This window comes from Cryptomeria japonica, chromosome 10 (assembly GCF_030272615.1).
Source record: "Cryptomeria japonica chromosome 10, Sugi_1.0, whole genome shotgun sequence".
Taxonomy (NCBI): domain Eukaryota; kingdom Viridiplantae; phylum Streptophyta; class Pinopsida; order Cupressales; family Cupressaceae; genus Cryptomeria; species Cryptomeria japonica.
Genome location: NC_081414.1, coordinates 230,448,398 through 230,578,232, shown reverse-complemented (window position 1 = coordinate 230,578,232; position 129,835 = coordinate 230,448,398). Strand labels below are relative to the sequence as shown.

Below are 129,835 nucleotides of genomic sequence, written 5' to 3'. Positions count from 1 at the left end.
ATCAAGTGGAGCATCAAGGGCGCATCCTCATCATCCACTTCATCAATCTCAATCCGAAGGAGAAGGTAAAATAGCAAGGTAAAAATGGTCTCTTGATGTTTTAGTGTTTTTATGCTTATTTCATTGTGTTTTTTTTTATCATTTGACCTTCTAATCCATTTTCCCCTCTTCATTCTGGCACGCCTCGTGGGACACACGTCCCCATTTTAAACATTTTTGTGAGTTTGAAGTGTTTTTAGATAACAGATTGTCGATTCAATGCATCCGTCTCCACCAAAGCGCGTCCACCTCAATGGTTTAGTGCATCAGTAGGTCAAACAACGCGAGCGATTAAAAATTTGAATTTTTTGGTGTCTTTTCTGCAGTTTTTGGTCAATCAGCGTGTCCGCTCGCGAATCTGCGCATCCGACTGTGAATCAACACGCACGTTTGGTAAAAAAAAACAATTTTTTCATTAAAATTGTTAAATAGCATGTGCACAGGCAAAACGACGCCTATGCTCGCGCCAAAATGCGTGCGCATAGTTAAAAATCATAAAAAACTGCAAAACAACGCTTGCGCACATGCTTCAATGCGAGCGCCTCTGAATTGGTGCGAGCGACTACAAAATAGCGCGAGCGCCATAGGTTCAGCGCGTGCGTTTTGGTAAAAAAAAATGGTTTTCGTAAAACGGGTATAAATTTTCGCTCGAGTGTCAGATTTCAAAAATTCAAAATGCGTTGGAAAGGGGATTTAGAGATCTAAAATGGGTTGTCTTTATTATTTTTATATACATATCTAAAAAAAATATTTTAACATGTGCAAAATCAACCCTTTCTTTTTTAACTTTAGATTTCCATATTTTTAGCATATAAAATCAGTTTTTATCAAACCTTTTTTGAAATCACTTAGTAAATCATAAGAAAACTGATTTTTCAATCTTTTTTTTGGCTAATCATCTTGTGTTTGCAGTTTGTTTTCTTTCGAGTGCCCAAGATCAAATATCAAAAACTACTAATCAAGTGGTTTTGCAGGTTGCCTAGGAGGTTTAAGCAAACATTGTGTCTTTTTTTTTAACTAGGCACCTAGATCTAATTAGGGGGTAAAATAATCTTGTGTTTTCGTCTTGAAGAGTCAAAGGGTAGGAGAGTATGCTCTTGCCTATCTAGGCAATCAGAAATCTAGACCTCTTTGGTCTTTTCTAGAAATATTGCTTGTGTTACCCTTAGCGAGCCTGCCCTCCCAACTTGCTCTTTGAGCCAGTGAGAGGGGAACGACCCAAGTGAGTACACCCAGACCTAGGGTTCCCAACTTACTATAATAAATAGGCCATTGATGACGAAAAGGTCAATGGTTGGGGCTATTTGAGAGTTCACTCTCACATTGGGTGCTTAGTAGGACCCTAGAGATCTCAATCATGCTTGCGTGACTACTAAGTTCTTGGTGCTTCGTTCGACTATAGGCCTCAATTGCACTTACGCAACTGCGCAGGGTAGCTCCTAACGGGAAGCCATACTAAACACCTTGTGCATAGTGGCCAAAAACCTTCTAGTCATTGGTGCAGGAGGTCGGACCTCTGAAGTCGCCCATATTTTTACGACCCTTATTAGAGACACAAAGTTCGCCATGAGGAGTTTTCACGAGAATTGATGCTTGGCTACCCTAGAGAAGTGAGTGTCGTGGAGGGGAGCCAGTGGGGTCAAGCATCTAAGTGTCCGCTCTGGGTAAGCGTAGCTGGGAAACCAATTGGGATCCATTGACTATTGTCTTTTCTCGCCATAGGATATGTTGTGAAGGTGCATGAGTGTCTTTTGAGTCTAAATTCTTTTGACCATTGTGTTTTCTTTACTTGACATCTCTTGCCAAGTCCATCCCCCACAACCAATCAATCATCCCTCTTTCCAAATTCCATCTTGCCAACATCAAATTTTTAATCCATTTCTATCTATCCAAGAAATTCTCCAATCCCCAATACACTTTCATCCATTCAAACAATCATCCTTCCTCAACTAATATTCATTCTTCCTCTAATCCAATCAAATCTCCAATCAATCAAATCCATCCATCTTCCTAATCCGGTTATCTAATCCAACCAATCAACCAATCTAATCTAATCCAAATCCAATCAAGTCCTAATCCAAGGACCAATCCAAATCAAATCCAATCCAATCAAATCAAGTCCTAATCCAAGGACCAATCCAAATAAAATCAAGCCCTAATCCAAGGACCCAAATTTAAATCCAATCAAGTCCTAATCCAAGGACCAATCCAATAAAATCAAGTCCTAATCCAAGGACTCATCCAATTCCAATCTAATCCAAACCTAATCAAATATAATTCATCATCATTCCAAGACAAGTCCTAATCCTCATCTTCATTTAACATCATTTTCATAATCTTTCCCCTCCAAAATATATTCATCTAATTCCAATCTAATCCTTCACTCTCAACATGACTACCCAGAATTTTAAAGCTTGGTATGAGAAGATGCTCATGGAAATTCATGAACCCTCCTACCAAGTTAATCCCATAATCTCCCACTCACCTATCATACCTTCATCCATCCCATCTCAACACATTACACCCAATCCCAATCTATACCATATCTCTCATCCTTCCTCTACCTTCGACAAGGGAAATCCATCTTATTCCCCATCCATATCTCCATCTTATCCCTCATCCACATACTCCTCTAATCCAATATGTATACCTCCACCCCCCACCCCCCCCTCATCTATATCCCCATCCCCACCCTTCTACAATACATTCATTACCTCTACTCCCCATCCAAATCCTTTACTCCATAGTCCTCCAATCATTAATCCTAATTCCCCAATCCATTATCCTAATCCTCCATCCAATTCCAATCCCAATCCTAATTCTCCATCCAATCCTAATCCTCCATCTAATCTGAATCCTCCAAAATCCATATTGTCCACATCCTCCAAATCCATCATCCATAATCTTATCCAAGACATGCTAGCAAAGGAGACAAAATTGTCACCTCAAAGAAAAGTGGCCAAGTCTCCTCAAGTCCTCCATCCACCCCAATCACCTCCACCTCAAAACAAGTCCTAATTCCCCATACTTCATGATACCCCCATTTCCCCATCTACTCACATCAAAGCTTCCATACCTTCCTCCATCACACAAGCTTGTTCCAAAGCTTGTTCCAAAGCATGCTAGCATAGAAACCTCTCCATCTCATGATGCATCTCCCTCCACCCCATCTAATGATCCCATTCCCTCTACTTCCTCTCATGATCATAAGATTCCTCTATCATCACATGATCCTCTTCCATCTCATCATCCAATCACCCCTCCCACTCCATCTCATGATACCCTCCCTACTCAAGATCAAAGTATCCCTTCATCTCCATGTCATGATCCCAATCCATCTAAAGATCCTAATCTTCCTTCCACATCTCATCCCCCTCGAAATGGACTCGCATCTTGTTTCCAAAATAATAAGGGTCCTCAAGATAATGCTCAAGATGTTGGCACATCCTCTATTCCTCCTAAATCCAAATTTCCGTCAATCAAATCAAAATCTTGTTATCCCTCATCTTCCGCATCCATTTTGGGACCCTATGTTCCAAAGTTAAACCCTTCATTCCTTCCATCCATTTTGGGCCCCTATGTTCCAATGCTCAATCCTCCATCCCTTCCACCCATATTGGGTCCTTACATCCCTCCATCCACCACTCCATCACCTCAAATAATCCCTAACCAAGATCAACAAAGGCACACATCCTTGAATTCCTCCCAACACTCTCTTTCCACCATCCCATCCATAAAATCCATCAATCCTTCATCCTCATGCACCCATCCCATTGCTATTGGAAGCAATTTGGATGCCCAATCTAAAAAGCATAAAGCTCAAAATCCAGAAAAAACAAAGGGTCAACATGTCCCCTCAAAACAACATGCTCAAAACAAAAATATGATCCGAAAGAAAGAAAAATTAAAAAGGCCAGAAAGGCCCCAAAAGAAAAAATTAAAAACTATGTGGATTCCCAAAGAAGCAATGCATCCCAAAGTAAAATCAAAATTAACATCCAAACTTGCTAACCCAAAATCTCCATCCATTCATAAGTCCTCCAATCCTCCATCTAACACTCCATCTTCAAAATCCATTTTGGGTCCTTATGTCCAAAAATCCACCATCCCAACTCCATCATCCCCTTCTTCTATTTTGGGTCCTCATTTCCCAAAATCGACACTTTATCCCCTATCCAATTCCAAACACTCTCCCCCACTACTCCATCACCCTTCAAGGTGTGTGCCAATGTTGATCTTCCACAAATTCTTCAAAACCCCATCCATTATCCACCATCCACTTTTCACAATCCCATTCCATTAGTCGAATCCTTATCTTCCATCCCTTATCCATTTCATCTCCCCAATTATTGTTACCAACATCTATGAGCATACCTCCAGTTCAAAGCAATACTAAGGGATACCATCCATGAAGCTATATGCTCGAGTCCTCCCTTCCTCCTTCACGCATCCACTATCTTCCATATCTAATCATCTTCATCCTTATCCATCCAAACTATTCCAAAAAAATTCAAAAAATCAAGAAAAATACAAAAAAATAATTTAGAATTTTTATAAAAAAAATCATTTCATCCAATGGTGAAAACCACTTCTTGTGGCGCCTTGGGTAAGTACCATGATGAAAACTTGGCAAACAATCATCATGTGTAATCCCCTCATCCTCTTGCACTCTACACTTGGGGGCAAGCTTCATCCACGTAATCCTCTCATCCATCTGCATCATATCCAAGTCCATTCTCCTTTCCTATCTTTGATCTTGACTATCCTATCCTGATCCTCCATCTCATATCCCTCATCCTATCAAAATAAATCCTCCATTCCTATCTTTCATCTTGATCATATAAGAGGCAAAACAATGTATATGCATGCATGCTTTGGAGCACACAAGCCTTAAATCCTCTACCATCCATATACATTACACATTATCCTCCCACCTCATACATCTTTATCCACCATTCATTGCATCCTCAATTCCACTACCTCTAGTGTGGGGCATTGTACTCCTTTGCAGCATTGTCCTTGGATCTCCATCACCCTACCCTCCATTCCTCCATTTCTTATCCATCCACTTGATCCATCTATCCAAATAATAACTCCCTCCTTCCATTCATCCATCCTCTTAGCAACCCATTAGTTCTCCCTTGTCATTGGTTCCATTCAATCAAATCCTATCCACCAATCCACCCCATCCAATCCAAATTCTAATCCAATCCTATCTTATCCAATCATATTCTCCATCTCTTCCAATTTAATCGATAATCCCATCCTCAATCCGATCCTATTCAATAATCCATCCCCCTTTTTCATCCTATCTAAATCATTTATCCTTCTTCCAATCCTATCCAATCCATCAAACTGAGCTTTCCCCGCCTACCTAATCTCGCACTGACTTGTGCCTAATCCAAGCACCCATCCATACTTTGCTAATAAAATCCAAGTGGCAATCCTCTCATCTGCAGATCTTGCGCATCCAACTTGTCTTTTGTCATCCATCAATCAATCCATCACCTGCCCATCAGGATGTATCCTTCTCTAGTTCGATAGTTTATCCAAATCCGTATCCTACTCTTGGCAAGAGATGTCAGTTGGTCATGTGCATGTTGTTTGCATGCTTGAGCTTTTCGCTTTGTTTTCATCTTGTGTCCCGAGACTATACTTGTTCAGGATTGCCTTGATCATCCTATATCTTGGTATGTCTTGGCTGGTGTATAATGGGGCAAAGTTTTCATGGCATGGTGTGTTTGAAGGTCTTCCTTGTACGACCTGACAACCTTGCATTAGTGTTTATCAACACTTGCATGATTGTGTGAAAGGCATTCATGTTTGACCGAGCGTTAGTCCACGCCTCAGATCTTCATATCATCCTGGTTCTTATAATCAGTGGTGTGGACTATCCATGGCAATATCAAATCTAGGTTTGCTCTCTATACTTGCTCAACAAGAAATCCAATCCATTTATCATTTCTTTGTCTCATTTCATTCACAACACTCCAACCCATCCTACTTCCCTCTTTCATTATCTTCATCCTTTCATCACTTCTAATTCCTTTCGAGAGCACACTTGTGTTCTTCAAACTCACATGTCCTCTCGAGGGGGCATACCACTGCTTCCTCATCATCCTTCCTCCTTATCATTCTTCCTCATCCCATGACTGGGGCATCATGCTACTAGTCCTTATCCTTTTTCTTCATCTCATGACTGGGGCATCATTCTACTAGTCCTTATCCTTTTCCTCCACTATGTTTTATTCTTCTTTGATAGAACATCATTTCATGATGCTATATCAAAGAGGGGCAAAATGTAGACAACTAAAATTAATATTTAATTAATTTAAGCCTATCAACATAATTAATTAACTTAGTTGTCTTATCCTCGTTCCTCTCAGAATTAAATCTAATTTAATTAATCCTGTCACTATTGTCCAATAATTAATTTATCAAATAAATTAATTATTCCCTATTCTTCTAAAGTCCCCTCCAATAATTATTTCCTCTAAACCCACTCAATTAATTAATTCTAATTAATTAACCTAGTCATGTGATTCCTACAAATCACTTTTTCTAATCCCACTCAACCTAACTAATCCTTCTAGAATCTCTCGTAATCATGCTTATCATTATCCCTCAATTTTTAATTCCCACTCATGTCACATTAACATTGAGTCTCTCAAAGAAATTCAAATTTGTTTGAATCCCTCAATTCATCCTTATTTTGGAATTTTTAATTCCTCATATTTTAAATTCAAATTTCTCCCCCCTTTTCCCAAGGAATTTTATATTCTTGTTTATTTTCCCAAGGCACCCTTGATCCATGTCTTCTATCTAAAATCAATCTCAACCCTTCATGATCAAATCAATATTGGCCCTCCATTGACCTTCTCCAATCTATAAATTGAAGCTTATTCTCCTCACAAATCATCCACTTCTCATGCATTGTCGTACTACTCTTTTCTCCTCTCTTCTTTCTTCAATCTTTCAATTCAAATCCATCCAGAATCCATCCAATAATCCTATCAAAACCATCAATATATCTTGTTGAGCACAAAGGAGATCAATCCACATCCAAATCAAGCAAACAACACATCAAGTGGAGCATCAAGGGCGCATCCTCATCATCCACTTCATCAAGCTCAATCTGAAGGAGAAGGTAAAATAGCAAGGTAAAAATGGTCTCTTGACGTTTTAGTGTTTTTATGCTTATTTCATTGTGTTTTTTTATCATTTGACCTTCTAATCCATTTTCCCCTCTTCACCTCTATTTGTTTATCTCTCACCCTCCTCCTCTCTATCTCTCCATCCATATCTCTCTCTCCCTCTTATTATATACATATTGCTATGTCACACTCTATCTTTATCTCTCCCTCTACCTATCTAAGTTACCTCTCTATATATTTGTCTCCTTGTTCCTCTCTCTATCTTCATCTCTGACTCTATATTCCTTTCTCACCCTCTACCTCTAGACATATCTCCCTTCTCTATCCATCCATCTCTCCCCCTCTATCTTCCTCTCCCTCTTCTTTTCTTTATCTCTTCATATTTTTTCTTCTATCTCTCCCTCTATATCCATCTCACATATCTCTTCCTTTCTTTACTACTTTATATATATATCACTTCCCACCTTTATCTTTATTTTTTGATCTCTCTCTCTCTCTCTCTCTCTCCCTCTCTCTATATATGTATATCTTCAATCTCTATCTCTCTCTACTATCTCTATTTATCTATCTCCTCTCTATATTCCTCTCCTCCACATCTATGTATATACTCTTCTATATCTCTATCTCCTTACTCCTCTCCTTGTTCCCCCCCCGCTCCCTCTCTCTCTCTCTCTATTGCAAACATAACACAAGTCTATTGGTAATGGAACTTGATTATCTTTCTTTATTTCTCCCTCTCCTTTTGTCCATATCCCTCTCCTCCATTTTCATCTCCATCTCTATCTCCTTATTCCTCTCACTCTCCTCCCTCTTTCTATCCCTATCTCTCCCTCTCCCCCAAATGCAAATATAGCATGATCATATTGGTTACATAACCGTATTATCTTCCTATTTCAACAATTTTTGCATACCTGTAAGTGGATGCAGAGTTGACTTGAAGCTATCACTTCTCCATTGAGAACTTTGTTGTACAAAAAATTCATTTGTTGATGACCTACCAATTGACTTCATGTACTACACAAATGTATGCAAAAGATATACCAAATTTTTACTTAATTAACCATCCTCACTAAAGTTGTACCAATTGCTAGTTTATTAACCATCCTCACTAAAGTTGTAAGATCCCATGTGTACTCTTGTAAGAGGAATTTGTAGCACCAACTTATCATTCAAACCTATGTTATTGATTTGTTTGTTGACCAATTGGATATAGGTGGTCCAAACTAGATTTGTTATCTAGTTTGGACCCCTTGTGGATTCCGATAGGCCACATCTATGGAGGGTTGGGTTGATTTGGGGTGGATCCAAGCAATTCTCAACAAACTTGCGAAGGACTTGTCACATCTTTCACAAAAAAAAAATCACCTTTGATGTCAAGTTTCTAAAAAATAATGAAAATGGCATGCACCATGAAGGTGTGTGGATTTGAAGGTTTCCATTTGGGCTTGGTGGTAGGGGCACTACTTCTTGATCCCATCATGCATTATGAAAATGAATGTGTAAGTGGCCCTCAAACCCTGTGAGGTGCATTGCCTCTAAACACCTACGAGGTGTGCTTTCCCTCGAATCGGCTAGGGACATTGCCTCTGAACCCTGTTGGGGGCACTACCCCTAGATCTCTGTAAAGTTGTGGGATATAGAACTAGAGCATACTAATTTGGATGCTTCCACTTTCCAACATGTTGCACTTGAGTATGAAAGTGAACACACTTTTAGTGTGTGGCAAAGGTTTTCTTTTAATTCTTCAAATGTTCCTACATCATCTAATGTCAACGATGATGATTGTTGAATTAGATATTATTTTAACATTGAACTTGAAGTTTGAATAGTGAATATTTCATAGAACTTATAATTTGTTTTAAATGACATTTGAGTTTATGATGGGTTTGTTGATTATATGATGTTATATGATATTCTAAACTTAATTCCTGTTTTTAAACTACATATATAATCTTTACATGTTTCCTATATGGGCAAACTCAAATTGAATTCAATCAAAACTTGCTTTTACTGGATCCACATACCAGATTTGCCAACCCGAACTAGAATACAAACCAAAATTGACAACTTAGATTCGAACAAGTTTGGATTCTATTAGTGTTGATACTTGTTTTTAACTCAACATATTGTTTGATCTGAGCTATTTATATCATTCAAGCAACATATGCAACTATTTTTTCCATTTGCTTACTGACATATTGTATCTACACTTAATATTTTGTCAATTTGAAGGCATATGCTACTCAAATCCTTATTATTTTTCACTCTCACTCATACTTTTAACCTATCTCATGAGGACAAAGTGCATTGGTCTATTTGTTTTGTTAAGAACTAATTGTAGGTTTTCAAATCATCCTTTATTTACTTTAAACAAAACAAATCTTCTAATATGATTTTGTTTATATGGACTTAAATCTCTATTTATAAAGATGATTGACACACCCTTTTGTACTTCACATTTAACAACATTTCATCTAATTTTGATAACAACAAATTTCACTATTTTCTCCTCCATTGAAATATCAAAGTATTGAACTATTGCCTACAAGATCAACCCAATTTCTAAATTCAAAATGATTGGTGCTTCTTTTTCAATAGGTTCTCATGTTTATCTTTATGATGCTTTATTTGTTTTAAAAGGATATCTTTAATAATGCCAACACATAATTTGTTATTCCTCAATGTCTTAGGAAGTTCCTTGTGTCAATTTTTTTATAATTTTGCATTGTCACTAAAGAACTAATGGCAAGGATATTTGATGTATAAAATCTACTTTGTAGAAATGCACGAAGAGATTGTATATTTTTAAACAATGAATATCACCTTAGGCTTCCATCTTTTCAACAAGTTTAAAATTTTAAATCCCTAATTTAAACTATTAGCCAACTGACAAATATTAGCCACTAAAAAAATCATTGGATGGGCACCAATAATAGAGAGATTTCATTCTCTACTTTGATATGAGACCTTTTTTCCCACTTTTGATTCACACTCATTAATTGATCTTAGCTTCCAATTTGTTTCATTCAGTATAGTATGATAGCAAGTGCATTCTCTTCAAATATTAGACCAAGCAAACATTCATGTATGAGTACAGACAAAACCACATAGGGGTCATCTCATATAAACATCATATATTCATACAATGCTCAACTCAAGCATACATCTTTTATATGCAATATGGCTAGCTCCTACTTGTGTCACACATACAAAATGTGACGAAGTCTCACACCTTGCATATTATCTTAGGCATACATCACCTATACGTAGTGTGACTAGTTCATACACACACCGTAGGTAAACTTTATGTTTACCTCAAGCATATAACTCATATAGATAATGTGAATAATTCATACATCACATATAGACAATATGATAACTCACGAATGCATCACATATGCATAGTGTGACTAGCTCATGCAACCAACACATACACAAGATAAATATCCTCAACATCATACATTCACACAAAGATCGATTGGAAAAAAAGGGAGTGGTTGTGATGTTTCTACAAACATATTCCCTTTTAATACCTAGTTCATTAACACATAAGCCCTCAAGTACATCCTATCTAGAAAGAAGAATGTTGGTGCATCTCATACTACACCATAGTCCTATCCTTTTTTCTCAGTTTGCTACGATCTGCAATGACAAGTAAGAATCTCACACTGGTTTTCGTCATCACTAAAAATGGCATAAGTATAACAACTACACAACACATGACGCCAATTTTATATAAGTGGACAATGATTGACTCACACATACATAATGACCAACTAGTGATAAGTGGATGCAACCTAATGCATGCATCCTCCCATTATTTGGTTCACTAACACTTACTTTAAGTCCATTCCAACTAGAAAAGGAATGTCAATACATATCATAATACATCGTGGGTTTCGCCAATTTTTTGTAGTTCTTCACTGACTATGATGATGAGCAAGCATCACATACTGCTTATGTTCATCATCTACTAAGGTGTAAGTGTAACAATAGACATCACATAAGTTCATTAATAATATTTCTATAACCCACTAAATCTTTCGAGTCAATGCAATTATTACCACCATTAGATTATTAACACGGCTCACTCCCTTGCTTGTTGAATGTCTCTCTTGCATGCATGCCCCCTGCAATCACCATTGGGTTTTTTGTTGTTTATAGAATCGTGGTCAATAGGTCTTTTGTGGTGCCCCCTTTCCATGGTGCCCTACTAGGCGATGATATGGTATGTGCTCCTATCAACTTTAGACAACTTGTGTTTGTGCTTAGGGTTGACTTGAACCTCACTTTTGGTGATGTTGACATCGACTTTACCCCCCTCTAATACTTGCCACTATTGTAGGTGTTTGTAGCTTTCTGCAAGTGGCCAAGTCTGGTTCTATGCACCCTTTGCGGGTGAATCACCCTCTTTTGTGTGCCAAACCATCCTCGACGGTAGTTTGTGGAGTGGATGTGGTTGAAAATGAAGATTTTCTACTAGTGTAATGGATTAGTGTGTAGATTATGTAACCTCTTTCCTTCTCTCCCTAACTTGCATAACTGGGTGTTAGACTTTTGGAAGCCCCTCCTGGATGGTAAGATTTAGCTTTTCCCTTGTGCAAAAGGTTTTTTCATTGCATCTTTTTCTAAGGATAGAAACTTAGTGTTGGATAACTTGTGAGCTTGGGGAGATCATTCTCTCAATCAAACCTTACAACCTCCTTTAACCCCTTATCAAACCACTCAGTATACATCCAATGTGGATTAGACTTCTAAAATCTTCCCCTCCATTTTTGGGAGGATTCTTGTTATGAGGCCTTTAGCAACTTTATTGATTGATTCTTGAAGGTCGATGATTTCATTTCCTACTTGAGGTACTGTACTTTTGTTCACATTCTAGTGGATAGTGACATCTACAAGCCTCTTCATAAGGATGTGGCTCTAATGGTTGGGAATAGGCCTTGGACTTAACCGCTTGATTATGAGGGTCTTCCTTTTAGATGCTTCTCAACTTATCACTTGGTTATGGGTTATTCTCTTGAATTGAAAAGGTTGTACTACTTGTTGGAAGAATTTTATTGGTGATCACTTGACTTTGCAGGCTCCTAATTCTTCATCAAATGGCTCCTCCCAAGATAATGGCGATTCCCTCCCAAGATAATGGCGATTCCTTACCTTTGATATGGCCTTATCATGATTTGCATGCCCTATTGGGGAACCTCATACTCCAAGCTCTTCACAACCTGGTATTCTCATACTTTCTATTCAGCTCCATATTTCTCATGAAGGGGATGGCTACCTCTTACCTCGCTCTATATGTGATAGCAAGCTCTATGGAGCTTCTCCTCCTGCTCCCCCTTAAAATGTAATTTTGGATGATGGTATCACTTGGACTATTGTTAGTCAATGGAGGAAAGGTCTTTCGTTTTCCTCTTCCCAAAATAATCAATTTATGGATAAAAGGTCAACTCGCTCTTGACATGAGTTTGTCTAAGTAGAACCCTAATAGTCCATGTGTTCATCAATAGTCTTGTTGGAAGCTTCACTACAGATATTCTTGTTTGTGCTACTTAGCTATTTGTGGCCTATCAAGCCTTGTTTCATTTAGTATTTAGGATTCCTTTTTGGGGGATGAAACCTTGTTTCCCCTTTCTTTTGTTCAATGGTTTTGGTCCTTTCAAAATCCATCATTAGCTTAATCAAAAAATCTATCACCACTATGCCATCGACAAAAATGATTCACCTTGGTGTGGACTAGCTCCTAGCATTTATCACATCCACCGGAATGGTAAAAATTAGTAAAGATGCTATCACACCATGAGTGGGTCCTTGAATCCATCACTCATATGTTCCTAGTGATAACTAGATAAACCATAATACATAACAATTATCTCGTAGCATTTGTCATCTATATGATATTGATGATAACCGATCAAACCACTAAAGAAAGTTGGTGGCCTTTTCACCTATGTGCTACTAATTAACAACTAATCCTTGAGATGTGGTGGTTAGCTCCTAACATCTATCACATGCATAATACTAGTAATCATTGACTAAATTGCTCATGTATCAAGCTTTGTTCTAACATGTGGGGTTATCTTATAACAAAGTAAACATAACCCAAATATCACAAGCATTCACAACTACTAGTCAAGTTGGCCTGAATGTATGCCACACAGTTATCCATGAATATAACACGTGGTCTCATATGCCTTGGTTTCAATGTATTGGTTAAACTCTCATGTGTTGGCTTCCATGTACTTACAAATACATAAACAAATACACAATCTTAAAGTAACCTTGAAATCCATTCACTGCATTTAAGTGTTACTTAGAAACACGTTGTATATTAGACAAAAATCAAACCCACAATATTAAACGATATTCTACTCTTGAGTACATAACATTTTAACATTTTTGGGTATTACCAATCATAAACCTTTTCATCTATCCACTAGACAAATATAAAGGAAAAACTCCCTACCATATTTTGTAATACCTACCATTAATTTATCACCATTGGGGAAGACACCCATAAGTAACTTTGTCTTACACATAACATAAATCCAACTACATATTTAGAGTAGCAAGACATCCATACTTGATAAGAATTGTTTGCGCCATTATATCTTAGTCACTTAATTCAAAATATTATTAAATGCAAGTTATGTTTCGATAACTCATTCATAGCCAAGTCATGATGAAGTATCATGCACTTATTTCTTGAGAGAATAGACCTCACGAAGTCTTTAGGCTAACCTATACCCTCATATACTTGTCACTTATCCAAGACACGAGGCCATAGTGGTCAACACACAAACTTAGATTCTTTTAGTTTAGATAAATTAAAAGTCATTTTCACAAATTCACATCAAGATTGACTATGATGATTGTCACTCTAAAAGTACATCCAAGGTTGGAGTATATTTTGAAAAGCCAAACATCACAAAACATTAAAATAGATAATCGTAAGGATGATGAAGTGTTTTTTATTAGCTTAGAACATATTAATTGTAAGACAAGTTCATAACAAGCTAAAGCAACTAAAGAGGGGGATATAATCAAGTTTAGGAACAAACCCAAATACTAGAGTTATTCCCTACACCATCCCCAATGGAGTTGGGTCATAGGTGCATCCTTCATCCAAGGTTTGCTTATATACCCGCTTCCAAATGAGATCGAAGTAGTTTTAAAATTTCATCTATCAAAATGAGAACTTGCATTTTCCCGTGATGAGATAACATATATAGATTCTAAATAATGACAACATTTCTCCTACATTCACAAAGTAGCCTTCTAGGATTGTCAACCTTGATAGTTTCCCTAAAGAAATTAGGGACTAGCTAAACCAAGGAGGAACATAAGATGATGCAATACACAACTATATATGATTTTACTCAAATGAATCAACTCAATGTGCTAAGGTTACTAAAAACAAGGTTCTTGAACTCCCTTTCAATACAATGGCCCCAATTATCAACCATCTTATACTTGGCTAAGTATTGAAATATCACCCATTTACACCTTAGAAAATAGAGAGAGATGGATAAAATTTCTAAATCAAATTTATGCAAAACAATTATGCATAACAATATAGTCAAAAGATAAAAATGGCTATTGAAACGACAACGGCGGCTAGTGTTACCGCCCCTCCTGCAATAGCTTTGTCAGCGAATGCTCTATGTACAATGACTCCATCTACAATTGCTCCTTCTGCTATGGCTCCATTTGCACCTGGTGCCCTTGCTTCCTCTGTGAGGCTTTTTGCTTAGGTTCATGTCTTGGCTGGTGGTGTGTGTGGCCCTACACCTATGGGTTCTCATGCCTCTCATGTTGGTGAGCATCCTCTTGTCCCCATGGCTGTGGGTGGGTTTGGTGATTCTATTTGTGATCCTGCTAAGGCTTGTGTTGGAGCCCCTCCTCCCATGCCTTTTTCTTCCACTGTTGGGCGGAGCTTTGCTCATGTTGCCAAATTTGCTGCTACTCTTCCTCCCAAAGGAAAATCTCATCCTCTCCCTTGTGCCAAGACCTCCTCCATTGTGATTTGTGGCCAATATGTAGTAGAAAATGTTGGCTTCTATGATCGTTGTAGGTTGGTGTGCAAATTTAATTGGTTTTGGCCTTCCCTTCCACATTATATTGTTGGTTGAGTGATTCTTGAAAGCCTTTGGTTGCTAGCACCATTGAGTTGTACCCTTGTGCTAAAGGTTTTTTTATTGCTTCCTTTGTTTCCTCTGTGAATCGTGACTTGGTACTAAGCAAGCTATGGGCTTGGGGAGTTTACTCTCTCGGTCAAACCTTGGACAACTTCTTTCAACTCTCTTACTGAACCACTCAATGTGCAGTCAATGTGGGTTCATCTTCCCAATCTTCCCCTCCAATTTTGGGAGCATTCTTGTTATGAGGTCGTTAGCAACTCTACTAGACACTTTTTGAAAGTCGATGATACCACATCCTTCATGGGTCATTCTACTTTTGCTTGCATTTTAATCGACATTGACATCCCTATGCCCCTCCCTAGGGATGTGGTTCTTATGGTTGGGGATAGGCCATGGACTCAATTGTTGGATCATGAGGACCTCTCCTTTCATAGTTGTAGATGCTTCTCAACATGTCACTTAGCTTCTAATTGCTTTTTCTTGCGCTGTAAAGGTTTTGCGACTTGGTGGAAGGATGTGGTTGTTGATCACTTGACTATCGATGCTTCTGATTCTGATGATTCTTCTCATGTTGATGATGAGGTTGTGCCTCTTACTATTGTTGAGGCCTCTGTTGGCCCCCTAGATTCTACTAGTGTGGCCTCCTCTAGCCCACTGTTACTCCTATTGCACCTAATCTGTAGCAACATTCTACTCCTACTGAGTCTGCTACGGGGACTATTCTACAACAACTGTCTGCTCCAGGCGCAAACAAAAACTCTGAGGGGATTTCCCTACATGATCTTACTTGCCATGATGTTCCTAATAATAGTATTGCATGGATTGTTGTTTGTCACAAAACAAAAGTTAAATTTACCATACAGTGAAAGCTCCACCACAATTGATTTTCCCATATGTATATAACGTAGACCTGCACAATTCTCATGCATCTAAGTTTGAATAGATCTACATGTTTCATCAATGTATTGACCACTGAAGCATGATATGAGATTGGATATTATTGGCACAATTTAAAGAGAAAATTTATCTTTATGTTTCTTTTTCAAATATTTGCAATTTTATTGATAATCCCCTTGGAATTTGGCATGAACGATTATGTTAGTTTGTGTCTTCATTGCTATGTCGAGGTGTTGGACCCCTTCTTACATTTTAAAATTTAAAATCAAATTACAATTTATATTTTTTTAGTTGTTCCGTTCAAAAAACTCTTAGTGTGTTCATTTTGTTGTCAATGGTCAATGCACTCTCCATCCAAATTTCTATGGCCTAGTGACACCTTGGTCTTAAGAACATTGGAATTCACCACAGGATGATATGGTGGCTTGAAAATACAAATATGTGTCATCTTTCTAAATAGATGAGCTAAAAGACCAACTTAGGTGAATTTTATGCTATAACATGATCTATTAATAAAAAGATAAAATTTAAGCTATATATGATGGGCAAATATCAAAATGACAAAGTTCTTTTAGATGCAAAATGAATAGCAAAGACTGCATAAGGTACTCATATTTTGTAATTTCTAGCACATTATAATTGCCCCTACTTACTCTCTGCTAAAGCTAAGAAAATTTTATCATATTGGTACTTATAATCAGTTTACTGATATAAAACATGAACAATTACTTAAGCATTTGATCAAAATGAGGATAATTCTTCACAAGAAGAATTTGTCATCTTTTGAAATACATACATTTCTAAAAATGTTTAATGTTGAGATTCATACTACCTCATGCTAGCGAAGTGAATTTCCGTAAACATTTGGTCTTGTTTGATTTAACATCATGAAAATCCTGCTTATGATACCATGTGCAGGCATTTCACATGACAATGGTCCATCATCAAAGTTTCACATTTCTCTTTCATAACAATATTTGGCATATACTTCTATGCATCTATGCGGTGTCTGAAACCACACTCAACATAACGTTTTCCTAAAATTTATCTTTACAAATACCAATACCAAATATTATTTTGCACAGATGCCATTGAAATAATGAACCAACAAAAAATTACTTGAGAATATGCTCAAATGCAGAATGCTAGTAAAACATGGTTGGAATGTTAAATGGTAGAGCTGGACCCCGAGTACTTCTCATATGTTTCAATCTCTTGTAGGATTGTGTGTGTTTTTTTATTCTGCTCTATACTTCCTCTAAGGAAAACGCAAACTACTAATCTACCACCATCGAGAGTTCTACATAAGGTCGTGACTCTATACTATCACACCCGATGGCTCTTCATCATCGGTTACAAACCAATTCACACATGATTGATTTTATTAAAAAACCAATTTACAAAAAAAAACAATCAATTATGTAGAACCGATAATAATCATTAGCTAATTGCATATTTATTAAACGTCACATATGAACATTTAATAGCGTTTTGATTAATAGTTGGCATACATAATTGTCTAAGGCCGATAGGCCAATTAGACAATTATGATGTCTCTGTCAGCCCTAATGGAGTCCAACCGTAGCTATTTTATCATCAACACTCCCTCTTAGCTAGAGAGGAATCCTTCTTAATTTCTCTGAGTCACCTAGTGACATCCACCATGGCTACTTCTAGAGGGTGGATTCATCATGGCAACACCCATGCGTGGAAATGCAAATGAACACAACTACCATGGCTACTCTCATGGATGGTGAACGAATAGGTATCACCTCATGGTGATAACAAACATCATGGCTTATCCATAGACATCACCTCATGTGATATCCACCATTATGGCTTATCCACGAATATCACCTCACGTGATATCCACCATAGACATATCCTCATGTAATGTCCACCATTATGGTTTATTCATAGATATCACCTTACATGATATCCACCATTATGGCATATCCATAGATATCACCTCACGAGATATCAACCATTACTATGAGATTGTCACCTCACAATGATATTCACCATGGCTCATCCAGAGGGTAAACACACAAGTACAAGAAAATCACCACAGACTGTCTCATGTGGTGTTGTCATGGTGTCACACACATGACATCCACCATGAACCATATCAGAGGGTGGAGATAAGGGCTTACACCTCAAACTTCTCTCGCATAGAAGAATGCACTAACAAGGGCTTGCATCTCAAGCTTCTCACGCAAAGAAGAATGTGTTAACCCAAATTTCAAGATGATGAGGCTCCCTCTGAAGTTGATATCAATCTTTTGAACTCCTTGTCCAAGGTTGTCTTCTGATGAAATATAAGACTCCCTCTAATGTTAATTTCTCCTCTTCAAAGAAACTGATTGCAAAGATAACCTGAATAGATTCTTCCTCTTCGAGGGATGCCTCCAGTTATGTATCACCAAATCAACAATAGCCATGGAGGCTCATTCTTCTTAGCAGAAATCATCCCCACAGTATCCTCGGACAACCCTTTGGGTATGGACTCGGATTCTATATCGGACACAAACCCCCACTTGTAATCCTATTAAGATACTGATAAATTGGGTCGTTAACTTTCGATTCTGAGGGGGTGGTGACGATGAATCCTCTTCTATCCGCCACGGTCGCATCAAGGGCTTCTACATAGATAGCAATTCCAATGGAATGTCTTCGCCCTCTGCTTCTAAAATGCCATTGCATATGGAACGTAGACAAACGAAGTATGAGTCTGTGCTTTCCTTACTGTCAGCACAGAGTGCAGCCCTGTTGCCGCCTTTGCCATACAATTTCAAAACAGTTAGATTGTGTGTGGGAATTTGGGAATATGGAATTTTAGAACACTAGCAGGCTTCGAGATGATAATCGTTGTCAACAACAAACTGCGATCACCCCTTCAATAGGGTAACCAAACACTAATCAGATCATGGCCACAAAATGGAAACCTCCTGAACAAACACGACCAGGAACTAAGAAGCCCGATCCAGGAACACGTGATCTTCAAGCGTCTTTATCATATTCTCCTCTTCATTTGCATTGCCTCAGCAATAGTGATTTATAATCCCTGTAATCATGCCTGCTCTGACACAGGTATCGGATTTCCAAGAACAACATATATCTCTTAATCGTATCGCACTTGCCACCAAAGGCATTATTCCCGGGTCATCTTGCAGATGATTCACTTAGATCACAACAAAATATTCTTTCTTAGTTTTCTTCATAATCGAATTTCTGTCATTAATTGTTACGTTGCGGCATATATATTCTTTATCATTGTCTTCTTAATGTATATATGAATCATTGTTCATATAATAATGAGTCGACCATATTATATGCTGACGTGAATATACCCAGCATGTTAAGATCACTACATTACTTGTTCCTTCGTATATTGCTGCACTTTTATTGTGACCATCACAAGATCACTGATATTATTAATCCATTCATGAAGTCGCTGCTGTCAATAAGGAAGTCGTCCAGGCATGAAATCGACAACTCATTGTTAAGATGAAATCACCATCTATTATAAACGTATCTCGCTTATGTTATAAAGTCGCTGCCTTTACTTGTCAGTTCACTGCTGAGACTATGCTATTTACTGTTTTATATCTTCAATCTTCAACTAATTTGCTGGAAGCAATCTCAATGCCCATTATAACGAGTCTACAATAATAGTTTGATGAACAAACACCTCACATTACTGTGCATTATTCGAAACCTTTCGTACAGGGCAATGTTGCTGAGACCAAACGTGCTGCATCCTTTTTATCATCGTATTCATAAATATGATTTGAATGTTTGACGTCTTCATAAAAATATGAATCGGAAATAATACAAGTTTCAATGTTTTGAAATGCTCAAACTTCTCCAACAGAGACGAGACGTTAGTCATTGATGAAACCCGGGGGACACACATACTGGGCCTGTGGTGAATATATACACACAGCATAAGGCCCACACAGGCCTTGTACTCTGCACTGCTCCACCATGCTAGTCCATGTTACAAACCTGCTCTGATACCATGTTGAATGGTAGAGCTGGACCCCAAGTACTTCTCATATGTTTCAATCTCCTGTAGGATTGTGTGTGTATTTTTTTTCCGCTCTATACTTCCTCCAAGGAAAACGCAGACTACTAATATACCACCATTGAGAGTTCTACATAAAGTCGTGACTCTATACTATCACACCCGATGGCTCTTCATCATTCGGTTACAAACCGATTCACACATATGATTGATTTTATAAACAAACCGATTTACAAAAAAACAATCAATTATGTAGAACCGATAATAATCATTACTAATTGCATATTTATTAAACGTCACATATGAACATTTAATAGCGTTTTGATTGATAGCTGGCATATGTAATTGTCTAAGGCCAATAGGCCAATTAGACAATTATGTTGTCTCTGTCGGCCCTAATGGAGTCCGACTGTAGCTATTCTATCATCAACATGGAATGATTAGAAAACGTGGAAACAGGCATGCCTGCACTTGTAATATTGTTTTGCATGCATATACAACTGATCTAAAAAGGAGTTTTACAAAAAGATTGATTCATAAAGAAAATTAGCACATTTCTGGAAACTCAGGTTCAAGGTACGCAAAATCAATCTCTATACATGTACCAAAATCTCCCAGCATTTATATGTTAGCATAATACACTACCCCCATAGATTACCTATTACAAAATAACATCACCTTTATGCATATCCCAGGTCTCTACAGGGGACAGAGAAAAAGCAATAATGACTAAGTTAGCAGCACTCCGATGCAAGTAAAATTAGGCAAGAACACTAGCATCCATATCTTCCACGACTGCTGAAAGTAAAGAAACCCAAGGCATTACCGGCCCAGAGCATCAGTACAAACCAACCCAAATTAATCACAGTTAGACCTTAGCAGGGATTGATTAGCTAATCTAATTACCAGCCATACACTACCCTCGTAGATTACCTATTACAAAATAACATCACCTTTATGCATATCCCAGGTCTCTACTGGGGACAGAGAAAAAGCAATAATGACTAAGTTAGCAGCACTCCGATGCAAGTAAAATTAGGCAAGAACACTAGCATCCATATCTTCCACGACTGCTGAAAGTAAAGAAACCCAAGGCATTTACCGGCCCAGAGCATCAGTACAAACCAACCCAAATTAATCACAGTTAGACCTTAGCAGGGATTGATTAGCTAATCTAATTACCAGCCATTTTTTTCATTCCAACCCAGAAAGTAAGAAAGATGGTGGATACTAGATAGGGCTGAAACAAGATTACAAAGTCCAAAGTTTTTAACCAATCTTTGGGCTGATGGACTGATACCCTTGGAATTGAAAATAAAAAATGAATTTTAATGCAGTAATTTTTTACGACTAAAGATCACCATACCAGCTAGCATCCCTTTAGTATGGTCCAATGTAAGATTGGAAGCTACAATTTTCTAAAACCTAAATTTGCACTAATAACAAGAATATTCTAGTTAAATTAAAATAGAAATAACATAAGGGACTCTCTTAATGATATACACGCCCTTCGTTTGACACAGGCATCTTGTGAAAATGTTAAGATCAATTACATTTGCAAGTGTGTTCCTATATGATATACTACACACCTTTGGTGAAAGAGTAAAACTGCAACTGACCAGAAAAGCAGGACTTGTTTTCTGATCAGTCTCTCAAAAATATGAAAGTAAATCCTGATTAAATCGCAACCCATGGGAAGGCTGCAACATGGTGACTGGCCCTAAATTCAAAATCTCTCTGAAGAGGAATTCTCAAAGAGATTTGCAATAAATACTAAATATACATTTGAAAAATGCAAGATTGTACATCGGTACACTTGATCTTAAGAATTATTATTCAATGTACACCAAAAGCTCTCGTCAAATAGAAAGATAATCAATTTTCATACGATATTTCATTTCTCCTCTATGTCAACATCAATGATTTCAGGGTCTGAACTGCCTTTTGAGAAATCATCACGAGGTTGCCAAACTATAGCCCTGCAATTCATGCATTGAATTACCTGACTGCGATTGCCTATAAAACGCCTTTTACAAGCAGGACATGCCCCCTGCAATTCAAAAGTGAAAAATATTTAAATAACCAAAAGGAATTAGGGGAAGGTATGCCTAATTACATTATGATGTCAAAATTAGAGTGTTCATTATGGTACCTTGGTATTTCTATTTGCATTCTTGCTCTGATAGAAAAATGACTTTCAAAGTTAAGCGTTTAACCAAACATAACACTATGATTTTAACCAGTTTATATTAGTCATAAAAGAGGAGTTTGGTCAGGGTCTCTTCAAAACATCACAAAATTGTACACCAATATATTATCATGAGATGATGTATTGCCACATCTTCCCTCATTCTTTAGTAACGAATTACCTATGTGTTGAATTCAGCATGATTCAGAAGAAAGGAATTGAATTTATTAAATATGTTATCCTACTCCCAAATTTTAACAAGGATTGTGTGCTGTTCAACAATGTTACAATGTCTAAACATTGTGATTATTATTATCTCCTACTCTCCTACCCAAAAGAAAATGCCAGTAAACTTGCACACAGATAAAAGAAACAGATAAAAAAATTGAGTTTGATCTTAGAAGAACTGGCATAGGACTTATGAGGCACTAAATGTTGCACCATAGCTTTAAAAAGATAACTGTGGCATCATATAGAAAAATTTGATAAAATGAAGTTTTCCATGTAAAAATATTCAGAACATGTGCAAACACCAGATAGGAATAAGGAAAACATACCTTTATATATGTAAGTTAATCCATGGAGTGTTATAGATGTTTGAGATTTTTCATGAAGCTAGTTCATAAAAGACTAAGCCCTTGAGAAAGTGCAGTGATCAGATTCTGAGTAAATCTTACACATTTATACAAGCTGAAAATCGAAAAATTAGGCTTCCAAAAATTCAGATTCACATTTACAATTTTAGTTCTAGGTTTCTTTAAGTTCTAATAACTTCAGCTTGAAAGAATGACTGACATAACAGCAGCCAACTGTAGATTTCAAATTTTAGCTCTTATGCTTTTTGAAGTTGTAATAGCATATTTTAGGTTATTGACCTCATGAGAGAACTCCACTAATAACTCCATTTCCAAAGAATTTATTCAGATCAAAACCCGAAATTGTCATTGCTGAATTACAAAAAACCCTGATTCAGGCAGATCTGAAAACACTTTCAAAGTAGATATACAAGAAGAACATCACAGCTTGAAGGAGAACTATAGCAGAAAATCAAAATATGATTTATTTTCAGAATTATATCATAAATTATTGATCGAATATTATAATAAATTCAAAATTTAGACAAGGCCATTACATTTTGAGATAGGATTATTGTTTTAGGGCAACAATTAGAAATGTTTTAGAAAGCGTCATTACACAAATATTATGAACTCCTTTCAAAAAAAGTAGTTCTAATAACTGAAATCTTAGAGCTAAGGTGTATGTATAAATTTCTAAGGTATAATAGCAGACTTCAGTTGAGGAATAATACAAATCATAGCAGCAAAAAACTCCAAAAAAAATCTCGATTATACGGATACCCAATTTTTGGCAAATTGGTCCCACGACCAATTTTTTCCCCAAATAATCTTGCCATTTTAAAAAAACAGTTGACTCCAATTTTCAACTATTTTAACTCACGTTTAAATCACATCTAAAACCTTAATCATGTTGGAGTTTGCAACCTCCCAAGATAGGATCGCAACTGCAACCAACTTCCATACAAAGAGAGATATATTTCACTAGGAAATGATAATTGATATATTGCTGAGATGATTTACAAATATACAATAGCCTTGCTTGTATAGGCAAGAGATGCTGGAGTCGTTACAACTACCCTTGAGACAAAATTAAATGCATGATACATTAAGAAACTAATATTAAATAATGAGCTATGACTCGTCTCTATCTAAAATGGCACCTAAGATAACTAACATGGATAACATTAAATGAGAGTTCCATGTGACAACTAAGCTATTCTAAGTAAACTTAGCATGTGTGAATAGGTACTAACTAAGAACTAGTTAGGAAATGACCTTATTCACACCAACAACCCCCCCCCTAAGCGCAACTTAGGGAGATACTATGCAAAATGCAATATGATATGATAATGGGTCCCGACAACTAGGCCATGTTAGGTACCCATGTACAACGAATCATGCAACTAATCTCTTACAAAAGAGAAAAAAGGAGAAAAACCCTATGGGACAATTCTCCTCTCCAAAAAAGCAATAATGCAAAGTATATACAAGTAAAAGATGAAGTGATGAATGGAGGTCTCAACATCAATATCCCCCAAGAACTACATCCATCATGAGAATCCAATCATTAGCCCCCCCCCGTAGGAGGGAAAATGAGAGACAATGTAGCCCCCTGATAATGAATAATCACCTACAAGAATGGTAAGTGTTTGAAGGAAAAACATGATCCAACACTTGCAAACAACTTGTCTCCCGAAAGAAACAAAACAACATATAAATGCAAGGACATGAACAAAAAAAATAGGATGCGATTGCTTGATAAGTAGCGGTGAGGTGGTGACAGTTGCACGTGCCACACGATATAAAATCTCCAGTTAATACAAGGACCAAAGAAAACAATGAAACTCAGCCCAATGAATGATCGTTGTCACCAAAAATTGTGATTCGCTTCATGCTACCGCCAATAATAAAATCACCACCAATATGAAATATAGACCACTCGTACTAAAGGGATAGTTGATGTGCCTCCCAAGATATATGTTGCCAGCGATGTCACCAATCAAAGTAATGATATCGGCGTGAGAAATAGATGACTTTGAGCCCGTCAAACAAGAGTTGATTTACAACAAGGTGACCATGTAAACTATGCAAAATGTCTCTCGACCAATGAAAGGATAAATCAAACGATATAAACAGCCAACCAACCAAAAAAAGGGGTCCCTGTTGATGTGTTTTTAGGCACATACGAATACATAATAAAATACCCAAAAGTATTTTATCCTCTCTTGAACAAAGTTACTCAAATGCTGAAGATTAGCTTAAGGATCACTTGAGGCAACTCCAAGGTCTGTAATGTCCCCATCATTTTGACAGGCTAATGACAGTCAAACTCTAGCCTCTTTAATTCCCTGGGTTAGAGTTAATAAAAATTAAGAAGGGAATAATTTATTATTGGCCAAAAAGCTATGGTAATGAATAATTATTATAATTGTTCATTAGTCATAAATAGGGGGGCATTAAGACTTAACATTTAATGACTAGGCAATGTCATCAAGGGGACTATATAATAATTAATGCTATCAATGCTATCAATGAAAATCACGCCTAAGTCAAAGCTAAAAGAATTGTCTAGAAGAGTCCAATGGTTTTTTGTGATGATGAAGCATTGATGCAATAGGGAGATTATTCATGACATAAAAATTTATAATTTTCTCTCTGCAAATCGTGTTCATTAGCTCAGGACGAAAACCTTGTGCTTACTAGCCTTGGACGCAAACCTGAGGCAAACTTATCAGTTGATTAAACTGGCGCTGCATGCATAATCTTTAGTTTTGAGGGCAATCAGGGTGAGCTTGGCCTTCCTCAGCCATTTCGGCTCCAAACACCATTCCAGGTCTCATCTACAGCCGATTTTCCATAGTCTAGAGGTGATGATGCTGGGCATTGAAGGTGCAGAAGTTAAGGAAAATCGTAGTTAATCAGACAATTAAAATCATTCCATGACGTGAGGTATCTGCTTGGTCAATCTTCCCAGCATACGTGGCGTGATCAGATTGAGGTAGACTGAGTGTGGAATGGCACTGCTAGAAAACTAGAAGATTTTGGGACTTGGTCGCAGCCTGATTGGGGATGCTTTTTATCAGGTATGTGAAGAACGTAGAATTTTACTCGATATTGAAATAAACAAAGACCAGAATTCCATATTTATTCAAGAGTATTTGAATTGCTTGCAAAGTGTTCAAAGAAAATAAATTAAGACTGTTAATTCTATTTTTTTTGTGGCTATCGGTTATTGCATGCTAGAATATTTAATATTTGAAAGGTAAAAATAAAGAACCCCCATACTTTAAACCAAAGAAGCAAACATCTGCAAAAAATCGCGATTAATTGGCAGTCGGGGAGCTTGCTGATTTTTTCCACAAAAAAATCGGATTTAATTGGTCAGAGATGGTCAATGATATTTTCCAAAAAAAGGGCCAAAAAACGCCGGATTAATCGGGATTACCCGGGAAAAAAACACAAACCCTAATTCCAAATTCGGCGAATGTATAAAAATCTTATGAAATTCATAAAATTAAATTCGTTGGATACCTTGCAGAGGTGTCTTCTGTCAGCAGACAACTAGTTCACCCTTGCTGCTGTTGGGAAAACGAATGACTGCACCCTGATGCAGTGCTTCCGCTGGTAGGGTTTGTAGATGCGTCCGAAAAAATTGCCAGCCTTTTGTTAATGCTGGAGAATATAAATGTCCTTTGTTAATGTTAAAAAAGACTTTAAAAAATTGCGGGATTTGAATATAACCATAGCTGCCCGATATAAATGTTAATTAATATTAAAAATTAAGTAGAACTTAATGAATATAAATATAAAGTTTATTTTGATAAACATTTAATATATTAACATTTACTATAAAATTTGTGGGATTTGATATTTAATATATTAAAAATTAAATATTTTAGAATATTTCATTTAAATTTTTAATAATTAATATCTAAAATTTGACAAATTTAATATTGTTTATTATATTTTTAAGATATATTATTTATATTTTCTAAAAAATCAAATTTATACAAAGCAAATTTAATGACGAAATTTTTTCGAATTTTTTTTCCCTTGTCGAATTTTATCATCTTATTTATATAAAATTTATATCAAAAATTAATATTTAATATATTTAAATTTACAATAATTTTAATATACTTATTAATCATATGTTTTTCAAATACAATAAAATTTGGTATTTTTATTTTGTTTTCAACGTTAAAAATATAAATGTTTTTTAAAATAGAATTTCGTATTTTTATTTTGTTTTTAGATGTAAAAATAAAATAATTATATAAATGTATGGAAATGCCCTTATATATATCTATATTTGCCTACAATATCTCTATGGTATTGAAATACACCTATATATATATATATATATATATATATATATATGAAAGGTGGTTTTTATTGTTTTTCTGAAATTTTTTACGATTTTTTATAAATCCGATTTTTTCAAAAAATCTTATACTTTTGATTTGCCGATTAATTCCCCAAATGATTAATGCTTCTTTGCTTTAAACAATCAAACTTTAGATTTTCAGATCTCCAAGGGGAATAGATCATTTTAGTGGCATCAGTGCCACCTCTCCTGCCAGCCTGTGTGGGGGGGAAGTCATTTGCATGTCAGAATAAAGAAATTCTATACACATATATAACACTAGAAGTAGGTCCGGGCATCAGGAGGAATCTGAAATCAGACCAGCTGAAGGTGAAATGGGTGAGAGAAGAGATGGATCCCCACCTCGAGATTTAAACAATCAAATGGATAACTTTCTGACAGCATTTGCTCAGCAGCAGCAGCAAATGTTTCAACAATTCCAGGATCGAATGATCACTGCTATGGGTCAGTTAAGGATGGATCGTTCTAAGTCCAGAAGATCGAGTAGTGTACCCAGCCAGGCCAATGGTAGACATGAAAACCATGACAGAGTAGGGTCAAATGCTGTTAGGACAGCGACTACACAATCAGATAGACCCCTTCGTCCTACCTTCTTGCCTAGACAAAATAAGGAAGAGACAATCCCGAAGCAACCAGAGGAAGAAACTTATATAACAGTTGATGTGATGGCTGCATATGCTGATTACATGACACTTCCGGAACAGGTTAGAGTGTTAATGAACTTGAATCAGTTCATGGATCAGCGCAAGGAAAAGGCTAGATACCATATGAACAGGCAAGACAGAAGACCTAGAGGACAGGGTAAACATGGTGTTCAACCAGCAGAATATAAGGATGCACTAAATAAAATCCCTTTACCCACTTTTGATGGCAGTGGACAGATGAGTGCCAAATCTTGGGTACACAAACTTGACACCTTCCTGTCACTCAAACCAATGGAAGAAGATAAGGCCATTCAATTTGCCACAATGCATTTAGAAGGAGTAGCGTATGACTGGTGGCATCATGGGCTAGTCTCTCAGGGTCATGCACTAATTCATTCTTATGAAGAATTTGTTAATAAATTGATTGCTCGGTTTGACATAAAAGATGTGGAGGTCTATTATAGGGAGTTGGCACAGCTTAAGCAGATTGGTCATGTTGAGACATACATCAATGAATTTCAGAAAATTGCAGTTATGGTTCCTAATATGTCAGAGAGGCGTGTTACAATGTTATTTGTTGAAGGCCTGAGTGACAGATTACGAGGATTGGTGAAGGCGCATAAACCCAACACTTTACACGATGCCATTGGTCTAGCATTGGATTTAGAGACCACACCTCCTTTCCAACTGCAAAAGTAGTTCTTTAGTGGTTCTCAGCCAAAGCAAAAAGGTTTCAAACAACAAAAGAACTTCTCGCCAAAATCAGATCAAGACACTAGGAATGAACTTCGTAGGAAGAAGTTATGCTTTAACTGCAAGGAACCATGGGAGCCTGGCTATCGTTGCCTTGGTAAAGGCAAGGTGCATCTGATTGAGGTGATTTCAGAGGATGAAGAATGGGAAGAACAGGATCATAGCACTGATGAGGGTTCTAATCGAGGAGACCCGCCACAAATAGAGTTGGAGGATTCCGCAACTAAGAAAATTTCGCGTATTGTTACTTTATCAGGAGTTCCTCATAGCCAGCCATTCAGGATGAAGGGTGTTCTTAAGGGATAGAGGATGGTATGCTTGGTTGACAGCGGAGCCACGCATAACTTCATTGACAAAGGGTTAGTAATGAGGCGTGGGCTTCAAGCTGAGGAGTTTACGGGATTCAATGTCATAGTGGCTGATGGTTTTCTGTTGACTTGCACTATGGTAATTCCCCAGCTCAGTATACAATTTGGTGACTACACTTTGACAGGGAATTTCTACATGATTAATCTCAGTAACATAGATGTTGTGTTGGCATTGGAGTGGTTGGAGTCACTTGAACGCTATGTTCAAGACTTCAAACAGATGCAGCTGGAATTTATAATGATTGGGAAAAAGACAATACTTAAGGCCATGATAGATGGTGGTCCTCGAGTGGTGTCAGCTAGAAGGATGGAGGCCCTTTTCAGACATGGAGATGTGGATTGGGCAGCACAATGTTTTGTTTCCTCTAAACCAGCCTCCAGCGAGAAACCAGAGTACCATGTGGACATACAGACAATGTTAGATAAGCATAGTGCAGTTTTTGAAGACATACCTCCTGGTCGGCCACCTGACAGAGGATTTGAACATGTGATTGAGTTGGAAGAGGGCTCAAATCCCGTGATCACCACACCTTATCGGCACCCACATCACTTTAAGGAGGAGATTGAGAAGACAATCAAAGAGCTTCTCAGTATGGGACATATAAGGCCCAGTTCGAGCCCATTTGCCTCATCAGTAATTCTGGTTAAGAAGAAAGATGGGACGATGCGAATGTGTATAGATTACGAGGCATTGAATAAGAAAACTATAAAAAATAGATATCCCATACCCAGGATCGATGAGTTGATCGATGAACTACACGGGTCGTGTACTTCCACAAAAAAGATCCGCGCTCCAATTATCATCAGAAACGAGTCAGGGAAGAGGATATTCCCAAAACTGCCTTTTGTTGCCATTGTGGGCATTTTGAGGTCCTGGTCATGCCCTATGGACTCACAAATGCGTTGGCCACATTTCAATCTTGTATGAATCATGTGTTTCGGGAGCAGTTGAGGAAATTTGTTTTGGTCTTCTTCGATGACATCCTGATTCATAGCAGAACTTGGAGTGATCACTTGCATCATTCGGATGTGGTGCTGGGCATAATGGAGGTTCAGTCACTTTATGCAAAAGCCTCTAAGTGTGAATTTGGGTTGACGGAGATCTAATATCTTGGGCATATCATTGGCACTGATAGTGTGAAGATGCATCAAGAAAAGATTCAAGCAATCTTAGACTGGCCACCACCTAAAAATATATCAGAGCTGAGGGGCTTCTTGGGGCTGTGTTCATATTATAGAAGGTTTGTGCGTGGGTTCTCACAATTAGCCTCTCCACTGACAGATTTAACTAAGAAGGGTGCATTCTTATGGTCAGAGGGTGCACAATTAGCCTTTGAGAAGCTTAAGGATGCTATGAGCTCGTGTCTAGTGTTGGCATTACCAGACTTCATGCAGCCATTTGTATTGAAGTGTGATGCATCGGGACAAGAATTGGTGCAATGTTAATGCAGAAACCGACATCCGATCGCATATGAAAGCAGAAAGTTGAGGGATACTGAGAGAATCTATTCCACATATGATAAGGAGATGCTAGCGATCATGCATGCGCTAGCTAAGTTTGGGCAGTACTTGGTAGGGACTCGTTTAGTAGTGCGGACAGATCATAACAGTCTCAAGTATTTCCTGGAACAGAAGGATCTGAATGAGCGGCAACAAAAATGGGTAAGCAAAATTCAAGCCTACAATTTTGATGTGGAATATGTAAAGGGAAAGAAAAATGTTGTGGCAGATGCTCTCTCTAGGAGACCCACTCTTTGTTCCCTCACAGATATCACAGCTGATTGGAAAACACAGTTAATGGCTGAGTATTCAAAGAATTCTTTCGCTTGTGATCTCATTGATGGTAAGGTGCGGGATGACAGATATGCGATGACATTATTTATTATAAAAACAGAATCTATCTTGTACCTGGTTCAAAATTGAAAATTAAAATATTGAAGGCATTACATGATACACCTGTGGCAGGACATTCAGGTTTCTTCAAAACTTATCGTCAGATTTGTGAGAGGTTTACCTGGAAAGGATTGAAGGATGATGTGCTCCAACATGTTAGAGAGTGTCTGACTTGCCAGCAAAACAAATCAAAACACACATTTCCTGTAGGCCTTCTACAACCTTTGCCAATACCTGAGCAAAAATGGAAAGGGATCTCAATGGATTTTATCACAGGGCTACCTCGTGTGCAGGGGAAAGATTGTATCTTTGTGGTAGTTGATCGGCTTACTAAATATGCACATTTCCTTGCTGTTCCTACCAACTCCTTAGCATTGCAGATTGCGGAATTTTTTTTCAAGGAGATCTTCAGATTGCACGGATTGCCCAAAACAATTGAGTGATAAAGACATCGCGTTTATGAATATGTTTTGGCAAGAATTATTCAGATTGGTAGGAACTGAATTAACACCCAGCACCAGCTACCATCCTCAAATGGATGGGCAGACAGAAATAGTAAATAAATGGATTGAAGGCTATTTGCAAAACTATGTATCAGGGCAGCAGCGTGCTTGGGTAAGGTGGCTCTATCTTGGCGAGTATTGCTAAAATACCACCTATCACATGTCCATTGACATGTCACCTTTCAGAGCTTTGTATGGAGATGAAGCTTTATCATTTATGGATTGAGCATTTGATGACAGTAAGGTCCCACGGGCTAAGGAGACTGTGCAAAGCTATCAGGACATTCTCCGAGCACTAAAAGATAATATACATCATGCACAGAACCAACAAAAGATGTATGCTGATAGGCACCGAGTTGAGCGTACCTTCGAAGTGGGGGACTTAGTTTTCTTACGTTTGCAACCATACAAGTAGACTACGATGAACATGAGTGCGGTAGAAAAATTGAAGCCGCGCTTTTATGGGCCCTACAGGATTTTGAAGAGGGTAGGAGAGGTTGCACACGAATTAGAGTTACTAGAGGGCAACAAAATACACAATGTGTTTCATGTCTCCTATCTTAAGAAGGCTCTGGGTCAGCATACAGTTGCATCTCCTGAATTACCACCTCTAGATGAAGAGGGGAAGTTGGTTTTGATTCCTGAAGGCATTGTAGATTGGAGAGAGGAAACTGAGAAACAAAGTGGTACGGGAGTATTTAGTAAAATGGAAGAATTTGCAACTTGAGGACGCAACTTGGGAAGGAGAAGAGATATTGCAACATCCTAGCTTGACATTGTTGGAGGACCAGCAATTCCGGGAAGGGAGGACTGTAATGTCCCCATCATTTTGACGAGCTAATGACAGTCAAACTCTAGCCTCTTTAATTCCCTGGGTTAGAGTTAATAAAAATTAAGAAGGGAATAATTTATTATTGGCCAAAAAGCTTTGGTAATATATAATTATTATAATTGTTCATTTAGTCATAAATATTGTTTGTAACTAGGAAAGGGGATTCAGATTGCCTAAGGCAACATCCGAACCCCTAAAGGGCTGGGCTCTCCCTTTCCCAAGTTTAACGTGTAGGGCTGGACCCTTCACGCCAAAGAGGGTAGCGTGCCCCTAAACAGGGCCAGCCCTATAATGACACGCCACAATAAAAACTATATTGGCGCCAAACATAATTATCTAATTAAGGCCGACTTGAAGGTTATATGCTCATATAAATAAAGACCATTTGCCAAGATCAATTCAACAAATCATTCATGAAATCAGCGAAATTCATCTACTCCTTGGTGTGCGAAATCAAGAGGTGAACTGGGCGAACTTATTCAAGGAAGACAAAGCTATTTTGCTGTTCCTGATTTCTGTAAGAGAGTGCATTAAAGAGCAGACTTGATGAATTTAGAAGTGCAGATCTGATATGATAAAAGGGGCAGATCTGATAAGAAGTTGAAGATCCCAGATCTGAGTCACATGACTGGAGCTAAGTATTGTATTGTTACAATTCAAGATTGAATACATAATCTGACCTGTGGGTCTTTAGTGCTGGGTTTTTCCTCCTTGGAGGTTTTCCCAGGGTAATTGTGTGGGTCTCTTGTGCACTTGCTTTCTCTCTTTCATTTACTTGCTTATAATCAACTTAATGTTAATCTGAAATTAAATACTGAAAGTCTGATTGCTGGTCTGAGTCACAAAACTAACAATAAAAAGGGGGCCATTTAAGACTTAACATTTAATGACTAGGCAATGTCATCAAGGGGACCATATGTTAATTAATGCTATCAATGTTATCAATGAAAATCAGGCCTAAGTCGAAGCTGAAAGAATTGTCTAGAAGAGTCCGATGGATTTTTGTGATGATGAAGCCTATATTAAGGTTGATCGATGCAACAGGGAGATTATTCATGACATAAAAATTTATAATTTTCTCTCTGCAAATCGTGTTCATTAGCTCAGGACGAAAACCCTGTGCTTACTAGCCTTGGACGCAAACCTAAGGTAAACTTATCAGTTGATTAAACTAGTGTTGCATTCATAATCTTTAGTTTTGAGGGCGATCAGGGTGAGCTTGGCCTTCCTCAACCATTTCAGCTCCAAACACCACTCCAGGTTTCATCTACAGCCGATTTTCCATAGTCTTGAGGCGATGATGTTGGACATTGAAGGCATAGAAGTTAAGGAAAATCGTAGTTGATCAGACAATTAAAATCATTCCATGTCGTGACGTATCTGCTCAGTCAATCTTCCCAGCATACATGGCATGATCAGATTGAGGTAGACTGAGTGTGGAATGGCGTTGCTAGAAAACTAGAAGATTTTGGGACTTGGTCGCAACTTGATTGGGGATGCTTTTTATTGGGTATGTGAAGAGCATAAATTTTACTCAATACTGAAATAAAAAGAGACCAGAATTCTATATTTATTCAAGAGTATTTGAATTGCTTGCAAAGTGTTTAAAGAAAATAAATTAAGACTGTTGATTCTATATTTTTTGTGGCTATCTGTTATTGCATGCTAGAATATTTAATATTTGAAAGGTAAAAATAAAGAACCCCCATACTTTAAACAATCGAACTTTAGATTTTCAGATCTCCAACGGGAATAGATAATTTCAAGGTTCTTGTGTGTCGATCACGATGTGTGGATAAGCTCGTTGGTTTGATGTGATTATGCTGGAATCACGAGAGGACTTGCGTTGAATTGTTGAATGTTTGAATTGCTAGAACTTAGATTCTATCTACTCGCTCGTAAAATAAAGAAAAAAGCAAAAGGCATGGGGTTTAGGGAGTCTACGCTACTCCTAAGAATGGAAGAGAATAGTGAATGATTTGATGGAATCCTATTGGGCGAGGTCTCACCATCAAACTGAACAATTTGACACAAGCTTAGTGCAATCTTCTAAGGGATAATTCAAAGATGTTCAAATCATTATCATCAAACATTGATTACCATCCATGTTAATGCATAAGCAATGGATATATAACAATTTGAAGTTAAGCTCATATCATTCCAGTTGACCACACAAGGCACACTTACAATCAGCAAGAGGCCAGTGGTATAGACTTAATGGATTCCATATAAATGCAATCAACAAATTCTTCCATTCAATCTAATCAACATGAAAACAAAATGAGAAGTAGAACCATGAGGCTTGTTGAAATAACATATTTCACCATAACTTCAATGAAAAGAGTATCTTATTTACAAGTCATAACAACAATATCTCCTCCTCTTAATCTACTCTAGCTGCTATCTATTATTTGCTATTGACTTCCTATTCACTATTTTTAAACTATCTATTAACCTTTACAAATGAAGAGCTTGAGCTTTATATAGAGAGCTCATTACAATGAGTGGCCAAGATTGATTTGAGATCAATGGCCGAGATTTTACAATGAAACCCTAATTAGGGTTTGTTACAACAAACTCTATTCTAGCCAATGAAATAATTACAATGCTTTCACACGACCAATAGATAATGGAGGTAGTTACATCGGAGTTTGTGCCATCATGGACGAGTCACATACATTGCATCTAGACATGCTGATGTGGAACTTCTTTAATTGGAGTAGTGACTGGGATGGTGATTAGGACGCCACTTCAACTTGCACTTGTAGACTTGGTAGATCATCATGAAGGAATATTTCTTGATACTCAACATTATCCAGCTTCAGCAGTGATGATGATGATCTTCTAACTTTGATTAACTCTTTTGAAACTATCCTCTTGAATTTCTCGATCATGGAGGTGCAAGATGTAGATGTTGACTTCCTCTTAGTTTTGGATCTTGATACCGTCTTGGGATGAACCCTTGATGCCACAACTGCTTTTCTCCTTTGGAATTCCTTCTCTATGACTCCCTTCATGTTGTTGATTCTTTCAATGCATCAAACCTTGAATAGCGGGATCATGCCCTTGTATTTAGTGAATGTTTCTTGTTCCTTCTCTATGACTCCCTTCATGTTGTTGATTCTTTCAATGCATCAAACCTTGAATAGCTGGATCATGCCCTTGTATTTAGTGAATGTTTCTTGTGTAACCACCTTCTTGTGCTTGTCTATGAAGTTCCCTTGAGGATATCTTCCTTGTATCTTGATCTTGATGCTGAAATTTTCTTCTTGAGAGACTTGTTTCAACTTCATCCAACCTAGTCTTTTTTATTTCTTTCTTCACCTCCTGCAAAACAAACAAATGAGCATCAAACACACATGATATATAACCTCTATAATCTCTTAGTTTGATATAATTTATGATTTTATGTGATTTGCAAGTTTGATAAGAGGAGGTCGCTCCTAAGGGTGGGCAATGGAAGTTCTCTAAAACCTAGTCCAATTCTGCCCTTCACCACTTCAGGTAAGAATACTTTGTCATTCATGCAAGTGGAGGCATCAAATTTACTTGGAAGAGGGCTCTACAAGCAATTTCGATTCTAACCTTGGGCACATGAAGTAAATTTCGCTCCAACTAGGGAGCACTTGAAGTTGTTTTCCAAAACGAAATCTCGCTCATTAATGACAATTAAGATGCACTGAATCACAGTCATTCAAGGCTTTAGGGGTAAATTCGCTCCAAAGAAGGAGCACTTGAAGTTCGCTCCAAAAGGAATGCACTCGAAGTTCACTCCAAAAGTGATGCACTTGAAGTTCGCTCCAAAAGGGATGCACTTGAAGTGAATTTCAAACCTGACACTGAACTTGCTCTTATTCACTTTTCTTTGCTTCATCAACTCAAACCTTAGGTCTTTCAACCATTCATTCATGAAAACATGTCAAATTCAATTAGGCGAAGTAGCCTTCAATTTAAGTCTTGCTCATCTTTTATCCATTTTGACAATTCAAATACATTGAATCATAATCATTCAAAGGTCTTGAGGTAAATTCGCTCCAAGGGAAGAGCACAGGAAGACGTATTTCGCTCTTGGGAGGGAGCAAAGGAAGACATATTTGCTCCGAGACTGAGGCAATGGAAGTGACCTCAAATTCGCCCTCTAGCTTGGTTTCATCAATTCTCCTATTTTCATTAACTTAAATCTTGTAGTTTTGCTTTTCTAGCGTGTAGATGTGTCAATTATCATTTAGGAAGGCTTTGGAAGCAAATTCGCCCTTATGAGAGAGCAAAGGAAGACGTATGAATGAGCAAAGGAGAACTTATGAATGAGCAAAGGAAGACGTATTCTCTCTTGAGAAGGAGCAAAGGAAATCTTCATGTACTTAGTCAAATTTTGCCCTTTGAACCTGCAACTGACCTTCCTTACCTACTATGCTCAAATTGACATCACTTGACCTCTTTCCAACCTAAGGAGGGAGAAATGACTCTACCATTGCCTAGCCACCTGAGAAGGTGCACTTCTTCAAACAAAAGGCTAATAGCAAAAGACCTTATTACTACCAACAGCTAAACTAAGACAACTAACCTAAAAAGCGAAAAAAAGTGGGGGTTCCCCATTTGCAATGGGGCAATATGTGAATATGTCACAACAGTCCCTACTGCAAAATGGAGAAGGCGTCAACCCAAAGGATGAGTCGTAGCAATCAAAGGACTTGACAAAGCAATTAAGATGCATCTTGTGAACCGTGACAAAAAACAAGTCAACGCGGCCAATAACAAATAATGCCTCAAGTATATATTGCTGCCCACCAATGAAAACCATTGTGAAAACCTTGCTACACAAAAAAACAGAACGACAATGTGACAGGATCAAGTGACAAGTAAATGTGAACCTCCCGTGATATGACGCAAAGGGATAAAGACAAGCTACACAATTAATATAATACCTTCAAATGCAAGCAAATTCCATGCAAGTTGCATCGAAACAAATGATAGACGCCACCTCATATAGCTGGAAATAATAAATTGCTACAGTTAATGAATATGGGCACACCTTTACTTAAAAACAGCCACCACCAATAATTTTGCAAATAATATGTATCAGTTGCCAAGAGGAAATATCGGCTCCAATGTAGTCGGCTACAGTTTTTTTTAAATATCGATGCAACCTTGAAACAACACAAAAGCGGCATGAGCCAACAAACCATGTCCACGATGCAATGGACGACTGGTGTATGGATTAGGACTAGGCGATAGAATGCCAAAAAACACCTCACACAATAATCGATGAAGCAAAAGAAAAACATTGATATGGCTGCCAAAGGAAATGTATCACCACTAAGTGTAGATAAATGTTGCCTCAAGCAAGTACGAAAAACACTCATAAATGATAACAACGGCACCAATAGTATCGCTCTCCAATGAAATCAAGCAAGAATTTTTTGTTGCTACTACACAATGGAAAAAAGGATGCCTTATAGAACAATCGCTACCATGAATAGACTAATAGGAAAATTTAATCATGTCACCACAGATAGATATAACAGCAGCCCGAATTGAAGCAATTTCTGAAAATTCAAGGAATTTTCAACGCCAAAATAATGTTGGGTTTGTGAATTGGCCTGTGGGAAGGGGGGTTAGTAATAACACAACCTGAATAAGGCAAAATATGCAGCCAGATGATAATATACGCAATCTGGAATATCGTAGGGAAATGATGATGCACGCCCACAAATAGACTGGAGAAATACTAATGCAATTAACCAGGAGTGAAATATGAAGCAGATTGGGTGGCACCAAATGAAATGGCAAAAAGATAGATCGCCAATCTGAAGACTCTCAAGACAAGCTGGTGAAGGGTCTCAACTGGAAAGAGCTCTGATACCATGTTGGAGTTTGCAACCTCCCAAGCCATACTTATATAGGCAAGAGATGATGGAGTATTTACAACTACCCTTGAGACAAATTAAATGCATGATGCATTATGAAACTAATATTAAATAATGAGCTATGACTTATCTCTATTTAGAATGACACCTAAGATAACTAACAAGAACACTATTAAATGAGAGTTCCATGTGACAACTAAGCTATCCTATGTAAACTTAACACGTGTGAATAGGTACTAACTAAGAAGTAGTTAGGAAATGACCTTATTCACACCAATAAATCAATCTCCTACCAACCGGTGAAACCCTCAAAACCTGTAAAATGACAATATTTTATGAATAATCCAATTGTGTGGCGTGTTTAGGGTTCAACTACAAATGTGAGATCATCGATACGTACATAGAAGCGCAACTAATTGCAAACTTGCACGGAGTTGAGAGGTAACACATTTGAGCTGGAGGTAGGCAATTTTTTGTTGTAACACTGCTGCAAATACATACTATAACTTCACGCCATATAAATAGTATTTACACAAAATTCAACTAACACATAAACATAGATAAATAATATTTTAAATAAAATTTTCAATATGCACATCAGAAGGATCTTTCAATTGAATTAACAAAACAAAAAACACTAACTCTATTTCATTTTGGTGGGGCTTCTGTCCAATGAGATAGTATTTTACTATCATATTTCAGCCTGCTACTCATACTTCATATTTTGTGTCTACTTTATCATGGTTTAATTTTGTCTATATTCAGATGCAAGGATTTCTGTCAATACCATCAATACCCTGTCACACATGGTTTAATTTTGTGTCCCTTATCTACATCGAATGTCCTCATCATTTATATTTTCTGCACAACTAAGTTGTTATTGTGAATATTTGTTGGTTATTTGATCCAAAACAACATTTGATGATCTATTTTTTTCTAAGAAGGCAACCTTGTAAATCAGTTCTCTAGAAAGAGATATATTCCTGGCTAAATGGCAAGAATTTAATGCTAATCTAGACTCTTTGTCATATCATTGCTTTGCTTGATGAATATGACAATGCTATAATTTCATTCTTTTACCTAGTAACATTACTAGAAGTGAAGACAAAATGTTATGTGTAGGTCAACCTTGTCTTCATAATGTTTTATCCTTCTCTCAAGTTGTAGTACAAATTCCCTTGGCTGCATAAAAAACATCAGTCTGATGTTTATAGGCAACCCAATATTGCACAAGATGTCCAATCTCTATGACATCAAAATCTTGGTTATTGTGATTTTGTATTCTTATCTTGATATTATGCATATCTATCCTAAAATGTGTCTTCTACTACTTTATATGAGCCAATACTTTGACAAAATTTGAAGGTTTGGTTTAATAGCAAAGCTATATGCAACTTGGTCTTGTATCTTGAATTTTTGAATATGCTTAATTCATGCCCATTTCACTCTACTTGTTATGAGAAATGGTTTCTCTTTTATCATTGATTGGATTCTTCTATGGATGATATATTCTTTGAAGTTTCCTACTTGAAAAATTTTCAGTGATAAAATGTGTTTTTCTTTTATCCTTTTGGGATGCAAACATGTTTATTGTAGATGTTTTGAGGTCTTACTAAGTTTTCAAAGGTTTCAAAGCTTGTTATGATAGTGCAATTTTTATTATTAAACATTCTTTAAATATTAATAATAAAATTTGGAATGCAATGTTGTCAGTAGCATTTTACCATCCACTCATATCATACAACAAGACTAAAGGTTTACTCACATATCATTCAGTGAAATCTTTTATTGTTAACTTAGCAAAAACATTATCAACATCATACAGAACTTACCAAAGAATCATTCACTGGCAAAGCTTCATGCTACACTGCATTCTGATATCTTCGACAAACTTTTCATTTGAGCAATTCAAGGACTAAACTCCTTATTTTAGACAATTCCTGGGCTAAACTCTCTATTTTATTAGCTCTCTATATCTCTATGCTATGGAAATGCCTTTAAATTTCAAAAGCAAGTAGTTTTTGTTTCTTTTCTAGAATTTTTATGGTTTTTTTTAAATCTAATTTTTTCAAAAAATCTTTATACTTTTAGTTTTCCAATTTTTTACCCAAAAGATTTTTGCTGCTTTGATAAAAATAATAGAGCACAAGCAACTCCAAACTAAATATTTACCAACATAATGTAATGTCCCCAACTCAAATCAAAATGATTAGCAGCACATTGTTTGTCCATTCCTTGGATTACCCAAAAGGAAAAAGGACAAAGAGCATCATTGGGTAAGCTATGGAATCTTTGGCTTGCTCTAAATTCTATTCTTCAGTTGTGTGCACGTCTTTTAATGCAACTTAAAAAACTTAAATTATTTAAGTTATGGGCATGTCTTTTAGGCAACTAAAGTAACTTTAAGCCAAAGGACTTAAGTTGTCCCTTTTTCATGTACTTAAAACAACTTTTTAAAACATGCAACAAATTGCCAAAAAGGGGCATACGTCTTCTACGAGCTGATAAGAGCATATTTTAGGGTTTTATTTTGTGCCATTGGATGAAGAGGTGGAATTTCAAAGGTGGAGCTTTATTCATCTCTTTAGGAGTTGTTATATAACTTCCTAGGGCTCATTTTGAGCTCATTATGTGACGAATTTTTTTGCTTATTGCTGCTGCATCTTGGCTTGAGGATTGAAACCCTTAAGTATCCCTGATTTCGGTAATAAGACATAAGGGCTCTCCCTAGTCGGAAGAGTGTGTTTCAGTGGAAGGACTCCGGTTTGTGAAACCCTAGCACATTATTATTTTTGGGTTGTAAGTATTCATCAGGTTTGGAGAGAAAATCGGAGATGAATCTCAGCGCTGAAGACTCAGATCTGGAATCATCCACAGCTGCAAACCATCAATTTCTGAACACTTTGTAGATGGCTGCAGAGGAGCACATAAAAACAGACCTAGCGTTGACCATTTTGGGAGCCTAGAGCCACTTTGAGAGTAGGCTAGGGGAAATTTTAAACTATAATGTTGAGCTTCAGACTGAATACAACAAATAATAAATTGCAACTGATACATATATAAATAATTTAACCAAAAAAACATGAATATGCATCATAAATGAGATGATTACATTAAAAGGATTAAACAATAGATCAGCATACCTCTATTACAGCATTCTTTGCAACTGCTCCAATGAGAAGAGGTGCTGCAAAGGGTAGAACCCATGTTCCAAGGATTATAATCCTAAATAGCCATCCAGAGAGTGCAAACCAGAGAAATACCAATGTCTGTAGCACAGCAAAAGTTATCCAAGTCAAAAAGGCACTAGCAATATTCTTTTGTTCAACCGAGTAAAAAAAAATATTCTTTTGTTCAAAGCAAACGTATATACTATGATTGTCAGTGTTTAAGGAACAATAGCTCATAATACATGCATATAGTAATGCAACTTCCAGGAGTAGTCTTAGACAGTTTGTTTCGCAATTTAACTCATAAAATTGTGACTGAACTGATTGCAAAGAGATTGAGCATAGTGGTCAGAGAAATCATTTCAAAGGAACATTCTTTACAAATGATAAATATCTTAGGCATGGCATGAAAGTCTATAAAAAGGTTGTGCATTCAAACAAAACTAAGATGGACCAATCATTGTATTTAGAATGGATATCTAAAAATCAAATCACTAGGTTGATTTTGTAGAGGTTTTTAAAAAGTCTATTTTTCTTTGGGCCAGACTAGGAGGACAATGGATTGCATTAGCTCTACAAGGTTCAATTGTAATGCTTTGGCACACTGCATATATCAAAACCCAAAAGGGTATGAAGCTAAATCAATTTTCTTATAGTCTTTACTATAAAAGAGTAACTATTGTGGAGGAGCATTAAGAATAGACATGGAAAAATGCAAAGTGGAAGGCAATTAGTTATTGTATGGATGCAAGTATTTTACTTGCTTGTTGAGGTCATTAAATGCATGGGAAAACTTCCCTTATACAGTCTATTATTCTTTTGAATTGGTACCCATTTACTGTTTCTTCTCACCTTTCACTTTGATGCAGAAATACTTCTTACATGCCTCGTCTATACTATTCCCATTGAAGAGTGCCAACTGTGTTTGTTTGTGACCCTGTAGCCCTCAAATATACTTCACAGCTTTCCCTTCATATTTCCAAATGTATTACCACATTAAAATATGGCCCACCTTGTACCCAGTAAAATAAACTTGTCTTTAGATTTGCTCCTTGACAGACTGTCATTTTGTCACTAATACTTCCTTGCTTAATTTCAAGGAATCTACATAATGTTCCAACCATATCAAAGACTACGCAAAAATGTACAAATTAGATCTATCATATGTCACTGAAGCTATATATCCCATAATACACTTTGAGATGGCTAAGCCATTTGTTGAGCTTTTGGGTATAAACTTGTCCCTCATAAGGTGGAGTCTCAACCTTTACTTCAACTCTGGAGTGTGTTTACGCTGAAGGTCCACTCAATCGCTCTCGTTCAGCTAATTGAATCACAGAACCATCTCATTGTTTTGTTCTTCACTTTTTCTTGATGATCATGCAGTTGGAGAAGCATGAAAAAAATTTCTAGGGAAGCGACCAAATTAGCAACACTAGTCTCCAACTTTGCAAAAGAAGCTTCATAGTCATCTTCTATCTAGTTTCATGTCTAAAATGCAAACCTTCAGGTCCTTAACTCTATTTCGACTTCCCATGGTTGAAACTTCTTCTTAATCATGGTCTTTACCTTCTAGGGTCAAAGGCATGTGGTTTCCCCTCTACATGAAGCCTATAAACCTCCTCTTTGATATTAATTTGCTCTGTAATGGAATGATCCAGTCAATATTGTCTAGCCTTATTAACAGTCTGTGTTCCTTGAAACAGCAAACATATACTGGAAATCTGTGGATTATGAAGCTCAATTGTTATAAAACTTCAAATTACAGCATAATAATGGAAATCAGAAACAAATAAATGAAGAACAGAAACCATATTATATCAACATTATATTGGTGGAAAAAACCCTCTTGGTGGTTTACAAACTCAATATGTAAGGCACACAATCTTGTTTTCTTTGAAATATGATGTCTTAAAGGTGCATATTGAGATATATATTGCCCTCTCGGAATAGCAGGTACCTGCAATCAACTCACACAACGTGGTGTAGCTGCATCTTCCTGCTCAACTTGACCCATGCTCCACCGTCACAGCACTGCTGAAAGTCTCAAAACACATACATACACCTCCGTTCTGGCATATAATGGAAGTATTTAATGTCTACGATGATAATTCGGTTGCTTCTCATTCAGGTTGCCAGAACCCATTATGTCAAGAGACTCCTCACATTCCATGCAACACTTCATCTTCCCAATTGGCATATAAAACCTTGTGCTATGTAGTTTCTTATCAGTACTGCCAATTTTAAGACATCACCATCCAGCCAGGTTGTAAAATCTGTAGTATTGTTGGTTTTGCTTCTGGAGCTGAAAAACTATAAATTAAGTAGCTTCTTCAGGTTTTGACAGCTTCAGTTAACTATCCTGTGTATGACATGTTAATTTTAACACTTTCAGATTGACATAACTTAGAAATTTAGATTTAGTTTTAATTAGTTTGTTTAACTGAAAGAAAATGACAACATAGAAATAAACAAATTAACAGCAAGACACAATTACCCTGGGAAAACCTCCTAGGAGGAAAAACCCAGCCAGAAAAGATCCTTAGATCTGATTATGGATTATAGTTATGTAATCATTACAACACTTATCTCATGTATTTGCAGGTTCAGATGTTGCTGTCACAAGAGGTATGAGGTGACTGTCTTCAACAATCACTTGCTGTCATATGAAGGATAGATGCTGCTGCTCCATTACCCTAGATTGTAGGCCTCCAAAGATTTCGCTGTGTATAACCTAGATGGCAGTCCTTCAAGCAGTTCGCTTGGTATACATAAATGGTAGTCCTTCCAGTAATTCGCTGCGTGTGTACGAATGGCAGACCTCCAATCAGTTCGCTGTGCATTCACTGAATTTTGCCAACACCTCAAGATGAATTTCGCACCTCCTAATGATAGATGAAGGTTGCTGTAGTTGCAGATGACTGAAGTTCGCACTTAGGCAAGTATGAAGATTTTCGCATAAGATGAAGGAGCTTAATTGACTTGAGTATGTAACAAATGAATCTTGATCTTTTATTTATATGGAGCGAACTCCTTAACTAGGTCGGCTTTTCAATAATTAAACTTTTAATTATTTCCTTTTATCTGCCTTGTTAATAGGGTCGGCCCTATTGGATAGTGCGCTAAGTGTTCATTTGATATAGCGTGGGGGATAGGGCCACGTTGGAGGGAAGAGGGGCCAGACCTTATTTGGGCAGATTCCAATGTTGCCCAAGGCAATACGAATCCACCCTTCCCTAATTAATATCAACATGACATGTTTCAATTCTGATGTCAGCACCTGGTAATTATGATCTACAGATCATAGGGTGACAAAACAACTGTTTTGTTCCATGGAATTTGATGCACAAGAAACTGCAATATGAAACGAATAGTTAAAGACTTTTCTGAGTTTCCCCTCTTCTTTATATTTCCAAGGCTTGGCTGAAAAATCTTTCTCTAGCAATAACTTGGGTGTCAGGATAACAGTCCAAATAAAGGGACTGCAACATTAAACTGGCAGGTACAGTTATCAGCAAAACCAAGTTGGCAATAAGCACAGTTCCTAGACAACAGTAACTTGTCATTTAGAAATTATAAACAATTTTATTTGAGAGATTGGGCTATTTTGCAGAAACCTGACCAACGGCTTCATATCTACTACAGGTACTTGTAGTCAATACTCATAAAATATGCAAACATCATGTGTAAACAACAAAATGACACATCATAACTGATGTGTTATTCATAGCAATCTAGGACATAAGGGTTAAGAAGGTGCAGTCCTGATCCCACAGCATAATTACCACAACAATCATGCTAATTATTACTCAGTTAACCAACAAAGTAACATTTATATTTCAAAAATACAATCCAACCCCAGGTGTGGCATTAGACAACTAATTGTATAGCATTGCTTTTCTACTCCAGACTAGACTGAGAGCAATGAAGAAAATACAAACAATTATTAAGCAAACCTATATATTGAAGCCAAAAAAATGCACTGTGTAATGAAGTGCTAAATCAATAAACACAAGCTAAAAATATTCACTCTGAGAGATTAAATCACACCAAAGTGTTAAAGGCATTTCTGCTATTTAATCCCAGTGCAAAGATTAAACAAAAAAATGCATGTGATAATAGAAAGATCTTACTTACAGCTGCACTTCTGCCCAGAGGTGTATTAAAAAAATTGTTCAGTTCCCTCTTGTACTGCAACAAATTGAACAAATGTCAGCAGCCAATATTATGATTCTAATATTATTTAATCAATGTCGGCAATATACTAAAAGCCAACAAGAGCATGTAACAGAAAACTGGTATAAAGGAATACTCAAGTGCTGAATTTTGTCTCAGAAGGAAAGTATCTCAAATATAATTTGAAATTGAATTTGAGAATTCTTTTCCTCAAAAAAAAAGAAATTTTATACCTATGCATACAACTTCAAATAACAGCGTTTCAGGACAGTGTATATGCTTCCAAGGCTATAAGGTTATTAGTATTTAGCACACCTTTAAAAAAATGATAGTTCGAAGTTTTGATCACAAACAGGCAGAAACCTGATTATGAGGCATTTCTTTATGATCCATAAACTCTGAGAATATTCCTCACACAAGTTCATCAACAACAGATCCAATTGATGAAACAGCTCAAACACTATAACATGCATGCAATCTGATTAACCACAGATGGTCTACCGCTTAAACATATGCAAATCACTTGAACAGTTGAACAGAGATATAGAGTATCAACAATGCAGAAAATAAGTAAACACACAAAAAATTGGAAAATCCCATGTTCATCTGGAGAAAAACCCACTTCCATTCAAAAAACTCTGGTCTATGAAGAAAACAATTCCATTCCCTTAAGCAAATGAGAAGTATAGAAGTTACAATGACCATTCAGGTTAGCTATGTCTCATGAAGATTGGCTTTAATAATGTCAATTCAAGAGTCTAACCCTAAGCAAGATGTCAAGGAGGGTCTAATCACTCCTTTTTGCATCCCAAAGGTCAAGAAATGAAGTTCAACCACCCAAAATCAAGAAATGCTGCTCAGAATTCCAAAATACCAACTCTTAGACTGTGTTCACCCTTTTGTCAGCTCTAAGTTATTCAAGATGGTTGCCAATTCCCCAGGGCAAATCTCTGATTCAGTCACTTTTGTCTACATCTTCAAATGGCCATAACTTTTTGCATGTGGACTTGAAATTAGGTACCAATTTTTCTAATTGCGTTATTTTTTAGGCTATCCAATGTTTGATTCCATCTACCCATTCATTTTGCCCTTGCAACATGACAATATCTACAAGACCCTGAATGAGCAGGACTGTGCATGAGTTACAATGACATGACTCAAAGGCTCCAAATGCCAACTTCATCCAAATTTTTAGCTCATACTTCCCATTTAGGAGCCTTTTGGTTCCCCAAAAGTCATGGAAATTTTAAGGAAAAGTGCCGATGGATCATCCAAAACAAATGCCATATACATATGCTTTGTAACTCATTTCAACTCCTCCTTGCAGCTATACTAATGCATATGGATGTAGATAGTCTACCATCTCTAAACCAAAACCACTAACCAATTTTTGAGATACAGTGTTTGATTGTGAACATGTATCAAACATGGCATTAACCTTCCCACATGTGAGAATTCGACAACCTTGGAAACACCTCTACAAATAGTAGCACAAGACAACCTATCATCTGCTATGGAGCTGCACTCAATCTCTTTCATTTTGCCTCCATATGTAGCGTTATTGTCTTCTTCTCTCTGAGCCCAAGGAGGAGCTAATTTTGGATGTAATTTACAACATATCCTTTGAATGCCCATCTTTATCACAATGGGTAGAATAAATATTCCCCTTACCTTTGCCCTTATAAAAATTGCATTCACTTTGCTCTTGGTCTTGTCACAAGCTACATCCTTCTTTGCACCTAACTGCTGCTCCTCATTATGCTTCTTACAATTGTCAAAAGAACTATTCTTCTTAACCAGCTCAAGACACTAAGTGTGAGCATGTGCTTCATCAACATCCTTAGGTTTGGCCATAAGAACAAGCCTCTTGAGGTAATCAGATAAACCAAAATGTACTTCATCAAGACCTTACACTCCACATATTTCCCAAGCTACACACAAAAAGCAAGATAAAAGAAAATAAGCCTTTGGGAATACCACAGCAGGCAGACCTTCCAAACATGATTTCACCCAAAATGTTGTCATTGCAATGATAATGGCGGGGAATCAATGTCAATTAAAGGACATCGTTGTGGGTACCAAAACAAAAGCCCTTCAAATTAAGTCAACCTCGTTGAATATTAGGGGTTTTAATGCCCTTCCAAAGAGAAGACTTCTCAAAACTTAAATGCATTTTTTGTTTATGACATGCCCCCAAAAATACATTAAATATAATATTTAAGTAGTATAAGTCATAATTCCCTTTGTCTTTTTCCTTTCTTACACTTAAAGTTACATTTCATGTAAGGATGTTTCAGAGTGGTTTCAGATCTCTAGGAGTTATATACAAATTCTAGACTTTAGAAGATCTTATAAATTTTCAGAATTAGTCAAATTTCAGTAATCAACAGGCTCCTAAAGCATTCTCTCGCTCTCTCCATCTCACTCACTTTATATGCCCTAAACTCTAAACCTATCTCTGTCCCTGTCACTCTTCCTCTATCCCCTCTCTTTATCTCACTCTCTCCTCTCTTCCCCAAGATCTAGGCCTTTCTCTCTACCTCTCTCACTCTCTCTCACCCTCAACCTCGTTTTGGTGCTGCCCCCAAACCCTCATCAAACTATGAGTCTAAGCAAGTAATAGGCCAATAATGAATCATGATCATAAAAATCTACATAATACATATCCCTTGTTGCAAATCACTGCATATTCATAGTCTAAGTCACCGCGTTCGAATTCGAGTTCGAGTTCGGCAACTATAAAATTCGGATGAAATTTGGCAAGGACAAAAAAATTCGACACTAATTCGCCTTATATAAACTATTATTTTATTATTTTTTTTATCAGTAATAGGCCGAAGCCGATAAGATGTACATACCCTACCCACTATGGGATTTGAACTTGTGACCTCTCTTTCAAGAGCACAAGTTCTCCACCACTAGACCAACTCAGGTTGTACATATAAACTATTATTTTTAAATATATGTAATATTTTTTATTTAATATGAATAAAATAAATAAATTATTATTGTTTTAAAATATATATAATATTTTTATTTATATTAAATAAAAATAATAAAATAATAAATAAATCTATATCTATTCAATATAAATAAGTATTTAAATTTAATATGAAACCTTTAATCTGTTTAATATCAATAAGTAATTTAATATGGAATCATAAGTTAAGGAAAAAAAATCTAAGAAACAAAACTAAAATTAATACGAAATTTTATGTTGAACGCATAGTCGCGACGAATTGCGGGGAAAGAGCAACGGCTCACACCCACAAAGCATGAAAGTGCGTCAATGACAGTCTGCGGGGTACAAACAATGCCCATATTCAGTCAATGGCAATCTGCAGGGCACGAACAGGCTACTTAAGTCGACGGACAAAGAACAGAAAACCTCAACTTCAATGGCGGTCTGTTGTGCAGGGAGTAGTCGGCAATGAGCGCAGGTGGTGACCTTCAAACCTTTGCGAAATGCATCAAAACCTCGGCGAAAATACCAAAAAAAAAAGCTAACCTTTATGTCATGCGAATTTTAGACGAATTTTGACGAATTTTATTAATTTTTCATAGGTTCGCCGAATTTCGAACTTGAAGCCGAAAATTTGGCAAACACGGTGACTTAGTTCAGAGTTAAAAAAAAAATGGCTACTACATCATCTAGTACCTACCTTAGATGCCTTCGTAGGAGGGATGCAGGGTCTTTTGAGCCATAGACTTCTAGTTATTGTTTTGATATTTATTTGGAACATTTCATGTCATAGATTTCATATTCCATGAGCTTTGTATACATTTGACAATATTTATATATCTAAGTGTGCTATTTCCTTCACCTACAATTTGTGTTTATACTTATGTGATCGATGTATGCTTGTGTATGTGATCAAATTAGCTTCTATTTGATAATGTTATTGCATCTTTAAGGTTTATTTAATAAAGGGTGCATGAGACAAAAATTTAATCCTTAAAATCTCTAAATTTCTTGGGTTTTTCACTTGCCAAGTCTGCGCAGAGTTTTTTTGCCGAGTCCCTAGTCCCAAGCTGAGTCATCCCCCTGGAGTCCGTATCGAGTCCAAATCTTGGATCTATGGTTACATGTGTCTCACCTCAAGTAGACCCTTGGACAAAATATCACACCCTCAATGGATCTGCCACTTTTGGACGATAAGGGAAAACTCATATTGGAACTTGATTCTATTACTGATACCAAAGTAAAGAAGTTGGGGTAAACAAGCATTGCAAAGTATCTAGTTTGTTGGAAGAATCTACCTCTTGATGATGCTACTTGGGAAAGACCAAAGATCTCAGAATATCCAAATTTCAATGCTTGAGGGCAAACAATCTTGGGAAGAGTAGCTTTATAATGTCCCTTATTACAAGTATGAGGATGTCTAAATCACTTTCCAACCTTGGGTAGAATTTAAAAGTTTCTCATATTGTCATACCTTTCTTCCATTCTCTACTCCCTACTAGCATCAAATATCCCAAACCACAATCCCCAATCCCCCACTCCCTTGGTGTTTCTAGAACCACAAAATTTCACTTCCCCATGCACTCAATATTGGCAACCCCCGATCCCACTCCCTCAAACCATTGCATCCCTCTTATATATGTTTCCTCAAACCCTCACCTTCTAGCATGCTCTTTCATGGAACCTCGTCATACAAAGGAATTCATTGATCATCCATGCTGACTGAGGATGCCAATGGGCCCAAAATTAAATGTAAAATGGTAGGAAACTTTCAAACAACTCTTAGCATGAGTGACTCACAATAGGGCTCCAACCTTTATAAAGCAGGCAATTTCAATAGTTCAGAACATAAACCACCACAAAATCGCCAAAGAAATCATGCATACGCACATCACAATAATCAAAAATATATTAGAAAAATGCTACAAAGAGAGATTGTATTGAATACCATCAAACTACCACCTGTTAGAGATCATGTGTATAATGTGTATATCTGTTGTGCGTTGCACACACTCCCTGTCGCCGACAAGGTCCACCTCTTTGGTTTTCAGCTTTCATTCTGCGTGGAGAGTCTCACATTTTGAATGCCCGAAATCAATCCAAGGGAGACCTAGTTATAGCATAAGCCAGAGAATCTGTTGGGTGGGCAAGAGCGCTTAAGTTTCTGAACCTTGCGAAATCACCTTGTGGGCCGATTTTCGCTATGGAGGTAATACGTCCAAGTTAAAATCTTTTCAAAAGTTGTGCCTAGGCCGAAAATCGCCTAAACACTGGAAAACGCAAACTTTATAAAGTTTTAAAAGGGGCCTTTTAGGCCGATTTTCACCACCTAGTTAGAAGCGTCTAAGATGAAAACCTTTCAAAAGTGCCTTTTGGGCCGATTTTCGAGGGCTAAAGGTAAAACGCGAAAATTATAAACCTTTTCAAAATGGCCTTTTGGGCCGATTTTCACAAAAAACAAGTCAAGTGTCAAATATAAAAAGTTTGCAAAATCGCCTTCCAGGCCGAATTTTGGCGAAAAGGTTAAAAGCGTTAAAGTTGTAAACTTTTCAAAATCGATATTTACCCCAAAATTCACCAAGTGCCGCTGAAACATCTGTTAAAAACTTTTGCAAAATGGCCTTCCAGGCCGAATTTCGGCAAGTTAAAACGTCAAAATGTTCAAAGTTTACAAATGTGTGCCTTTTAGGCCGATTTTCGCCAGAAGGGAGCTAAATGTCAATTTCATGAAACCTTTCCAAAGCACCCAGGTTGGCTGATTTTCGAGCGTCAAAGGGCAAACGTAAAATTGTAAACCTTTTCAAAAAGCACGCAGTTGGCCGATTTTCGCCAAATTAAAGTAAAGCGCTTAAGTCCAAAGCTTGCACAATGCGTGTTTAGGCCGACTTTCGCTAAATAGGGGAAAGAGAAAATTGTAAAACCTTGCAAAAGTCACATAAAGGCCGAATTTTGAGGCCCAAGCTAAAACATCGAAATTAAAGAAACTTCTCAAAATATCCATAAAGGCCGAAATTCGGCGAATAAGAGGTAAAGCGTTAAAACAACAAAAGGTTTGCAAAACCCTTCTTTTGGCCGAAATCACACAGTCTTACCAATCAGGCTGGATGCGAAAATGAGAGTAGAATATCTCACCGTTTCACCCATTTGCCCAAACTGTAGGTTCTCCAAAATCGTGCATAAAGCCCCGAAAATTAGGTAAAATCGCTCCAAAGGAAAGTTTTGCTAAGCGTCTCTCCCAGCCGGAAGTCGCGTGAGAGAAAGCGTCTCTTTTTTCTGCAAAAGTGGCCTTTTGCCGGAAATCGAAAGGAGGAGAATCGTCAACTTTGAAATTTGCAAAAACCTTCCTTTCCCCGAAAATCGCCAAAAATCATGAAATCGCAAGAGGAGAGGTTCGGAGTTTTTCTAATTTGAAGTTCGCAAAACCCTCTGAATTCTGAAAGAACAGAAAGGAAAGGCGTTTTCAAAGTTTGCAAAAGGGCCCTGCAGGCCGAATTTGCACGAAGCCCTTCTAACCCGAAGTTTGGGGAGATCGCAAGATTGACACCTTATTTGCCAGGTAAGCTCGCTTTATCTCCTTTAAAATCATTTAAAATAACTGCAAGACTGGTCACTGTGTTTAAGCAGATAATGAAGAATTAATCAAATGGTGAAATTCTGTAGACCACAATTTTCTTTTTGAAAGGCATCAAGCAAAGCGCAACAGCAAAGTTTGTCAGGAAAATTAACCCAGGAATGCAAACTTCAGACTTAGGAAATTTTGAACATTTTTGAAAACTGAACTTAAGACTTCAAGTGCAAAATTGGCAATCATTGAACACCCAAGCCCTGAACCGCAGCCAAGTAGCAAATTTTAAACGAAGAGCTTAATAACATTTCATTTCAAAATTAATCAGGCTCTTTTGCTGAAGCATCGTACTTTCTTCAAATTCCAGTCTTCCTGTTGATCCTAATGTGCTAACATCATCCTCTATTTTGACTAACCTATTTGTTTCCTTCATCTCGTCTCGTAATCCGCATCCGGTTGTGTAGGATAAATGCCTAAATCTGCGGTAGAATCCTCAAAGATGCTTGGTGCAACCGGAACATCTCGGGTTTCTAAATCAGACATTCTCCACAAAGGCGAGAAGATGAAGTACTAGTACCAAAGAGGAGGACTGAGGGAGTCAAAGGTCCAGAGCATATGGGAAAACATAGGCGATACTGACTTGGGCCACATAGACATTCAGGACTTCAGAGACCGGGTATATTCTCCTAACGCCTATGGCAAGCCTAGGCGGATGATGGAAAGTGGTATCGCCCAGGCAGCAGGATTTCCCCCATCAGTGCAGAATTATGAGCTAGTAGTTGAGGCTGCCCGACATTATCAGCCAGAGACCAGATTAGTAGTTCTAGAAAATATGGTGCTAGCTAACTTCACACCTGAGGCCATTGGCGATGCATTTGACATCCCATTCCCAGATAACCCCATTGCAACAACCATAGATGAAGCACAAGTTTCATATGACATGAACCCTGCTAAATGCAGGGCATTGATAAACGAAGAATGGTATAAGGAGAGAAGGCCTCTGAGTATTAGAATCGAGAAAAAGACCCCCAGAAGTGACTTTCATAATGAGCATGGTGACATGGTCACCTTACTTAGCCGAGTTATGGGACTCCCTCAATCTAACTTTTTTGAAGAGTGAATGTTCTACTTTACGGAGTAGGTCTTTGCCGGGAAATCCAAGTTCGACTGGGCTCAAATCATTAGTGATAATATTCATACACAGCTGGTCGAACTTGAAGAAAAGAAGTACTTCACCATGACCTCTTACCTAGTTTATATGTTCGCCCGACACTAGCCACTGACAGGATTAATCAAGAAGGGTGAAATCGGGAACGAGCTCAATCAGGTAAAGGTGTACGACTGCTATCCTCAACTACATTACTATGACATAGCTCAAAGGGAAAAGAACAACCCAGCTTATGCAATTGGTCAATATGAGCATGTCAATGACGCCTTCACAATGCGCCTAGTCAGGTTGATGCAGGGGGGATTGCACATAAGGCTCTCAAAGCAGGCTACCATTTTGGTACAAAAGAACGACGCCTGGTTTGTTCAATTCCCTAGGTTCTCCTATATCCGGATAGCCAGCTTTGAGGGAGTTCCGTTCCGACTTCCACGCTATCCAAGAGACAAAGTAGTTCTTATGGAAGTTGCAAGGCAAGCACATCCAGCGGGCAGCTTGTTCAGAGATAAGAAGCAGTCTGGATTCACCTTCCCTATGATTTTGGGTAACCTCGATGTGCATTTCAAGAATTAAGTGCAAGCCGATGAGTCACTTGCCGAGTTAGCATCTTATGGCCTACAGGAACATTTCCCAAGGAAATGTTTTGATCATGACAATTTCGCAAAAAGAGCCTATGGCAGGCGCTACAGAGCAAAGGAATCAATTGAGGACTATTGGAAGAATTGTTCTGATGACTATGAGGTCCGACGGCGTGAATATTCAAGGTTAAGTGTGTAGCAGATGCGACTTTATGAATACCGTTGGGTCCCGGATCAAGTGACAGATTCTGGCAATTGCTTGCAGGTTCAGGAGTTTGAGGCAGTAAAGTACCTCTTGTCGGGCATTGATTGGTCTCAGGATCCGATTACTGATTTTGAGGCAGTTATGGCAGCTCCACGGAGGTACACCAATCATTGGTTACACCAGCAAATTGAGGACTGACCCATGAAGGAATTCAATTCACATACCATATGATGGACAGTCTCGATTCCTAGTCTTCGGAAGATGAGGGGACCTCAAGTGCACCAAAGGAAGAGGTTGAGAAACCCGAAAAGAGGAAGAAAGCCAGGGCTAGTAGAGGGACTCGGACGTCAAAAAGGACTAGAAGGGAAAAGATCCCTATTAGAAGGCCTAAAGTCACTTCATCATCCAAGGACCCCAATTCCGAGGATGATGTAGTTGAACTTGACTATATACCTGCTCCGCCCTCCTAGAGCAATGTTGATGCATTCGAGGCTAATAATCCTCTGGCACAAAATGAGCTAACTATAGAGGTAAGGATCATTGGTTCTAGTGAACCTGGAAATCAAGTTGAGGAAGGAGAAATTCCGTCTAATCGAGAGGCTGATATGCATGAACTCACCCAGGGGAGTCCGCATGAATTACAACTGAATAGTGCCGACAAAGATGACACCACCGTCGAAGGAGAATGAAAGGCGGATGAGACCCACAAGCCCGATAGAACTGAAGAGCAACCATCACATGGGGATACCCGACAATTGTTCAGTGAGGTAGGGGAGAACTCAGCTATAAGTAAAGTGCTGGATACTGCATCTGTTCCTTCTATGACTGATCAATTGCAGATAGGCAATGAACCAGCTGAAACCTCTAAGGAGCAAAGTGGAAATTTAGCCATAACATCCGGGCAGACCATACCTCAAGACTGGTTAGTTGCTCGTGCACAGCGGAAGGCAGCCACCAAGCCACCTATTGACTTGGAGGATATTTTCTCTCGCATAGGGGAAACAAAGTCCAAAGGGAAGAAAAAGCCTAAGACCTACTCCCGGATCACCAAGGATGAGTAGAGGAACCGCACCATCCATATCGCTACCCCGCCTGTCAATAAGCCAACAGATCAAATTGCGTTGGCTGATTATAGCATTACAACTGTCCCGATAGGGCAAGCCACCAAAGAACAAGAAAGGGAGGAGTTCAAGGACTCCATGCAAAATGTGCTCAGGCAACTCGACGAAATAACTGTTGAGAGAAACATGTATAGAGTTTGTGTTGAGCAAGCTGAGGGGTATATTGATCACCTGCTAAAACCATTGAAACACACCCCTAAATCCCACGTCCCCCCATTGGCATTGGTGCAAAGGACGACAACAGAGTTTGAAGGAGTGTGTGATACCACCAAAGTTGTCAAGGAATGGATACGAGACATTAAGGAAAAGGGAGAACGGATCATTGAAGATGTAAAGGAAATGGCCCACCACCGAGAGACCATTCTGGTCAAATTGTTCAAGGTAAAGAGGGAATGTCTCAAGGTTCATGAGGTGGTTGGTACAACTCTTCCCCTCATGAGGGCTCTTTTCTGGACCCACGCGCAGATTCCCACATTGTCCGCTATCTTGGATCCCTATGACATAGGCATCTTTGAAGAATGGTACTGGACCGCCACCATGAAGAGTGAAACAAAAGATACCATTAATAAAGAGCAAGCAGAATGCGAGGAAATCTTGAAAGACACGAGGGACCTTGGTGGAAGGATCCTCCGATCAATGATTCTGGGCTGGAGAAATAGTTTGTCCGATGACTTGGTGCAACTGGACTGGGAGGATAGATTGAGAATGGATAAGGTCGCATACTCCACGGAGGACCTGGAGTTTGCCAGTGGATTGCATTCGGACATTTTATGTTTTGAGGCTCATCGGTTCGATGGGAAGGATGGGTTAAAGCATGTAGATCACCATTTGGAGGGCATGCAATATAAAATACGCCATCCTCCTATGCCTCAATTCATGGTGCTATTCCAGCTTTGCATTAGATTTCAAGACTATGTTTGGGCAAAACATGCGGCAGGTCAGGACCTCTGGAAGGAATATTTGCACGTCGAGGATGAATTTCTAGAGAAAGGGTCTACAGCAGAAAAGGAAAAAGTGCTTTCATAAAGTGCAAAATTCTTTCAAAATCTTAAAAAAGCACTTTTTGGCCATAAAGTTCATTTCTAACTGCTAAATCAATTGTAAAACTTGAGCTTCGTGCATGTGCACTTTTTGAGCTGCTTTTTGGTAGTTATTAATTACCTTTTTGGGTAGTTATTATTTCTTCTTTGGTGGTTGTTGATATTTTGCCTCCCATTTATGGGCATGGGTACTATGTTGTATTGATGAATCTGGGCCACTTGTTTTGTTTTAATCTTGGCCATTCATCTAAATTTTGAAGCTCTATTTAAAGGGGTTGGTTTTCCCTTATTTTTTGTAAAGAAGTTTAAGATTGTTGCTGAAACTCTGGCAAAATTCATGCAGAATTAATGGAAATTAAAGTTGTCTCATTTCTTTATGAGTGCATGGTCTCCTTCTTCACCATTTAATATTCTTGTTATGCATTTTGCTTTCAGATAGTATTTTTGGGATAAAATTTGATAGAAACCTTTGTGTTCATACCATTAAGCATTGGCCGATTGTCATTTCCCCCTGCATGGTTAGTCTGAACCCATTTATGTGTTTAGTTTGGTTGTTAAACATCAAATGAATGGATGTCAAGTTCTGCATTTAGGTTTAGTAGCATGAAAAATCAGCTCCCTTTAAAGATTGCACTAGATTTTACAACATTGTGCTATATTAGCTGATAATGTTAAATCTGGTTTTTTGAGGTTTCTGTCTATCTTCTTGAATATGTTATCTTAGATAAATTAATTAGGTATTCTCTTTCTCTTTTCCCTTCCTTTTTCCCCCTTTTTTTTATCAAAAGAAACCATACAGTCAAGCTGAGATAGTATCAATCCAAGCAAAAATCATATGATATAGCACTGTTGAACTTTAGGGAACTCGTTCGAAACCTATTCCGTCTAACCTTAAGTCCCCTTTGTGTTTCCAGCAAAACACATCAAACCGCTAAGCTATCCTGCTGTCAAATGCTGACAACCAAAACATTGAGGTAATCCCATTGATCAAATTAACACAGCATTAGGGATTTCCTTATCTCAAGAGAGGATAGGATTCTTAGCATTTTTATTCTGTGTTGACCGGATGAAGTCGCAAGTTCAGTGATTTTAGACACGTCAACAATATCATAGAATGAAAATAAACAAGTATTATCATCTGGGAGTTCTGCAATTATCAAGTCTATAATCCAACCAAATGCAGCAAATAAAGACCACATATCAAAGAAAATAAAGTGTATCAAGTCTGAAATGAAAAGATCAAACATCCTCTCTGCCATAGTTAGACCAACTAAAGCTACCCCCAAGTGGTCTGGTACTCGGCAAAATCATATGAAACCGCTGCAACTCAGTCCAAGTGGTCTTTCCAATTTCTTCCGCTTCCACTTTTACCTTCTTGCACACCTCATGATCATTGGTGGGGCAGAAGAGAGCTAACAAATTTAGGAGAAGATGATTCTTCATTTGCATGCAGTGCTAATCTGGCAGGACTCAAGTTGAAATAGGAGCAAGCAGGGTAGAGGTACTAGGACACTGCCAAACAGCAATCTTAAGCCCTTTATCCAAAATGTGGGGCAAGACAAATTAGCCTAGAGCATCTTGTGCTAAGATAAGATCACGCAACGTTGTTGCCTACTAAGAGAATTAGGCAAAGAGCTATATGCAACATTCAAGGCACTATGCACTACAACAGAAGTGGGTTATCAGTCGATTTAGCAAGTGGCTGATCAAAATGGTCAGCAGAGGCAATCCAAAAGATGTTCCAAATATGTGGCTCTTATGTATCAAGATGTGGAGAATTGTGAGTACTTCCTAGGCCTCTTATAACATTTGGATCTAATTGCAAGTTTTGAAATGCAGGATTTCCATGTCCAAACATACAATGATCTCTTCAACCCCTAAAGAACCTTGGCTGGTAATGCGACAGGAATGGAAACCTGTCCTTTGCTGCCCCCACACATTTCTGGAACCCGAGCTTTGAGGAGCCTCAGTAATGATTATGCCAACCCAAATTATGCAAAATATCATCCAAATAAAAACTCATGTTAAACTTCAAAACTTCCAGCACACTTATTTCAAACAAAAAAAATCAACCAAGACCGCCAAGAGGATATTCACATGCAAAAAAGAACAATGCACATGAGGATGATGATATTTAATCAAATTGAACAAATAACTTCAAAGTTCAAACAGCTTTCAATAGCAGTGAACAAATTGTGTATCATTTGGGCAAAATTTAAAACACCCAAAAGATAGATATCACCACAGATGTTATCAAAACAGGTCTTTCTTTTCATACAAACTGAATAACAAGGCTACAAGAAGAAATATTCAACACGATTGTCATGAAGCCACCAAAATAAGAAGTCGTAGCCTTATTGTTAAATCAAATCACAGCCTTTAGACTATATTCCAGACGGCTGGTTTAAACATAACAGCAGTTTAAATGAGTCAATAAATATTAATTTAAGAGAAAAGATCGGCAGTGATACCAAGAAGAAGTACAATTAAAATAAATACAAAAAACTTCAAGGCAGCAATTTCCTAGAATAACTAATAAGAGATAATTAAAATATAATTGAGTTTTAAGCCAGAAATTAAGAGGAAGAGTTGTAACTATTTCACAGGGTAGAAATATTGAAGAGGTGTGACTTCTCCCTCATATTGGAGGATATAAAAGGAAGAAGAATTCATTTGAAGTGGCATCAAGGAATCAAATGATCAAGTGGTAATAGAGAATGAGAAATCTGAACATAAGGAAAAAAATGGATCTGACTTGAATTATATAAGGCAGTAAGAATTTGAATTATAAGGCAGTAAGACTTAGAATTATAAGGCAGTAAGATACAGCAGACTATTATATTTCTGAAGTGATTGGAATGCCACATGTTCAAATCTAATATTTAATAATTTGTGAATCTGGTAAAGAACAAAATTTATTTATTTAATTTACTTGCCAGTCCATCAAGAATATTAGTCATTTGATCTTCCTACAAGCAATCATATCTGGGATTAGTGAGGAAACATGGTAGGGAGATGCAGCAGTACCAGTTCCCTCAATTAAGTAGACCACCCCAAGTTGGTTTGCTTGTGGGCCAAGGGGTTGAATTGACTTGGATGGTCATTCCACACTCTAGGGCTTAGTTGTGGGGGACAGTCTCCGGGCATCCTATCGTGCTTTCTTATCAAATTCCTCATATGGTTGGCTGTTGGAAATATGCTATGAAATGGATCCAATGCATTTAGGATATTGTGTTATCAATAGGGCTTTATTTACTTGATGTTAATTAATTACAATCTTCTCTAAGTTTAATTGCAATTATGTAATTTTAAATAAGTTGTATTGTTGGAATTGTTATTTTTGGGCAAAAATCAGGTATATCCCAAAAGGGGACATTACAATGACTGGACTTATGGTGCAACATGTACATGCAACAATTTAGCAGCTCTGCAAGACAACAAACAACTACACAAGGGTTATCCCAAAAGAATACTTACATTTGCTCCACAGAAGAACAGCAGCCACAAAAGAAACATGCAAACACGGTGAACAAAAGTCATATGTGTATTATATTACCTCAGTCTACAAAGCCATCAAATAAACTTCAATAATAAACAATTCCACTGCTAAACCATTTAACAACTGTTATCACCTCAAAAACAAAAAAATAATGAAAGCAACCTGCAATGATAACCCTTTTAACTGCTATACCATCTCAAAACCTGAGCCATGAATGTAATCAGTAAGCAAAAACCTTTCAGATTTTATGAATCAATACAGCATTGAAAACAACAGCACTCAAAACAATACAAGCTTTAAAACACACAAAAGAAAAATTGCACACAACAAAGTTCATGCCTAAAACAACAACCATGGCATTCAAATCCGCATGACTATAATTGGGTCAAAACATACCTTGCAACATCCAAAACAAGCTCCTAGTGCAATTTTGCCAGAGCCTTGTTGCAGCCTCCAAAAACCAAACAATCAAAATGAAAACAAGAAATTCCTTTTTGCCAAATGATAAATTCTGGAGAAAGATTTGCAATTATCTAAGTTACCAATACTGGTATGGGTATGGTTATTGGGTATGGTGGTGCAGCAATTTTTTTCCTTGGATATCAGTAAGGGTTCAGCTATGTATAATGATAAGTTCTGGAGGAAACTTTGTGAATCAATTATCATAACTTATTGATGCATGACAGGCTAGGCAAATGAAAATCTGGGAGTTTTGCTTCATTAATTGTCATAAATTTGAATATCATCCAATTGTAAACTCATCAGCAATGCTAGCCAAACTGCCATGTTGTTGCCATACAAACCTATTGCTATCTACACCACATCAGCAGTGACAACAATATGTCGTATAGGCTACAGCCAGACAGCTTATCTAGTGTTCAAATACTATACCATGCAAGGCCCATTGGTGGCATTAATACTTTAAATCAAAAAAGCCTTAGGTAATGGTGGGTAATGCCATCAAAACTTAAAGATTTAGGTTTTGATATTTAGCCTTCAAGTGTTAGAATCTAGGATTTAGGTCTTAATTGCAAGACCTTAGTCTTTCAACTTTAGTCTTAAACCCTTAGGGTCTCAAACTAAAACCAAGTGTAACTGATCATCAAACCCTTAACAGAATTCCACCAATGAACCTAGATACTGGTGCAGGGGCACCTCTTCAACAAGCAAATCATGGATCTGAGGATGAAGACTAGGATCATAGTGTTTGTCTTAGTGTCTTGTGTTTATGCAAGTTTCATGTATTCAATAAAGACCCCACCATGTAAACCAATGTCACTGATTAGGCAACTTGATAAGCCAATTGAGACAATGTAGTCAATAGGGGTAGTAGGATGTTTGTTTTTGTGTTTGATAGGTTTTTAGGATGTCTTAGTGGTGTTTGGTTGATCCAAGTTGTGTGGATCCCAAACTTGTAGTGTTTGACAACTTTTATGCAAAAATGCAACTTTTGAAAATGCAACTTTTGAGAGCAAAAGTGCAACTTTTCAAAATGTGGTTGATGTAAGCCTTTCAACGGCTCCAACTTCCTCCAAATTCGGTTGGTAACCGTTGGAGAGGGCTATAAGCCTTGTGGACATGGTTCCCAAGGTGAGAGTTGCTGTGTTTTGAAGTTTGGAAGCAATTAAACACTGAATAAACTGAGTTTTCCCAGAAATTCTGAGTTTGCAGAGATTGTACGTCCTTGTACGGATTGAGTTGGACAAAACCATTCATGGAGTAGTTGGAGGGATGAATCACCTTTGATTTGGCGGTGGTCTAAGGTCCTGAACGTTTGTGAGTAGTGAGAACCCTTCATTTTGCTGACTGCTACCCGGAAAGTAAGGGTTTGGCTAGGGTTTTACTTGAAAATGGCCATATCTTGCATCTCCTTCCTCTAGAAGTTAATTCCTTTGGTGGAGTGCAAGATTGGTCAGTGTATGTTAAGGTTATAATGGGTTTTTGCAGGGAAGGCTTGGTTGTGAGGCGCTTGAAGTGAATCTAGGTAGGCATCTCCATGTGACTACCTTAAGCAAAATTAGGACAGTCACCTTAAAATCTGATAGCGGAGGATTCCAGGCGTGCAACCCTGGAATTAGAGGTTATTCACCATCCCCCACATGCTCATAAAGTTGGTTTTGCAGTTGGGAAACCGGTAATGGGGGTTGCTTTACAATTTAGGCCTAATCGCCCTAATTAGGTCTCTAGGCTTCTAAGGGATTCAGACCCTTAGGTTGCAGATCTTGCCAATCCCTTTTGGGGATGAGTGTAACTCTATAAAGGGTATCTAGAATGGTAAATAGTTTCCCAGGTTGTGTTCAGTATTTTGGAGTTAAAGGCAAAATACCGGTCTAGGAGGGCTACTAGCCTAGGGGGTAGGTTTCCAAAGGAGATATAGGGCACTGATGCCTAAGTCCAAAATCAATGTTAAGAATAGTTCCTAGATGGCATGAATAGACCAAATCCAAGGTCCCCAAGAGCAGGAGTCACCGGTGAGGCATGTTAGAGAAGTTGAAGCCATTTAGTCATCTTGAGTAGGTGTTAGGCTTGAGCAGTGGAGAGTAGTTCAAAACCTTAAGATGTGGAGTCCTTCCTTGTAGGGTCATTTTTGTCATTTGAAGGGTCAGACCCTAACCTTTTGGACTTGTCCTTAGGTGTAAGAAGGCCTCTGCATCAAATACTTTTTAACATATTAGCATGGTAACAAACAGATTTCAAAGAGCACTCTAGATCGCTTCTTTTCCATCGCAAAATTAAAAATATACAATGCCGAAAAAGCTTGAGATCAAAAATTAAATTTCAAATGGACAAGTGTGATCAAATTATTTCTTGTAGCAAACGCGCAAGTTCCACTTTATCTCCACATCCAAAAGTGTTGATATCAACTTTGATTCAATCTCCATTTGTAAAACAAAAATAAAATGACTTTGCTCAGAAAATGATTAAATTCAATTACAATATTAATCCTTAATTAAACATCAAACTGAAATCTCAACAGTGCATACATGAGATATATAAGCAATGTGCAAACTGAACCTAACACCTGACTGAAGACATAGCTAAGAGTTGGCCTCGGACGATGAGATCAGTGTGGTAAACTGCAATAGCTTTTTTTTGAAACAGGGATACAATTTGATTGCAATAACAATTTCTAATAGCAACGAGATTAGCTTGGTACAACTGAGATAGTTTTTGTTTAAAACATGGGTACAATTTTTTTGCACTAACAACGTTTAATAGCAAAGGGCAACAGAAAGCTAATAAAATAAGGACATGCATATTAAAAATCCTTTCACAGGTAGTAATCGGGTAGTTCTCTAATCCTCAAGCAAGACAAAAGTCCACTATGAAGATTGATGATCCCCATACCATTGAGCTTCCGAAAGACATGCGGTCTTCAATGCAGAATATTGGCACATCTTTCCATAATAACCAGGAAATGACTACAAGAACCTTAGAATGGTTATTTCCCTGATCAATGGTATGAATAAACATCTTCACGAGATTGGCCAGAAGCCTGAGGACAGAGGTTGTAAGTTGGGAGAAATCCTTGATACCTTACTTTCAGTTAATGGTTATGTGGGGGAATTAAATATTTTTCCCAAAAGCGTATGCACTTCATTGTTAATGATAATCACAGTATCCATAAGCATAGTTGTCAGTGTCTAGGACAATAAAAATGATCTTTAGTTGTCTCAGTCCCTTTGTTTCAGTTTGCATTTTGACCCTTTGTGATCATGGCTTTTGGTAATTCCAAAACAAAACAAAATAAAATAAAATAATAACTAAAATTCACCCACGTTCTCATAAATCTATGTAGATTTAATACACTTCTGGTGAAATCAGTAAAAACTGAAAGTTTTTATCATAAATCAAGTAGAAATTGTACACCTTCCTATAACATTGAGTAAAATTTGTGCATTTTTCAATAAGCTAAGAAGAATGTGAGTATTTTCTAGTGAATGAAGTAAAATTCGTGTACTTCATAGCAAAAATAAGTAGAATTAATAATCATTTATTATCCTTGTAGATTGATTGATAATCATTTATTATCCTTGTAGATTGATGGAGTGTTGATCCACACTCCAGAATTTTTTTAAAAAACTGCAAGTCCTGGGTAAAATTTAAATATGTTTTCAAAAGTTACGTGGATTACATCTACTTTCTCCAGAAATTTAGTGAGGTTTATGCACTTCATGTAAACCTAAATTAAAAAATACTGCAATTTATCATAAATTAAGTAGAAATAGTACACCTTTGTGTAAACTGAATAAGGTTTGAGCACTTTCTGATAAAGTAAGTAGAATCCAAGTATTTTCGAGTTAACAAAGTAAACTTTGTCTTTTTTTCTAAAGTGTGTAGAATTTGAAGAACAACTACTATGCTCTTGTAGATTGGAGTAGTCTTAATCCACGCCTAAAAAAAAGGTAGAATTAGTATATACCCTAGGCCAATTCCTTCGAAAATCCATGGAAAGCGCGCGACTCTTCTGTCCAACACCAAACTCACGATCGATTTTCTTGACCTCCTGTCTGAACAAGTCCGCCGCTTCCTCTATGCGGTCAGTAACCCTAAGTTGGCGATTCCACCTCTGCAGAGTCCTCCGGGTCTCGAAGGCAAAATCCCCTAGCCTTTCATTGGCGGCGTTCGCGGCCCGTCGAAACCGCCGCTTAAGATCGCGCTCGTTATCAAAGTCCTTAACGCGCTCCTTGGCGGCGTCCGCCATGGATTTAGCGGCATCGGAGACACTTTTGGCGGCTTCCGCAGCCTTTTTGCGGGCTTCCTCCGTGAACTGGGAAGCCGACTCATTGAAATTACTGCGGCTAGCGGCATGCGCCCTCACTCTGCCCTTGTGCGACGATAATGAATTTACGTACAGGGGATTGAATTCTGGTGTTCGAGGAAAACTCAGAACTCGAGTTTTATGGAAATGATCGCCATGAATAAGACTTGAACTCGGTCGATGTGAATTTATTGGCAGACCCGCTCGTGGAGCGGCCTGTACAGCCATTAAACTGGTTAGTATCTGAGCTTTTTAAGGGTTTTCGATCGATTTTTTACAGGGCGAATCGTTAGAAAGAGGAAAAATCTTTTTTTTTAATAAAGCTAATATGCTTTGCAGTGATTTATTTGTCAAAATGTGAGCTGATGAAAGAGCTTTTTTTCAAACTCTTCACTCGTATATCTGAGTATGCAGTTTGAAGCGTATAGTTTGCCACGTGGAGATGCCACGCCAAATGATTTTATAGCAATTCTTATTATAACCCAAAAAAATAAAAAAAATTATCAAATTTTGTTTAAATTTGTTTATTATGTTGAATGCCTCTCCTTGTTTATTATGTGGAAGGTTTGTTTAGTACTTGCCCTTAAACTTCTTTAAATTTAAGATACTAGCAATCGTACTTTGGTGTGTAATGGGAATGCCGAAAAGGTGTGAAAGGTCAATTAGGAAAAAAATTGGTGTATTTTGCATACATTTGCTTAGTGTGTAAATTCAATTGGTAGGCCATTTAAAAATTGATGTTGTTTGTGCAATCAAGGTCTCAATCAAGAAGTGATAGCTTAAAATGAACTATGCATCTAGTTATAGGGATCCAAACATGAGTTAAAAAAGAAAGATAGAGATATTGAGATATAGATAGAGAGGGAGAGGAAGAGATGGGAAGATAGAGCTAAAGGGATCAAGAGAGAGAGATAAAGGAGGTAATAGAGAGAAGAAGAGAGAGGGAGGAGAGATAGAGGTAGAGAGGGAGAGGGAGAAACGAGGAGTGTGTGTGAAAGTGTGAGAGATATTGAGATAGAGATGCAGAGGAGCAACAAGGAGTGTGCGAACAAGATTTAGACAGATAGATAGATAGAGGATAGAGAAATAAAGGGATATAGAAAGAGGGAGTAACATAGAGAGGAGAGAGAGGGAGAGGTATAGATAGGGAGAGATAGTGTGTGTGTGTGTGTGTGTGTGTGTGTGTGTGTGTGTGTGAGAGAGAGAGAGAGAGAGAGAGAGATGCACGAAGAGGTAAGAAGATAGAGGTAGAGGAGAGAGATAGAGAGAGAAATGTGGAGATGGAGAGAGAGACATAGAGGAAGCGGGAGAAGGTAAATAAAGAGATAGAAAGATAAATTAAATGTATTATATAAATTAAAAGAAAAATTCAAAATATAACTGTTCTAAAATAAATTTTAATTTTAATAAGATAAATAATTATAAATTAAATTAAGTGAGGTGATCCCACAACGCAGCGGTGAGCTACAAGCCTCCTACATGGGAGGTCTTGGGTTCGAGTCTACTCGAGGCCCATGTGTCCCACACACAAGTAACGGAGAGAGAAGGTGATGCCTGGGCGTGGAAGACAAGATGACACAAGCAAATATAAGGGTGTTCTTATCGAACATACATGACGATGAGGCCCCTCAAAAATGTGGTCTCACTGGTTCATAGCTCCATTCAAAAGCAAATACTACTTCGACTATGATTGATTAAAAAAATAATAAATTCAATCAACTCTAATAACTTTTAATTATTATTTATAATTTCGTAAAAAGACATAATAATTAAAAATAAATTTCAAACTTAAGTCTGCCTGCTAATGGGCAATATAGGGTTAGTCCTAGGAGGTATAGGGAAGATGTGGAGTGGATCAAACCAGAACAAGGTTGGGTGAAGGTAACTTTTGATGGTGCCTTGAAAGGGAATCCTAGACCTTCGGGGGAGGGGTGTATTGCTAAGGACTTTGATGGAAACATCCTTGCCATAGATTCACATATATTAGAGAATGGGACAAACAATGTAGTAGAGGTGCAAGCAGCAGCATTGGCAATTGATTTATCAAAAAGATCAAAGTTGATCAATTGCATCAAGAAGGGGATTCTCAAATAATACTAAATGAAATTGCAAATGGCGGCGCCCGTGATTGGAAAATTGACAAGTGGGTCAAAATTATTCAAAGAAAATTAGAAGGTTTCAAATCTTTCACTCTTTCGCATGTGTATATAGAAAGCAATGTTTTGACCAACTTGTTGTCCAAGTTGGTGGTTGAGTTGGCAGGGTGAGCTTGATACCATTTATTTGACGTTGGTCTTGGTGATGTGTGGCATTGGTATGGGTCTTATTTCATTTATTTTTGGCAGCCTTAATGTAGGGAAGGACAAGATTTTTTGAGGTGGCAGAGTGTGGAAGCTCAGACATTATTGCCCACATGCTTTGAGGCTTTAGGTTTGATATTGTGTTTATTTCTGATTTGTGTGCATTTGTGTTTGCTTGGATTTGGTATGGAAACTTCCTGGAGAAGTGGTGTGTGGGTAATCTATTTCCATGGAGGCCAACTTTAGCATGAAAGTGAGTAAGCAACAAATGGCTTTTTGGGAGAAAATCACAAATGACCATTTCAAGAATGTATTCCCTACAGATGACCACTTCTTTCTCATCTAGGTCAAGCAAGTTTTGGGATATGAATTTTTGCTGGAAAACATGAAGTATAGGGTAAATATAGACATTTTGTCCATGTTTTGTGCATGGGGCTTGGAGTGCAGTATTGTCCAAGAGGTGAAGAGAATAATGGAGCTTTGTGTGAAACCAAAATGGAGGGTGGGATTGGATGCCTTGCTTGCATTGGCAGAGCCAGGATGAGGGTTTGTCACGACTCTTAGTGATTAGGTGGCGGTTCCCGATTACCCTCCCAATGTGCATTCTTTCTTTCTATGAAAATCTATGGAGGGTAGAAATACTCGCAGGTACATTGTCGTGGAGGGGTGGCAGACTATCAGAGATTATATGATTGATTAGGAGAAAGTGTTGGCATCTGGACTGTCAAGGGAGATGATGGACCGGTCTCAACTCAAGTATAAGTTGTCGGATTATTGGAGGGGTGGTCATCCACAGGGCAGAGGTAGGGGTTGAGGTGTGCATGGTCAAGGTGTCGGGGGTGGGCATCGGACACGGAGTTCTTGCAAACAAAGTAATGCAGAGGTACTGCCTATTGATGGGGATGGTGAACAAGCATGAAGTTTTTTTAGTTGTTTGTTTTGTAAAAACTTTGTTCCTTTCCGAATAGTTTTGTTGTGGGTTCGTGGTAGCCCGAGTGATATTTTTTGTAATGCTCGCACGTTCGTAGGTAAGTATGGTAGGGTTTGAACCGGTTTTTGATACTACCAGTGATGTCATCTTTTGTATTTTGGACTTTTTAAATATTATTAATAAAATAAATATTTTACCGACCAAAAAATATAAATTCAAATTTAAATCTAAAATTAAAATTAAAATAGAATAAACTAAATGCAAAGTCAAAATATACAAAAATCAAAATATTAATAAAAATAATAATTTAAATTTATTTATAATAAATTATAAATATTTTAAATTAAAAAATAACTAAATAAAAATAAAACTACTTTTTAAAAAATTATTATATCTAAAATATCAATAAAACATGTACCTAAAAAATATAATTAATAGATTGCAAACATTAGTAACATTAGTAAAATCACAATGCAAAAATCCTAACCTTAAGATTTATCATATCTTAAATGATGCATAATGTAATTAGTTAGGCTATGTTCTTGCATTATTTAGATCAGATCTATTGTATTGTGTCTAATAACTTAACTATAATTATGATTATCTTTTTAAATTGGTTATGTGTGCACCGTGGGCTAGAATTAAACCATAATTAAGTATTATAAGGGTTATGGTTAGGAGTATTATAAATTTAGCATTAATAATAAATATTTTATTTACTTTTAAGTACAATTTCATTTCTATGTGAGATTAAGTAATTGGATCTAAAATTATTAATCAAATCGTAATAATATTTTTTAAGCTTACATTTAACTTTAAAATTATAATAAATTGTAATTTACAAAATTTATAAACATTTAGTATCTAATACAAATAAATTAAGTGTCTATTAAAAAAATCAACAATGACTAATTATAATTTTAGAATAAGTTAAAAGACAAAAGTCTAGATTTAAAACTAACTTTCAATTCTAATTTATTCTCTTTTATATGCAAATCATTTCATATTAGAAATTTTAAATGATTAGTAAATTAAATAAAATTAAATATATAAAATGATATATATTCACTAAAAACCATTCTATTTTATTTAAAAAATCACTTTTAACAAGAAAATTAGTTTAAAATAAAAAAGAGTTTATGTATCTAATTATAAAAAAGCATTGTATTTTATCAAATGAAATTGTTTTTAAACAAAAAATTAAGTTAAATAAAATTTTGTGGGATTTATATTGCTTTAACATCTAATGGTTGTAAACATTTCAAACGTCTTGCAAGCCTCTAAGATGATATCAACCGTGGATCGTCCAATTGAGCTTGTAAATCTCACATAGGGAATAAAAGACAAAAGTTTAGATTTAAAACTAAACAAAAGTCTAGATTTAAAAGTAACTTTCAATTCTAATTTATTCTCTTTTGTATGCAAATCATTTAATATTAGAAATTTTAAATGATTAGTAAATTAAATATATAAAATGATATATATTCACTAAAAATAATTCTATTTTATTTAAAAAATCACTTTTAACAAGAAAATCAATTTAAAATAAAAAAGAATTTATGTATCTAATTATAAAAAAAGCATTTTATTTTATCAAATGAAATTGTTTTTAAACAAAAATTTAAGTTAAATAAAATTTTGTGGGATTTATATTGCTTTAACATCTAATGGTTGTAAACGTTTCAATCGTCTTGCAAGCCTCTAAGATGATATCAACCGTGGATCGTCCAATTGAGCTTGTAAATCTCACATAGGGAATGCCTTCGGCATAATTATAAAAATTATTTATATACATTATGATTGGTTTAAAAAATTTGGTGTTATAGGAGCAAATTTTTAAGAATGATAGATATTTTAGGTTTTTTTTTAATTTCTTTGTATTTTAAAAAAGAAATGTCAATTTTAAATAGTTTTCTCATTTTTTATTATTTATAATATTGTAAATAAAATATTTTTTCTAAATAGATATATAAATTATAATATTATCTCAAAATATAGATAATAAAAACAATTATAGTAATTTGATTCAGTTTAAATTAAATTAAATACAAATATTCCTATCAAAAAAATAAACCTATATGTATTCTTTATAATTATATTTTATATTTTTTTTTTGAAATCATTCTATATTTTAAAACTTTTTGAAAATCATAAATTTTTTAATCATTTTTTTGGTCGGTAATTATATGTATTTTATTGATATTCAAAACAAAGTACATAAGTTGTAGTATCATCTATCCCACATCATAAAGAAACATTGCCAAAATTTGCTCTGAAACGATGTCCATAGTCTGAGAAAAAAACATCGACCAAAACCCTACCCTCGCCTACTAGTATTCTACCCTATACACTCATTTATACAATTTAACAATTTAAAACATATAACAATCAATCAAGTAACTACATAAACAAGCTTTACACAAAAAATAGTTTTTTTTCTTTTCATTTTTTCCTCACTTCTTTCAAGGGCCCGTCAACCCACTGGTCCTTCATCTCAAATCTTGCTTCTAGTTCTTCCTTCGACCTTGCCTTCCTCTTTCCTTTGGCTCGCTCTCGTTCCTTCTCCTGTAGGTAATGAATCAATATATGCTTCTACATGATGTTCATCCTTGTTTGTCCCCTACGCCCAATGAATAAACAACATCAATTTTTTAGGAGTCTCCTCATATGTGCCCTTGGCCACCTTTTCAAGCATAAACCCTTCCCCCAAAATTGCACTTTTCAACATCAAATGTAGACCATACAACCAATCATTTTCCATGCAACCCTTCAACATCCATTTAACATCTTCTTTCCATCCAACCTCTAACCCCCACGTTGCCATCATTGACACAATGTCTATATTTGTCCTATACCTATGTTTAGTCATCAAAAACTCTTCACCTAGAAGGATTTTCATGATCTGAATGAAAATATCTTCATCAAATTTGAAAAGATTTTTCATTCTTTTCTCAATGACTTTGCTCATAAATGTGAATTGTTGCCTTGGCGTAATCAAGGAAAAGGTGGGCTCCATATTAAAATGCAGTCGCCACGTATCCTCAATTCTGAGCACCAAGTGCTACCCATGTCACATTACCTCGCCACCACACCCTTTCATTAATAGCTTCTGAAAACAGTGGCGTACTATTCCAACTCAAAGACAACTCAAGATTACAAAAATCTTCCACCATACTTTTTAGCCCATCATCAAGAGTCGTTGCTCATTTGGACAGCCTATCTGCCATGTCGTTCCCTGATCTCATCACATGCCCAACTTCAAATTCCTCAAAAGTTTCTAATAAATGCTTTACAACAGTTATATATTTATTCAAATTCCAAAAATGTATTTCACCCTTTTTTATTGCATTAATAATAATCAAGGAATCTCCTTCAAGATGTATTTCCAAGAAGCCCCTTTTTTTCCCATTTTCAATGCTTCAATAGCTGCCTAAGCCTTAACTTCATTGTTCATTCCCTCTGCAAGTTTTGAAGCTCCAATTGTTGCAATATTTCCCTCCCAATCTCATGCCACAAATCTAGTTCCTAACAGTCATGGGTTACCCTTTGAGGCCCCATCAAAGTTTATTTTATACCATCCTTCCCTCGGCTTGGACCACTCCACCACCTTCACATTCTCAAATTCCGGATTAGCCCAAGCAAGCCTATTAACAAGAAAAAAAATTAATCATTTTAATATATACAAAATAATTTAATTAATTTTAATCATAAATTTGAATGTTTTTCATTAAGTCATTTAAAAAATGTCTATTTTAACTTTTATAATTATTAATAGTTATTTTATTAAGTCCAATTATAATTAATATTACATAAATATAATTAAAATAATATAATATTACACTACAAATTAATAATTAAATTAGTCTGATTAATTTAATTATTATAATTATAATTATATAAATTAAATTATGATTACGTTATTAAGAAAAACATATATATATATATATTCATTATAAAAATTGTGCTATATTATAATTATTTATATTATTTTAGTAAATTAAGAGTTATAGTTAATATTACATAAATATAATTATACTAATGAAATATGTGAAAATGCGACAAAGGGAATATATGCACATTGGGAAATACCTATTTTCTATAATTCTAGCGCAAAGATCCAACATAAATGGATTTTTTTTGCAGAGGAACCCTAATATGAAAAATGTAGCATCAAGGGCAAACTATATTCATGTGACTCCCCCTCGACAAGCTATAGGAACCAGTAGAACTCTGTTAGGTTTTTAGGGCAAGATGGATAGGTTTACACAATTCAATCCAAATGTTGGCTTGAGAGCACAAAATGATAAATTAGGATTAAAAGTAACTACGGATAGACCTGGCTATTGACCCCAATGGGTCTTTGAAAATGGAAGATGGGTTGATAAATTTAGAAGGATGTCGCTTCACAATTATCAGCAAAGGCTAGACAACAACAATTTTACCTTGATATACACAACAAGGGAAGAGAAGCAATTCAATGGACAATCCTCAACAAATTCCAACAATGGATGGCAAGTGGTTAAATCAAGAAGGACAAAAAGATTTGAAAAACAATTTTGAAACATCCCTAATACGGCTTCCAATTTTAAGATGATGAACATAAATGGACCACTGAGAGGGGGGTTGAATCAGTGGTAATCAAAACTTGAACTATTTGAATGATTAAAACATTAATCACATAAGTCACACAACCATTCTAAATAATCAAATTTCTAAAAACAAGCATCAAGAAACTTATGGGCAGAGATGTTCAACACATTTGCACACACACATAGAATGCAAACTCATAACACCAGATGTACGAGGAAAACCCATGGTGAGGAAAAACCTTGGTGAGAAATGTTGTCGGAGTCGACTGCTCCAATCTAGCCTCACAATGAAAAACTGATTACAATGTTTATGGGCGCCAACCTAAAGGAGCACCAAACCAACCTAAATAAGCATCAACCCCTGAAGTTTATGGGAACCAACCCTCTATCTGAGCACCGACTCAGATGATTTCAATAAGTAATTTCAATTACAAATAAGCACCTTGTTATAAATGAAGTTTTGTAGCTTGCTGTGTTATCTACGCCTCGGAATGACTTACCTCTTGTCTGCACACAAGATTTGTCCTATGTTCTTTTTCCTCTTCTTACCTTTGCATGCAACTCTCTAATTTGTACTTGATTTAGTCTTCTTTTTTTGCTCCACTTTGTATGACTAACCCATTGTGCTATCTACCTCGGCTCTCCACTCTCTAGTCTTTGGCCTCTGCTATTCACTTGTGTTCTCTTTTCTATCCACTCTATGCCCTCGGTTATTTTCTCTAAGGTCTTCGTCCTTTGTCCTCTTCCTGTGTTTCATCCGGTGTGTATTGTCTATTCAGGTGTTCACACTTGTGAATTTCTTCAGCACATCCTGTGCACTCTTCTCTCCTTCATGTTTCTTCTTTCTTCTCTGCTCTTCTCCTCTCTATTCAGCAAACATGCACCCTCTATATAATCTTTACTGCAGATGTTTTGGATTTGCTTTTGTGTGCCTTTTTTGTGCTCTAATGTGTATCCTTTGTTTTTCTTAACTTCATCACTTATTTCCTACACCTTTCATACCTTCTTTGCTCTACCTTCTTAGTCCTCTATTTTTTGCTCTCTACTCTTTCTTTTAGCTACCACTTATCTCCTATTCACCTTCTAATTACTCTACCAACAATCTTTTTTGTGATGTTATTAACTGATCTGGCGTCGTATTATTGACACCCGCAAAAAATGCTTCTTTGTGGCCCTCTTCTCTACTCTCTGTTATGTAACCTCTATTTTCACAGAGCTTCTTCTTCTACATGCCTACAGCTACCTCTCTTTTTTTTTTATCCAACCACTTCTTTGACTTCACTTAGTGGAAATCTACATACACCCCAGATTTCCCTCCAAAAAGAAATTATCAAAAACTGTTCCAGCCATTTAAAATAATATTTCTTGTCTCTTCTTCTATGTCTGTGTTGTCCAAACTAAATGCCACCATTTTCCTCTTTCAGCAATCTCTGCATTCATTTTGACTACCTTTCTTCTCGAGAACATACACAGATCTTCTTGCCAAAAAGAAATTCAAAAAATAATCTTATTGAGCCCCAAAGTGATCTTCCTTGTCCCTTCTTTAGATTGGCAACAATCCACATTAAATACTATCTTCCTTACTTACCCAACAATCTCTGCAGTCAGGTTTTACTTTGTACTCAATCTTCATTTTGGAAATGATTGATTACCTGCAACATTGTTAAGCATTAACTCCATTTCTTGTTTGTTGTTCTGACTAAAGAAATAATCCCCTTTGATACGTGTGCTCTTTGATTCATGGACTAGTCAAAGATTTTGTCTACATGGCATTCACATGTCCCTCAGGTTCGTGGTGGATGGTGGGACCCATTAACATACCCCTCTGCTCGCAAAAAGTCCACGCGTGGAAGAAATCCACGTTGGATTAATGAGTTGCGCAAATGTGTTCTGCATATCGACTAACACACATGTTATGCGCTTCACAAAAACAACAAAACCTTCCTCCCTGTGGGTTGGTGGGATAACACGCCTTCTACCGTTTTCATTATCCTGCATCATTTTCTCTCAGGCCTTCTTACCTGTGTGGGCTAGTAGGACGTATCTATCCTCTTTAAAAAAATTACCCTAGGCACACAACAATTTCACTTTGATTTTACTTACCACGGGATAGCAGGTAACTCCAATCACTTCACTTTTATGTTACCCTGTAGGATCACTTTTCTTCAACCATTCCTACTATGAAATAATGGGGCAGCATAAATTGTTGTGTCATGCGCATCCCCCATCACAATTTAGCATTACCCCGAAGGATCATCTTTCTTTCATTCTTCATGTCGTGGGATAGTGGGGGTCGCATAACTGTCGTGTTATTGGCATCTCCATTGCAGTTTAGCGTTACCCCGCAGGGAATTTTGTCACAGGTCTTTCTTGTTGCAGGATGGCGGGGCGACTAACTTGCAGTGTTATTGGCATTCCCTATCACAATTTGGAGACTAGCTTTTAGAGAGTTTTGCCTTAAGTCTTCCTTGTTACAGGATGGCGGGGTGACTAACCTACCATGTCATTGACATTCCCTATCACAATTTCACAGCACCCTTTAGTCAATGCAGAGAGTTGACCATGAGATAGCGATAGTGATAACATGGTGTGTTATGCACTTATCATTGCAACATTGTGCAACTAACACGACATGTTAGTATAATTGCAACTATACTTTTTCTTAATTAGACTAGTTTACCCAAAGCTTTCACAACACTTTGACTCGTGTCTTCTTTGTCCAATCATGTGTCCCAATGACAAACTTCATGCTTTCCTTTTGTATCTTCTTGTGTGACTAACACGGTGTGGCAATTAACACTGCCTATAATTGTGTGTGACTAACACAGTGTGTTAGCACAAATGCAACTGCACTTTTTGTGAGTCAACCTAGTTTGCTCAATGCCTTACCAACTTAATGGCATGTGTCTTCTTTGTCCAATTGCAAGTCCAAGATAACTCCAATTGTATTCTTTCTCTTCTTTGTGACTTTTGACTAAATGTTTTTGCTAGCTCCATTGCTTGTTCAACTTACACACATACAATCAAATATGCTCATCTTGCGAGTCTAATACAACACCAACTCAACCAATTTGATCTTTACTCTGGGGTATTCATCATTGTTGCATCTTCATCTTCCTCTGGGGCACTCATCCTCCTACATCTTCACCAATACTGCCATTATTGACATCAATCATCTCTACATGCCTTTGCATCTTGACCAGTGGATATGAAGTTGTCACAACCTTAAGTTTCACTTGTTGTCTATGGTACTAATCATCTCTGCATCTCTGTCCACTACATCATCTCAACTGTTGACATCAATGACGACCTAATGTCAACATAAGAATTATAGGGTTAATACTCAACTAGGTACATATGCCAAATTTGGCCCTAAGAGAAAGACAACACAAAAAGTTTATCTTGTCGGTAATAAAAGCTTTAATAGTTTTAGACAAGGTAGAGAGATCTATATGAAGAATAGCAATCTAATTCAACTGATCCAAGGTAATAAGATCTCCCATTTCAAAAACCTTAATCAAGAATTTGGGAATGCCAATGTTTCAAAACCCACTTTAAGTGGGCACTAGACAAGTAGTGATTCTATTATAAGACAAGCACCCTGAATTAAGAGAGGAGATTATAAGGCGTTTATCATTCATAACAAAAAAATGGAAGCAAGATGGATTCATTACCAAAAGTTTGGTCTATTCGCAAAAAGGAGTGGAGTAGGGGAATGGATTAACAACATTATGAAAATTTGGAATTGGGCATTCCTCAAGCAGGTAAGTATCTCTATCCTTCCTAATAACTTTATTTTCATAATCTGTAAAGATGAGGCACTTAAAATAGAATTACTTTCTGGGAAACCTGTAATTTATAAATGCTATAGCTTTCATCTCCTTGATTGGAAAATAAATTTATATCCTATGTCTTATAAGTTCAAGAATTTCCCTAAATGGATCAAAATTCCATTTCTACTAGTGGAATTACTTCATCTTGAAACCCTAGAGGAGACAGGGAATGCCCTACGGTCCTTAATTGGAGTAGAAGAAAACTATTGTAATTCCATAGAGGTTAAAATCTCAGTGGATATTAATGTAGATATAAAAAATCTAGAATCATTGGAACTAATAACAGCATAGGAGGCTTACTTTATTAGGGTGGAGTTTTATGAAGGCCCTATTTTTGGCAATGTAGTAACCAAAAAAGTTTTTGAGACAAATAATTTGAACAAATTCAATACAAATCCCACATAGAATGAGTGGTTTAACATAATTCTTGACAATGAGAAGGGGGGATTTATCATCAAAAACATATACCTTGCACCTGAAGCAAATAGGAAGATGAATGCAAATGTACTCGTCAATAATGCAACACTGAATCAGCTATCTAGAGAGGTAGAGTCCAACCAGATAGAGGTTGGGAAAGTGTTAAAATGTCAGAATAGTCCAACTAGAGATAAATCAGTAGGGATAGAAGATATTTAGGATAAGGTTGAGTAGGACATTATTTTAGAGTATGGAGAAATTAAGGAGGTAGATGAAGAACAGATTCTTGCAGAGCTAGTAGTTTATGATACGATGGGCATTAATCATGTCACTGGAGCAGAGGAAGATAGTATTGAAGTGGCCAATGAGAAACAAAGGTTAATAAGGAAAATTTTGGATTTAGATGCTAAGGAGGTGGAGGAGAATGAGGAATATTGTTATAATGATAATTCCAAGCAGCTAGAGGAAAATGCAAGCTTAGCAAAATTGGGTCTTGATTTCAACTGCCCTAACAAAGTGACTCTAGATTGTGGAAAATCAGTTAGGAAGAGAGGGAAGAAATCCCTAAATGAACTAAGGGAAATGGCAGGGCTAGTAGAAGATCAAGCCAAAATCACTACACTCCTACAAGTTGGGAAGGGGAAGTGCCTTCCCAAGGAGAAACAAAGGTCACATATTTGAATGCCCCTAACAAATAGCGCTCGTTTAAGCATTGTCTCACAACTTTTAAGTCTGAAATAGTTATGATACAAGAGACTAAACTTAGGGAAGAGGATTGGAAGCAATACTGCAAAAAATTAGGAATATGGAAAGTAGTTTTCACTGCAATTGCAAGAGTTGTTGGAGGTCTAGCCATCTTATGGGATCCCGGGAGGGTCTACTTCAAGGAGGTGATAAAGAAGTCTCAGTGGTAAGGGGGTTGGGTGAGGAATATAAATAATTTTTTGTGCTTCTTCCTTATTAATATATACATACCTATTAGCACCATTGGTAAAAGGGAAGTCTAGGTTGAACTAGAAACTTTTATGACACAATATACAAATAAAAATTTCATTTTAGGTGGTGATTTTAATGTTATTCTGGATCTTTTAGAAAAGAATGGGGGCAATCAACTAGAATCGATAGCACAAAAGAGTTCAGAGAATGGGCCAGGAACCATAATTTGTTGAACATTAGAATGGACAATGGAATGTTCACATGAAATAATAGGAGACAAGGTAGTATCTATATAACAGATAAATTAGACACATTTTTCTTTAAAGGGGATCTAACTGAGTTCAATATTACACTTAGCTCCTCAATCTTAACCACAATAGGATCAGACCACTTCCCAGTAGCGTTGGAAGTAGAAGAATAAAAGAGACCTAGGAATTGCTCCTTTAAGTTTGAGAGGATGTGGTTTTAGGACAAAGATTTCTTAGATTTAGTTGAAAAATGGTGGAAGGAGGAACACTTTTCTGGATCTAAAATGTTTTTCTTTATCTCTAAATTGAATAAATTAAAACAAAAAATAGTTCAATGAAATAAGGATCATTTCAAAAACATTTTTAAAGAAAAGGAGTTAATAGAAGCAGAACTAGATAGAATGAATGAAAGTGTAATAAGAGATGGAATAGATTATGAGAAATTTATCAAAGAAAAAGAGTTATTAAATAAATATGAAGATATACTATCTAAAGAAGAGAAATATTGGAAAGAAAAATCTAGAGAGAATTGGTTAAGTGAAGGTGATAAAAATTCAAGTTTTTTCCATAATAGTACCAAGGAGAGAAGAATTGTATACAAAATTTGTAGAATAAAAGGAGTTAGGGGTAATTTAGTAGAAGATCCTAAAGAGGTAGCTCAGGAATGTTACCTATAAACTTTTAAACTTTTGGTAAGTCGTAAATCTTTATTTGACTCCCCTCCTTTTCCCCCTTGTCATGGATTTTCTGAGTTTCCTAACCTCTATCGCGGGGTTCTTAACTTTTAGAATTACCTAACCACCCGACTTGCTTAGGGGAGTTTGCAAGAAGTTAGCACCATTAAAAAGTCGGACTTGTGGTTGTCTTTGAAGGAGTTTGTTGGTTGTGAACTTGCCCGATCTTTCGATCATCCGATATCTTTTATATTATGTAAAGGTTAGGCTTCTCTGAAGTTTTAAAGGACACCTCTAATTTCAAAACAAGGACATTCTTGATGATATAATCTTAGGATTATTAAATACCCTATTGGGGTGGCAACACGAGTGATGGTAAAGATAGGTCATGCTTGGGCACTGTCGAAATTAAATAAACCTATCAGGTCAAAAGAATAACTACCTCCCACCACTACTCTTTCGACCTCATCAACTACCACGTCATGCACTACTTTCAAGAAATAAATCAGAGGAATATTTACAAAGTATCGTCATTAATGGCAATTAAGCAACTAAGGACACGAAAAAGGTGGCAACATGCATTACTACATTTGATGTTGTCATTTTTGCAGAAAACATTAAAGATCTAAAAAGAGGAGATTTTCATGATTCGTCTGCATTAGAATGGTTTTTCCTCATGACGGTGAGTTGCCATTTCACAACCCAGATTTGAATTGGCCACAGAAAGAATAGGAGGATATAGTCCAACAGTCACGGTCTTTTGCATGGAAAGCACGTACTAATTTCAGTGAATATAGGAAGGTCGTTATTATTAGGAAAGATTGTAGACCAAGATGAAAACCACGAACAACGCTCGTAGGACAAGCTCATTGTTGGAGTAAATAATTTATATATTAATTATTCACTTAATTGCATTAATTCACTAAATAATCGATTCCTTAGTTAGCAATTAATTATTGGCATTTATTAGTTAGTTAATTAATTAATTTATGAATAATTAATTAATATTTATCTCCATGCATAATGCAAACTAGGAAAAGCAAACTATGTTTAGAATTTCGCGAGTTTCATGCATTAATTAGTCTATTATGCTTTTTGTGCATACATGACTAATCCATGCATTCTATTTTAACTCTCAGTCTATCTTGTAAACTCCACCATTTAGGTTTTCTATCTTTAGAGTTAGATTTCTTTATAAGGATGTCATATCCTTCATTGTAATTGAGCAGTTTCAAAGCAATACATTCAATTAATGTTAATTGTCTTCAATTCTCTTTATTGTTCAATTCTCTCTTTGTGTATGACAGGTATTCTTGCAGAAGATAATTGGGCTTGTGGGATTCACATTTCATGAATTCTAACACTCACAGCAAGAAGAAACTTGGATAATTGAATTTAACAAGATGATGCTTAAAGCTAAGAAAGGCCCTTTGGTGCAGCTAGATGTTTAGGAATTGCAGGAGGATATCCTCATGGACTTGACTGACTTTTTCTGAGCTACTGTACTTGATGAGGAAGAGTTTACAAATCTCCTTTTGACAGTGATTGAAGAAGAGGAAATAGTGGAAGAGATTGACAAACATATTGCAGAACAACACCCAACACCCAATGCTAGAGCCTGAGTTCGGTGACTTTATAGCCTTGTGGTTTTGTGATTTTATTGCGTAGTGGATCTTTTTATGTTTTGAGAACGATCACTTTCAAGACCATTATCTTTAAAGAAACCATTTCTTAAAACATAAAAGACTTGGGATAATAGTTATAAATAAGTTTATTAGTTGATTTAGGGCATCTTTTGGGCAAACTTTGTTTTACTCTTAAGAGCAAAAACTTCTTTAAGCACATTTCTATTTTTAACTATTTTGAATATAGATAAATTGTTGGTGGCTTTCAGATATTCATAATCTTTAAATTATGGTATGTGGATGCTTTCTATTCTTTTGAATGGTTATCAGTGGATGGATTTATATTTGAAATGGTGAATGGTTTATATTTTCTGTTACTGCAAGAGTATCATCCGTGAATGACATTTTGTGGTAATCTGGTTGATTCAAAATCTGAAAAATCTAAAAAAAGTGTTTTGTTTCTTATACATGCCTTTGCAAAGCTTTTTGGTTTAAAGCTTTTTCCTTATTTTCTTTCAGGTTAAAAGCATTTGGTTAAATCTTTATTTATTGAATATCATATGAAGGTAGCTACCACCTTGTAAAATAAGTAGAGAATCAGTTAGTAGATAGTTTGTTAGACTGGTTCAATTGTGGTTACATTTGTCACCTTTGTGGGTGTGATAATATAGAGTTAGGTGATAAATCTATTAACCAACAAGGAATTAGTTACTTTGTTCATAAATACTCTAAATAATTGGGAATGCAGAGATCTAAATTCTTAACAACTATTACAAAACATACCTAAAGTCATCTTAGAAGAAGAAAATAGGATGCTTACCAAAAAATTCTTTTTAATGGAAATAGAAATGGTGTTAAATCAATTACATCTCAAGAAGGTACTTGGGCCTGATGGTTTTCCAACAGGTTTTTTTCAAAAATGTTGGTTCTTTCTAGGAACAGAAATGATGAAGGCTATAGAAAACATGAAAAATGCAGGCATAATTTTAAGGGAGATAAATAATACCTTGATTATGCTAATCCCTAAAAAAGATAAAGTAGAGGAGTTAGATGATTTCAGACCAATTTCACTTTGCAATAATATTTATAAATTTTTATTAAAAACATTAGAAAATATAATTAAAAAAGTTTTGCCCTCCATTATTTTGGAAGAACAAATAGGTTTTGTTCCTAGCAGATCTATCTTGGATGGAGTGATAATAGCGCAAGAAACAATACACTTCGTCCAACCGAATCTAGAACCCAGTATGCTTGTCAAATTTGACATTAGAAAGGCCTACGACAAAGTGGACTGGAGATTCCTATGTAAATGCATGGAAGCCTTTGGCTTTGCTAGACAATATATAAACTTAATCTTTAACTGTATATCTAGCCTCAAGTTTTCAATACTAGTCAACAGATCTCCTGAAGGGTATTTTGATACTTCAAGAGGTCTAAGACAAGGGGATCCATTATCCCCCTTTCTGTTTATCATCATGGTAGAAGCATTGAATAGGGCAGTAAGTAAAGCACACCTTCAAGATAAAATTAGAGGGATTAAAGTAACAAAGGGTGTTACAAGCATAACCCACCAACAGTTTGCAGATGACACGATGATCTTTGGAGAAAGGATCAAGTCTGAGGCAATGGTATTTAGGACAATTTTAAATAAATACTCCAAGGCATCAAGTCAAACAGTTAATGCAAACAAATCAGAAATATACTTTATGAATACTAATAGTCGGAGTGAGAAAGAAATTTGTCAAACTTTAGGATTCAAAAAAGGAAAGTTTCCTTTTAGATAATTGGGTTTACCATTGGAGAAAGGAAGCAGGGTTAATAAACTTTGGGATCCAATTCTGACAAAAATGGAGCACAAGATGGACTCTTGGAAGGGGAAATGGTTATCAAATGCTGGAAGAGCTACAATGTTGAAATCAATACTCTCTACCATCCCCACTTATCAAATGTCCTATGTGCCATTATCTCAAGGAGCCAAAGCAAAGATGGATGAAAATATGAGAATGTTCTGTTGGCAAGGGGTATCAAAAGAGAGGAAATTAGTATTAATTAGTTGGGATAAAATATGTAAACTAATTGATGTAGGAGGGATAGGGCTTAAAAATTTGAGCTATTAGAGTAAGGCATTGGGTGCAAAATTAGTTCAGAAGATGTATAGAGAACTTGAAAGAAAATGGGTTAAGATTTTGCAAAAGAAATGTTTGAATGGTTCAAACCCAAGTAATATCTTCGGAACACCAAACCCCTAAGGGTTCTCGAGTATGGAACTTTATTTTAGAATGCAGGAAACTGATATTATATAAAATAACTTGGGATATAGCATATGGACACAAGGCTCTCTTCTAGAGTGATTCATGGGGTGGGTATACAACGTTAGATAACATCCCCATCAATCCTAGAATTAAAGAGGTGTGAAAAGTTCTTTGAGGAGATTATTTAAAGGATTATATTGAATAACCTAGTGAGGATCCTGCCCTCAGATGGAGATCGAGAGCATTGGATTAGATACCTCTATTTGAGTCAGAAAAAAAGAGAACTTAGAGACATCTTGTTAGAGAGACATATCACTATTTAAAAAAGAGGGGATATATTAATTTGGCTAGGTTCAAATTTCGGAGAATATAAAGTTAAAGATGAATATTTGGAATCGATTGTCCCAACAATGGGAAATGATAGGCATTACCATTCATCTATGTTGGGATAAAGTTTGTTTATCTAAAGCAGGAATGTTCTTGTGGGCAGCATTACAAAAAATAATCCTAACTGCAAACTGGTTTAGAAAAATTGGTTTTGAAGACCCTTCCACATGCATACTTTGTGAAGCAAATAAGGAAAACAACAAATCATCTTTTAATGAGTTGCCCTTACACCTCGAATTGTTGGGAATGGCTATGTAGGAAATTAGATTGGAAGACAACATTATCTAATGATTTATTGAACACTCTAAAAAGTTGGCCTGATATATGCAAAGACAATCTTTACAATGTAATCTAGAAATTAGCCCCCTTCATTTTGGTTTGGTAAATATGGGAAAAAATGAATAGGAGGATTTTCCATGGTAAGAAACTAGAAAAAAATAATCTATGTAATAAGATGGAAGCAGCTATAGTAGAAACAACCAACAACAGACTTAGGAATGGGAACCTAAAATATTGTACCTTTTCAGCATGGGATAGTAAAATCAGGAAAGAATGGTATGGATTAATTATACCTCCTCATTATGGGAAAGGAGGGAATGAGAATAAAATACTAAGGGTTCAATGTAAGTGGTCAAAACCAGACTATGGATGGTATAAACTTAACATCGATGGTGCATCTAGAGGTAACCCGGGAACAACTAGATTTGGTTGCAACCTTCATCATCGGGATGGGTCCATCTATTCCAAATTAGCTAGACCTATTGGTAGAGTCACTAACAATATAGTAGAAATGGATGCTCTAATAGAAGGAATACTTCTTAGTAAAGACCTAAACATAAAAAAATTATCCATAGAAGGTGATTCTCAAATAATCATTAATGCAATTAGGACTAAGAGTACTCCAAATTAGAAACTGAACTCTCGGTTGGGTAGAGTTTTACAATTATTAGTGTTTTTTGATGAGTTAACAATTAACCACATTTATAGAGAAAGGAATATAGAGGCAGATAGACTTGCAAATTTGGGAGCAAACAGATTTTTTATTGAGAAAATAGGATGCATAGACTAGGACCAGTGCAGATTAAAGTATAGCTGGTTTAGTTTCAGTTCTCCACAACTCATTCAGAGGATGGATTCACTATAAGGTTGAGGTTTGGTTTTAAAATTGCTATGCTTACTCTGATTTCAATTCAAGAAAAGTTTGCATATTATGTAACTTTTATCCACTCGATCTCGTAATTATTATTACAGTATTATGTGTATTTTTAAGTGAGATGGACTTAGGTTAAGTTGAGTAGATATAGTAATCACTTGATCCCATGTCAATGGCAAGATAATGGGTAAGTGGGCCCTTGGAAGAATTGAGAATAGGTTAAGGTGGCATTATTAATTCGCAAGCGATTGAATACATGTATAGTATCATTAAAGTATGAGCCCCTTCATATGTGTGAAGTCATGAGTAATATCTTTTTTTTGGATGTTTTGCATTATTAATGATTTCCTTTAAGTAGATATTTTTAGGCTACATATGTAAATAGAAACTTTTTGAAGAACGGTTAGCGAAACTGTAGAATTATGAGAATGGAGTTGAATCTAAGATTGGTCTTTGTAGATGACACTAGGCTTATGGAATTCAGGGGAGAAGTAAAATTTGAGAGATGGGGTAGAGTGTTGAATGAGTTGGGTGACTTGGCAAGTTGGGTGGTTCGAGAAATTATGGGAGAAGAACTATTTAACAATGTGTATGCTAAAAATGTGGTCTCAGCCCGCAAGAGGGGAAAACATCTCAAACACACACATGGAACATTGCGTTAGAGGTTAGAAATCAATAAAACAAGTTAGTGAATCTAAACTCTTTAAAATCATTCCATGCTCCTCTATCTCTAAAGATCCTCAAGATTCAAGGTGGCCCTCACTTGGAAGAGCACTTGATCTCTTGGATGACAACCTAGAGAAAAATATTTAAATGATTCTAGGATCAAAATGGATGCAACTAAGATCTTATTGAATTCTAAGATGATGGATGAGAGCTAGGATGCAAGATGCAAGACTAAATGCTCAAGATGATGAAGATAACAAAACTAGATTGATTCCAAATTAAAGATTAAATGATACTGGATGAGTTATTTAAGCTATGAAAAGATATGCATTTAAAATAGATGATGTCCTAAAACATAATGCAAATGTTAAATGCTATAATGTTAATGATAATGTTTGAAGATGACTTGAATGAGTTCCTTAACCTACAAAATGACTATAATTTAGATGCACAAAGAGATTGGATTTTGAAGAAGGAATGGGCTCTATATATAGGGAAAATAGAGAAATTGATGGTTGAGATTGAGTAATCTCAACAAGGGCTAGGATTTAAATTTATCAATCCATGTGAAGGATTCAATCCAATCCCAAGTTGACAAATGTCACCTTGAGAGTGCTTGAGAGGAGATGTAAGAGGCATTAAATGCCCAAGGAGACATGGTGGTTACCTTAGGAGGTAAGGTTATGGTTGGGTTAGTGAATAACCAATGGATAAAGCCTTTACCCAAGGGGTAAACTCTTGTGCAATGGTTAATAGGATAACTAGGGTCAAAGCCATGAATGCTTGATGAGAGCCTTGGGTTAGATGAGGGGTAAGTTAGAGAGAAAGTCTCTAACCATGAGGGGAGGTTGAATTAACCATTAATGGTTAATAGGATTTTTGGGGACAAATTTGTAATAGTCCTTCCAAATTTGGGGAACTCAACAAGAAAACTTGTTGAAGAAATGAAGCTTTTAATGCATTTAGAAGACTTTCTTCCAAATTTGAGAAGTGACCTCCTCAAATTTAGGGAAAGGACATGATTAGGAGATTAGACATGACTAGGATGGGATTAGAAGGCTTCTAGAAGAATGATTATGGAGGCAAGTGAGAGATGTAGGAGAGTGCAAGTGGGTGAGGGAAAATAGGATTTAATTAAAATAAAATTGATATATTTCAATTACTGGTCGCAACTTGCATTTGATAGATTTAAATAAATATTGATTTATTTAAATGTGAATTTTGAATTTTTGCAAGTGGGGGGATTTATAAATAAATTTTTATTTATTTATTTGCAAAGGGGGTTTTATTTAAATGTGGATTTAATTAAAAGGGGAAATGGGATAAATGGAGATTTTTAATTAAATGTGAATTTAATTATAATGGCTAGAGGGGGGGTATTTAATTAAATGGCTTAGATAAAAGAAGGGAAATATTAATCAAATCTTTAATTTGATTAATAGGCTAATTAGAAGAATAGGGATATTAATTAAATCTTAATTTAATTAATTGGAAGAATTAGGGATAGTTAAATGAATAAAATTCACTTAATTTGTTGTGCATGTTTTAGGTGTCTACACAATGAATATCGATATCGTGTCAATTGTGATATTCTTGCAACCTTTGTTGTCATCCTGCTTATAGTAGGAATTCAGAAGGATGAAACCATTCAATTATGTAGAAGTGTCTTCGAGGAGAAGTTTTTGGGTAACCTAGAGATAGTTGTGGGGAGCATTGATGAGAACATGATGATTACATTCCCAAAAGATTACAGTGTTGTTGTAGGATCAAGGGAGGCACATAATCCTGATGTTTCAGTTGTGAAATGCCCTTTGCTGGAATTGAGAGACAAAGATGAATTTGAGCAGAGGAAAGAGGACATTTTATGAAATGCAGATTTCTTCTTCAAATGGTTACATCTGAAGGAAGCTTCTAGTAATAACTGGTGGGTTGAATACCTCAGGGAAAAAAGATATGAACCCTTTGATTATTTGTTGGATGTGGAAGTGGAAAGAGTTCAGGTTTTATCGTCAGTGGTTCTTCGGGCAGCAAGGGTTAGAGGAGACATAAGGAAGAAAAGCAAAGCCCCCAATAGAGACCAAAACACGACTAGGGATGAAGTAGGACCTTCAACTTCCAGAGAAAAGTATATGGATTGTGATTATGTCGACCTTAGCATTTTGGAGTACTGGGAATCGTAAGGGCTTGTCTGGTATTAGACTATCATCAGATTTCCCTAATTAGAATTGGTAGTAATTTAGTCTCTAAAGTCTTTAGGTTTTATAACTCTACACTCTGTTTCAAGTAGGTCCTTTAGATGTTATAGATCTGAATAGGGTGTTGATATATTCAGATAAGGTTATCTAAGTACTTGTTTTAGGATGTATATTTGCACTCCATATTTGGCTGGATACGTATTGATGATACTAGGCAAAGATAGAAGATTACTCAGGCATGGTTATATGATACTTTATAATTACAGAATACTTGGACAAATTCATAGAAATAGTTTATTTTGATTATATCTATAATGGTGGGATATATGATCTTATAATATATACAGTGGTGAATCCTATTTTCACATTTTTTGGCATAATACTCAACTAAGTTTAAAGCAAGTTATAGTAAAAGTCTTATGGAATTTATTATTTATTTATTCATCATGGTTTGTGTTTTCCTTCTGCATAGATATTTGGTTGTATGGTAATAGTTTTGAGTGTTTGGTTTGCACAAGGCATGTGTAGTTTGTTCACTGAGCGTATATTTTCTCCCAGTTTTGATTTCTGGTTCCTTATTTTCACTTATGATTCAGTTGGGTGTCAAGAATGATCAATGTGATATGTAGATTATTTATATTTAATAAGTGGATGCATGTATGACTTTATCATGAAATCGATGACATGGTTGTTTGGTTTTCCAAATCTTTGGATTGACAGTAAGATGGTAGATAATATGGGTAGGAAGGGTAGAGTTTTGACTTCTTTTGATATGTAGCATAAAGTTTGGAGCCATTATATTGATGTCTTTTCTAGTAGTTATTAATATGATGATGATAAGTGTTGGCATGATTGGAATAACTAATGCAGATGAAGAATGGTGACTGAACAGGTAAAGGGTTGTGTGTGATGACATTGTGATGAAGAGATTGAGATTGCATGATTAGATGACTTTGATCAGTTATTTGTGTTGTCATTGATGGCAACTGATGTTTACTATGTTGTATTTTTTCATCTAATTCTTTTTGGTCTACCAAAAATGCCTTACCGGTATTATAGATAGTGAACTGAGAATTAGGACCTTATCCATTAAACGAGGAATGTTTTGATTTGAACTGGCGATTGGTGATGATTGAAGTGTTACGGTTTGGAATGTGAGCTTGTATCATTGTAATATGTATCTGACCGGAACCGCATCATGTTTTGGTTATCAAAAATCATGTTTATGATTTTTGTTGTATTTTTGCTAGGGTTTAAGAAGGGTTTAAGGACCGGTAAATTCTCTTAACCAGTAATGATTTCTGGTCTGGTGGTGATCTACATCAAGTTCAAATGTTGGTGATGATGTGGCACAAACCGCATGAGGTGTTTGAAAGATTCTTTGGCGTGTTTGGAGAGCAAATTTCTTGGGAATATGCAAAGTGCTTAGCAGAGTGTTCTAAGGGTCTGAATGTGTATCAGATCGAGATGCGATGATCATTCAATGATTGTAATTGATTTATAATTAATTGTAATGATCCATGTGATGATCAATGATAATATGTAATGAGTTGTAAAAGATTTGTGATGATCTATGTTGTAAGTCTTCGGGTTTTGTAACCGACTAAGTTGAAAAGGTTATTTATGTCGGTACAATTGATGTTTGTTGTGTCGGTGGTTTTGAGAAAAGTGTGTAGCCTATTTGCCTAGCCAATAAGAACAATAATTAGACTTAAAGTCTTAACTCAAAGATTGGTCATCCATTCTGAGTAGCTATCATTTCCATGATTGAGGTTCATTTACTTGTCAACCTTGGGATGTATTACTTGAAATGGGTTTGCATTGTATATGCACTAAGTTCCGGTAAAAGTCATTATGCACTACTGCAACAACTAAGTCTATCCAAAATAAACAAGTGAAAATATGAAACTAAATGGCTGTAGGAAATCTTAACATTAACAAAAGATTCTAACTAAATAACTGTTAACTAAGTTCAAAGCTAACAAACAGGAATTACTCTATCTACTTTGGCTGTAGGAATAGTCACAGGATCTGGTTCCGATGGTTGCAGGAACAATCAGTTGCTAGAACATCTACTGCAGCAAAAAGGAACTTAATCTAACAATCACACAGGAATAATCACCAAGTGGGCCCCCTTGGATGAGTGTATCGAGACTTCAAAATGATTCTATATACTCATAATAACATAGCTTTTATACATTATTTCCAAAACTCGATACAATGTATAAAATAAGAGAAATACTTCTAATTCTGGAAAACATTGTCTAACCTCTATGAAGAGGTGTAGGTCTTTATTTATATGAAATTTATAAAAAACTTTCAACTACATAGATCATGCCCATGAAAATAGGTGGAAACATTTATTACAACAAGGAGAAGAAGTCAATCCACAGAGAATGTGGGACTTTACTAAACCGCAACCCAAAATATAGCATGGCATTTTTTACTAGATTGATGCTTTCTGGAGACAACCATAAATGAGTTTGGTATTGGCTTGCTATTCCTTTGCTGATTCAATCGAACACCATCTTCTCCACTATTTTAAATGCTCAACCACCTCGAAATGTCTCTAGCTGTTTGCATGGTGTGATTCTCCATCTGGCTTAACACAACCGCTTCTGCAACAACTTATTTACTCCTGCATTAAAGGTTAGAACATACAAGCATATATATATATATATATCCATTAATCACAACATTTATACATCCACGCATGATATTACCATAATAATCCGCATAGCTATAGGAATATTTAAGTCAAAACAATACAGGGTTCAATGGATTTGGCTATCATTCAAAATGCACATAATTAAAACTCTGATACATCACATGACTTTAACATTGTCCCAATATGCAACTTAAAACATAGGAAAAACTTATCAATCAAAGAAATACAAGAGCTATTATTTTAGCTCGTCATTTGCCCCCCAACTTAATGTCTTGCTGGTCCTCTAGTAGGAGGAAAATTTCTTACTCTGGCACTGAATCGAAAATCACCTACAGTACCTTGTCTCGTGCCTCCTGTAGCCAGGTTCCAATAAAATCCTTTCATCTTCTCCATCCCAGCCCACATGGCTTCCTCCACGACCTCATCATACATTATATCTGTAGCTCTACATCCTGTTAATGGCCACATAAGAATAGGTGGTTGAAATATCAAAGGTAGACAATTATTACCTTTTGTCCTGCCCAAGCGGATATACTTGGGGAGCTCTCTGTATGGCTGCATGATAGTTGGACAATGAATGGGGTTCACCCTTCTTTAGATCCTTTGGAAGGTTGTTCCAACACTGAGTCAAACATTCAACTACAATTTGATTCTTAGATCCAGTCAAATTTTCATACTCCTGAAATACTTCCTCCCTCAATGATAAAACTTGGTTTTTGCCATCAAACCTATTCAACAGTTTTTGCCAGTCATAATATATTTGTCGTGGGTTTTTAGCCTCAACTCTCAGTGGCAGTGGAAAATCAAGTTCCAAGTTTCTATGCATTATAGATTATACCCCCATACTAATTTCATTATGTATCCAGGACATCAATGCCTTTAATTGAATATCACCAATATACAACATGGGATTTCATTCATTATTAGAAGAGACAACATAATTATTCAAATATAACTCACATAGAAAAATTTTAATGGCTATAGGAGAGCTTTGGTAAGCACAATAAAACTCCTGCGGAGTTTCCAAAGAAGAGTTGAGATCCCTAACAATACGGTTAAGTTTAAAACATAGATATCCTTCCTTTAGATACAAAGCATAAACACTCGGTGAAGCCCTACACTACATTAACTCGAGAATTATGTTTTCTATAGTATCTAATTTAGTTTGTAACTCAACAATTTGGTTGTCCCTCTTTTCAATTTCTTTCTGTTGCTTGTCAATTATCCCTTGTAGCCTAGCCTTTTCTATTTCCCATTGTCTATAAAATGTGAGTGCAACAGATAAGCTAGTGAGACATGAAGGGATCCTATGAGAAGTTACCCGAGGGCTCAAGATCTTATCACCTGGTTCTTCAAATTGTTCTGCTATTTGGGCTAAATTTGTTAGTCTTTCGACTTCATGTCTTTCCTATGGCTTACCCTCTTTCTGACTGCCATGCCCTAATTCTGATGTTTCCACAAAAATAACTTCACTCACACCTCTTGTTGCCTGAGTTCTTTGCTTAACCTGATGACTTCTTCTTAATGGCAGTTCTTGTGTGGCTATAGGAAGTTCTGCTATAGGAAAACCCTCCTTCGTTTTTCACTTTTTAGCTGCAAGAGGAACCTGTGCTTCTTGAGGCCTTTCCACGGTTTCTTCCCCTTCATCACCTTTTTCTTTACCTTTCCTTTTATAAAATGTAGCCCCACTTTGAGTTTCTGTAAAGGGCTGCTCAACACTTGGCTCAATTATTGTTCCTTCTGTGCTAGAAAAATCTTCCTCGGCAATAGGAGGTTCGACTGCTGCAGAAACCCTAGGAGACGAGTCTTCTCTGATATTTTCTTCTTGAACTGCAATTTCTTTTGCAGTAGGAACATTTCCTTCCCCAAATTGCTTGATATCCTCAAACTCTCCCCATGACATTTGTGAGACATCTATAAGAGATCGTTCTACCAATAATTTGATTAATTGGTGATGACTCATAGAATGGGTACTACCCTTCTATGTCTCCTTTGCACTAATAGAGATAAGATGATACAAGACATTTGGAATATTCTTCCTTCGGTCATGCCTCAGATGACTCAATAATTTGAAATGAACAAAATGCAGATTGGAGTACTTACCATTACATGTTAAATACTTTATTACATGAAATGCAACCTATGACCATTCTCTTGGAAGAGATATCCACTTAGTTCCTTTCTTATCCATGCTAAGAGGTCCATCAGTTGGGTGAGTGAATTCTGCCCTTGCACTTCTTGCATCTTTTGCCTTAGGAAATAGTTCTCCATCTTGCGGCAACTTGATGACTTCGACTATTCTCTTCTTTGTGGCTATAACCTGTAACCCTTTGACAAAAGCCTCCCCTTCACTGAATGTGGGCATAAATTCTTGAGCAATCTCCTCATTAAAATCTATCAATTTCAAAATATAATCGATCCACCCATAGGTCCGGAAATAGTGTTCACATTGGTTGTCCTGCAGCAAAGCATCATGAGTCACGAGCTCACGACATATAGGTGCACCTCCCATGGATAACTTGATATTAAAAAATTTCACCACAACAAAATGAAAAGCTGAAATATCCTACGAGATTTGAAAATTCATGCCCCGTAACCTTTTATTTATTCTTCAGTACCTTTCATCAACTATGGCAGAAGGAAAGGTATACTCACTTGTGCTATAAGCTTTCACATCAGTACTAACTCATTCAAAAATTATGTCAAGAAAATTAAAACACATCATGGACAAGGACACATAATCATGCAGTCACAAATAGAACCATAACACCCCCCCCCCCCCCCCCCCAACTTAAGATTACATGTGTCCACACATGCGAAAAAGGACAGAGGGAAGGGAATGCGGATTATGAAAATCATATTAGGTAATCATCATAATGAAAGTATAAATGCATAATTAAAGAAAAATAAATAATATACATACCTACAGTCGTGCTAATTAATGCTACAATCAAACGATTAATTTCATAATATGAGATGAGGTGACGTGAAGTGGATGATGTGACAAAAATAAAAATGAAATGAGATGAGGTGGACGAGAAAATTTATTAGTGGAGAACAATATTTCCATAAAATATGGAAATGTTTATTATGAGTGCATGCAAAAGAAATTTTAAGACTCTGGGCCAAGAAGGCCCCCTGTAGAGGGTGCAGGAATTGTGGTCTGCTCTTTGTTGTCAAATTGTTGCAGGAAGTCCTCTTTTGTTGCAGGCTTATGATAAAGATGTAGTCGATGACCATTGACCAAAAGTTTGAATCTGACTGGGTCTTTTATTGCCAACCAAATTGATCCATTTTGAAAAACTTCAACAATCTCATATGGGCCCAACCAACGTGTCTACAACTTCCCCATTGAATCCTTATATCTGGAATCATATAACAATGCCCAATCTCCAGATTTAAACTTTCTCTCCTTAATATATTTATCATGCCATTTAGCACATTGATGTTGAATAAAATGTTGGATAGCCATCTTTCTCAGTTCACCTAGGGCATTCAATTGCATGATGCAGTCTTTTTGTGCTTCAGACAGAGCCATATTCAATTGCAGAGATGTCCTAAGAGTTTTATGCTCAAACTCAATGGGCATCATGGTTGTTTTTCCATACACCATTTCAAAAGGTGTAAAACCAGTTGTTGTCTTCCATGTTGTTTTATATGCCCAAATGGCTTCAAGAAGTCTATTTGATGAATCTTTCTTATGAAGAGCTATTGTCTTGGTAAGAATAGCTTCTAAATCCCTATTTGTAACCTCTACTTGACCATTTTCCTGAGGATGGTATGGAGTAGACTTCCTGTGTTTGATATTATATTCATTAAACAATGCTGCAATTAATGTGGAAGTAAATTGTGGTCCTTGATATGAAACAATCTCTCTTGGGGCTCCATATCTTGTAAATATTTCTTCATAGATAAATTCAACTACTTTATTATCTCTTTCATGTGCCATCGCTCTTGCTTCCACCCAGTTTGTAACATAATCAGTGCATACTAGAATATAGGATTTCCCATTGGAAGGAGATCAATTGGTCCTACAAAATCCAATCCCCATTTGTCAAATGGTGCAACCAATATTTGGGATATAATGGCATTTCATCAGATCTGGTGGGTCTACCCATTCGTTGACATCTATCACATTTTCTAGTATATTGAGTTGCATCTTTATGCAAAGTTGGCCAATAATACCCTATGTTAAGGATTTTAAGTGTTGTTCTTTTAGTAGCAAAATGCCCTCCACATGGCTCATCATGACATGCATAAAGAATATCATACATTTCATCATCTCTGACACACCTTCTTAAGACTTGGTTAGGTCCAGTGTAAAATAAATAATCAATAATCCAAGAGAAATTAAAGCTTTTCTCAACTAGCAACATTTTTTCTTTAGGAGAAAAATGAGAAGGCATCTTATTAGCAGCTAAATAATTTGCAATATCAACATACCAGGGAGTGTGAACTTTTATCAAGAACAAATATTCATCTGGGAAAGCATCATCTATAGCTTTAGTATTATCCTGCAATTGAAGCCTAGAAAGATAATCTGCAACTATATTAGCTTTACCTGGTTTATCAACAACTATAATATCAAATTCTTGCATCAATAGTAACCATCGAGCCAATCTTCTTGTGATTGAGGGTTTGTTCATGATATAACTGATTGATGTATGATTAGTATGCACATATATTTGATATCTTGTGATATAATGCCTAAATTTGTTAAGTGCATATATTACTGCCAACATCTCCTTTTCTGTGACAATATAATTAAGTTGAGGTCCCTGCATGTTTTTGTTGATGAAATAAATTGCATTCTCTAAATTGTCCATCTTCTGGCCCAAAACTGCCCCCATAGCATAATCTGATGCATCTGTATGAATATGAAAAGGCAATGACTAGTTCAGACCCTTGAGAACTGGTTCTTGAGTCAATGCGTGTTTGAGCTTCAAGAAAGCTTCATGGCATGCAAGAGTCCAATCAAACTCCATATCTTTAGTCAAAAGGCAATATAAAGGTTCTGCAATTTTACTAAAATCCTTAATAAATCTTCGATAATATCCAGCATGACCAAGGAAACTCCGGACATCCTTTTTCTTTGTGGGAACATGAAGGTTTCGAATGACTTCAATTTTGGCTAGGTCAACCTGTATTCCAGTTATAGAAATATGATGACCAAGAACTATGCCTTCCTGCATCATCATAAAGCATTTTTCACTGTTCAAGGATAAATTGTAATATTCACACCTCTGTAAAATTTTCTTTAAATTCTCCAATGCCTCTTCAAATTCTGAAGCATAAGTGGTAAAATCATGCATATAGATCTCCATGCTATCCTGGGAAATGTTTGAAAATATGCTTACGACTGCTCTTTGAAAAGTAGCTAGAGGAGCATTACACAACCCAAAGGGAAGAACATAATATGCATATGTTCCCTAAGGGCAAGTAAATGTAGTCTTTTCCTGATCCTCAAGAGCAATTTGAATCTGGTTGTAGCCACTGAATCCATCCAAGAATGAAAAGTACAGCTTCCTTGCTAAGGAATATAATACTTGATCCACAAATGGTAATGGAAAATGATCCTTCCTAGTTGCTGAGTTCAAAGCTCTGTAATTTACACATACCCTCCATTTACCTTCTTTCTTTGGAACTATGACTAGAGGCGACACCCACTGACTATTTGATATAGGATAGATAAATCTAGCATTTAACAATTTCTATAGTTCCTCTTTAACTCTCCCTTAATGCAGGATTGATTCTTCTTTATGGTTGTCTGGGTGGTCTACAATCTTCTTTGATATAAATACGATGTGTACAAATCGTAGGATCTATTTCTTTCATGTCTTTGTAATCCCACACAAAAGCGTGTTGATGACATTTGAGAAATTCAACTAGTGTTAGCTTTTGAGTTTTTGTGAGTTGATTATTGATATTCAAACATTTATTTGGATCAACATCCACCTTGACAGTAAGATCGACCTGAGCTGCTTCAGAAAGATAAGAAGTGCAGATTTCATGCGGCAACAAAGTATGCAATATGTGAGTGGCTACAGGAAAATTTGATGCTGTAATACTTGATGTTAACTCCTACGATTGCTGCTCCAGATTATACTGATTTTCTATAATATTAGAAAGGACATAATCGTCATCCTGAAGTCATATAAATGATTCTCTATTAATCATCATAAGATGACTAATAGAGTTGACTTCCCCTTCTAATTCCTCTCCCATGTTAGGACAAACAACTTGTTCTTGATCAAGTTGGGGCTGAGCAGGTGAATACAGAGCTAGAGTTTTAGAAGTATTTCCATCAGAAATAGTCATGTTTCCTGATCGACATCCAATATATGCATCAACTGTAGCAAGCCAAGGTCTCCCTAAGATGATTGGATATCCCCCCAATGTAGCTTTAGGAGACAAGATAATAAAATATGTCGGATATTCACAGGAATATAGAGTAATGACATTATCTTCAATCATACCATCAAGCCGAACCATGGAACTTTCAGCAAGCTGCAGGACCGTAGGAGTAGGCCTAAGACTGGTTATGTTAAGTTTTTTTCACAATTTACTTTTGTTAGCAATTGACACTCATTCGATTCATTTTGTTGTCATTGATGGCAACAAGATATGATGGAAGTCATAAACCGGCTTTGGAGCATTCAGGGCTACACCAACATCAACACTGACACAGTCATCAATACTTCTTTGGAAGCTGACATCAAGGAGGATTTACTTAAATCATTTTGTAATTATTATTGTCAAGGCCAAAATTTTTGTAAATGTATTGTAAGCTGACATAAGGCATATCATTTGTAATAGGTATATAGGTCAATCTGCTAGGTTATTTTTGTGATGAAAAAGGATATATAAATGTGTGGATATAGGAGAATATAGCAGAACTGTATGGTGTGAAATATATGTATAGAGATCATTTTGTATGCGAATGCTATATCATGAAATGATCTGTAGATAGCTTGGAAAGCATTCTTGGAGGAGAAGAGATACCGATAGCAGTTCAGAGTTTATGAACCAATACAGAGAAGAACCTGAACCTGAACTCTATTTGGCATAGCAGATGCACTCTTGAGTTTATTTTCAGTAATTTACTTTGGCATAAATCTCGTAGTTGGTGAGGCTCTTTAGTGATGAGCAGTATGCTCTAGGCAGTGTGCCTTCCTGCAAGTGTAGGCCCCTATTATATTTAATATCTTTTCATATGGCCAGTGAACTGATATTGTGGGTTACAAATCCCACCGTTGTTTTTCCTCATTGAGGTTTTCCATGTATAAATTATGTGTGTTATGGTGTTCATTTATGTGGATGGTTTATTTGCTTCTTGTTATATGTTTATTTGTTTACTGTTGGTATTTTGGATATGTTGATATGGTTTTGTCATTGATGTCAACACTTATCAACACTGGCCAAATTGTTTATGTTCATCGACATGCAAGTGACTTATGCACAGTCACCAGTACTTGGTTTACCGATAGGTTATATTGTTCACTGACACTTAGAATCACTTGGAGATGAATTGGTTATGTTGAAAACATCATTTGGATACTTTGTTTTGGTGATTTGTTCATTGGCTTATTCAAGTTTGCATATTTGTTGTTACCGGCAAATAGGTCCACGATATGCATCAGCAGGTATACCTATTCCAGATTGGCATGACATGTTATGGAGATGATTTAGTATTATTGTAAATGTATTGAGCCGACATCTTGCATCGGATATTGATTTATTTGTAATTGATTTTATTGTAATGTCTTTTAGGAAGTTGACCTACTCAATTGGTCTTAGGTTATGGTATAAATGTAAGATCTCATTTGTGAGATTAAAATATGCAAGGAAAGAGATTGTAATTTAGTATATGCGAAAAGAAGCAGAGCTATACACATAGACATCATTTGAAGGTTGAAGGAAGGATTTTGAAAAGGCATATCAGAGCTAAACCGATAATGAATCCAGGATATAAAGATGTTATTTTGAGCAGTACATTATCATTGGATTTAATCATCCAATTGTAGTCAGTGTGACTCTCATTTTGTGATTGAGCAGTGACCTCTAGGCACTTGGCCTTTCTACATGTGCAGACCCCCTATTGTACACACATACTATCTACAATAGTATCATCTAATTGTGGGTAAGGTTTCCCACCATGGTTTTTCCCCTTACAGGGTTTCCACATACAAATATTGGTGTTATGTGTTGTAGATGTTATTGTCTTTCTGTTTCATGCATTAATCTTTACCGGTATTGCATTTAACTGTTAAAACTGTCTATCAGCGTAAAGTTTGGTTTACCGGCATTAAGCATTAAGTTTTGGTTAAGTTAATTTTGGTTGCATTTATTAGACAACTGATTCACCCCCTCCTCTTAGTTGTCTTCGGGACCTAACAATTGGTATTAGAGCCTAGTCCTCTTTTTGCAGAAGTTTAACAGCTTGAGGAGATCTAATGTCTTCTAACTATTTCAGGAAGGACAATCCTAAACTTGATGGAACCAACTATGGCATATGGAAGATCAGGATGGAGACACATTGAATTGCATTAGAAAATATATATGTGAGGTTACAAAGAATGGTTATACTGCTCCTAATCAAGGTCAGCCTAATCCACCAACCTTAGGAAAAGATGAAGAAAATGATTGCAAAGCAAGAGAAGCACTTTTGAGCGCATAATCAGATCAACAAATCATGAGATTATCAGATAGGTCTAGTGCTAAAGCTATATGGGATAGATTGGAAACATTGAATGAAGGTGATACCACAGTCAAAATTGCAAAACTTGAATCCTTCCGGGCCAGGTATGAAAATCTGAAAATGGAAGAGGATGAAAGAATTTATGCTTTTATGGAAAGAGAAAATGAAATTATTTTGGGTATACAATGTTGTGGAGGAACCTTAAGTGAAGATGAGATTGTTTCAAAAGTTTTAAAAGCATTGCCATCGACATATAAAATGAAAGTAACTGCTATAAATGAATTGAGAACAATGCCTAATACATCAGTAACTAGAGATACTTTGATTGGAAAACTTTCAGCTTTTGAAATTGAAGAATTTGGTCCTTTTACTACTATAAAGACAGATTTATCTTTCAAGGCATCAACATCATTTACATCATCATCATTTGACAAATCTAATTGGAAAGCCTTTTATGTAAGAGAACTTGAAGCAATCAGGAAAGAAAATGAAGAACTTGAAGCACTTTTTGCAAGGAAAATGCCTAAAGGTCCTATTGGAAGTAAGTATGAAGGTAAAGCACCATTTAAATGTTTTAACTGCAATAAGATTGGTCATATGGCATCTAGGTGTCCTGATAGACATGCAAGATTAAAAGAAGAAGCTAGAAGAACATACAAGCCTAACCTTGAATATCAAAGATATAGATTTAAGAAAAATAGAGACAAATCTTGTTATCTTGCTGATGAAGGAGTCACCGATGATTCTGATGAGGATCTGATAGACAATGGATGGGTTTTTGTTGCTATAATAGAAGATCAACCAACACCTACTGTTCAACCGATAGAGCAGGCCCTGGCAGCTAGAATTGAAGATAAGGATGAATGGATCATTGATTTAGGATGTTCGCATCATATGACTAGTGATAAAAGTAAATTCTTAACCTTTCAGGAATACAATGGAGGTCTAGTAAGATTTGGAGATGATAAAGCTTGTTTGATCAAAGGAAAAGACACTATATCTCTTGATGGTAAGCACAATACTGATAATGTTTACTATGTTGAAAATTTAAAGCATAATCTTTTGAGTGTTGGTCAGTTAGTTGAAAAATGATTTCAGTTACAATTCAAGAATGGTAAATGCAAAATCATGAACAAAACTGGTTTGGAAATTGCAACCGATAATTAGACTAAAGGTAATATCTTTCATTTGAATAATAGTGAAAAGACATGCTTGATTGCACATATTGATGAAAGTTGGTTATGGCATAAGAGACTCTATCATGTAAATTTTGATTGCATTGTGAAAATCAGTACAACTAAGGCAGTAAGAGATTTACCTAAGATTGTCAAACCCCACAATCTGGTATGTAAGGAATGTCAATTTGGAAAGCAAGTTAGAGCATCTTTTAAGAGTATTCCAGAGAAATCCAATAATGCTCTTGACTTAATTCATACTAATTAATATGGTCCAACAAGAACTAGAAGCTTATGTTAGGTCCAACCAGGAAAGCAAATGTACTGAGAGGGGAGGGGTGAATTAGTACTTCAAAAAAATTCTTCAAAAATAACTTTACTGATAAACATAAACTGAATACTGTAGATCTCATAATATATAAAGCTGAAACATAATAACATTCATACACATTTCACTCCATAACACAATTATTTTGGTTATGCAGAAACTCTTGGTTAGAGAGAAAAACTGTGGTGGGGATGGCACCCACAACTTTACTACTGCAATAATAAAGGTTGCTCGGTTAGAGCTACATGTTTAGCTATTTCTGATAGCTTACCCTGTTAGGAGTATCAAGATCTTTAGATCTACCTTGCTAAAGGGTTTCACAACACTTATACAAAATGTTGCACCTGATTAAAGGCTTTACAATTTATAGACTTTGTTAGAGTCTTTTACCCTGTTAAAGGTTTCTATTACAACTCAAATGATTCAATAAAATCTCAACAAAATTTCTACAACTTTACATCTAAAATGTTATAGTAGACTCTATGTGCTCAATATGACATTACCTTGCTCATAGCATACCTCGGTAATTGATAAATCAACTCGGTAAACCCTTCTGTTTACTCTGTCCCATAAACTGTTCTTTGAAGACTTTCTTGGTGACCTCTGAATATCTCTGTCATTCTTAGCAGTCACAACACATTGTCTCTCCTCCTCTGATTTTCCCTTTTAACTCCTTTTATCACACATGTCTCTCTTATGATTCTCAAATCACTTTGTATAAATAGATCTCTGGGACGATGATCTATTCATGCTTCGATCTTACAAACAAGATTCATCGAATGAATAAACATACAAATTATTTTTTTGGATAAACTTCCTCAAAATCATACAAAATCTTGAAGTGCAATTTCCTATGTGATAACGGTTAGATCTTCTCGAGTTTTGTAACACATTTCACATATGTGTCTTCATTGAATCTGGTAACATGTTTCTACTCGGTTCAAATTACTCGGTATTCCTTCTTTGCTGCTCGGTAGACATAGAACGTTACTCGGTAGACAACTCAGTGTATACTTAACTCTGTGACTCCTTTCTTCTGTAACCGACTGCATTAGTGCTTACCGACCGAATATTTCGGTAGTGTTAGCCGACTAGAGTATATAGGATGACTTTGGACATAAAACTAATGACAACTTAATAAGTAATAACAACTTACAAGGAGATAGATATTTTATGCTAATCATTGATGACTATTCTAGAATGTGTTAGGTTACTTTTCTCAGGGAGAAATCAGAAGCATTTGGGAAATTCAAGCTATTTAAGGTAATGGTAGAGAATCAAACCGGTAAGAAAATTAAATGCATGAGATCAGATCAAGGAGGTGAATTCACATCTAAGGAATTTAATACATTCTGTGAAGTGAATGGAATCAAAAGATAGTTGTCAGTACCCTGGACACCCTAGCAAAATGGAGTTGTAGAGAGGAAAAACAAAACCATCTTGGATGCTGCTAGAAGTATGTTATCAGAAGCAAATCTACCACATGTATACTGGAGAGAAGCGGTGACTATATCAGTTTATACATTCAACAAAGTTCACATCAAAGGTGAAACCAGTAAGACCCCTCATGAATTATGGTTTGGTAATACTCCTACTCTTAAATATTTCAGAATATTTGGAAGTAAATGCTATATTAGAAGAGATGAGTATATTGGCAAATTTGATCCTAGAAGTGATGAAGGAATATTTCTTGGTTATTCATCTAAGAGAAAGGCATATAGATGTTTTAACAAGAGATTGTAGAAAATTGTTGAGAGCACAAATGTGAAGATTGATGAAAAATTTAGAGGAAATTCAAGGTACATAGACTCTAAACTGGCAATAGAGATACTAACAAATGAACCTACATTGAATATACCGATACAAAATAAAGATCCAGTTACACCGGCATCATCTGAAAATTCCACAGTAACTAAGGAACAACAACAAACAAAGACACCCCAGTATGTAAGATTGAACCACTTTGAAGATCAGATAATTGAGAACAAGTATCAAGGAGTCATGACTAGAGGAAGACTAGCAAATGAAGAGGTATGTCTTATTTCTCAAATTGAACTAGCATCAGTTAATGAGTCATGTGAAGATAAACACTAGATTAAAGCTATGAAAGAAGAATTAGAACAAATTGAAAAGAATAACACATGGACATTAGTTCCCCGACCTACAGACAAAAATGTGACTGGAACAAAATGGGTATTCAGAAACAAACTTAATGAAGATGGAAAAGTAATAAAAAATAAAGCAAGACTAGTGTGTAAGGGATATTCACAGAAAGAAGGAATTGATTATAATGAAACATTTGCACCAGTAGCTAGAATTGAGGCAGTTAGATTATTTTTGGCTTTTGCAGCACACAAGAACTACAAAGTATATCAGATTCTGAATGGAGATCTTGAACAATAAGTTTATATTGAACAACCTGATGGATTTTCTTTGACAGATGACAAAGATATGGTTTGCAGGTTAAGGAAAGCTTTGTATGGGTTGAAGCAAGCTCCAAGAGCTTGGTATGTTAGACTGGATAAGTATCTTTTGAAGATTGGTTTTTTTAAAGGTAATGCTGAAAGTAACTTATATTACAAAGTGACTAATGATGATAAATTGGTTATAAAATTTTTTGTTGATGATATAATCTTTGGAGGAGAAGATGGATTATGTAAAAACTTTTCTAATGAAATGCAACAAGAATTTGAAATGTCTATGATTGGAGAGATAAAATTCTTTTTAGGATTGCAAATTTCACAGATTGATAAAGGTATATTCTTGAGTCAATCTAAGTACTCGAAGGAGTTACTAAATAAATTTGGTATGGAGAACTCTAAACCAGTAAGCACACCCATGACTACAACTGATAAATTATCACTAAGGGATGAATCAACACCTGTTAATCCGACTAGGTACAAGTCTATGATAGGAGGTTTACTGTATTTGACACAAACAAGACCTAATATTATGAATGCAGTATGTATTATTTCAAGATTTCAAAGTAATCCTAAAAAAAATCATGAATCAACAGTAAAAAGGATTTTTCGATACTGACAAGGCACTACAAATCTTAGCTTATGGTATCCTAGAGATGAAAATTTTGAATTATGTGCATACACAAATGCAAATTGGGCAGGAGATGTAGATGACAGAAAAAACACCACCGGTGGAGCATTTTTTCTTGGTAGTAGATTAATTTCTTGGTTGAGTAAGAAACAAAGTTGTACATCTTTATCAACAACATAATTAGAATATGTTGCAGCAACAACAAATTGCACACAGGTATTATGGCTTAAGCAAATGATGAAAGACGTAAAGGTAAAATGCAAGGAACCTATAACTATCTATTGTGATAATACAACAACAATTGATATATCTAAGAATCCGATACTACATTCTAAAACTAAACATGTTTCTATCAAATTGAATTTTCTGAAAGAGAATGTTGAAGAAAAAGAAGTGAAATTGGTTTATGTGAATACTAAAGAGCAGATTGCAGATATTTTCACTAAGCCTTTGCCTAAGGAGACTTTTGAATATCTCAGAGATCAATTTGGGGTTATACCCTCACCGGTAGAGACTTAGACAGTTGATATTTTTTATCAATCGACATAATTAACAAAGAAATCTTTTATTCTGTCTTTGATGAGAACTACTTCTCAGGGGGAGTAGTTGATATTTTGTAATGAGTTGGTATTTTGTATTTGAACCTGGTTTTTGTATTGCTTTGGCATTTGATGTCAAAGGGGGAGAGATTGATATGGAAAAATACATGGAAAACACATATTATTCCTAGGGGGAGAGACTTTATCCCTTAGGGAGAAATTATTACTTTTGGGAGAGATATTATGTATTTTGTTTGGTTATGATCTCTTTGGGAGATTGTTAGTTTTTAATTTTTGGCATTTCTGTTTTGGCACTTTGATGGTTTTTCCATCTTGTGTTTCCATCAATGCCAAAGGGGGAGATTGTTGGTATTTTGGATATGTTGATATGGTTTTGTCATTGATGCCAACACTTATGAACACTGGCCAAATTGGTTATGTTCATCAACATGCAAGTGACTTATGCACAGTCACCGGTACTTGGTTCGCTGACAGGTTATATTGTTCACCGGCAGTTGGAATCACTTAGAGATGACTTGGTTATGTTGAAAACATTATTTGGACATTTTGTTTTGGTGATTTGTTCATTGGCTTATTCAAGTTTGCATATTTGTTGTTACCGACAAATAGGTCCAGGATATGCACCGACAGGTATACCTATTCCAGATCAACACGACACGTTATGGTGATGATTTAGTATTATTGTAAATGCATTGAGCCGACATCATGCATCGGATATTGATTTATTTGTAATTGATTTTATTGTAATATCTTTTGGTAAGCCAACCTACTCAATTGGTCTTAGGTTATGGTATAAATGTAAGATCTCATTTGTGAGATTAAAATATGCAAGGAAAGAGATTGTAATTCGGTATATGCGAAAAGAAGTAGAGCTATACACACAGACATCATTTGAAGGTTGAAGGAAGGATTTTGTAAAGGCATATCAGAGCTAAACCAGTACTAAATCCAACATATGGAGATGCTATTTTGAGTAGTACATTATCATTGGATTTAATCATCCAATTGTAGTCAATGGGACTCTCATTTTGTGACTGAGCAGTGAGCTCTAGGTGCTTGGCCTTTCTGCATGTGCAGACCCCCTATTGTACACACATACTATCTACAGTAGTATCATTTGATTGTGGGTAAGGTTTCCCAACGTGTTTTTTTCCCCTTACAGGGTTTCCACGTACAAATATTGGTGTTATGTGTTGTGGATGTTATTGTCTTTCTGTTTCATGCATTAATCTTTACCAGTATTGCAATTAACTGTTAAAACTTTCTGTTGGCATAAAGTTTGGTTTACTAGTATTAAGCATTAAGTTTTGGTTAAGTTAATTTTGGTTGAATTTATTAGACAACTGATTCACCCCCCCTCTTAGTTGTCTCTGGGACCTAACATTTACCGATGTATATATACATGGTCTAGAAAGTTAAAAACTGTTCATTCCTGCAGAACACTGATTCACCCCCCCCCCCCCTCTCTGTGTTCTTGGATCTCAACAATTGGTATCAGAGCCTGGTATATCGGAAGAAGTTTAACAACTTGAGGAAGATCCTGAAACCGGAATCTTTGAACATGGCTATGGAGAAGCAACTTGAGATAGCTCTTGAGGATTATGATGCTGAAAGGATGAAGAACTTGAAATTGCAAGAAGAATTGAATTCTGCAAATGAATTCATTCTTATCGAGCAAGAAAGGTTGTCATTTGCTCAAGCCAAGAGAAAAAAACTTTTGCAACAACCGGATGATGAGGAGAAAAATACTCTTAAGGAATAATGTCAGAAACTAAGTCAAGCAAACATGCTTATGAAGAATTGAATGCAAGATCTGACCATGAGGTTATCAAAACATATTGAAGATAGAAAGAAGAAGGAAGATAATCTTGTTATATCTCTAAAGAATAAATTTGATGAATGTGGCAGATTGACTCATCAGAATAATTTGTTGAGAACTGATTTGGCACACTCCCGGAACAATGAACAAGAACTTGAAAGACAAGTAACCACTCCGAGAGATGATTTGACTACTGCAAGTGAGTATAAATAAAAGTTTAGGATAAGTGTTGATGTATAATCTATTAAGTTTTATTAACTATAGTGATCTTAATAAATATATGGGTTAGTAATGATTTTTGAAAGCCATAAGGATATTTTTAAAGATGTTTAAAAAAAAATTATATAATAATATTTTCGAGATCTAAACATATAGAACTCTTATAATAAATGGGGTAAAATTAATTTTGGTTATGGGGCTATTTTATTTATAGGTAAGTATTCATTATAAAAATTTATTGACCCCTTGTCAATTTAATTTAAAGAATAATATGATTATTGTTTTAGATAAACTTTTAGACATTTTAAACAAAGTACTAGGACTGATTTAATTAGTTCCTTTAAACCGTAAACGACTTTGGAGACTAATTCTATGTTTGTCAATTATAATTTGGGGAGATGATTTAAAATAAGCTATGAAATAAAATGGAGAAAATGATATAACATCTCTTTTAGTTTTCGGCATATGATTTAAATAATTCCTTTTTGATTACTTGATGTTAGTGGTTTAAGTTAACCCAACATAGTTAAGACAAAACATGATAGAGTTTTCTTCACATTCGTAAATCTAATGCTGAAGATATGATTTAATAAAAAAAAATGTATTCCGTTCTTGCCCTAAAATTTGGGCATGATAGATAAGTGTTGCACAGTTGGATGACTTATTGAAAAGACAAAGACAAATTGATGATTCTAGAGGACTTGGATTTGTACAAGGCGAGAACTCCGGTACTGCAAATGAAGATCAGACAACCGGTATGCAGAACTCATCAGAACAGAGGAAACCGATAAGGCAATCTAATGCTTATAAATTCAATGGTAGATGTTTTATTTGCAATAAATTTGGGCATATGGCTAAACAATGTAGAAATAAGGCAATCAAAACTACAATTCTGTTCTCGTCAATGCACAAACTACAAGAAATATGGTCATAGATCAGAAGATTACAAAATGAAAGTTAAATGTCATGCATGTGGAAAGTTTGGACATTTTGCTAATCATTGTAGGTCAAGAAATGATATTGGATATGTCAAAGCAATTCAAAAGAACAATGTTTTTGATTATGACAAAAGCAGGTTTTGAAGGGCCCCTGAAACCCTTTACAAAAGAATCTTAAGAAATTAGAGCATTAAGAAACAAGAAGGAACAAATAGCTAAAAAACTAGCATAGAAACGAGCAAAATCTAGCAAAAAATCCCCGCAAAACCAACAACGTCCAGCCAAAATAGACAAAAGACAGAAAATAAACTACTTAATGTTTTTCAGGGCATTAGCTAGATTTCCGCTAATCCCATGCAATTCTTTAATATTATCCCTAAGTTTAGGGATTTCTTTAGAAGAGGACACAACAAATTTCTTCATGCTCGCCCTTGTTCTCTTTGCCGCACCACCAGGAGCACTTTCCACAGTCCCTGTCTTAATGGCATCTTCATCAATATTAAGGTCCACGATGGGTTTCGGAGTACTGGAGCCCTCAAGGACCTTAGAAATTTCCTCTAAGTTCTTAGTAACAACGATCATGATATCTAGAATCATAACCAAAAGGTTTTTCATTACAATTTTACCTTCCTCCAAATTATCAATTTGAGCTTCCATCTTCTTAGTTTTTTCCTCCATATCCTTCTTCCACTACATCTGGTCTCTCTCATCTTTCTTCCTTTTCTCTTCCCACTGCTTCCCATTTTTTTTTCCAGATTCTTGATTCCATCATAAGCCCACCTGTCAAAACCTATTCTAGCCTCAGATAGGTTTTTGAGATTATCTAGAATTAACCCTTCTCCAGCATACTCCTTATCCTTGCTCGGATTCTCCTTGTCCATCTCCTGCTCAAATTCCTTATTCTTCTCCTGCTCCATATCCATTTCTTTTTCCTCATTAATCTTATAATCCTGCTCGTCCATTGGTTGGCTATTGACAGTGCCTAAACTAACACTATGGGTAGGGCTATCTTGAGCGGAAACATCCTCAGCTCCTCCTTCCTCTTCCCCCACCTCCTCCTCTTTCGATCTTTCCTCTCCACCAGACTCATCAGTTTCCATCTCACTACCATCTTTTCCGATATCCTTTGAGTCATTCTCCGTCTCCCTTTGAATATCCTTGTCCTCTTGAATTTTCAACCCAGTAGCATTTTTTCTCATTTTGCTCTTAGTTCCTTGCTAGGCCCGCCTTCCTCCATCTTTCTCTTCCCTTTCCCTGGAGACGTAGACAATCTCTTATTTTCTTGAATAGCAAGGATTTTTTAGTGCTCATAAATGAGAAAAATGAGGCCACAATGAAGCACCAGAGTTGTAGGGTTCTTGCTATGCTTATTAAGAGACCTCGACAAAGACTTGAAGAGGTAGTAGGGCAGGGAAATCCTCTTCTCATGCCTGAAATGATTTAACAACACAAAATGGTATATTTTATTTAAATAAATATTTTATTTATTTAATTATCTAAGCTTAATTCTTCTATTAATTAAATAATTCTTTATTTATTTAATTAATTCATTTATCCTCTTCTAGCCTTATTTCTCATTTAAATAAATACGTTTATTTATTTAAATTATCATTTTCCTAAATTAAATAAATATTCTTATTTATTTAATTATCCTACTTCTTCTATTAATTAAATAAATATTTATTTATTTAATTAATTCATTAACCTTTTCCACCTATGACACATGTCATTCATCTCTTAATTCATACACTACCTACCCATTTCATTATTTTATTATTTCTTTTACCTACCCTCTAATCATAGCCGACCTCCTTTTACACCTCTCAATCTTATCCCTCCATTTCATATAGTGTCTTCTATATAAGGAGATGCTTCCTTCATTATCAAACCCTAATCATTCTATGCATTCTAATCATTCTATGCATTCTAATCATTGATCTTAAGGACTTGACTATACTACGATCCTACTTGCAACCACATTCCGTTCTTTGTTGAGCTCTTGTGCACATAAAATCTGAGAGCAAATATATCAAGCAAGATCAATGGAGATAGGAAGAATGGAGATCAAAACCCTATTGGACATGTGATGGTATAATCTTTGTGATTTCATGTGATTTGCATTGTCTTAGGTAATCTTCATATGTTATGGTGGATCTTTGTTGATTGTTAGGCTAGGGTTTTGTGGTTGAATTCATTTAGCCTTTCAATATTGTTATTATTGTTATCCATTTTCACCATATACATTTTGGCACGCCCCGTGGGACATGGATTTTTCTTAGATCTATGTTTTTTGCAGATTTTTCTAACCCTATATTGCTATTTTGTAAAACAATTTGGAGAATAACCTTGTGCAGCTAGGGTTTTGGACACAAAATCAAGATCTTGGAGAGATTCGATCATATCTCACAAACAGCTAGGAAATTTTGCACCAAATTTTTTTTGCAGATTGAAGAAAGTATGAGGAGCTCTCAAGCCAAAATTCAGAATTTTTGGAGTACATTTTCATTTTCTATGAATTTTTTATGATTTTTCATAAAAAATTAATTTTGAGAGCAAATGAGAGAATTTTTCAGATTTTCTTATATTTTTGGAAATCTCTCATAATTATACATAGGATCTGTTCTTTGTGAATTTAATTTTGAAGCAAAATATTTCTCTAAAAATCGGATCTTTAAAAATTAGGGTTTTTTCTTATTTTGATCAGATCTCACAAACCAATTCGAATTTTGACATCAAATTTGTTTGGCTGGTTAGGAAAAGTATCAGAAAGATTCAATAAAAATTTCAGATTTGTTGGATCTATTTTGCATTTTGTATGAATTTTTTATGATTTTTCATAAAAATTTAATTTTGAGAGAAAATTAGCGAATTTTTTGGATTTTCTTACATTTTTGGAAATCTCTCATAATTATACATAGGATCTGTTCTTTGTGATTTTAAATTTGATGCAAAATCATTCCTCAAAAATCAGATCTTTGAAAATTAGGGTTTTGCATTATTTTACTCATATCTCACAAACTGCTTGGATTTGTTGCAAAAAAATTTTTGTGCAAGTGTGGAAGACCATCAAGACTCTCTAGTAAAAAATTCAGATTTTTGGATCGATTTTGCATTTTATATGAATTTTTTATGATTTTTCATAAAAAAAAAATTTTGGAGCAAATTAGCAAATTTTTTGGATTTTCTTACATTTCTGGAAATCTCTTGAAATTTTACAGGTGGTCTTTTTTTTATGATGAATCAGATCTTTGAATTGGTCAACAAAACGCATTATTGAAGGCCCCTATTTCACAAAGTCTTTTGGATCTAAAATTTACCTAACTTGTGTGCTTGCAGGAAGGGGTGATTATTTCAAACAATCCAAACTACTAATAAATCTTTGTTGCAGATCCTTGGCAAGGGTTTTTGGATTTTTATTGTGTGCCTTGTTTTCATAGACTAGCAAACACTTCAATTGGTGCACTAAAATTGAATCATTATCTTTTGTGTCTTGAGCAATAGGCTCTTTTTGTTTAATCTTTAGAGGCCCTGTCTTCCTGTGTGGTCATTAGGACTACTAGTGAGAAGAGAACGACCCAAGTGGTAGCGAGGAAAACCCACCTCATCCGAACCACTATAATCAAATGTATTCATGGTGAAAACTATGAATAACGTGTGCTGATTAGTTCATACCGACACTATGTCTCCCCATAAACCCGTTTGATCAAATTTATTTGATCATTTGTAGGGCGTAACCCCTACCGGCTGGGAGCCTTCTGTATTTACAGAGCTGAAAGTGCCGCATGTATGGCCACACGAGCGGATGCCCTTACTAGCACCATTTTGTTTTAGAGGCCCAAATCCTTCTAGTTGTTGGGGCAGGAGGTCGGACCTCTGGTAGCGGCCCACACACATACGGTTCTTAGTAGAGATACAAAGTTCACCATGGGGAGTTTTCGTGGGGACTGATGCTTGGCTGACCCGAGAAGTGAGTGCCAAGGGTGGAGCCAGTGAGGTCAAGCATCTAAGTATCCGCTCTGAATAGCGTAGCCTCAGGGGTAAAACCCCATGTGGGATCAACAACTATTGTCTTGGCCAGCCATAAGAATTGTGCTTGACTTATTTTAAACATTCAAAACATTCAAAACCAAACAGCAAAACATTGTGTCTTTTGTGTTTTCAAGTGTATGCAAAACATTTTTACATCAAACAACACACTTTTCTTGGAGAGTCTAAACACTTGCAAACATTGAGTCCTCATCAACATTGTGTCCTCTTGTCACGAAAAACAGTCAAACATTCAGATTTGGTCACAACTTCACAAATTGGAAAATTTTTACAGTCAAGCAAACAAGAACAATCAGTTTCGGAATTCTTGAGCTTCCTAGGTTGTTTCTCTAGGTTTTCATCTAGCATTCAACTTGTCTTTGGGTCTCACAAAATCCATCATTGCTTTACACCTTACATTACATTCACATTTGTCTAAACTTGAGTCAAAAGGTCACTTGCTTGTCCTCATCATAATTTGTCAACACACTACATACAACAACACTTTGCTAAGTGGTCCCTCATCAAGGTTTCTTACCTTTGGGTCTCATTTGGTTTTACTTAGAGTCAAGGTCAACTTACCTCATCAAGAGAAACTATCCTCTCTTTGGAAGTCACACCTACTCTACTACATACATACTTGGTCTTACACTTTGGACATTACAAGTACACTTCAGACTCATTTACATTTCATCCAACTCTTGGTCTTCCATACTCTTTCCATTTTTCATCTAGTCTCACACATCTTGGTCAATACCTAGTTCATGGTTGAAACCCGTCTTCAAAAATCTAGGAGAGAAACTAAAGAGGCTCAAGAGTCCGCAAACATGAGTTCTTATGAGTATGACAATGAGATCTTTTTCAATTCTGATCATACTACATTACCTGACATGGATGCCTATAGAAACAATCCAAATGTTGAGAACATGGACACTATAAACAACAATGCTACACAAAATGACAATGTGGACAACTTTTTAGTACATTTAGCAGATGTGGAAGAATCCATTATGAATCCCCATTTCAATCGATTGGTTGAGGAAATAATGAGGAGAGATAGACAATACTTCTTACACAAGATGGCACAAAGTGGAGCCAAGATACCTCATGATTTTGACATGTCTCAAATAATGGAACATAGACCTTTGCAACAACCTCACTCCAATATGGATCAAAGGAGACCTAATAGTGGAGGGAATAGAGGACCACACATGGTACCTGAATCACCATCAGCTTTGCTTCAAAAACCAGAGGTCCCACATACACATGGTCAAACATATGATACTCACCTTCGCAGACCATTATGGAAGTCTTATGGAGAAAAATATCCTCAATCACATATCAATGCTAAGGATCAACCACCAAAGCAATGGGATATTCCAAGGCATGCTCAAAATTTGGACACAAAGAAATCTCGTGTCAAATTTGGGGGCAACACAATGGAACATGACATGCCTGTAGAATATGGTATACATGTGCAAAATAGATATGGTGTTCCTCAACATGAATCTATACCAAGTGGTCCATATATGCAACATCATTACAGACCTCCTCCATATGAACATGTGTATGATCAATATCATCCATATATGCAACATGCACCTCCTCCAATGGGTACCTCAAACATAGGATATGGTCCAAGAAGTCGATCTCCACCTAAGAGCAATTTGGAGCAACAAATCAGGGACTTACAAAAGAAAATGGAGGACATAAATACACCGAAGCCAACATACACAATGAGAGACATATGTCCTTATCCATTTGACAAGAGCATTCCAATGCCTCCTTTTCCTACACACTTTGTGACGCCTAAATTTGATAAGTATAGAGGAAAAGGGGATCCTAAGGCACACATAAGACAGTTTTTCACAGCTTGCATTGAGGTAGCAGCAGAAGAGACATATTTGATGAGATTATTCCCACAAAGCTTAGGCGATCAAGCTATGGAATGGTTCTCCCAACTTCCACCTGGTATTAAGTCATGGGGTGACCTAGCAGAAGCATTTATTCAACATTTCTCCTACAATATAGAGACAGACATATCAGTCACTACTTTGTGCAACACCAAGCAAAAAGAGGGAGAATCTTTTGCATCATTTTTACAAAGATGGAGAAATCTAGCCAGCAGATGCTCTTGTGAAATTCCACAAAAACAAATGGTAGAGATATTCACACAAAATGTTAACAAAGACATTGGCTATGATCTAAGGAAAGCTTGTTTGTCCACCTTCAAGGATGTCATTGAAAAAGGCTTAGCAACAGAAAAGGTCCTAATTGAACAAGGAGTCATTAAGATATTTAAGGAAAACAAAGATGACTTTAAAGGAAAAGACAAGCCAAGATTTTGGAATAAAAACAAGAACACAGTCAATGATGGTGTTGTTGATGCCAACACAGTGCGACCTAAATTCATCTTTTCAGGATCAAGTTCTACAAACAATCAAGTAAATACTCAAATAACTTCTAGATCACGAAGGAAGTACACTCCATTGGGAGAACCACTTGAGTCAGTTTTCAAGAAGCTTGTGGCAAACAAGGTAATCACAGTTCCAAATTTTCCTCCATATGAACCAAAGGTTAAGCCGAATTGGTGGAATGATGATGAGTATTGTGAATTTCATAAGAGCAAGGGTCATAAGACAAGAAATTGTCATCGACTGAAGAACATCATACAAGATCTCATTGATAGAGGTGACATTGAGATTGAGGGACATTCGTCTAATCAAGAACATGAGATGTTTAAGGAACCATTCCCAAAACATGACAAGGGAAAAGCTAAAGCCACAGATGACCAAGCCAACTATACTAGAGCACCTTACAACTATGATTCAACTATCAATAATATCTCGATGGACAATTACGTCTCTACTATTATCATCAAGGACAAAGTATCTGAGAATTCTACTCAGAGACCCAGGATTGTCCTAAAAGGTGTTGGATCTTCTTCCAAACCTACCTCTGAATGTCATGTTACAACTCACCGAAGTAAATTCACTTTGCAAGGTGCTCCAGCTAAAAACACCACTTCCTCATCAACCAAACCTGAGTATGACCTTGTAGAACAGTTAGGGAAGACACCCGTGCTCATTTCAATCCTTGAACTATTACACATATCTCCCGCACATAAAACCATTCTTGATAAAATCTTGAGAGATACTGTTGTTCCTACTGATCTAAACGTGGACCAATTTCAAGCCATGGTGGGATACCTTTCCATTCCACACTCCCTTACATTCACAGAAGCTGATGATGCCTCCGTAAGTCAGCCACATAATGCACCATTACACATTGAAGCCTTCATACACAAACATCGAATAAAACGAGTCCTGATAGATGGAGGAGCAGGTCTAAACATTTGTACATTAAGCACTATTAAACAATTGGGATATTCCGACAAAGCTGTGAATTCTACAAACAAAATTACTATCAAAGCATATGATGATGAAGAGCGTTCATCCAAGGGTACAGTCACCTTACCTCTCAGAGTTGGACCAGTTACAAAGGATGTGGTTTGTCAAGTACTTGATCTTGATCTCACATACAACATATTGCTAGGACGTCCTTGGATTCATGAAATGAGTGCAGTCCCATCTACATATCATCGATGCGTCAAGTTTCCACACAATGGAGTTGAAGTGACCGTCAAAGAGGATCCAAATCCATTCATATATTGCAACAATTTGCAACCTAGATCAGAAATAACAATCCCAGTCAATCACGAAGTTGTTCCTTCTTCAGCATATGTGGAGCCAGAATCATTAAAAGCTTCTACATCAAAGCAAACAAAGCACAAAGAAAACTTCAAGTTTAAAGACATGGGATGTAGTGAGTATATATTTCATGTTGACCAACTCTCATTGTCTCCTAAGGTATTCTATCAACAGGAACAACCTACAAACAATTTGCAATGCCAAAGAATTAGGTGTGAACCACCTAGTGTTGTGGCTACTAAGTCCGAATGCAAATCTCCTCTAGTGGTGCAAGCATCTCTTGATATCAATAGTCCTAAGAGTGGTTCCAGCGAAGAATCTATTGAGTGTATCACCAGCCCTCTTGAGAACTCACATAGCTTTACCATATCATCCACTCATTCCATTTCCACTCCACTTCCAGACTTGGATCAACAAGAATTACAAAAGCCCTTACTCATTGGGGATCAAAAATCAAGCTTTGAAAAGAAAAATCTAAAAGTCAATAATAAAGAAAAGTCCTTTAGTCCAAATCAAAATCAAAAGCTATTGGACTCTGCAAAAATCAAAGTCAAGGATAAAAATCCTACGAAAGAAAAAGAACAAGAGTTGATCTCCCCTAATATCAAAATAACTGGGGGAAAAAGTTCTAACATTTTAAGTCAAAAAGCATACTTGTTGATCCTAAGTCTCCATCATGCTATCCTACTTTCACTTCTTTTCACAATCATAAGCCTTCATAACTCTTCCACTTGTTCCACACATCCATCCCCTTCTAGCGATACATCATGGACCTTTAATGGAGCTTACTCGAAGGACTTTGTTATCAGGGATGCCCAAACTTCTTTAGGTGACACGCATATGGGCCTGTGTAGTCCACACACTAGTAATTCTATCTCAATTCCTTCATCAAGGAAGACAGACACTCAAGCTACACATCATTCAGTCAAGGAACAGTGCATCTACAATCATAAAGTCAAGCCTCACACATTTGAGGTAGGGGACTTAGTTCTCAAAGAAAATCCCAAACATCAGCAAGATAGAGAGAAGAAGGGCATGTTCGAACCAAACTGGCTTGGTCCTTACATTATTACAGTAGCATATGGATCTGGTGCATATCAGCTCTCAACTACAGAAGGTGAACCTTTGGAGGATCCTATCAATAACATGCACCTTTGCAGGTTCTACACATAGCTCTTCAGAGTATCCTAATTCAAAAATACAAAAAAATCAAAAAAATTCAAAAATACAAAAAAAATTTTAAAACAAAAAAAATCGTTACTTGGTGAAAACCTGACAAATAGGCACCTTGTGACACAAAAAACATTGAAAATCAAAAAAAGTAAAGAGAAATAATTTCGTCCAATGGTGAAAACCACTTTGGTGGCGCCCTGGGCAAGTACCATGGTAAAAACTGGGTCACCAGCGCCATGCGTAGAGACATTGCTCCTCCCTCCTTCAGGATTCTCTTTCATCATTTCACTTTGCACACACTCACGACCAATTCGTTCATAATAAACTGACCCATTCCCATCATTGCTTGTTATTGATCTACCCAAGATTGGTTAGCCATTCATAATAAACATTCCTTTTCATCCCTTTCCATCCATAATAAATTAGACCCTATCTGTGGCTAAGGTAAATCCTACATCTAGTGATGGGTGTGGAACTGAGAACATCACATGTTTCAAGGAGTAAAGTTTCTTCCAGTTTTCTTCAGTCTATTCGCGCACAATCCACAATAAAGCAACATCTGCATCACAGATCCGCAATAAAGTTTCATCTTCTCCGCAATAAAGTATCAGTTTCATGGATTCAATCAGTTTCAGATGAGACACAGCAGCAACAATGGGCTTCAACAAATCAAATATTTCAACAGACTCAGACAACATTATGGTTCAGTGCTATCTATCCTTTCTGTGAAAGTGAACATTGTAACCACAATCAAATAAGACTTATACAAGTGACAAGAGACACTAAACTTGAGGACTACAGTGGATGTTGGTGTCGAGTCTTGGTTTTCTTTTGATTTCATCTTTTTTTTTTGGTGACATGTCTTTTAGCTTTTCCGGGATGTCTTTGACTAGAGATTCTATCTCTAGGATGTCTTTGACTAGAAAGGCGAGGATGGGGTATCGTCACCCATTTTCTTTTGTTGTCTGTGGATTGTCTCTTAGTAATGCTATGACTTGTCCAAGGATACGAGGACACTGTGAGTCTAGTATGAACTGGGGCATTCCTTGTTTGTGACTGTCTTATCTCCATGCAAACAGGTACAATGACTTTCTGGGTCAAACATATGCCTCGATTGTCATAACCTATTTTGCCATAATAAAGCTCAATGATGATAATGCACAAGAAGCTCTTTCACTTTCATATCTTCTGTCTTTCATCCCCCCTTTCTTGATTGACTTCCATCATCCTTCTCGAGTCCGCGTAGCTTGCTATCACATGACTGAGTATAATGACACACCAAAAACATTTGCATTTCATGTAGCTGCACCTACATTACCACATATAAGCATTTCATACATACATATAGATATCACAACTGCATCACATCCTGCACACAACACCTGTTAGCACAATTTACATTTGCATTATCATATTCATCTGCATTACTTACATTCACATTTGCATCATGCATACACATATAAAACATAAACGAACAAAAAAAATAAAAATTGCATTGCAACATATACATATTTGCATCCATATCATAAGCATCACATAAGAACATCTCATCACATAGGTACACATGCATATAGTTGCCGCAAAGATGCATCATCTCATATATATATATAAAGTGTCATGATACAATGATGTCAAAATCATATGGCTACAATCACCCGCAGGTGTCTACATCATTATACAAAATGGTACAAAACTGATACAGAGGAACTCACTGATCACTGCTGCCAACACTATTGGTAGTGCTAATCCTATCCATGTCATGGTATCCCATGCCACGTGTCCCACCCTCATCTCCAATCTTGGATCCTAGAACACTCATCTAAGGGCATCCCTGTCTCCGTCTCGATCGTACGAAACCAGCTCCCCATCAATCGGTATCTGCATAATCCTATATACATCCTCCAGGGTGACTGTCATCTCACCCATCGGCAGATGAAACGTGCATGTCTCAGAGTGCCATCTCTTAGCCAGCGCAGTCAGCAAACCCATGTTTGCTCGAAACTTAGGCACGTACAGCACATGCTTCAAGCCCATCTCATCGATAGTAGCTTTGTCCTCGAGCGACAACTCAGGTCGCAACCTCTGCGTCGACGGGAATCTCTCCCGTGACTCTAGCATCAGCAAATACTCCTGCAGTCAAACAACTCAATCATGTCAGTTATAGTGGCATTCACTGTTTATCACAAAATACTACTCGCTATCTAAATGCATATGGCTATTTACCCTAGTGACACTCACTGTTCATCACAAAGTGTTGCTATTTATCCTAGTGGTACTCCCTGTTCATCACAAAGTACTACGTGTGTGACACTCCCTGTTCATCACAAAGTGTTACTCACATTCGCACTCCCTGTTCATCACAAAGTGCTGCTCATATTTCAGTACTCCCTGTTCATCACAAAGTACTCTATCTTGGTACTTGCTATTCATCACAAAGTGCCTTGATCTATCCTAGTCTTCCTAGAGGACCTTCTTGAGTGTATCCTCTCAGCAGCTTATCCAATCGACAACATATGTTTATCACAGCACTGCCGATTTGACCTAGAAGACCAAACTTGCATTTTTCAATGCAAACGCGCTTACATGACATAAACGCGCTCAAAGACTGCATAGACGCGCCTGAAAAACACAGACGCGCCTTCTTGACACAGACGTGCCTATGCTCTGCACAGACGTGCCTGGATGTTTTTTGACACTTTTTGGACCCTAGTCTAAGTGCATTTATTACCCTATTCAACATGCATTAATGACAATAAATGCATCAAAGTACAAGGAGGTTTTGTGGTACTTACTGGCTCTCCTGCCTCTGCTGGCCTCTGAAATCGACGAACGCGGTCGAATCCGTGAGTGAAAGCCATCGCTGTTGACTGCTCCTGCTCTATTTTCACTCTGCAATATGCTCTTGTGGATGTGTAGATGACAATGAGGATGTATTTTCCCCCAAGGTCTATCTTATAGCCTGCCCTAGCCCTCGCATTCATTTCCCGAGTCAGTCTTCGTTATCCCGTGACTTTGTCACTTTATCCGGTCAATCCATTCTATCTTGTCTTTCTTATCGAGAGATTGTTTGCAATCTTTTCAGACATTTTCATCCAATCTCTCGAGGGGGCATATCATTCCCATTCTGGGGCAGCTCTGTATCAATTCATCTTATCTTCTTTGAAACAACGCGACAAGCCGCATTGTCTCAAAGAGGGGCAAAATGTAGACACCTAAAATTGTCATGTCTAATTAAATAAATATTTTATTTATTTAATTATCTAAGCTTAATTCTTCTATTAATTAAATAAATCTTTGTTTATTTAATTAATTCATTTATCCTCTTCTAGTCTTATTTCTTATTTAAATAAATACGTTTATTTATTTAAATTATCATTTTCCTAAATTAAATAAATATTCTTATTTATTTAATTATCCTACTTCTTCTATTAATTAAATAAATCTTTATTTATTTAATTAATTCATTAACCTTTTCCACCTATGACACATGTCATTCATCTCTTAATTCATACACTACCTACCCATTTCATTATTTTATTATTTCTTTTACCTACCCTCTAATCATAGCCGACCTCCTTTTACACCTCTCAATCTTATCCCTCCATTTCATATAGTGTCTTCTATATAAGGAGATGCTTCCTTCATTATCAAACCCTAATCATTCTATGCATTCTAATCATTCTATGCATTCTAATCATTGATCTTAAGGACTTGACTATACTACGATCCTACTTGCAACCACATTTCGTTCTTTGTTGAGCTCTTGTGCACATAAAATCTGAGAGCAAATATATCAAGCAAGATCAATGGAGATAGGAAGAATGGAGATCAAAACCCTATTGGACATGTAATGGTATAATCTTTGTGATTTCATTTGATTTGCATTGTCTTAGGTAATCTTCATATGTTATGGTGGATCTTTGTTGATTGTTAGGCTAGGGTTTGGTGGTTGAATTCATTTAGCCTTTCAATATTGTTATTATTGTTATCCATTTTCACCATATACAGCTAGGTTAACCCTTCCTTTATCATAATCGACCAGCTTCGCCATGAAATTCATCATGAACCCTTTTTCTAGCTTAGTCCATACCTTTGGCATTTCCTTCCATTTGGAAATGTTGTTCGGTTCCTCTCTCCTTGGATCCCCCCCATTTTCAAGTCCATAATACCAGGACTGTTCTTCTGCAATTCGGAGCTTCCTTCCAATTGACTCTCAAAATTTTGAAAATGTTAACCCATAAAGTGTGCGAAAGATTAATAACTTTGATTAGGATTCTGCCATTCTTCCAGGTCATCATTACCTTTCTATAAATGTGAAGATTACTCATTAAAACTTTCATAATTGATTATGTGATCCATCTTTCCCCATGATTCCATCCTTTCAAAAGAACAATGTTACATGTTATGCATGCATCAAAATAGGTCATATTGCTAAGTATTGTAGCAGCAAGACTCAACCGGTTAATAATGATAAAGATAATGAGAAAGGAAAGCATAAGGTAGATGAAATACAACAAGATCACACCAAGAAATGGGAGAAAATCTGAAGAATCAAGTGGAGATGGATCTATACTGGTAACTCCACTGGTAGAATAGAGTATTTCTCCACCGGTAGGAAATTCCACTGGTAACTGAGGCATAAGCCTTAGGAGTTGGCAAAGTCATTGCTAAATTTTGCATATTACCTCAGAGGAGATCTGGAGAATTGTGTTCATCATCGATGAAGGTTCACCTGACACATAACTGTGAAACCGACATCCGTAGGGTTGTTGGTGAAGCATTTATTACAAAAAAGTAGGGTTTTATTTGCTGATAAAAGAGGGTAAGTGAATTCATTTTCACTCATCGAGCATTCAAGCATTCAGAGCGAAGTAAAGGTGAGTCAAGAGCGAGCAGAAGCATTGTGAAAAGATTTTGAGCAGTTATCAATCTTCCACCGACATTTACTTTCAGGTATTTTTCGACATGGAATTTGGATCTTCAGCTCCTACTTTTATTGAAAATCCCACCATTGTTGAAATCAAGGATAGGTTAAGACTAGTCTTTAAGGAGGTTACTAAATGTGCTAAAAAGGAAGACTCCGTAGGAGAATTTTCTAGGGTTCTTAACAACGTTATGTATGTTGAAGATGTGAGGGCATACATTCACTGCACACTTAAGGACTTGGGCACTGAAGACATCAAAAACATGTATCGATCCATGATATTGGGAGACTCTGAAACCATCAAACCAGAATTCAAAGCAATTGAGGATCTAGGGTTAACCGGTATTCTGTACATACCAAAATTCAAAGATGAAGTGATCAGATACGTTCTGAGCAGGGTTCACAAATAATTTATTTGGCTAGATAGGCCTTACATGATCACGAAGGAGGCAATTCAAGTTATCACCGGCTTACCCAGGGTCGGACAAGAACCTGACAAGAAAATTTCTAACAAAGAGGTTAAAAAACTCACTGGTACTACACTTGACAACAGATCAATGAGGATATGCACAATCACCGACATGGATATAAAGTTTGCAAGCATGATCATAGGTTACAAGGCAACTCAATCCGACTGATTGAATTCTATTACTAGTTCGTGCATTCATGCTGCATATCAGATGCTGAGGAATAATGTGAAGTACGATTTATGTGAGTGGATGAGGAGTGAGTTGATGTTAAACCTTAGAAATATCAAAGGAATCAAGAAAGGCACCTTTAGATATGGAAACTTGATTGTTTGTTTAATTCTTTACTTCCTAAATGAGCTACCTAGTATAGGGAAGAAGCATTGGGCTCATGACATACTGGTAGGTATGCAGATCAAGGAAGCTATCACCGGTCTTGGTATTGGCAGAGATGAGAAACTTTGGGGGCATTTTAAGACTTTTCAAGAAAACACGAGGAAAAGGGAGAGAATTTCAAAGAACATTGTGGAGAAGTATTCCACTGATATCTGTTTCATGGCAAAAACTGATGAAACTCTTATGGAAACAGTTGAACCTAGGCAAATCTAGATTACTGAGCTTGGATATGAGGTGGATGATAGCATTTTTGAACTCTATGCAAAGATTCTATTAGATGCCCCATTAGATGATAAGACATAACATTTTGGTACAACATGAGAGAAGGCTCTTGAAGTAAAAACTAGTTTTAACAGGAAGAGAAGAGAGAAGAAAACAGAAAAGATGTCTGCATATGTACAAGATGTTATTTATAAGATAGACACTAAACTGGGTTCCAAATCAAAATATGTTGCTAAACCGATAGAGGTTGGTACTGCAGAAGTGAAGAAGCCACAAGTTCACATTTCCCCTATCACTTCTGACTTTGATCCTGAGGATAATGAACCTTTGGCTTTCAGAAGGGTACAAAGGAAGAATGTGGTAAAACTACTGGTAGAGCAGAAGAAGGCATACCCTAGGAGGAGACATGTTAGAAAGGCAACTAAGCCTACTACACCTCCACCACCGGCAAGGAAGCCTATACAGAAGAGGAAACCAGTCACACCGACAACCACAAGCAAAAAGCAGAAGGGTGATGATACTGGAATAGGTAAGAGAACAATGACCTATGCTGAGCTTATTGATGAAATTACAAAAGATGGAATATTGAAAAATATATCTAAGTATTATGAAGATTTAGAAGAGAATGAGCAAAGTGAATTAGAGGAGGCTATTTTGTTGTATATAGACATCTATAAGAAAGCCTTAATTGAAATTTTGAAGGAGATACCTTTATCCTTGCATAATAAACTTGAGGCTAGGAGACTTGACACTGTCAAGAGAGATAGGGAGATCAAAGAAGTTGCACTTTTGGAATTGTGTGGTACTGTAAATAATGAGGAAATGAAAAGATGTATAAACACTACAAATAGGACAATCTTCAGTGGTAAATCTCGACAGATAAGCCTTATGATGGGGAGAGTAAATGAGGTGGTAAATGAGACAAGTAAGGGATGGACCAAATTCTTTCAGAAAAACCCACTTTCTCACATCTCAAGAAGAATTTGCAAGGGCAACATCTTCCACCATTCTTGACAAATCAAAAGGGAAAGGTATTTTGGGCAGTTCAACTCCACTTTTGACACAACCGACAATAACTATAGATACTCAAACACAACTGACAGCTAAGGAGAGTGTACAGTCTGTACCGACACAAACCATTTTTGAGAAAGGCAATGTACAGGACACAGGAAATTCTATGGATAATACTCCATCAGCAGTAATCGACACTGCACCAAGTGGTGAAGCCACCAGTGCAATAGAGGTTGAAATGGACAAGGTAAAAGCCATTGAGTCCATATGGGAGGTAAAACTGATTCCCCAACAAAGGTTTTGACAATTAACACTTCTTAGGTTGAGAAGAAATCACTCTCTGAGTTGAGTCCAACAGAACTAATGATGATGGCTACTTAGAAATTACTGAAGGAAGGTACTGCAGATAAAGGATTAATTGATCAATCAGTCTCTGTATTGCATAGATTATTACCTGACTGTCAGATTGAATATGGAGCAAGCCCTTCTGATAAGCTCAAGACTCTAATAGAGCACATATCCAAGAATTTTCAATCTCTGAGTCAGATAGTAGACTGACATGCTTTGGAAAATTTCACAGCAGCAAAAAGAACAACTTTTGATCAGCTTATAGAAATAGGGAAGAAGAAAATTGAGGACAAACTTATCCCTATTGAGGTTTGACCACAAAAGGTGGAATTTCTCCTACAAGCTCTATCCCTAAGTGCACACTTCCCTAAGTGTCTCAAATCCAAACTACGAAGAGATGCATTATCCTAAGTTAACTTAAGTAAGTGTAATAATATCCAAAATGAATATTTATTTACACCAACACCCCCCCTTAAGTGCAACTTAGGGGAATGAAGACTCAAGTCAACAATGCAAGATGGGTCCCGGCTACTAGGCCATGATAGGTACCCATGTACAATATGCAAATGCAAGCAAAACTATGCAAAGCAATCTCTCACAAACGAAGAAAGGGAGAAAACCCAGTGGGAAAAAACTCCCCCCCAAAAGAGAGATGAATGTACAAAAGATTCTCAAAGAAGAAGGACAAAACCTCAAAGAGGAAAAAGTCCCCCCATAAGAGAGGAAGGTACAAAAGACTCTCAAAGAAGAAGGACAAAACCTCAAAGAGGAAAAAATCCCCCCCATAAGAGAGGAAGGAGAAGTCAGCTGACCCCCCCTAATGACACATCCCGCACCCCCAAGAGAGCTCGCAACTGCTGGAACTTACTCTCGGTGAAAGGATTGGTGAATATGTCAGCAACCTGCTCTGCTGTAGGACAATACTGCAAATCAATGACCTTCTCCTGGATGAGCTCTCGGATATAGTGCATATGAATCTCGATGTGTTTGGTCCGCTGGTGCTGGACCGGGTTCTTCAAGATCACAATGGCACTCTGATTGTCACAATGTAGAACTGTCGGCCGTGGAGTGGTGAAACCAAACTCTGTGAGAATCTGCTGGAGCCAAATGGTCTCAGTCGCTGCGTTAACAATGCCTCGATACTCATCCTTAGTTGAAGAGAGAGCAATAGCATGTTGCTTTTTGCTCTGCCAACAAATGGGGCCTAAACCAAGGTGAAAACTGTAACCAGAAGTAGACTTACGATCAACTAGATCGCCAGCCCAATCGGAGTCCATGTAACCAACCAAGCGAAGTCCTGTGCATGTTGCATAGTGAATCCCATAGTGATGTGTACCCTAGATGTAATGAAGGATGCATTTGGCGGCTTTCCAATGAAGCTCATGTGGATCCTGCATGAAGCGGGAAACCATGCCAACTGCAAATGAAATATCAGGGCGTGTATGAGTCAAGTAGATGAGACTACCCACAAGTTGACGATACAAAGTGGCATCAACTGGTGGAGAAGAACAATGAGCCTCAATCTTGACTCCTGAAAGAAAGGGAGTCGGGGCAGGCTTACAATCAGCCATATGAAAGCGTGCAAGTAGATCAAGAGCATACTTGGGCTGCGATAGTGTGATCCCAGAAGGTGACTGTGAAATCACTATCCCGAGAAAGTAGTGCAAAAGACCCAAGTCAGTCATAGAAAATTTGTCATGCAAAGCAGATTTGACCCTGCTAATGATGGATGAAGTACTTCCTGTAATGATCAAGTCATCAACATAGAGCACAAGTATCAAGTGAGAGTCATCCTATCGCAAAATGTAGACATTCGAATCAGAATGACACCTGGTGAACCTTGCGGAGAGAAGAAAGGAATCCATCTTGGCATACCAAGCCCTGGGGGCTTGCTTAAGGCCATAGAGTGATTTCCTTAGTCTGCAAACCAAGGAAGTATCCTGGATGAAACCCTGTGGCTACTCCATATAAATCTCCTCATCAAGATCACCATGAAGAAAAGCACTCTTCACATCCATCTGATGTACAACCCAACCATGAGCTGCAGCAATAGCAAGTGTCAAGCGAATGGAGTTCATCTTGGCTATGGGGGCAAAGGTCTCAGTATAGTCAACACCTGCAACCTGGGAGAAACCTTTTGCAACAAGCCGAGCCTTATACTTATCCACACTACCATCCACTGCAAACTTGGTCTGATAGATCCACTTACATCGAACCATCTTTCTCCCCTTAGGGAGATGGACTAAATCCCATGTATTGTTCCTCATCAAGGAACTATACTCTTCCTCCATGGCTTGGTCCCACTTAGGAACCCCTGATGCTTCCCTAAATGTCTGTGGATTGGAAGCGGTAGCAATGAATGCATGTGGAATATCCTGATGTTGTGATCGAGTTCTCTGTGTATCTGAAGGATCCCCAACAAGAGAACCCGTGGACTCAAGTGTCTATCGAGCCCAATGAGGTCTAGGTGGAGGTGGAGAACGAGGCTCCTCAACTGCAAGTGGACCCTGCGGAGGTGTAACCTTGCGAGTCAGAGTTGAGGGAGTCTCATCATCATAATCACTAACATCACTATCCACAATGGAGGAAGGTGGAGGAGGTAGAGAGGCTAAGCTAGGAGAGCTTTCCTCAAAGTGAACACTCCTCTCAATGAATACCTCATGTGTCTTTGGATCCATCAATCTATATGCCTTAACACCCTCAGGATATCCAACAAATATGCAAGGCCAACTCTGAGGTTCCAATGCCTTGCGTTTCTGTGGAGGTATGCAAGCCCATGCTGGACACCCAAAGACTCTGAAATGTCTCATAATCGGTTTCCTACCACCTCAAGCTTCAAAAGGAGTAATACCTTGTAAAGCTTTGTGAGGAGCCCGAGTCTGGATGTGTGTGGCACAACTGATAGCCTTTGCCCAAAAGGCGGGATCAAGAGAACGTGCATGTATCATACAGCTAGCCATTTCTTTGAGAGTTCTATTCTTGCGTTCTGCAACCCCGTTCTGCTATGGAGTGTATGCTACAGAATGCTGAAGATCAATCCCCTCAAATGTACAAAAATCCTCAAGTCTCTTGTTCACATATTCCCTTCCATTATCTGTGCGAAGAATCTTGACCACTTTCCCTAATTGCTTCTCCACACGAGTCTTGAAGTCTTGAAATCTGTCAAATACTTCACTCTTATGAATGAGAAAGTAGACCCAAGTGAAGCGGGAGTAGTCATCAATGAAGGTAAGAACATAGCGGGCCTTACTGAATGAAGGTGCTGGAAATGGACCTACTACATCACTGTGAACAAGTTGAAGAACTTCCAAAGCTCTCCAAGTTTTCCCTTTATCAAACTTCTCTTCGGGATGCTTGCCCATGGAACAACCTGAACATACACCCTCTAAAAAACTGATTCGAGGTAGACCTGTGACCATGTCTTTAGTGCTTAGCTGCTGAAGATAGCGGTAGTTGAGGTGACCAAACCGCTCATGCCATAGCTTACTTTCTGAATTTGAATGAGTAAGCAAGGCCCTAGAAGGTGAACTTGGCACAAAGTGGGAGAATGAATAAAGTCACGAGTTGTCATTGACTTGTCCCACTGCTACCAAGGCATCATCATCAAGTTCCTTTACCACAACTGAATCTGGTGTAAACTCAACCTTTTTCCCATTCCCATAGTGAGTGATTTGGTAGATGGAGAGAAGGTTGGTAGACAAGTTAGGAACATAGAGAACATTCTCAAATGTTCCATCATCCATGTCAACTGAACCTTTCCCTTCAACCTCTACTTGTGTGTCATCTCCTATGTAAATGTGAGGTACCTTAGATGGCTCCAATGAAGAAAACTGCTCCTTTGTAGAACCCATGTGATATGAGGCACCCGAGTCAAGTATCCATTGCTGTGAAGAACCTATTGTAGCCTCAAATGCTTGCCCTTTTCCCTTAGACTGTGAGGAAGAGGAAGGAGTTGAATCCTTCTTTGTGTAGGTGGATGGCAAGTTGATGTTGTTTTTCTTGAGAAGATTGGTTAACTCATCAACTTGCTTTGCGTGGCATCGATGCTCATCATGACCATACTTTTTGCAATATGCACAAGTTGGTTTATCCTTCTTAGGTGGTGTCCCCTTCTTGGAAGAGGATGAAAAATCGCCTTGTGATGGAGAGGATGATTGTCCTTTTTCCTGGTGTGGCTTAGACTTGGATTGCTTCTTCTTCTTGTTGGAATCTTTGCCTTGACTTCCTTGATTTCCTTGATTTGCTACCAAAGCCTTGGACTTTGAAGACTTGAGAAACCCCATGTTCAACAACTTAGATTGTTCCAATATCAACATTTCTATGAAAGCATCAAATGAAGGCATAACATAAGAACTCCCCACTGTCAAACGATGAGTTTGGAAGCTAGATACAAATGCTGCATATTCTGGTGCAAGCTTGTCCAACAAGTTGAATATCAATTGAGCATCCTTTTTGTCAATTCCACAATCCTTTAGCTTTGCTCTTAGCTCATTTGCTTTGGTTACATAATCTTGGATTGTATCAAAACTCTTGGGATCTAAGTTGGTGAGCTCATTGTCAATCTGATAGCCTCTGATTTCATCAACTTGTCCATACAATTTTTGAAACATATCCCAAGCCTCTTTAATTATTTTACACTTCTCAGTGTGTTAAATGATGTCATCTGATACATACTTGCGTAAGGTTCCAAGAGCCATGAAATTCTTTGTGAGCCATTCTAATTGAGCAATTGGATCAGCCTTAGGATCAGGTGGTGCTATTATTGTTCCATCTGTGTAGTGTGTGAGACCCTTTTCCATTAGTTTACTCCATACTTTAATTTTCCATGATGCATAATTATGTGGAGTTAATGGTGGAAACTTATTAGGACTCATTGAAACAAGAATGGAAAGAGCACAAAGAGAGGCACAATCACACAAGACACCCCCTCAAATGTGATGATTTGACACTTTATAAGTAGTGCGTATACAATGGGCCACTTGCAAAAAATGGTAAAGTGGACTTCTGATTTACAATTTTACAACTACCTCAATAAGGCCAAAAGAGTCTCAAACTGATAATGCAAGAGATCTAACTAAGATCCAAGCAATTTACAAGTACCTAATAGGCCAAATAAGACCAATATCTGAAAGTACAATTTTCACTCAAAATCTCTAAAATCTGATCATAGATTCTGAAAGTAGATGAAAAGATAAGCACTTTAAAAAAAAATGACATCTGAAAAGGAGGTCATATGAGCTCAAATGAGGCCTTTGAAGTTGCAGAATTGAGGATTGGACAGGTATAGCTGAGAGAATCCAAAAATTCCAAAAAACCTATGCACCAAAATCAGAAAATAACCACACCACTGTGAAGATCACAAAATTTTAGCCCATTTCAAAAAAAAATGCACCAAAAAAGGAGCAAAAATGAGCAAGATATGGCCTTCCAAAGTTGGACTGCAAAACTGAAAAGCCCAATGGAGAGGGCTCAATTTTTTTTCAAAAAGTGCTGATGTGGCGCTGACATTAGCAAGTCACTGTGTTAAATTTGACGGCCGTATGACCATCGCAAAAACTTCGCCTCCCTGCTGACTAGGCGTCCGTACTGTACGAACTGCTGACTGTGTAGGTGACTATGCAGGTCGTACGCATGACGTGGCACTGTATGGACGGGCTGTGTGGCGCAGTGACGTGGCAGTTGACTGGGCTGTCATACAGAGCTGATGTGGCGGAGCAGTTGACTGTTTTCCCGCGGGCCAGTGGCTGCCTACCACGTGGCGGACTCGGTTGCCGCCCGGGTTAGGTGGTCGTCGGCAGTGGAGATGGCCGGAGCCGTGGGACTGGCGGCGGCCGAGAGCTGCCGGAGCCGGTGGGTGGTGGAGGCGCTGACGGTGGTAGATCTTAGCGCGGGTGGTGGCGGGAGGACCAACACGGTGGCGGCGCGGCATTGCAGCGGCAGGTACCTGCAACCTGCGCACAGCGGGTACGGTCGAGTATGGGGGGTTTGCGGACCCCTCAAAAAACTCTTTTTTTTATTTTTTATTTTTTGAAATCTTTTTTTTAAAAAAAATTTCGAAATCCGTACGACATTAGCCAAAATGGGGAAAAAAATTTTTCTCACCAAAATAGGTCGACTTTATAGTCAAAATTTATGGAAATGGCCTCTCGGATTCAACGGTGATGTCCAAATTGCAGTATGACGCCCCCAAAAAATGAAGATCCCCAAATCCGAAAATAGAAGCCTTCCACGATGTCTCCAAAAACCGATCAATGAAGCTCCAATAGCTCTGATACCATGTAGGATTTTGCCAAGATCAAGGGCACAATGAAAAGCATAAAAGAGACAATAGAATGACAAGAACAAACTGTATTCTCATCAATATACAAATGATCAACTGGATTAACCAATACAATGAATAGAGGCCTGTTTATATAGGCAAGGCCATATGGATGTATGAGCACACAAATATGACATGTGGCTCAATGAGAAACAAGGGTAGGTAAGAAATACTAAGGGTAGGTAGGAGAAATAATATAATATTCCACAAGAGGTGGATGACCCACCGAATGTGGAGTGTAACAGCAAAATAAAGCCACAAAAGGTGGAATTTCTCCTACAAGCTCTATCCCTAAGTGCACACTTCCCTAAGTGTCTCAAATCCAAACTACGAAGAGATGAATTATCCTAAGTTAACTTAAGTAAGTGTAATAATATCCAAAATGAATATTTATTTACACCAATAGTTTAAAACAATGTACAAATATCTACAGAGTGTGTTGTAACATAGAAAGTCTTACAACTAATGTAGATAGCAGATTGAAGGAGTTATATGATAAGATGGCTAAAATTGCTAATTATTTTGATGGATTGACTACACTAACCACATTTGTTGATGGACAAATTTTGTCCTTGGAGAACCAAATTTTTGCTTTTTACAAGGAGAGAGATACAATCATGAGAAGAGCAATAAATCTAATAGGATTGGTAAGTCCTAGACTAGATTCATTGGGTGTTCACAAGAAAGAGTGCATGGATATGATAGCTAAACCCACACCGATAGATATCCAAGAGAAGAAACACTTGCCCACTTACTAAGTGGACTTGCATCTATTTATGATACTTTCAAATCCGGCTGGGATACATATCTCCAGTTATTGCAAAAGGCATACCCGAAAAAACTGAAGATGACTAAGCTCTAGTGAAACTAACAGTATTGTTTTATTCTTTCAATTCTTTCACCGGTCTTTGGAATTAATATCAAAGAGGGAGTATGTTCACATGTAGAAATTATCAGGGAAACACATTTAAGATGAAGTGTATTGCTCAGGGGGAGCATATCGACAGGGAATCCATTTTTCACATGAGTGTTGCCATCAATGCCAAAGGGAGAGATTGTTGGC

The 129,835-nt window shown here is 36.8% G+C and overlaps 1 protein-coding gene across 2 annotated transcripts; it reads right to left on the bottom strand.

Moving 5' to 3' along the window:
- Positions 1 to 21,732: 21,732 nt before the first annotated feature.
- On the bottom strand, positions 21,733 to 64,885 carry LOC131077801 (uncharacterized). 2 transcript variants are annotated; one of them, XM_058015356.2, is made up of 4 exons: positions 64,176 to 64,885; positions 45,579 to 45,632; positions 41,415 to 41,540; positions 21,733 to 22,308 (listed from the first exon to the last, which is right to left on the bottom strand). In XM_058015356.2, exons 1-4 carry the CDS (start codon positions 64,740 to 64,742, stop codon positions 22,153 to 22,155), a joined length of 903 nt encoding a protein of 300 aa, XP_057871339.1. In that variant the 5' UTR covers positions 64,743 to 64,885; the 3' UTR covers positions 21,733 to 22,152. The 2 variants fall into 2 exon arrangements, with proteins under 2 accessions (XP_057871339.1, XP_057871340.1); XM_058015357.2 differs by lacking the exon at positions 45,579 to 45,632.
- Positions 64,886 to 129,835: the final 64,950 nt, after the last annotated feature.

What these genes read in the sequence shown, in the direction of transcription:
- LOC131077801 (XM_058015356.2), bottom strand. Translation starts at nt 64,742, where the DNA reads ATGGCTGTACAGGCCGCTCCACGAGCGGGTCTGCCAATAAATTCACAT. An exon ending in CTCTGGGCAGAAGTGCAGCT is followed by an intron (nt 41,541 to 45,578) that starts GTAAGTAAGATC and finishes GCTGTGCTACAG; the next exon opens with ACATTGGTATTTCTCTGGTT. An exon ending in CAAAGAATGCTGTAATAGAG is followed by an intron (nt 22,309 to 41,414) that starts GTATGCTGATCT and finishes TTTGAATTGCAG; the next exon opens with GGGGCATGTCCTGCTTGTAA.